General features: G+C 42.8%; 1 protein-coding gene across 1 annotated transcript; it reads left to right on the top strand.

Moving 5' to 3' along the window:
- Window positions 1-27190: 27190 nt before the first annotated feature.
- On the top strand, window positions 27191-113194 carry LOC146782739 (extracellular calcium-sensing receptor-like). The gene is made up of 6 exons (XM_085637219.1): window positions 27191-27206; window positions 27811-28088; window positions 66919-67749; window positions 88152-88379; window positions 112056-112179; window positions 112266-113194. The coding sequence occupies exons 2-6, from the start codon at window positions 27831-27833 to the stop codon at window positions 113192-113194; spliced, it is 2370 nt and encodes a 789-aa protein (XP_085493345.1). The 5' UTR covers window positions 27191-27206; window positions 27811-27830.
- Window positions 113195-144179: the final 30985 nt, after the last annotated feature.

The raw sequence follows: 144179 nt of genomic DNA, 5'->3' as shown, positions 1-144179 counted from the left end.
ATTAGGTTTTGATTGAGGATAGTGAAGACCCTGCTCAAGCAAAGACACAATCCTTGTCACTGTGAACCTCCAAAGTAACCAACCTGTGCTTAACCTCCTTGGTAACTTGGCACAAAAGCAGTCAGTCTTGACTTCTAGGCAATGTGTTAAATAACTATGCAGCACACAAACAGCAATAAAGTAAAAACACAACCCAAGGCAAATCCCACACCAACTTAGAAAACTAGAGTAAAATGTTATACATTATTTGACACCAAAACAATAAAAATCCAATAAGTAGAACTGGAGATATTGTTAAAGTTTAAAGTGAAAAATAGCACTACGAAAATGAAAACAACAACTATGGATATCTAGTCACACAAGACCAGAGCAAAGTTTTAAGTTATGGTCCACTGTGATGAAGTGTGGTTGAGACACAAAAAGTGTATTATTGGGACCAGTCTCCGCTTACCTTCAGACTTAGGAGACATTTCTTTGATTAATGCTACAATTGGAGTTCACCTAGTTGGGAGTGGGTAATTCTTTTCATGTTAGTGCAGTTGCACTGTTACTACAACCACGTGGTCTGCACAGGAACATTTCCAAAATTTCAACATTTCTTCTTTTGCATTAGTTGGGCTTTTGATCCTTCAACTCTATTATGGAAGAGAAGGTTATTGGCTTTTGAAAATGGAACTGTTAAATAGCACACATATGTTATGTAATTTTAACCAAAGGCCTTGAAAAAGTCATCCTCCACGAAACAAGTGTCCGTTTCTTGCCTTTGATAATGACCTGCGTGTCATCGAACTTTGGATGTCCTGAAAGTAAACTGTTGGATCTGCTACATTGACAGACCATGATGTTAAAAACTTTACAGTGCTCTGGATTTGTTAATGACATCAATATATTGATGATTTGCTTGTTCCATATATATGTTTGCATTAGTTAGGTGGCTTGGTGTTTATCCATTGGAGCACACATGACTGGTGTACCATATTTACTTGCCCTATTTCTTGGGTGTGCGAGCTGTTCCGTGTTACCACTGCCACCTCATTATATTGTTCACTTTAAAATATCATGCTTGAGTAAGGATTCAAGTTCCTTTCAACAGCTTCTGGCAAGTGAAAGTCAATTCATCTGTGTCTTTGAGCAATAGGACGGGCGTCCTCATCAATGTGTGGCTGGACTTTCATAGTCTTGAGATTTCCCAACCCATGAAACAACAAAGGGAAGTGACTTACTATTTAGTGATGAGCATTCATGTTATAGTTCACAGATATCAGTCAATGTAACCGGCTGTGCTGAAGGTGAATAAACAGGCGCTTGATGCTGTACCTTTAAGGACATGAATGGATGCTTGTACTTTTGTTTTCTTATGCTTCATCATAGCCACAAATGGAAGAACTCTGTGATGAAGATTTAAATGTCAATCGACTTTGGTGTTGATTTGCCTCAGCTGATATGTTCGCTTGGCTTCATGGGCGTGCGTCGAACGTCACTTCTGGAACGGTCAGGCAGCCATTTTGTCTTCACTCCTTGATGCATCTGCTTTTCCTTTTGCTGTGCACACCATTACAACATGGTTCTTCTTTCCACAGCCTTTGCAGAACTGCACCTGAAACACAACTTCTTTTTCTGTGGAGATTTCACTCTGTGTCCCTCAGCTTTGTGCTTTGGCTTATTTCTCATATTCAAGACTGACTCACTCTGGGCACGTTCGGCCTCCATGTCAGCAGCTTGGCTATAAGCATGTTCTTCAGCTCTGGCAGTCATGACAACTCACTCCAGACTAAGAGATTCTTTCAGCATTCGTCGTCTGAACCAATCTGACAAGCCTCCATCAATCAGTCTGAGGTGTATAGCGCTCTCATCATTAAATTAATTGAAGATACAGTGTTTAATGAGCATATCCAGTCTCTCAACAAATGTGTCAATGATCTTACCAGCTTTCTGTTTTTCTTGGCTGAAGATTTATCTTTCATAATCTACATTTGGAAATTTGATTCAACTTGAGATTCAAGGCTGCTTTGATTTAACTGTATATCATTTTGTCAGCTCGCAGCCTTTTCTTTATGACTTCTTTCAAGCCTTCACCAGCAAGATTCTTAAGGTACTTGATAATTTTCTTATTATCTGTTTCTTCAGTTTCATCAATAAGGTCATCAAATGTCTCTATCCAGGCTGTCCACCTGTCACCAATATTCAACTATTTGGCAGTATTAAATGGTGGGGGTGGTTTCAAGAAGGCGGCGGTGTTGTAATAATTGATGGAACTTACTGATATGGAGAGTATAGTTCTCTCCACCACTGCTTGGTGATCTCGGTCATGCAAACCATCTCTGAGGCCTTGAGACATGCTGGCCTCTAAATCACTTTTGATAAGGCCATGAAACAAGACCACTTTCTTGGTCTCCATTGGAGAACCAAATGGTCACAGTTCCAATCTCTGCTCTCGGCTCTCTGCACTTCGGAATCCTTTGAAGTTGTTCTGAGGACCACTCTGCAACTTTGTTGAGGTGCCACTTTGAATATGAATGGTTCAACAAGCACAATCCAGGGTGATTTCTGTGGGGTCATTCCCTCCAGGGCTGATGACCCTCTTGACTTAGAACTGGTAAGCAGAAGATCGTTGCTTGTATCGCTTTGTCTTTTTGTGCTGTCTGACACCTGGTTGATATCTGCCTCGCAGTGTTTTTATCCTCAGTGTTATCTTACACTTTGCTGCTCTTTAAAAACCTGGTTGCATCCGCCCCCTAGCATTGTCACTCCATACGGATGTATGGATTTGAGTTGCTTAGTAGTGCTGTAACTCTTTGTGTGGCATTCTCAGCAGGTTCTCTGCCACTGAATGTGTAGACTTTTCAGTGATGCTTTTATTAGCATCAAATGCTTTTCACAAAACTGGGGCTCTGGTTTGACTCCACATACCTCAACTGCAAATTCCGCACTTTGACGAAGGCACACATGGATGCACAAGCAGTTTACTGGACGAAAGCAAACTCTCTGGAAGAGCACTGTCGCTCTTTGGGTTACTTATCTCCTATCTCGCCCAGTTGTAGAGTCTTTCCCAGCCTGGGTACTGGCCAATATACTATGCCACAAACGGAGTTTAGTATAGCACCTCTTTATTCTTCTGCTTGTAACCACAAACTCAACATTCTAAATGTTATAAATGGGGTCTCTAGTTGGCAGAAGTGTATACCCTAGTCAGGGTAAGTGTAGTACACACTATAGGTTTGCTTATGTTCACCCTCTGGGAGCTTGGCACAGAGCAGTCAGGCTAAATTAAAGACACAATGTGTAAAGTATTTGTGCACACACACACACCAGTTTAGAAAAATAGCCAATAGTTATCTGAGGAAAACAAGACCACAATGATGAAAATCCAGCATACACAAGTCAAGATGTGAATTTTTCAAGATGTAACTAAAATACAGTGCTTAGAAGTCTATAGCTCCAATTGGGGCTATCTGGTCTTGCTTGACCTGGACAAATCCAAACGTTCAGTCGGACTGTGATGGAACGCAGACCCCATAAAGAGTTCCAGTGCTAACCTATGGGAGATAAATATGCCAGTCTTGGAGAAACCAAACACCATTCCATTTTAGACTCAAAGCACATACATTTTGCACTAAAATATAGCACTACGTGACACTTTTGCTTTTCACATATTTATGCATAATTTGTGCAGTTTTGTGGAAATCGTTTGTTAATTATGTGAAAGCAAATTATGAGAATTTTATACACCAATAAAGAAGCTGTGGCTTGTCTTCATTTGTGTTAAAATCAGAGGGTAATTTCTACTTCTTGCAATTGTTTAAACTGGAGGTTCATTTAGATTCAGATTGCTCAGTACATTGAAGTAGACCCACCACTGCACCCTGAGATTTCACTCAGGCTTAGAATGATGGCTGTTAAATGCATGGGGCCTGACGTCAAAACTCACTCTCGAGCAAGACTAGCATTACATCCCACTGACACTTTTCCTATTGTAATCCCCAGAACAAGGTTTACCAAGGCCCAGGCCTTCAGTATAAATAGGCTTTGGTGTAGACGACATTTCCCAAATTTCTGAAAAATGTGCTTTAAGCTATTTTAAGTAATTTTTGCCAGAACATTAGTTCACTCAGAAAATGTCTTGCTGACAGATCTTTTCTGCTCAAAACAATATCCTAAGCACATCTCATGTGCCTTGTTTCTACAAAGTATGTCTCCAGATGAAAAAAGATACCTGCAAATCACATGCTGAGCTAAACGCTTAGTTTCATGAATTGTGTGCAGTTTTCAAGAACTGTAGGAAAATTAAGCCACTTTGTACACCCCTACTGTGTAATTCCATATTCTAAAATCAATAATCAATTTAGGTATAATTTATATCAAAATATATGTACTCCTATATTTCTTGTAAGACTGTTCCCTTGAAATGTATTTCTGTATGTATTCACGCTGCTCTTGTAAACTCAAAACCGGACATCCAGTGCTTAATTTGAGCCAGTGGTTGCAGGATGGACCCGGTGGCCCTCATTTTGGGGACTGGCACTTTTTTTCTCAAAAGAATTTGAGTCACAGGACGAGAAAGGTAAAAATATAAAAGAGAGAAAGACTGAAAAACAGTACCAAATGAAGAAAGCAGGGATGAAAAAGAAAATACGAGCTAAAAAAAAAGAGACAGGAAGTTTGGGGTGTTGGATTGGCCGCTTGGTTGTCGCATCCCCGACATTCAGCAGCGACGGCCACGGGCTTGTGAGCAGAAAGTTGGGCCCAGGCACTTATTCTTGTGCAAATGAAGCACTTTGGACATCTTTAACCTTTACAGTTGGGTCATATACTTGCTCCGTGTAAACAACTCCAGTGACGTGACCTCAAGTCAATCCTGGAAAAATGGTGAAATAAAACAGCCATTTGCAACTCTTAATAACTTGTTGCATGCAATCCTCTCAAGTATCCATTGAGGCATAGTTTAGAGACGTGAGGGAACCACCTCAAATAATCCAGCCGTCTGCTTATTTACTGTCACCATGTGACGTGGAATTAAGTATTTAGTTCTTAAAGCAATTTTCTTTTTTTCCAGGGACAGGTCTGTATTCATTTTCAAACAATTACAGTGCATGCCTAGCTGCTGCCTCCCACAGGGACACGGATTCACATAAAAGAGGCTGGTCTGGGTCACCCTGCGCCTTCCAGCACCTCTCGCGCCACCCACGGAGGCACCCACACGCAACAGACAGCGTGGCATTCCTAACACAGGCGCTGTAGCCTCGCGGACCCCTGAGGAAACCTGAAGGAGCAGGCGTTGAGGGCCCTGGACCGAAAGGTGGGAGAGTCTGCTAATATCAGTGACGCTCTGAAACGGATCATAGAGCCCTTCAGAGGGTCTCAAAGAGCAGGCTTGTTGAACCGACTGAGGCGCTCACGTGACGCAGGCATATAGTGCACTGGGTCAAGAAACACTCACAAAGAGCAGGTTTGACAGTATCCCAAAGTAACTGAGACATAAAGAAGAAGCCCCCCACCCCCCACACACATCCAAATTCACCCCTAAACAGCAGGCAGTACAGTATCCTAAACCCACCGATACCCTTAGAAGCAGGCATGGAACCCTGACACGAGTAAAGAGCAGACATCGCTGCCCTGACTGCAACGGGGTTATTCACTCTGTGACATCCTAGGAAGTGACACCGCCGCTGCCGCTCATCCTCGGTGTCCAGGACAAACATGCCGCCCCAGGAGTGAGTAACGTAATAGACAAAACAGGTGTGACCTTCTGCTTCCTCTGCGGCCACCGTAGACGGGGCAGCACAAAGGACGCAGATTCAAATCCCACCAGCGGTGACCCCAGCGATCACCCGCTCAGGTACGGGAATGTTCATTGCACTGGAGGGTGCCATTGAGCGCAGGTAGGGAAATGGGTAAGGGACTGAGGAATATACCTAAGTGGTGCGCGCCGCAAGCTGAATTGTATCTTGCTGCTTTAGTAAAAGGTGTCAATGATGTTCGACCTCGAGAGGATGAAAGTTGGCAGAGGTCCAGTGGAGATTGACGCTTGTGAATAATCATAGGTACCCACAATTTTTCATGATAACTTTTCAGTTCCTTCGTGGTCAATGCAAATGAATTGCATCTTTGTGTGGAATTTGTGCAAGAGACAAAAAGGGGTAAGGATACTATGCCAACAATCTCTTACTGTGGGGGCATCAAGTGTATAGGTTTCCAGAGAATACCTCATTCATTAACTGTGTACAGCCAGGGAAATGCTGTTAGAATTACCTTTAGTAAGAGCTAGGTGAATATACTTGGATGAAGTAATGCAGCAAATTCTTGATATGTAGATGATGTGATGTTGGACAGAGTAAAAAAACTACAAAAAATTAGATGTAGCTATTGATGATGAATTAAATTGAAGGGCCCGAGCTGAAACAAAGCAAAGTTATCTTAGCTGTGTCCCATATGCCCTTTGAAGGTTCAGTCTTTGATTAAGTAGGCCATTTACTTCATCCTCCAATAAAGGTATATCATGCAAAGATTAGTCTAGTTTTCACTAGAGAAACCCCATATTTGATTATTCTCTAAGGAGAATGCCCCTATCAATGGTCCAGTGGTGCTTGGTTTACACAAGATGCCAGGGATAAGATGTAGCAAAGTCCTCAAATTGATTTAATTGATTTAATTGAGACTTGGCCACAAATATAGCCAGACTGGCGTGCTAAATTCCAGTCCATTCAGCTTCATAAAAAAATAAACAGAGCTTCTACAAATATTTCATTGTAGTTAACAGAGGAAATGCTGTCAAGCGTTGGGTAATGCCAATTTGAGAGGATGTGGCCGAACGGACTACGGCAGTCGATCCCAAATCTGGGGAACCGGGTTCGAGTTTCGACAATGGCGCTCAACATCCTGTGATTCTGGGTAAATCACTTAATCTCCCTGTGCCTAACAAAAATGAATGTGTCCTTGTGTAACGTAAATGTTGCTAATGTAAAGCGCTCCGATACCTTCGGGTCAAGTTTGCGCTATTTAAAACTCTGGAAAAAAAGTTACAGAGAATTTTGCCAACTGTGGCTTTGCTAATTATGAGTCTAATACATGTTCCTGGCCTCTTCATTCTAGTATATTTCACTTAAGGCCTATCTCTCTTCTTCCCTTTCTGGGCAAGATCCTGGAAAGCCACGTCACCTCTTGCCTCTCCTCTTACATCGAGGAGAACCATCTTTTGGCTTCCCATCAAGCAGGCTTTCGCTCGGGCCACTCTACGGAGTCGGTGGTCCTCGCAGTCCTTGACGAGCTGAAATCGAAAGCCGACTCCTCTCTTCCTCAAGCTCTGGTCCTCCTCGATTTGTCCGCTGCGTTTGACACGGTTGACCATTCCATTCTTCTCGACCGTGTCAGCACAGCGGGCATTCGAGGCTCCGCATTTTCTTGGCTTGCGTCCTTTCTTTCGGGTCGCTCCCAAGCAGTTCATCTCTCCGGATTCTCTACCCCCGCTCGTCCAGTCTCCTGTGGAGTTCCCCAAGGCTCCTCTCTTTCCCCTCTTCTTTTTAATCTTTACATCTATCCTCTTATCACTTCTCTTCTCGATCTGGGGGTCTCAGTGTATAACTGCGCAGATGACCTCCAGCTCGTTTTTGATCTTTCTTCTTCTCCTATGTCTCTTTCTAAGTTCCGTTCCACTTTGGTTTTCATTTCTGAGTGGATGAGCGCAAATCATCTTAAGCTTAACCCGGACAAGACCGAGTTGGTCTTGACGGGTGGCTCATCCAGTCCGTGGTCCTCTGCTTTTTGGCCCCCTGCCTTAGGTCCCTCTCCCACACCTGTCTCTTCTGTTAGGACCTTAGGCATTAAGGTTAGTCAGGATCTTTCAATGCACGCCCAAGTTAGTTCTGTCGTTTCTTCCTGTTTTCTTTCTCTTCGGCTTATCCGAAAAATATCTCGTTTTTTTTCTTTTGAAGCTCTTAAAATCATTATCTCGGCTCTGATTACCTCCCGTCTTGATTACGGGAACAGCCTGTATGTGGGCATACCAGCTTATGAAACACGTCGCCTACAAGCAATTCAGAATCAGGTTGCCCGTCTTATTCTTCATTTCCCTCGCACTCATCACATCTCCCCTGTACTTAAGTCCCTCCACTGGCTCCCTGTTCATCAGCGATCCCTTTTTAAGCTGGGCTGCTTGGTTTTCCAGGCTCTTGCTCGTTCCTCTCCGGTCTTTATCAGCTCTCTCATTTCTTCTTATATTCCTGCCCGCCCTCTTCGCTCTTCCTCCTTGGCCCTCCTCAATGTTCCCCGGTTTCGCAAGTCCAGAACGGGAGGCACCCGATTCTCTGTTCTGGCCCCCCGCTTTTGGAACAGTCTTCCTTTGTCTTTGCGTGCTATCCCTATCTACTCTCATTTCCGCAAAGCCCTGAAAACCCTCTTGTTTTCTCAGGCTTACTCCTGCTAATCTCCCTGGGTTACTTCTGTGATTGCTGGCCGGAGTTCTCAGCGCCAGGAAGCCGCGTGGCCACAGTGCGCTTTATTAAATACTTTTTTCATTCATTCATTCAAGACATATCTTATGTATTGCTCTTTGTTTCTAGGTATGCATTTATGAACATTTAGTAGTTCCACAAATGCTCATAAATGTGGGGTGGATAAGACATATTCCCTTTTGGAGATGACAGGAGTAAGGCATTATGTGGGCCCATATATCAACTTGTAAAGATTGTTTACATTTCCTATTTTAACATCATGGCTCTAGGGGTACCAAAGTCACATTAAGGGCGATCATGAATTTGAATTATAGATTGAGACTGGATGCATTCATTGACTAATGTGATGTCCAGTATTGTTCATTGTTTTAAGTTTTTTTAATTTAGGATCTCTGAGGTATTTACATTTTTTTTTGATAAATGAGACAGAATTTCTGTATTTTATTTACTGTCTGTGTGATTTGTTTTTAGTAATAATACAATGTATATGGTTTTTTAAAACTGTAAATAAGCATAAGTAAATAAAAATACTAGCCATAAACTTAGGTCATTTTTTCCAGAGACAGAACAAGTAAGAGTGTGCCAAAAAGTTGTGATTTCTGTAGCCAGCTCCATATTTAGATGCTGCTGTACAGTTTTATGTATGTATTAAGTTACATCAAATGTGTTGCATTTCCTTTTTTTTGTAGCCCTAATTTTTCGCTAACATCTCTTCCAGGACACCACTGGGTTTTTCAGGAGTAATTTAGGCATCACGAAGAGTAAGTGAGGCACCTTTAGTAATTGCAGTTGCTTGCGAATCATCACCAAACTTAAGGGTCGATTACGATGGCAGAACGACCACCATGGCCAGCCATGCGGTGGCGGTCCTTCTATACGCAGGCCGTGAGTTTCCCCCGCCAAATGAGGATGGCGGGGGTAATCTCACCGCGACCGTGGCGGTCGCAAAGACCGTCCGTCACGGGACAGCCACAAGCAATCCTTAGGATTGCCTGGCGAAGCGGTCTTAACCGGTAAAATGGAAGCGGTGCCTAGCAGTCACCGTCCACCAAATTATGATGATAGCTAGAGACAGCCTTTCCATGGCGGTTCCACCGCCATGGAAAGGCTGGTGGAGGTTGTTTTCGGGGCCTGTTGTGGGCCCCCCTTGTGTTGGGGAGGTGTGGGTGCACTGGGGGGTACCCATGGTACCCCTACACTTCACTGCACCAAGTGGCAGGCACCGTGTGGTGCCTGCCACATAGTGCTGTGGAATGCATAACCCGGCATTTACACATCACAACAGGTGCTGCTTTCAGCAGCACCCGCCGCAATGTTAAACTGCAGAATGCGTCCGCCATGGTGGCAGACGCATCCTGATTTGTGGTGTGGGACCGCCGCATATATGGCGGACGGTCCCGGTTTACACCAGGAGTCCGTCTGCTATACTAATGAGCCTCCTAGTCTGAGTGAGCGTTCTCAGCATTTCCATTACATTCTACTGAGAACTCATGTGTTTTTTTTTCTTGAGGTAAAAAGTACGACCTAACGACGAGAGAGTAGATCATAATTTGCTAGTGCGCATGTGTTTGTTTCTATTTCACTGCATGCATCATGTCTAAATGACAAGAGTGTCACATATGAGTGTATGTTTGGAATATGTGAAACATATGCTTAAAAACTCCTTTGTGAATTGGACCCAAATGGAGTGTAGGTAGCCCTATGGGGGTTCCATGCTGTTAACATGAGAGGAAAAATGTGGATTTCTTTGAGATTTAGACACACATTTACCTAACATTCTGTATATTGTAACCTTGTGTTTCTTTCTAGTGCTGATGTCCTGATCTATATAACAACAGTGAAATTAACAGCCCGCCCCCGACAGAAATGGCTTACAAAGGTCAAAGTTCACATTGACTATTGCAGTAGCAAATCATGGGACTGCTGGCTGGTGGAAGAATGTCTTTCAGCAGATGCCTCCAGCCTTGCCTCAGCCTCTTCTGGATCCTGGTTTCTTGGGCTGAAGCGCAGGATACTTTGCCCCAGTGCCAACTACAAAGATTCAGAGTGGGCGGCTTTTCCAGGGATGGAGATATCCTGATTGGTGGAATATTCCCCATCCATGATGGCAGCTTGCACAAGGCTTTCACCTTCACAGAGGAACCTGCGCAACAGACGCCATGTGAGGAGTAAGTCCACTAGCTATTTCACAGAAATATATCCAAGGGTGTGGTGGTGCTTCTCACATGCAGGCTACTTTAGGGTTGCTGTTGGTCATGCACGTGGCCAAACATTCTGTGGCACAGACATTATTTATCTATCCCCAAGACTGCAATTTTCTTGAAATCTTTTGTCTGTCTATTTCTGCTTCTGTGAGATGTCATTGTTATTTATTGGTTTTGCAATATTGTAGAACTTGTATATTGCCTTCCTGTTTTTTCAGACTATATGATATACCTCGTTGTGATGCCATTGTCATCAGGTGTCATGCAGCTTTACTTGCTGTGATGGCTTCAATGATACCACAGGATTTGCCATGTCCCTTCTGCTAATGCTAAGTTTTCACCAACACAGAATGACGTGTTAGATAAACTTGTCACATGCTCCAATCTGTGATCACAAGGGGCTCGGCTAGGTGGCTGGGGAATGTATGCACTTCTGTAAAGCTGTAGTCAACCTCAGTCCCTCAACTGGTCCCTCACAAGCCACTGATGACCCTCAGATAGGTGGTGAGTGGAAAACTAAAAGGGGAGGAATTGCTGGAAATCCTGAGTCATCAGCAAATGAAAATGCTTGTAAAGCACTGAAACCTCAAGGTCTCTTCTCAGCCCTCCACCACTGCCTGTCACGAAACATGCCTACTGACTGTCCCACTCTGCCATAAGTAAAATCCAAACTGACGGCCCTTGCCAAAACCAGAGAACGTCCTTTCTCTGGGCTTTTCTTCATCCACCATGGCGCAGCCTCTTCCATCCAGAATTTGAAAGGGCCATACTGCTGGTCAACAGAGACACATGCCTGCCCTCTTACTGCTGTTAATGCTGGGAGCTGTCCCTACCTTCATCTATTGGGTGGTGCTGTGGAAAGCCACAGCCAGCTCACTCTTCCCATCAGGAGACTATCACTCTCCCCGGAATGGGCCTGCCCACTACTGCATTCATTTTGCCAGGTGGTGGACACATCAAATAATCTCACATAACAGGTAGCTCATAAGGGGAATTTCCTCAATGTTTGACTCAAAGAAATATTCTTTGTTTTTACACTAATGTATTAAGGACATCATATATGCTGAAGCTGACATAAAGTATGAATTTCAGACCCATCAAATGTATAACAGATATTAACTCTGATCCTTGTGCCATCCAAAGATACAGTTTAATACCATGTTAAACCTCAAGTGCCCACAGTTAAGACCACAACATATTGGAGACTTTACCTCAAAGGATTTCTGCAGTTCCCCTGAGAACCATTTGAATTGTAAGAATTTAGACTGTGCCCTCCTGCTGCACAGTTACCAGTGCTCTGATGCCAGGTTGAGTCAGACAAATGTCTTCCTCATTCATCCTACACCTGTGCGCGTGCAAGTTAACACTTGCCATGTGCAGCCTGCTCAGTGACCTTTACTCCAGCTATCAACAGCAGTTGACCTTGTAGTAAAAGGTGGACACTGCAGGTTGCAATTTAAAACCAGTTAATAAGAATGTTGTACAGTGAGTGCGATTCCATCAGGGAGTCTTACATCTTGCCACTGGTGAATCTTCATCCATAAGGGTTACCATGGCTACAACCACCATCCCTTACCATTGTCAAGAGAAGAGAGCCTAACCAAGTAACCAGGTATTCATTTTGGGCCAAATTTAAGAAATCCCTAGCCATTTGAGATTTGGAATAGGTGTGTATTTAGGCCTCTTCTGAACTTTAAGAAATATTTTTCAAATCAGGCAGACACCCCGGTGAAGACAAAGGGTATCCTTTGTGGGAATTAGAAGAATAGAATGATGCCTCGAAGCAAGTGTTGCTAGTAAAAGGCATATTTTGTCCCTGAGTTCACATCCAGATATAAGGTGAGTTTATTGTCAAAGATGAGCAAGTTGGTCAGAGGGGAGTCGTGATAGGGATTGAAAAGGTAGACTGTCACGCCAGTCAAATATGGAACCCTGCCTTGTAGTTGGCAAACCACAGCCACAAGCACAATTCAAACCACTGCTTAATTTGAGCCAGTAGTTGCCGCTGGGGGCTACCGACATTCATCTTTAGGGACCGGAATCTATTTTTCTGCATAAGACATTGACCAAGAGTAAGAGAGGGAACATCACAAAAAGCAGAAAGATGGAGGAAGGGAAAGATGGAAAGACTGTCACAAAGGAAGAATCAGGAACCTGCAAGAGTGAGATAAAGGGGCAGGGATTGTCTGGTAGTGGATTAACGAGGCATGGGGCGGTTTAAGACTAGGCCGCCTTTGTGCTGACATTTACTTGCTCTGACTGCGGGCTTCAGACTAGAGCCCTGGGCACCGGCGGTCCTTCTTTTACAAATTAAACACTGTTTAAAATCCTTCCAAATACTGCATGAAGAGTGCCACTGTTAGACCATCACAGTTGGACCATCACAGTTGCAGGGAGAAACAGAACAGGCCGGGGGAGGTCACTAGACTTTTGATCTGAAAAACAGCACAGAACACTTAACATATGACAACAAACCCTATTCTGAGAAGAGGTACGCACCTCATGGAAAATGGGCAACATCTCTCTTTTTCTCAGGATGGCATGAGTAAAATACGAAAATAAAGGGATAACTATTTGTACTCACATTCCACAGAGCGACAATACGAATATAGCAAGGAAAATTTTGGACACGTAACAGGAGACAAAACAGTGAATTATTTGGATACACTCCTCCAAAAGTAAATGGTACTTCTCCTCAGAATAAAGGTGAGGTATTTCAATATCAAAGTGATCGCTCTGAGGCCTAAACAGAAGAAATGGGTAGCACTCAACTGTCCACATGAACAAAACTAACTGTACTCGAGAAGTAATAGGAGAAGTTGATTGACTTGCAACTAGTTGACAAGTGTTCTGCAATTTGTAGGAGGGTTCATGTCAATGTGACTGTGTGGCTGGATTCCTCTTAGCACAAAGTCATTTGGACCACTCATCTCTCTTAAATGAAAGAAGGCTTACGGTTCCAGGTAAGCAGTTCTCAAGAGACTAAGGGGCTGATTATGATTGTGGAGGCCTTCCGACCGCCGCACTCATGGTGGTGCAGGAGTGGCGGTCCACGGTCTGCCGAATTACGACTTTCAAAGTTGGACCGGTGGCTGACCGCTGCCTACACCAAGGAACCGCCACTCTCTGGTGGTGGCACAGCAAAGGCCCAGTTGTACCAGCACTGCGCTGGCAGAGAGCTGGTGCTGGTACAACTGCGCCAAAGTCGTAATCAGCCCCTAAGTCTGCAAGAAGACATGGGCACAACCCAAGTCGCCTTGACACTTTTGGTAGCAGCGAGTGAGCAGTCAAATCTTAACTTAAGGGAGGAGGGCATGAGTGACAACAGCCTAGTTACAACACAACTCAATATCATAGTTGCAATTCTAATAATAATATTTCACATATATTAAACATATTTGCGGAATAAACAGCAATCAGAAAAACTGGAAACCCCACCAATGTACCAAAGTAGTTTCACTATGAGCCAGTAATTAAAGAGTGAGACTAGCAATCTTATGTAAAACCTGGTAAGAGTTAAAGAAGGTCATGATATACTGCATTGCAATGATGAAAGGACCCATGGAAGAAGAAGTGGGGACGTGGTTGTTGTGTGTGGGCAGCACTCATCCGACATCTTGCACACTTCGCAATATATGAGAGTACATCACTTACAGATAGCCCTAATAAATGGTGTACTCATTGTTGGACCAGCCCTTTGTTGTAGCTTGCTTGTTTAAATGTTTGTGAAGTGTTACATCGACCACAACTGTATTTAATGCTTGCAAACATTAGATTTAGTAAAACAAATAAACACGAAAGGGATTCATACTGTCCCAAGTCACAGGTCACTCCACTGGATGCAACTGGGCACCCAAAATCTATGGTCAAGTGCCACCAGCCAGGGACTGCACAGAGGGGATCAGGGAAGACTTCCCTTTGGGACTAAGTGATGGGGCGACCAGTGTAGTCTAGTTCCTCTCAGGGCTCCCTGGGGGTGACACTGAAGAACACTAAGCAGCAGGGTGAGGCGTCCCTATGCGCTAGAGACCCCCAAAAATGCTGCAAAGTCGAACTCTCAGGGCACCTTCAGTGTACAAAGAAACAATGGTGAGAAGGCACAGCTGAGAAGGGTGTTGGGAGCTTTCAACCTTCCAATGACACCAGATCCCAAAATAGCCATTACAACTTCTCCAGTCTTGAAAATCCTGGAATGCTGATTCAAAGAGTGAGTACTTGTATGATGTATTTGGTCTTCTATGTGGCAGAAGATCTTTAGATCTTCAAGGAACCCCTGCCAGGATGCTTTTCTATATTCTACGTGACTTACAGAAATATTCTGAGTCGCAATGCTGAATGGAACCTTAGCTCTACGGGCATCATGTAATGCTGCCAATAATCATGTCCTTTTTAATCCAGTAAACTTGATTGCATAATACAATGTTGAACTGGATCCAGTCTCGACTCTCAAAGCACAACCAGGGCATCCACAAGCCATCTTTTACAAGTGTCTCTGTCCCTCACATCTCTTTGTTATCACATGGTTCATTTCTTTTGCACATTTTCTGGAGGGCTGAAGTTCATTTGCTAACTGATATCTGCAGAAACATTGAACCTTTCAATTTACACTTAGGCCAAACTGTGGCTCACTCAATGCCACTTAGTGCCAGTCATCTCAGAGCCTGTTTAGTTAGTTTTAACTAAACCATTCACCGTTGGACACTTAATCCTTGGGCAGTGGAGATGACTGCTTGTCAAATGCCAATTTGCCAGGTTGTTTTTGTTACAGGTGCCAACGTTTCTTTGGACAGACTGATGCCTCGACTAAGGATTGTGTTTTCACCCAACGTCCTGCAAGAGGCAATGCTTTTTTACCATCACCTGAACAAACCTGAACAAATAGCCTTGATGGTGGCTCTCCAAAAATGTTTATCTGAAAATGTCATTTTCCATTTAAAACTTCAGCGGCAAAACAGGTGTCAGTGATGTGTTCAATGATCAATTCTCACCTCTGTATTGTCTGTTGGCCGTGAGGCATATTAAGCTTTATTTAATTTTGTGATTTTATATAGTGTGGACATGGCCCGTAGGCATCAGAGCACTTTACAATAAAGCAGAATGTATTAATAAAATAATAGAAGATATACTTGCAACATTAAAGGTGGAGAGAACCTCTGGGTAACATCCCCGTGAGGCACATCGCTTCAAATGTTTTCACTGTAAAACATAGGCGTGACAAGCAGGTGGTACAAAATGGGTGCTTTACACAAGCAGAATGTTTCAATAACAAATAGAAAATATAGATATAACATTAAAAGTGGAGAGAACACCAGTTTGGCCTCCTCATGAGGTAGAGCCCTTTCATGTATTCATTGTAAAACAAAGTGGTGAAAATCAGGTGGTACAGAACCTCGAGCTGGACAACCATCGTTCAAGCAGGTAGAGATCGGTCAACACTTGACGGCAGCGTGAGGAGGTGGGAGCAAGGTAGGCCAAGTGTCATTGAAAGAGAAGGGCTTTGAGGTCTTTTTTGAGAATGTATGACGTTACAACACATACATTTACAACGCATGCCTTTACAATGCAGTTTTTACATCGCAACATCCTTTACAACGCATACATTTACATTGCATGCCATTACAACAAATTGTTTAAAACTACATTTACAACTCATTCCATTACATCAAATTATACCTTTACAACGCATACCATTACAACGCATACCATTACATCGCATGTAAGGTAAGTGTTGGATAGTGTAGGGGTAAAAATTACTATTCTAACTCCAGGGGGTGCAACAGTAGGGTAAGTGTGGGTTGGGTAGGGGTACTAAGCGTTGTAATGGTATGCATTGTAATGACATGCGATGTAATGCCTGCGTTGTAGTTACATGCATTGCAGTGTCATGCATTGTAGTGACATGAAATGTAATGGCTGCGTTGTAGTGACATGCGTTGTAAAGGATGTTGAGATGTAATGACTGCATTGTTAATGTAGTGCGATGTAATGACTGTGTTGTAAAGGTTGTTTGCCCTTGTTTGAAGGTGACACGACATATGGTCAGGCCGAGACCACTTAAGCAAATGTGCTTGTGCATCATAGATTGCATAATTATGGCCTGTGGTTCTTGGGGACAAATTTACTGACTTTTGGCACAAGTCAGTACAGCAACCAAAGTTGCTTCACTGCATTGCTTCAAAGGGAGAGAGGAATATAGGGCCATATCACCTAAGATATGGTGCTGCCTTTCACTTTCCCGGCTCTGGTGCACATTAGGATGCTATGCGCCAATGCACACACATTCTCACCATATTGCAAGGATGTCTTCATTCTTTCAAGTATACATTTTTTACTGGAAGGGGAGCCTTCCAGTGCCAAAATTACGCTTTAATCTGTATCCCTCCTTGTGCGTGCACTGTACACATGCAAAGTTGGAAACATGTGAAGCTTTTTAAAGGTTGCTCCACTGTTAATCCTGCTTTGAGTAGGCTTAATATTCTTACACAAGTTTTTACCAATGTTACTATATAGGGATTCATGTTAAAAACCATGGGTGGTTCCATGGAAATACTCATATACCACCTCTGGCACATTTGGAACATCTCTTTGACCCAAAGTAGTGCATACCATTACTTTGCTTTACTTAGGCAACTTCCCAACACAAATTATCATTCACTTTGGAAAGTAAATCCCAACACATAAACTTGCATCAGGTTTGCAATAGTTTTGACGATGCAAACTCAGTGCAATGTTGTAGTAAATGTACCCATGATCTGTAAAATGTAAGTGCATGCTCTATGATATCCTAATTGGCTGTGACCACTAATATACTAAGGTGCATGACTTTGGCTGGGTAACCTCAGTGTTATTAACATCTATGTGCAAACCTTTCCCCATAGTGGTGTGTCTGAATCATAATCATTATGCATTCAGGAAACCTCTCAAGGCTTTCTCTTTTATTTTGCCTTCTGTTTTTGTCTTTTAATGTTCAGGTGGTTCATATTACTGTGTTGTGCAGTTCTAAACCTGTGGCATGTGAGGGACAAAGTATAACATTGTAGTTTGAGATGTTTAGAGATTCTTCACCTTACCGGTGAATCTAATTGGAACGATCTTCTCTGGAAAATCCCCAGGAGATGTTGAGGGGCATCTGTGACTAGTAAGGCTGTCAAAAAGGGATAGGAAAGTAAACTATTACAAAAAAACAGGCAGCACTTCTTTAACCAGATTATTTATTAAGCAGTTGTGTCGCACTTGTGCCATGCAATGCGGTGCCAGGACTACACACTTACTAAGTAAGAATTATCAACACATGCAAGGCAACCTTGTGTGGCCCTGCATGGCTTGTTAATCTAGAGTAGAGGTCTTCAAACTTTTTTAGGTTGAGCCCCCCAAGATGAATTTTTTTAAATGTCGGGCCCCCCCACCCCCTGACAGAAATTTCTGGAATCTGGTACACCTCATAATCGTCCCCCATTTGGATATCCCAGGCCATATCCGGCAAGTAATGTTAGTCACAGTAAGAGTGTTTAGTAGACTGCAGGTTTGTGAGTGGGTGTGGTTAAATGACAGAGGCTTATTAGACAGTTCAAATAAAAAATTTCCAAGAATAAATGCGCGCATATTGTTTTTACTAGGGTTTACTTATGATGTTGAGGCTTAATGGGACAATGTTCTCTAGACCTGCCCAGTCACCTACTAAGCAAGTACCCTCAAGTCAGGCAAATACCTACCAACCTCTTCATAAATATTTTGACTGGAAGGGAGCCATTCAGTCCCAGACTTGTTGATGCCCCTCCTCAAATTGTTGAGCGTTACCAATGCAATTGAGGAGGCAACATCCCTTCCTGTGATGTCATGTGACACCAATGCGCATTGCTTATTCTTAATAGTCACCCCACTTGGTTTTTTAGGATCTGTGCCCTGAGTGGGGGTTTAGGACATATGTCAGTCTTATGTTTAAACAAATAGAACTAATAAGAACTGAAAGATGCTGCCTATTTTACTTCAGAGCAATGTTATCTGACAGACTTTGTGGTGATCAAATGGATCTGGGTGCAGCTGCACAGTGAACTGGTAGCATTGCAGTGCATGTAAATGCAGCGGCGGCTGGCACAGGTTACCGCGGTGGGAGGGCAGGGAAGTTGACAGCCGACAGAATAGGTCAAATTAAATGAATAAATTAAACCTATTCTGTTCCCCGTACCACTCCACCGCCCCATCGTGCGTATCTGCACCAGCCACAACGGATGTGTGAGCCTCCAGGGAGTGGGTCTAGGAAGAGAGTAGAAAAGATTTTTAGAGGCTGAAAGGGTTTACGGTGGACGCCAAAGGCAGTGCTTAATTAATTTTAAAAAAGTGCAGGGGCCAAAGCTTTTATTATGTCACTTCTGCCAGCGCTGGCTCTTGCCAGGGCTGCTGTTTACCAGGACTGCCAGGTCTTGAACGAACCAACATGCACCTCCTTCTTCCTCCGCCCTCTTTTTCCTGCCTCTGTCTCCTTCTTGCAGGTGGTTTTTCATCTCTACTTTATCCCTTTGTCTCTGTTTTCACAGCTTTCTTGCCCTTTTTCTTTTCCCCTATTCTGCTTTGCTCTCTCTTGCTACTGGCCAAAGTTGGATGCTGAAAAATAATTCTTGGTCCCTAAAAATGAGTACCAGGGCCACCACCTGCCCCCTCCGATAAAAAAGAAGCACTGCCCACATGTGGAGTCAGGTCAGGAATGGACTTTTTGGAAGCACTATTCGTAAGATCGCCCTTTGCCTAAGAACCCTCAGCCTAGTCGCCACATCAACCTATGCGCTGCAATGTTAATCATGTTATCATTTATGTCCATTGCCTTTATGCTTCTGATTGTATTGCTATATAACTATATGCCATATAAAGTGCAGACATTATTCAGTCAGGCGACAAGTGGCACTTTACAGAGGTCGTAAAGTGAAAAATATATATAAGGCGGGAGTTGCATACATTGCTAGAAAGCCTTCCGTTCAACACAGGCAAGAAAAGGCTGCCATAATTTCCCATCATAAAACGCTTTCTTCTGCCTTTTTGCAAGAATGAAGACACCAAACCTTCCAAGCACTTTGTTAAAGGATCACAATTAATCATCTATTTGTGAGCAAAATGCGACAGCAGTAAATTGTGCGAAATAGCCACGCTTGCAATTCACATAACTACCCATTTGCTGCTGGCACAAAATGAGCATGGCGCAATCTGTACATGTCAATGCTAAAACAAAGACATCAAATATTTAGGTGCAGGGTCACATGCTCAAAGGATGTCAACCTTGTCACTGACGAGAACACCCTTTTTCATAGCTCTCGCTTTCTTTTATTTGCCTTCTGAGACTCCCAGAAGCATTTCCACTTGAATTCCATTCACTTAGTAAGAATAAAACAGTAATTGCTTAATTGATTACACTCTGTCATATGAGGGAACCTCAGATGTGAAATAGCACAGTAGCATGAGCCAGGAAGAGGATGTAGCCTTACGGCTAGAAAGATCGACCTCGAAGCTAGGGAACCAGATTCGAGTCTCAGCAACGATGCTCAACATCCTGTGATTCTGGGCAAATCACTTAATCTCCCCGTGCCTAACAACAAAGAATGTGTCCTTGAGTAACGAAACTGGTGGTCATGTAAAGCGCTCTGATACCTGATATCTTCTAATCTAGTTTGCGCTATATAAAACTCTAAAAAATAAATAAAATTGTCCCCTAAGCCATTTGTTTTCAGCCTATGATACAGAAATATCTGTCTTAAAGTTGTTCTCTACCATTTGCTGCGAAATGTGGAGGAGTGAGTGGACCCAGTGCCCAGATCACAATTACTAACAGGGCACTTGGAGAGCTGCCCGGTGCCCGGGTCCAGTGGGCCTACAGTATTTTACGAACCAAAGAGAAGCGGAACTACCAGCTGCCACTGCAACCAGGTGTAAATTGCAAACAGTGAGGTGCCTCCTCCTCGTCACTTGCAATATGCTGTAGACCACGGAGGAGAGATCCATTATACTTGTTTTTCCAGTGATGGTGAACCGTATCAGATATAATTACAGTTTGGGAACGTGCCACGGAGAATTACATTTTTGCTTACATCTCCAAAAGAGCTTAGTGAAAATTCACTAATTTGATGGACTTTTAATTTAGTGGTATCGGAGTTATGCTTGGCAAGTCTTTTCTATGTAAACCCCATGTTAATTTGAGGAAGTGAAACGTTTTGCACCCCCACCCCATTCTAATTTCTGAGCCATTTGAGCACCTGCCCACTGAATCCTGTTTACCCAAAGCTTAGAGCAAACTGCTCAGAGGAAACAGTTATTAACGGTACAAAATAGGAATACCGATGAAGTGAGTTGACAAACCAACCTGCAGAGAACATGATGCATTAAACAAGCATGAAAAATGGCAACGATAAATATCCACCTTTGTAATTTTGCAATAAAACCGTGAGTGTATGGCACGCTCCTACTTACGCAATTTAAAGATCCACTTTGCCTCCTTTGTGTGAAGAACTAACCGTCCGGGATGGTTAATTCCGAGAGCTGAAATGTTTCAGCTGCAGTGGGAAGCACAGAGTCTCCTGTGCTGTGAAATCGAAAGCGAATTGCTCGCGGTTTTCTTTCAAATTACAGAAGAATGGGCATGTCGTGCCCCATCGATTGGGACAGTGTGAACAAACTAAGGTGAGATTTTAGGCTGTAGTGCGCGCCCCCCCGAGATGGTGTTGCGCCCCCCGTTGAAGAACTCTGATCTAGAGTAATGCAATGCAGTGCAAATCCCTGGGTTGCGGTACTCTTTCCAAGTGAGGTGTTCCATGAGTGGAATGTGGGTGTTCTCATACATCCACCCATGGATTTGGGAGCATTCCCAGATTTCCCAACTCCAGTAAACCGGGGAATGCATCAAAATGCTATGCCATCCCAGGGGAGGTGTAACTATGAGAAATTACTTTAATTCTCTTCATTTCTTCCTCTTTCCCCATGTGCTGCATTCTGAAGCACACATAGAAAGAGGAAAATGTCTTTGAGGATTGTTTTGGTGCCTACAACGCATGCACCCTTGCACCACAATACAAGGATGCCTGCATTGACACTAGGCAGTGGCAGCCAAAAGGGTGCCAGCACAACGAAAGGACAGGAATGTTAAATTCAGTGCATTCCTGCCCTTTCACGCAAGGCATCAAAGTGGCTTGCTGAATTAACGTTTAATAAATATGCCCCTCAATGTATGAGACTATATACAAAAGATAACTGCTCCAGGATCAAACTCAGCTTTCAAATTGGAGTCTTGTATACACATGGAAACCATATGTGTGCATGCACAGAGGCTGCTATATAGAGTGTTAGAGGCATATATTTGAGATGCCTCATAATGTAGAACAGCACATACTTTATAGTAAAAGGCACTAGATTGTTACAAAAATTCTAGTTGTTTTACTCTTAAATGGATTGACCATTCCCTTTCCTCTTCTTCATGAATGCATATTTAAGAATCACATATTTAAGGGAATTAAAAGCAAACACAAGGTTTTCCTGCACAATGAAAAATGTCCTAGCTATCGTAAAGGAAAGTTTCAATTCTATTAAAGACCCAAAGGCGAGGATTAGGCTTTACTTTCCATGCTTTATTTTCACCAACAGCCATTTTAAGAGATGCAATAAACACTACATTTTCCATCAAACGATGGGAATAAGAAACAAAGTAAGTCTACCAATCAGAACAGCTTCAGTTTTTCAATAATGTCCATAGATGCTCTACCCTCATCTTTGTTGCTGCGAACACAGCCAACTTATTCCAGAATTAATCCTGTTTATTCGCCTCTGTCCCTGAGAAGAGAGATATTAAACATCAGATACCGGAAAAACCTGAGTGATTTAAGAAATCAATATCACCAACAATTCACACACAATTAGCAAATAACAATGCAATGTTATCCAGATAAATAATGGTGCATCATGAAGAGAAAGATACTTCCTGTAAGAAGAGACATTTTTGTAGAATACCCCCAAATATAATCAAAACATTTCCATAAAAAGATGAGAGTCCGAACCAGAGAAAATACAGACACTCTAGGGTGGGAAGATTGAGAACAATTCAATAGGGTGGGCTAATCCTCGCCTCCAAGTCCTTAATAGAATTGAAAATGTCCTCTATGATAGCTAAGAAACTTGGCATTCTGTATCAGGTCTGGAGGTGAGGATTAGGCTAGTTCAAAGTTTCTTCACCACTAGAGACACCAAATGCGTGATTGGCTTGAAGTTAAACCTGTTAAAAGTAGAATCTGAGGACCAATCTGCAGCATTAGGGATGTCCTCCAAGCGAGCTCCTAAAGAGAAAGCTTTGGAATCCATAGCTTCACATGAAGAATAAGCCCAAATTTGGATATATATCGATTCCTGCCTCCTTTAAACCCATCTGAACCATCTGGCAATGGTAGGGGAGGAAAGAGATTTGTGAGGCTTTGCAAGAGCAATAAACAATTGTCTTTCACCAGGAGGGCAAATGTCATCAGTCATAGCCTCATAAATATTCAACGTCTTAACAACACATAACTTAGGGACATCAGGGAAAGCTGGATAAAACACAATCCTAGAATTACATTTTGTGCATCTAGAAAAGTGAAGGACCTCCCCTTCAGGGATAAATACTCTACCTGCCAAATCCAGCTTCCTCACGTCTGACACTCTACGACAGGAGATCAGGCAAAGCAGGGTAGCCAATTTCGCTGACATCTGTTTTCTTGAAAGATTTTTATTGAATGGCAGCGACTTGAACAAATGAAGAACTTTGTTGACAATGACATCCCTCAACTGGGAATAGCGAGGTCATGGTAGGATAGACAATCTAATGCCTCTAAGAAGTTTACAGACAAGTGGATGTTCCCCAACCTGGTGTCCATCAACGAAAACATGACCTGCCAAAATGGCAGATCTAAAGGTAGTGATCGACCGGTCGACCAAACCTTCCATCCCCAGATCCCCCGTAAGTTCAGGATATACACAACCTCTGCCCCCACGGGATCAAGTTGCCCATTATGACACCAACCAGTCTATCTGGATGAGGCGGATTAATATTGTGTATGTGTACCGTCTGCCCAGGCTCTGGCAAATAAGCCCGCAGCCTGAAATTAAATTCCTGGGACTTTTCATCATTCCCTATAATTACCCACACCACAAAGGGTCTGAGAAAGAACCAGATGGTGAGGGTTCCCCTCGGGATCCAACAGGCGATCCTGAAAGAGGGGTGGAGGGATTGGAAAATCCCTAGAAAGTGCCATCAGAAATGGAAACCCGACATGAGATCTCCATACCGGGGTGATCACTACTAAGTCCACACTCAGCCGACGTACCTGAGTCGACAATTGCATCATCATTGTGAATGGGGGAAAGGTATAACCTTTCTCCTTGTTCCAATCCTGGAGAAACGCATCGTACGCTACCGCGTAGGGGTCCGGCCTCCAGCTGCAATACCTCCCAAAACATGATCCAACCACAAGGGGAACAGATCGATGGTTAAAGGACCCCACCTCTGTTGGAGTGCGAGAAACACCTTTGGGTGGACTTTCAAGAGGCTAGTATCCTACCAGTGATGAGAGCACCAGTCCACTACCTAGTTAGATTGACGCGCCAGAATTTCTGCATAAAGAGAGATGTAACTGGTTAAACAGTAGTCCCATAGGGCTCGTGCCAAATCTGAGAGCGCCCTCAATCTTGTACCTCTGAGGTGGTTGACATACCAGACCGCTGCCACATTGTCTATCTTTAATAGGATGCAGTAATGAGCCCTGGCCTTGGTCATCCAACAACTCACTGCGAAGGAACCTGCCATCAACACCAGGCAGTTTATGTGGAGGGTTGTTTGATGGAAGACCATTTTTTGCAGGTAGAAAAATCCCCATAGTGAGCACCCCAGCCTGAACCGCTGCTGTCTGACAATATAACCAAGTCGAGTTGGGATCCGAATATAGCCCAGCCATTCTAAGCAGCCATATAAGAGATTCAACACCTCAGTTCTTCTTTCTCCTCCTCCAAAAGAGGAATGAACTGGGAGTAACCAAGACCATGGCGTAGGTGAAAGATCTTCAGGCACTGTGGCTACCTGTAGTGTAAGGGTCCTGGAAAACTCACTTGTATGGAAGATGACACTTTAGGCTAGATTGAGAAGGATAATTGAAGATCTGGACAGCGTTAGTTGGAGTACATGTTTGATCTTGGTCAATTTTCAGGAGGGAAGACTGAGGGTGGCTGCCACTGAGTCCACAACGAACCCCAGGAATTGTCTGGATTGAGAGGGGGTCAAAGACAACTTCTCCTCGTTGATCATGTAACCCAAATATTCTAGCTGATTGATCAACATCTGCAGATGCAGGGAAAGGCAGGAGGGGCACTGATTCCTGATTAAAATATTTTCAAGATAGGCGATTAACCTGGCTCCCGGGGCCCATAGGTGTTCAACCACTTACTTCATGACCTTGGTGAAACACAATGAAGTGGATGACAGACCGATAGGAAGGGTGGTGAACTTGAATACCGGCAACTTCCACCAGAACTGAAGAAATCGTCTGAGTGGAGGAAAAATTGGAATCGTGAAATGAGCATACTTGAGGTCTAGATAGACCATCCAGTCCTGAGGTTGCAGGAGATCCTGGAGGAGGGAGATATCCTCCATTTAAAATGACGGTAGAGCAACCACCCATTGAATTCCTGCAGACTGATAACCCTTTTCTCCACCAGGAAGAGGTTGCTGAGGAAACCACGAGGGTGGAGAGAGGTACTGTTTTGAAGAAAAATTCAAGGGTATCGGTTGAGCTGGTTGTACTGGGGAGCCAGAAAACTCCACCTGGAACCCCCAGACAGTCTGAAGCCCCCTCGCATCTGAAGTGAGGGTCTACCAATTGTGGAGATAATCCCCCAATCTGCCCCCCAACTGCCTCCCCTGGAAATACTGAAATTTCACCTTGCTGGGTATTGTCTGAACTGCATCTTCCTCTCGCCCCCCGGCAATCGAGGGTAGGTCTTGGTGAAGTAGAAGGTGCCAATTTGTGCAGGATCCTGCCATTGTCCACAGCGATTTTGCCGCTTCTGGAGGAGGGCTGGAAGTAGGTGCAGCCGGAAAAGTGCCCTCTGCCATGACTGACTCCATTAGAAACGTGGCGTGAAGATGCACCTAATAGAAGTCTGGGCTTTCTCTAGGGATGTGAAAGTATACACACATTTTGACAATTCTTTGATAAAAGAGACTCCAAACAGATAGCCTTCCTCAATCGGGCCTGCCTCCAAGGTCAAATGCTCCCCCAGCTTAGGGTCAGTTTTTTTCAATAGGGACCTGCGGCGTTCCTTAGAGAGCACACGGTTTGCGTTCCCTAGCAGGATGATGGCCCTCTGGGTCCAACTAGACAGCGCCTCTGGAGCAATAGGCGAAGCAGATGCCTTTTTTATTTATTCTCTGTCATATCTAGAATCTTGGATAGTGGGCCCACCACGCCCAGTAGTTTATCTTTGTGAGACCGCCAAGAAAGATCTATACCTTTTTTCTCTCTTACAGATTTTGCCAGGACGGTTACAATTTTCGGGCCAATCTCTGGGGTAGAGGCTGTCTGCCCTCTCAAGTGGTTCTGGGACATTCCGTCCAAAGAGTTACAGATCTCCTTATCTAATAGTTTACTTAACTGTCCTGCCATGTAGGATGCTACTTTAGGAGCAGGGGACCGCTCAGCGGAGCAGGGGTTTAAGAGGTTTTCTGTGTCAAGCATGTCGAAGGACCCAGCCAATTATTCCCAAAAGCACCATCTCCAATGGGAGGTGGACCTCCGGACGGTCTCCAATGCCTCCCAAAATCACCATCACCATCTCAAGTATTGGGCGAGTCCCCTGCCTTCCCCGTGGGAGCAGTGAAGGAGGGGCCCCTAGCAGATCTGGCTGGGTGGAGGTGGAGAGCAGGGACTCCATGAACGCCTTCTTGATCCGATCAAAAGCATCTAGGTCAATGCCGCTATCCACTCCGCGCTTGCATTTGCTGTCAGGGTTTAGTGTGGGCTGCCATGGAGGTATCGGGGAAGGAGGCCCTGCAGGTCGTTCCCTTTGGTTAAGGGGTCTGGGGCACTGAGCCTGTAATTCTTGAATTATCTTCTCCAGGGGTGCCCCTACCTGGGAGACGGCCCTAAAGATGGACACATCCATTATCTGAAAGAAGTCCTCATCAGTAGGTAAATATTGGACTTTCTCCTCTTCAAAGTAATCCCCATATTGCTCCATTATGCTATGCCAAATGAAGATAGTGGGGTTAATAGGGTTTAACTGTACTATGGCGACTCAGAAATTAAGGATAAGGGCCAAAGACCTGTGGACCAACACTCTCTTGTAACCTAAAAGGATTTACACTGTGAAAACTACCTGTGCGAGTCCCCACTTGTCATCAATTTATCTTACCCAGAGTGTGGGTATAACGCACCAGGTGGTGGCTCTCTGACAAAGCCCAGACTTAATTAGGCAATATATCTTCATCCTGTCAGACTTCACACACACACCGCTGAACTCTCTTCACTCTCACTGACCTGTGTCGGGTTAAACTGGCGAGCCGGCGGCCTGGGGGAGTCAGATACGCAGAGCACATAATCGAGAGAATGCGCAGTCCCCTAGCCATTAGATGACAGCACGGTGAGTAGAGCCTGTGAGAAGGTTACCGTGATTGGGAAGGATCGTTAGCATCATTCCCTCATTCACGTTGATAAGCTTTGCCGGGCCGGCACGATACAGCTGCAATTAGCAAGTTCGATATGTGGGTAGCTCTATAAGTATCAACACAATCAATTCACACTGCAATTAAAACCAAATCATAACACAGCGAGATGAAAAACTTATCTGTGGCTGCTGGAGCAGCAAAGAAAGAGGGGGGTCAGAGCCTCTACAGACACTATTGAAGGAATTAAGCTTTTCTGATTGGTGGACATACTTTGTTTCTTATTCCCATGGTTTGATTGATGGGAAATGTAGTGCTTTCTGAATCTTTTAAAATGGCTGCTGGTGAAAATAAAGCATAGAAAGTAAAGCCTAATCCTCGCCTCCGGACCTAACATATAATTTGAGTTAAATGTACAAGGTGTTGTCCCAAGCTCGGGATGTGAAGAGTCTAAAACATAAATTGTATTTTCTCAATACATTTTCCAGATTAATCTATGATTATTACCAGTGGTTTCAAGCCATGGTCTTCGCCATCGAAGAGATTAACAATCACTCCAAGCTCTTACCCAACATTACTCTGGGCTTCAGAATCTTTGACTCCTGCATGATGATACAACATGCGCTCAAGGGCACCCTATGGATGCTGACGGGACTAGAGGAACCAATCCCAAACTACCAGTGCTGGAGGACACGCCCACCTGCCGCCATTATAGGAGAGACAACATCTTCAATTTCAGTTGTGATGGCTCGTATTCTCGGTCTGTACCAACACCCACAGGTAAGATACATTGAGAGCAAAGTCATAAGAATTAGAGCTCAGACAGAAAGTGTGTTACTGAAGCAAACCCTGGGTCATTCACTCTATTGTTACCTACAGCTAATAGAAACAAAGGGTCAGATGAAGAGGGCTGTAACTGAGCATATGTAAACAAAACAAAACATTTGCTGTCTGCTCCATGGGGTGATATCGGCCACACCATGTACATTTTTCAGGAAAACCTCTTTCTATGTACGTTAGCTCAATTGTGTTTATGTTAAAGGAAATCTATCTTATGTGGATATGGCCAATAAGTGGTAAAGATCTGGTTCTACTGGACACACTTTGGTCAGCATTGACCTAGAAGCTGTCAAAGACAGATCTATGTCTGGCCTCTAGGAACCCCTTCAGAATGAAGGACAAAACTTGTGCTGCAGATCGGCGCATATAAAATCTCCCTACTTCCACGGACAGAGTAAATCCACAGTTGCACGCACATACACTCATCATACGCTAGGGCCCATCACACTGACATTCATTCTATTACTCTATCCACACTGAGTATATGAGAGAAACCTAAAACCAATCTGCATCTAAAGCGAGGTCAATGCGACCATAAAGAAATTGTCCTGAGTCATGATTTAAAACATAGGAAAAACATTTGAAACTCAATAAATGACAAAGAAATAACCACCCGACACTGATATTCAAACAAAGATCATCTTTTATCTAAAATTAGTTCAAATGAAGTCAATCATTAGCAAGATTATTATTCTCATAGTTACCTATTCTAGCTAAATGGGTCAGGACAGGTCTCTTAGTAAAGTCTCCCGAGTCGCCGTCCTCTCGATCAGCATCGATCCTCACGAGCATAGGTTCAGGAAGAAGTGGCCTAAGACCCTCTCTAGTCTAACATTATTTATAACAAAAATTACAAAATAAAAGTAACAAACAAACTTCTAAACGTCCGTTGAGCCACTGAGCAGAGCGAGCAGGAAAGGATGTTATCTGGCAACATTTAGAAAAAACCTCCGCTCAGAAAAATCACAAAAATAAAACACGGAAGAAGGAAACTCAAGCTAGGGAAATGATACATTCATGAATGCTTTTCCTCGGAACCATAGCGAAGCCACCGCAAGTTATCACAGTTCATTGTGGCTTTATTCTTTTCCAAGGGCAATTGGAAGCAAGCCCGGAGCTGCTGTCCTCATGGAAACTTTTAATTCAGCCAGAAGCTGTGGTCAGGTGACTTTCAACCATGTTCAGCAAGGCCTCTCGTCACATTTCAATCACTCGAGTGCAGGCTGTAAATAGCAGCCATCTTGGATTAGGCCAAAACGGACCATCTTAATTAAAAGAAACACAAAACAACGTTACCACATCATAATGATTATACAGTGTTAATCCCCACTAATACCCTTATGTGTATGTAATTACCTAGCCGTCTGCAACACAAAGAAGCATCAGAGCACGTTATTTTAAAGCGCAAACACGAAACAAATAACACTTCTGCGACACTTATTTTATTAATTTGCTCACCAATTTAGTTAACGTATTAATAAAGCAACGTATATGCATTCCTGTGTGTAATTTTCTCTCATTAGTAATGTTGATTAGTCAAGTCTTTTAACAAAGTTAGTGATTAATGATTATAAATCAGTAATTTTAATCATGACATATAACATAAACTGGAGTTTAAATCTCAATAAATTTTCAATAGAAATCTCTGCTCCAGCAATCCCCCCTTTGGTGATATATTATCACCACAAAAACCAACCCAAAAAAAAAATGTTGTCCCAATTTTTAGGAGAAATTGAAAATGTCTTTTCACAACACTACACACCAGACTCTCTCTCATCATCCCTTTTTGACTCTAAGTAAACACTCTCCCTCAATTCTTCTAATTCTATTTCTTGTGGGTCTCTCCTTGACCTCTTTTGTTTCTTTTCAGTATTTCCTCTAATTATTCTCTTTTTCCCTCCCCTGTTTTTACAACACAAACACACCAATCTTAGTATCAATAAAGCAACAATTACACATGTCAATGGAAATAATATTTTACCAATAATGGTACTACCTATTTTAGCAATAAAACTCTTAACAGCAACTATCTTATTAGCTATTTTAGTCCAGATACTTTCAGCTTCCAGTGGTACTAATTCTTCATGCAAATCAGTAATATTTTTGATATAGACCTTTAGATCTCTGCTTTCGTCAGGAATGTAAGTGCAACAATGTTGAACTTTCAGCATTCCACAAACTCCACCCTCCTTGGCCAATAAAATATCAAGGGCAAGTCGATTTTGCATAGACATGGCACGTACGGCAATCATCTCCGTATTTACCAAAAGAAACCCCCCAGCGGTACTTGTCGATAAGCGATCCACCACTGTTGACAGTTTCCTAATTCCATATGCATTTAAAGAAATTCCCACTGCTGGAATTAAAGCTCCAAAAATATCACCCACAATTTCTGACCAAGTTTCTCTCTTAAAACGTGTTAGTAGATTAATGTGTTCTACATCTTCTATCCTATCTATATGAAAAATCTTTGGAAAGACCAGACCCACATAACACGTGCCATACCAATGGTCAGGCAACCTGTAATAAGCCTTGTTCCCACAAACATAATACACTCCCGGGAAAACTGGATCTTCTCCACCTTTAAAACCCCATCCCGTTGCAATAAAGTATGTATCATAACACTCACTAGTCCCAACAAAATACCTATCATATTGGGATTTCTTTCTGGTAATGCATAGTTTACCCTTCTGTGGTGCATCTAAAGCCAAAGTTGGTCTGGCCCCATTTCTCAATTCCTTTCCCATCTCAATATCCCATATTGTCTCACTCACTTTATATTTCCCTGCCTTTTCATGCATGCTCATTCTCCTTTCCTCTACCATGTATAGGAAAGCCTTTTCTTCTTCTTTCAAACTGCAAGTTAAATTGTTTCTAAAAATGTAATCTAATGTTAATTCTTCTGCCTCAATAAAAATCTCACCAAAAATGTTAGCTTCTTTAGCTGGATTCAGCTTTTTATTCATAGGCAATTGCCCAAAAATGTTATCTTTGTTAGACATCTCATAATCTATTTTCCCTAACAAATAAAAAAACACTACTTAACACACTACATGAAATCCCATACGTAGCCGGAAGATGGTGATAAGTAACACCCTCTGAAACGGATGCAGGTAATTGCATACAAACGTAGCAATCCCTAACTTCCATTGTCTTTATGTATTCGTACAACTTTGAAAAAACATTGCTAGAAAAATCATTAATTGACCTATCTTTATGTATGTAAATGTTACTACTTCTAGTTGGAACTACCTTTTGTGAATTCTTCTCTATGCTAGTCACATTCTCAGTATGTATTCCAAAAGTGTCTATCGTGACTCTAAAAGTAACTAATAAAGCTAGTACACCCCATAATAGCATTAATAATCCAGTACAGCAGCAGCACATTCTACACCATCTTTTCAAAAAGGCACATCTACTTTGATTATTCTCTGTGTTAGCCATTTTACTACTTCGGCAGTGTCTTTTGACTTAGCCTCTTCTACTCCACTACTGAAATTTAGAACTCTAGATTATTTCAAACAGTTAAATTCAGACTCTCTTCTTTTCACTTTTCTCCAAGTGACTCCTTTAGTTCACTCAATTTGGATTTTCATCACTTTTCACTTCTTCTTCTGCAACATCAAATTGTATCAAATCTCCAACAACATCCTGAGCATCCGACTCTTCTCCAATGTCAGTCAAGATAACTTTCAGGATTCCAACAGTTTTCCCCTCAACCACTTCTCGTACGGTCCCCTCTGGATTTCCTTGACTTTCTGCCTCTTCACCTTCAGACAGTGCCACGTACGTCCATTCCGGTGACCTATACTTCTGGTTAGGTTTTCTGATTCTCTTGATCTCCTCTGGTTCTTTTGAGACCTTTTGTTTTTCACCTTTTGCTTGATTCTGACTCGACACCTCGTTCACCTGCTCAGCTTTCGATGAATTTGCTCGTGTCAGTCTGTACCTCAGTCTCTTTATCCTGTTAGGCCAAAGATCTCCTCTCACACTCCTCTTCGGTCTCACTTCCTTATTATTTCTTTCTCCGATCCAAGTTCTCTTTCTCAGAACTCGACCCTCTGATTTCTCATTCTCACTCTCATCTGATTCTGTCTCATTTGCCTCTTGTTCTTCAACAATTTTCTTTCGCTCCACAGTCTTTTCCACCACTGATTGAGATTTCCCTAATTCTGTCCCTCCTCGGGTCTCCGACACGCAATCTTCTTGCTGTCTACTTGTCCCTTCACCTAGCTTATCAGGAATGTTCCCTACACCTCCTCGGGGGTCTTCCGCAATCTGTCCCTCTCTTCTACTGACCCTGCTTGTTCAGGAGTAATCTCAGGTGGATTTTCAACCTCCTCATCTGATTCAGGTGTAATCTCTGTGGAATTGCTCTTTTCTCCTCTTTCTTCTCCACTGCTTGTTGGAACTTCAGGAACTCTTACAGAATCTGATCTCTCCTCTGAGACTCTCAATGTTTCTCTTGAAGCCTCTCTTGGAAAGAAAAAAGAATCACCTGACTCTCTTTCTCCTTCCCCCCTTTCAGGATTCTTTTTTCTTCTCACTGGTTCAGTTTCTGCATCATCACTGGAATCTGACTCTTCAAAATACTCTTTACCAGTCCCATCTTTTGGATTTGGAACTCTCAGAGTATGACTTGCATGAACCCAGTTCTTCACACCAGCACACTTCACTGCAGTTGTCGTAGTTAGAATGACTTGTCTTGGCCTTCCCCACCTTGGAACCAAGCAATTTCTTCTTCTGTGCACCTTAATCCTCACCCAGTCCCCTGGACTCAGATCATGAGCTTGCTTCTTCTCAAGTGTGGAAGCGTCTTCTCCAACCTGGTGAAACACAGAATGAACTGCGTCAGCCAGGCCTTTACAGTAATCCAAAATCATGTCATCAGTTATTGTCATCAACTTGTTGACAGGCACGAATGCATGTCTCATCGCACGTCCCATTAATATTTCATGTGGACTCAACCCTGTGGTTCTATCTGGAGTAGACCTAATAGTCATAAGCACTAGAGGCAAGACATCAGGCCATTTCATTCCAGTGGCTAAACACATCTTACCAATTCGGTTTTTGAATGTGCCATTCATCTGCTCAACAACACCAGAAGCCTCTGGTCTGTATGCACAATGTAGCTTCTGCTGTATGCTCAATGCTTCACAAATTAAACCCATGAGCTCATTGTAGAAGTGTCCACCTCTGTCTGACTCAATTGTCACTGGGAACCCGTACCTAGGAATCAACTCTCTTAACAGTAACTTTGCAACTGTTATTCCATCATTCCTCCTAGTTGGATAGGCCTCTACCCATCTTGAGAACAAACAGACTACCACTAGAACATACCTCAATCTGTTCACTTGGGGCATTTCAATGAAATCTATTTGCATTCTGGTAAAAGGACCTCCTTCTCTGCCTATTGTTCCTAGGCTCACCACTGTCTTTTTTCCAGTATTGAACTGTTGACAAATCAAACATCTCTGACAGATGCTCTCTGCAATTAGCCTGAACTTTGCATTGTACCAGGTTTGTTTGAAGGACCTAATCATCGCATCCCTCCCCAGATGTCCCTGGCCATGATACATTCTTGCCATTGTCGATAGCATGCTATTTGGCATGACTGGTCTTCCATCTCTACAGATCCAAACATGATCTGTCTCTCTTGGAGCCCAACCTGCCTTAATCCAATCTCTCATTTCTTCATCTCCTGCCTCATCCTGCAACTGTTTCACTTCATCCCACGTTTCCAGGACATTAGTAAACATCACAGAACAAAAAGACATCTCCTTTTCTCGTCCCCTGTTAATCGAATTATTGTTCTTTGCACAATACTGTGCTATGTCATTGGCAAAACGATTACCAAGAGTAACAAAATCATCTCCTTGTCCATGAGCAGCACATTTTACAACCGCTAATTCTTTAGGCAGCTGTATCGCCTCAAGCAACTTTCCAATCACTTCAGCATTCTTTATTGGAGTCCCACTCGACGTCAAAAAACCTCTCTGTAGCCAAAGCTGGCCAACATCATGAACCACTCCAAATCCATACTGACTATCAGTCATCACAGTCACCCTCAGATTTTTCCCAATCTTGCAAGCCTTCGTCAATGCCACCAATTCATCCACTTGAGCAGATCTTACTCCTTTCAAAGACGAGGCTTCCATAACTTCTGAAACCTTGCACACTGCATATGCTGCACTCAACACACCATCATCAGTTCTCAAACATGATCCATCCACAAACAACACATGATCACTCTCAGGTAATGGCAAATCTCTTATGTCTGGTCTAGGTTTTGTACAGTAGTCAAGTACATCCAAACAATCATGATCAACATCATCTCCCACTTTCACATTGTCAGCATCTGGCAACAAAGTTGCTGGATTCACATTCACACATCTCTCAAGAGTCACATTTGATGCTCCCAGAATGATTTTCCCATATTTAGTCAGCCTACTATGTGACATGTACTGAGTTCTGCTTCTTGTCAAAAGAATTGCCACATCATGAGGTACGAACACCCTTACAGGATATCCCATTATTATACCCTCACTCTGTTCCAAGCTTCTGCATGTAGCAGCTACTGCTTTCAGGCAACCTGGCGAACCCACAGCTACGGGATCAAGTGTCGATGAGAAGTACGCAATTGGCCTTCTCAGTTGTCCATGTTTCTGAATTAACACTGAAAATGCACATCCATTTCTCTCACTGCAATACAACTCAAACTCTTTCTCATAGTCTGGCATTCCCAAAGCAGGGGCTTCACACATTCTGCTCTTCAACTCTTCAAATGCTGCCATTTGTTCTGCATTCAATTCCAATGGGTCTCTCACCTCACTTTTAGCCAATTTAATCAGTGGCTTCGCTATCAGGGAGAAATTACTTATCCACTGACGACAATAACCCACCATCCCCAGAAACATCCTCACTTCTCTCTGGGTCATTGGGGCTCTCATTCCTCTGATAATTTTGATTCTGTCATCGGTCACCTTTCTCAGACCTTTCTCAATATTGTGTTCAAGATAATGCAACTCTTTCTTGCAAAATTGCAATTTGGCTGGAGATACCTTTAACCCTCCATCTGCCAGATGATTTAGTAAAGCTATGGTATCTACTTCACAAGCTTCACGTGTCTTCGATGCCACAAGTAGGTCATCGATGTACTGCACTAGTACTGAGCTTTCAGGCATGATCAAACTCTCCAATGATTTCTTCAACAACTGATTGAATATCGAAGGACTCTCTGTATACCCCTGTGGGATACGACACCATGCTAAAATACGCTGTCCAAACCGAAATGCAAAAATCGGCTGGCTGTCATGATGCAATGGAATTGAAAAGAAAGCATGACACAAATCAATCACTGTGTACCACTCAGCATCATGAGGAACCTGATACAAAATCACTGAAGGATTTGGCACAATGGGACAACATGCCACCACAATTTTGTTAACTTTTCTCAAATCTTGTACAATCCTGAACTTTCCATTAGGTTTCTTCAGCCCCATTATCGGTGAATTACACGGGCTACTCAGTACCTCTCTCAAAACACCCTGTTGAATCATCTTGTCAATTATAGGAGTTATTCCCTCAATTATTTCTGGTGTCAATCTGTACTGAGGAATATTAGGATAAACAATCCCCCCTTTCACTGAAATCTTCACCGGATCTACATTATTCATCAATCCCACATCTTCTCCAGTAAAATCCCAAACCGCTGTTTTTACTGTGTGTCTCAACTCCTGAGGCAAATCATCTGGATTAAACACGGCATATGTACCAACAATCTCACTCTCTCTATTATCTAGAGTCATCCTGTACAAAACATCCTCATCTGGTGTCTCAAAAGCTATTCCATCCGGAGTACAGAAAATTGTGCAGTTCATCTTACACAATAGGTCCCTACCTAACAAGTTCACTGGACTAGTGTCACAGACTACAAACCTGTGCATGTCTGAAAATTTCCCTATTCTTACCCTTACTGGTTCAGTAAGACGAGTCTTAATCTGTGTATTGGCTACACCAACCACTTGGATTGCTTCGTCCGAGAGAGGAAGATTTCTAATATCTGCTGACCTGACAGTTGATCTCGTCGCTCCTGTGTCTACCAAAAAAGTAACATTCTCCCCATTTATTTTCCCATCTACAAATGGTCCTGCCTGGTCTATTTCTAGAGTTGCACCAAGTACGCACTCTTCCTCCTCTTCTTTATTGGAGTCTCACTCGACGTCAAAAAACCTCTCTGTAGCCAAAGCTGGCCAAAATCATGAACCACTCCAAACCCATACTGACTATCAGTCATCACAGTCACCCTCAGATTTTTCCCAATCTTGCAAGCCTTCGTCAATGCCACCAATTCAGCCACTTGAGCAGATCTTACTCCTTTCAAAGACGAGGCTTCCGTAACTTCTGAAACCTTGCACACTGCATATGCTGCACTCAACACACCATCATCAGTTCTCAAACATGATCCATCCACAAACAACACATGATCACTCTCAGGTAATGGCAAATCTCTTATGTCTGGTCTAGGTTTTGTACAGTAGTCAAGTACATCCAAACAATCATGATCAACATCATCTCCCACTTTCACATTGTCAGCATCTGGCAACAAAGTTGCTGGATTCACATTCACACATCTCTCAAGAGTCACATTTGATGCTCCCAGAATGATTTTCTCATATTTAGTCAGCCTACTATGTGACATGTACTGAGTTCTGCTTCTTGTCAAAAGAATTGCCACATCATGAGGTAAGAACACCCTTACAGGATATCCCATTATTATACCCTCACTCTGTTCCAAGCTTCTGCATGTAGCAGCTACTGCTTTCAGGCAACCTGGCAAACCCACAGCTACGGGATCAAGTGTCGATGAGAAGTACGCAATTGGCCTTCTCAGTTGTCCATGTTTCTGAATTAACACTGAAAGTGCACATCCATTTCTCTCACTGCAATACAACTCAAACTCTTTCTCATAGTCTGGCATTCCCAAAGCAGGGGCTTCACACATTCTGCTCTTCAACTCTTCAAATGCTGCCATTTGTTCTGCATTCAATTCCAATGGGTCTCTCACCTCACTTTTAGTCAATTTAATCAGTGGCTTCGCTATCAGGGAGAAATTACTTATCCACTGACGACAATAACCCACCATCCCCAGAAACATCCTCACTTCTCTCTGGGTCATTGGGGCTCTCATTCCTCTGATAATTTTGATTCTGTCATCGGTCACCTTTCTCAGACCTTTCTCAATATTGTGTCCAAGATAATGCACCTCTTTCTTGCAAAATTGCAATTTGGCTGGAGATACCTTTAACCCTCCATCTGCCAGATGATTTAGTAAAGCTATGGTATCTACTTCACAAGCTTCACGTGTCTTCGATGCCACAAGTAGGTCATCGTTGTACTGCACTAGTACTGAGCTTTCAGGCATGATCAAACTCTCCAATGATTTCTTCAACAACTGATTGAATATCGAAGGACTCTCTGTATACCCTTGTGGGATACGACACCATGCTAAAATACGCTGTCCAAACCGAAATGCAAAAATCGGCTGGCTGTCATGATGCAATGGAATTGAAAAGAAAGCATGACACAAATCAATCACTGTGTACCACTCAGCATCATGAGGAATCTGATACAAAATCACTGAAGGATTTGGCACAATGGGACAACATGCCACCACAATTTTGTTAACTTTTCTCAAATCTTGTACAATCCTGAACTTTCCATTAGGTTTCTTCAGCCCCATTATCGGTGAATTACACGGGCTACTCAGTAACTCTCTCAAAACACCCGGTTGAATCATCTTGTCAATTATAGGAGTTATTCCTTTAATTATTTCTGGTGTCAATCTGTACTGAGGAATATTAGGATAAACAATCCCCCCTTTCACTGAAATCTTCACCGGATCTACATTATTCATCAATCCCACATCTTCTCCAGTAAAATCCCAAACCGCTGTTTTTACTGTGTGTCTCAACTCCTGAGGCAAATCATCTGGATTAAACACGGCATATGTACCAACAATCTCACTCTCTCTATTATCTAGAGTCATCCTGTACAAAACATCCTCATCTGGTGTCTCAAAAGCTATTCCATCCGGAGTACAGAAAATTGTGCAGTTCATCTTACACAATAGGTCCCTACCTAACAAGTTCACTGGACTAGTGTCACAGACTACAAACCTGTGCATGTCTGAAAATTTCCCTATTCTTACCCTTACTGGTTCAGTAAGACGAGTCTTAATCTGTGTATTGGCTACACCAACCACTTGGATTGCTTCGTCCGAGAGATGAAGATTTCTAATATCTGCTGACCTGACAGTTGATCTCGTCGCTCCTGTGTCTACCAAAAAAGTAACATTCTCCCCATTTATTTTCCCATCTACAAATGGTCCTGCCTGGTCTATTTCTAGAGTTGCACCAAGTACGCACTCTTCCTCCTCTTCTTTATTGGAGTCCCACTCGACGTCAAAAAACCTCTCTGTAGCCAAAGCTGGCCAACATCATGAACCACTCCAAATCCATACTGACTATCAGTCATCACAGTCACCCTCAGATTTTTCCCAATCTTGCAAGCCTTCGTCAATGCCACCAATTCATCCACTTGAGCAGATCTTACTCCTTTCAAAGACGAGGCTTCCATAACTTCTGAAACCTTGCACACTGCATATGCTGCACTCAACACACCATCATCAGTTCTCAAACATGATCCATCCACAAACAACACATGATCACTCTCAGGTAATGGCAAATCTCTTATGTCTGGTCTAGGTTTTGTACAGTAGTCAAGTACATCCAAACAATCATGATCAACATCATCTCCCACTTTCACATTGTCAGCATCTGGCAACAAAGTTGCTGGATTCACATTCACACATCTCTCAAGAGTCACATTTGATGCTCCCAGAATGATTTTCCCATATTTAGTCAGCCTACTATGTGACATGTACTGAGTTCTGCTTCTTGTCAAAAGAATTGCCACATCATGAGGTACGAACACCCTTACAGGATATCCCATTATTATACCCTCACTCTGTTCCAAGCTTCTGCATGTAGCAGCTACTTCTTTCAGGCAACCTGGCGAACCCACAGCTACGGGATCAAGTGTCGATGAGAAGTACGCAATTGGCCTTCTCAGTTGTCCATGTTTCTGAATTAACACTGAAAATGCACATCCATTTCTCTCACTGCAATACAACTCAAACTCTTTCTCATAGTCTGGCATTCCCAAAGCAGGGGCTTCACACATTCTGCTGTTCAACTCTTCAAATGCTGCCATTTGTTCTGCATTCAATTCCAATGGGTCTCTCACCTCACTTTTAGCCAATTTAATCAGTGGCTTCGCTATGAGGGAGAAATTACTTATCCACTGACGACAATAACCCACCATCCCCAGAAACATCCTCACTTCTCTCTGGGTCATTGGGGCTCTCATTCCTCTGATAATTTTGATTCTGTCATCGGTCACCTTTCTCAGACCTTTCTCAATATTGTGTTCAAGATAATGCAACTCTTTCTTGCAAAATTGCAATTTGGCTGGAGATACCTTTAACCCTCCATCTGCCAGATGATTTAGTAAAGCTATGGTATCTACTTCACAAGCTTCACGTGTCTTCGATGCCACAAGTAGGTCATCGATGTACTGCACTAGTACTGAGCTTTCAGGCATGATCAAACTCTCCAATGATTTCTTCAACAACTGATTGAATATCGAAGGACTCTCTGTATACCCCTGTGGGATACGACACCATGCTAAAATACGCTGTCCAAACCGAAATGCAAAAATCGGCTGGCTGTCATGATGCAATGGAATTGAAAAGAAAGCATGACACAAATCAATCACTGTGTACCACTCAGCATCATGAGGAATCTGATACAAAATCACTGAAGGATTTGGCACAATGGGACAACATGCCACCACAATTTTGTTAACTTTTCTCAAATCTTGTACAATCCTGAACTTTCCATTAGGTTTCTTCAGCCCCATTATCGGTGAATTACACGGGCTACTCAGTAACTCTCTCAAAACACCCTGTTGAATCATCTTGTCAATTATAGGAGTTATTCCCTCAATTATTTCTGGTGTCAATCTGTACTGAGGAATATTAGGATAAACAATCCCCCCTTTCACTGAAATCTTCACCGGATCTACATTATTCATCAATCCCACATCTTCTCCAGTAAAATCCCAAACCGCTGTTTTTACTGTGTGTCTCAACTCCTGAGGCAAATCATCTGGATTAAACACGGCATATGTACCAACAATCTCACTCTCTCTATTATCTAGAGTCATCCTGTACAAAACATCCTCATCTGGTGTCTCAAAAGCTATTCCATCCGGAGTACAGAAAATTGTGCAGTTCATCTTACACAATAGGTCCCTACCTAACAAGTTCACTGGACTAGTGTCACAGACTACAAACCTGTGCATGTCTGAAAATTTCCCTATTCTTACCCTTACTGGTTCAGTAAGACGAGTCTTAATCTGTGTATTGGCTACACCAACCACTTGGATTGCTTCGTCCGAGAGAGGAAGATTTCTAATATCTGCTGACCTGACAGTTGATCTCGTCGCTCCTGTGTCTACCAAAAAAGTAACATTCTCCCCATTTATTTTCCCATCTACAAATGGTCCTGCCTGGTCTATTTCTAGAGTTGCACCAAGTACGCACTCTTCCTCCTCTTCTTTATTGGAGTCTCACTCGACGTCAAAAAACCTCTCTGTAGCCAAAGCTGGCCAAAATCATGAACCACTCCAAATCCATACTGACTATCAGTCATCACAGTCACCCTCAGATTTTTCCCAATCTTGCAAGCCTTCGTCAATGCCACCAATTCAGCCACTTGAGCATATCTTACTCCTTTCAAAGACGAGGCTTCCATAACTTCTGAAACCTTGCACACTGCATATGCTGCACTCAACACACCATCATCAGTTCTCAAACATGATCCATCCACAAACAACACATGATCACTCTCAGGTAATGGCAAATCTCTTATGTCTGGTCTAGGTTTTGTACAGTAGTCAAGTACATCCAAACAATCATGATCAACATCATCTCCCACTTTCACATTGTCAGCATCTGGCAACAAAGTTGCTGGATTCACATTCACACATCTCTCAAGAGTCACATTTGATGCTCCCAGAATGATTTTCTCATATTTAGTCAGCCTACTATGTGACATGTACTGAGTTCTGCTTCTTGTCAAAAGAATTGCCACATCATGAGGTAAGAACACCCTTACAGGATATCCCATTATTATACCCTCACTCTGTTCCAAGCTTCTGCATGTAGCAGCTACTGCTTTCAGGCAACCTGGCAAACCCACAGCTACGGGATCAAGTGTCGATGAGAAGTACGCAATTGGCCTTCTCAGTTGTCCATGTTTCTGAATTAACACTGAAAGTGCACATCCATTTCTCTCACTGCAATACAACTCAAACTCTTTCTCATAGTCTGGCATTCCCAAAGCAGGGGCTTCACACATTCTGCTCTTCAACTCTTCAAATGCTGCCATTTGTTCTGCATTCAATTCCAATGGGTCTCTCACCTCACTTTTAGTCAATTTAATCAGTGGCTTCGCTATCAGGGAGAAATTACTTATCCACTGACGACAATAACCCACCATCCCCAGAAACATCCTCACTTCTCTCTGGGTCATTGGGGCTCTCATTCCTCTGATAATTTTGATTCTGTCATCGGTCACCTTTCTCAGACCTTTCTCAATATTGTGTCCAAGATAATGCACCTCTTTCTTGCAAAATTGCAATTTGGCTGGAGATACCTTTAACCCTCCATCTGCCAGATGATTTAGTAAAGCTATGGTATCTACTTCACAAGCTTCACGTGTCTTCGATGCCACAAGTAGGTCATCGTTGTACTGCACTAGTACTGAGCTTTCAGGCATGATCAAACTCTCCAATGATTTCTTCAACAACTGATTGAATATCGAAGGACTCTCTGTATACCCTTGTGGGATACGACACCATGCTAAAATACGCTGTCCAAACCGAAATGCAAAAATCGGCTGGCTGTCATGATGCAATGGAATTGAAAAGAAAGCATGACACAAATCAATCACTGTGTACCACTCAGCATCATGAGGAATCTGAAACAAAATCGCTGAAGGATTTGGCACAATGGGACAACATGCCACCACAATTTTGTTAACTTTTCTCAAATCTTGTACAATCCTGAACTTTCCATTAGGTTTCTTCAGCCCCATTATCGGTGAATTACACGGGCTACTCAGTAACTCTCTCAAAACACCCGGTTGAATCATCTTGTCAATTATAGGAGTTATTCCTTTAATTATTTCTGGTGTCAATCTGTACTGAGGAATATTAGGATAAACAATCCCCCCTTTCACTGAAATCTTCACCGGATCTACATTATTCATCAATCCCACATCTTCTCCAGTAAAATCCCAAACCGCTGTTTTTACTGTGTGTCTCAACTCCTGAGGCAAATCATCTGGATTAAACACGGCATATGTACCAACAATCTCACTCTCTCTATTATCTAGAGTCATCCTGTACAAAACATCCTCATCTGGTGTCTCAAAAGCTATTCCATCCGGAGTACAGAAAATTGTGCAGTTCATCTTACACAATAGGTCCCTACCTAACAAGTTCACTGGACTAGTGTCACAGACTACAAACCTGTGCATGTCTGAAAATTTCCCTATTCTTACCCTTACTGGTTCAGTAAGACGACTCTTAATCTGTGTATTGGCTACACCAACCACTTGGATTGCTTCGTCCGAGAGATGAAGATTTCTAATATCTGCTGACCTGACAGTTGATCTCGTCGCTCCTGTGTCTACCAAAAAAGTAACATTCTCCCAATTTATTTTCCCATCTACAAATGGTCCTGCCTGGTCTATTTCTAGAGTTGCACCAAGTACGCACTCTTCCTCCTCTTCTTTATTGGAGTCCCACTCGACGTCAAAAAACCTCTCTGTAGCCAAAGCTGGCCAAAATCATGAACCACTCCAAATCCATACTGACTATCAGTCATCACAGTCACCCTCAGATTTTTCCCAATCTTGCAAGCCTTCGTCAATGCCACCAATTCAGCCACTTGAGCAGATCTTACTCCTTTCAAAGACGAGGCTTCCATAACTTCTGAAACCTTGCACACTGCATATGCTGCACTCAACACACCATCATCAGTTCTCAAACATGATCCATCCACAAACAACACATGATCACTCTCAGGTAATGGCAAATCTCTTATGTCTGGTCTAGGTTTTGTACAGTAGTCAAGTACATCCAAACAATCATGATCAACATCATCTCCCACTTTCACATTGTCAGCATCTGGCAACAAAGTTGCTGGATTCACATTCACACATCTCTCAAGAGTCACATTTGATGCTCCCAGAATGATTTTCTCATATTTAGTCAGCCTACTATGTGACATGTACTGAGTTCTGCTTCTTGTCAAAAGAATTGCCACATCATGAGGTACGAACACCCTTACAGGATATCCCATTATTATACCCTCACTCTGTTCCAAGCTTCTGCATGTAGCAGCTACTGCTTTCAGGCAACCTGGCAAACCCACAGCTACGGGATCAAGTGTCGATGAGAAGTACGCAATTGGCCTTCTCAGTTCTCCATGTTTCTGAATTAACACTGAAAGTGCACATCCATTTCTCTCACTGCAATACAACTCAAACTCTTTCTCATAGTCTGGCATTCCCAAAGCAGGGGCTTCACACATTCTGCTCTTCAACTCTTCAAATGCTGCCATTTGTTCTGCATTCAATTCCAATGGGTCTCTCACCTCACTTTTAGTCAATTTAATCAGTGGCTTCGCTATCAGGGAGAAATTACTTATCCACTGACGACAATAACCCACCATCCCCAGAAACATCCTCACTTCTCTCTGGGTCATTGGGGCTCTCATTCCTCTGATAATTTTGATTCTGTCATCGGTCACCTTTCTCAGACCTTTCTCAATATTGTGTCCAAGATAATGCACCTCTTTCTTGCAAAATTGCAATTTGGCTGGAGATACCTTTAACCCTCCATCTGCCAGATGATTTAGTAAAGCTGTGGTATCTACTTCACAAGCTTCACGTGTCTTCGATGCCACAAGTAGGTCATCGATGTACTGCACTAGTACTGAGCTTTCAGGCATGATCAAACTCTCCAATGATTTCTTCAACAACTGATTGAATATCGAAGGACTCTCTGTATACCCCTGTGGGATACAACACCATGCTAAAATACGCTGTCCAAACCGAAATGCAAAAATCGGCTGGCTGTCATGATGCAATGGAATTGAAAAGAAAGCATGACACAAATCAATCACTGTGTACCACTCAGCATCATGAGGAATCTGATACAAAATCACTGAAGGATTTGGCACAATGGGACAACATGCCACCACAATTTTGTTAACTTTTCTCAAATCTTGTACAATCCTGAACTTTCCCTTAGGTTTCTTCAGCCCCATTATCGGTGAATTACACGGGCTACTCAGTAACTCTCTCAAAACACCCTGTTGAATCATCTTGTCAATTATAGGAGTTATTCCCTTAATTATTTCTGGTGTCAATCTGTACTGAGGAATATTAGGATAAACAATCCCCCCTTTCACTGAAATCTTCACCGGATCTACATTATTCATCAATCCCACATCTTCTCCAGTAAAATCCCAAACCGCTGTTTTTACTGTGTGTCTCAACTCCTGAGGCAAATCATCTGGATTAAACACGGCATATGTACCAACAATCTCACTCTCTCTATTATCTAGAGTCATCCTGTGCAAAACATCCTCATCTGGTGTCTCAAAAGCTATTCCATCCGGAGTACAGAAAATTGTGCAGTTCATCTTACACAATAGGTCCCTACCTAACAAGTTCACTGGACTAGTGTCACAGACTACAAACCTGTGCATGTCTGAAAATTTCCCTATTCTTACCCTTACTGGTTCAGTAAGACGAGTCTTAATCTGTGTATTGGCTACACCAACCACTTGGATTGCTTCGTCCGAGAGAGGAAGATTTCTAATATCTGCTGACCTGACAGTTGATCTCGTCGCTCCTGTGTCTACCAAAAAAGTAACATTCTCCCCATTTATTTTCCCATCTACAAATGGTCCTGCCTGGTCTATTTCTAGAGTTGCACCAAGTATGCACTCTTCCTCCTCTTCTTTATTGGAGTCCCACTCGACGTCAAAAAACCTCTCTGTAGCCAAAGCTGGCCAAAATCATGAACCACTCCAAATCCATACTGACTATCAGTCATCACAGTCACCCTCAGATTTTTCCCAATCTTGCAAGCCTTCGTCAATGCCACCAATTCAGCCACTTGAGCCGATCTTACTCCTTTCAAAGACGAGGCTTCCATAACTTCTGAAACCTTGCACACTGCATATGCTGCACTCAACACACCATCATCAGTTCTCAAACATGATCCATCCACAAACAACACATGATCACTCTCAGGTAATGGCAAATCTCTTATGTCTGGTCTAGGTTTTGTACAGTAGTCAAGTACATCCAAACAATCATGATCAACATCATCTCCCACTTTCACATTGTCAGCATCTGGCAACAAAGTTGCTGGATTTACATTCACACATCTCTCAAGAGTCACATTTGATGCTCCCAGAATGATTTTCTCATATTTAGTCAGCCTACTATGTGACATGTACTGAGTTCTGCTTCTTGTCAAAAGAATTGCCACATCATGAGGTACGAACACCCTTACAGGATATCCCATTATTATACCCTCACTCTGTTCCAAGCTTCTGCATGTAGCAGCTACTGCTTTCAGGCAACCTGGCAAACCCACAGATACGGGATCAAGTGTCGATGAGAAGTACGCAATTGGCCTTCTCAGTTGTCCATGTTTCTGAATTAACACTGAAAGTGCACATCCATTTCTCTCACTGCAATACAACTCAAACTCTTTCTCATAGTCTGGCATTCCCAAAGCAGGGGCTTCACACATACTGCTCTTCAACTCTTCAAATGCTGCCATTTGTTCTGCATTCAATTCCAATGGGTCTCTCACCTCACTTTTAGTCAATTTAATCAGTGGCTTCGCTATCAGGGAGAAATTACTTATCCACTGACGACAATAACCCACCATCCCCAGAAACATCCTCACTTCTCTCTGGGTCATTGGGGCTCTCATTCCTCTGATAATTTTGATTCTGTCATTGGTCACCTTTCTCAGACCTTTCTCAATATTGTGTCCAAGATAATGCACCTCTTTCTTGCAAAATTGCAATTTGGCTGGAGATACCTTTAACCCTCCATCTGCCAGATGATTTAGTAAAGCTATGGTATCTACTTCACAAGCTTCACGTGTCTTCGATGCCACAAGTAGGTCATCGTTGTACTGCACTAGTACTGAGCTTTTAGGCATGATCAAACTCTCCAATGATTTCTTCAACAACTGATTGAATATCGAAGGACTCTCTGTATACCCTTGTGGGATACGACACCATGCTAAAATACGCTGTCCAAACCGAAATGCAAAAATCGGCTGGCTGTCATGATGCAATGGAATTGAAAAGAAAGCATGACACAAATCAATCACTGTGTACCACTCAGCATCATGAGGAATCTGATACAAAATCACTGAAGGATTTGGCACAATGGGACAACATGCCACCACAATTTTGTTAACTTTTCTCAAATCTTGTACAATCCTGAACTTTCCCTTAGGTTTCTTCAGCCCCATTATCGGTGAATTACACGGGCTACTCAGTAACTCTCTCAAAACACCCTGTTGAATCATCTTGTCAATTATAGGAGTTATTCCCTTAATTATTTCTGGTGTCAATCTGTACTGAGGAATATTAGGATAAACAATCCCCCCTTTCACTGAAATCTTCACCGGATCTACATTATTCATCAATCCCACATCTTCTCCAGTAAAATCCCAAACCGCTGTTTTTACTGTGTGTCTCAACTCCTGAGGCAAATCATCTGGATTAAACACGGCATATGTACCAACAATCTCACTCTCTCTATTATCTAGAGTCATCCTGTGCAAAACATCCTCATCTGGTGTCTCAAAAGCTATTCCATCCGGAGTACAGAAAATTGTGCAGTTCATCTTACACAATAGGTCCCTACCTAACAAGTTCACTGGACTAGTGTCACAGACTACAAACCTGTGCATGTCTGAAAATTTCCCTATTCTTACCCTTACTGGTTCAGTAAGACGAGTCTTAATCTGTGTATTGGCTACACCAACCACTTGGATTGCTTCGTCCGAGAGAGGAAGATTTCTAATATCTGCTGACCTGACAGTTGATCTCGTCGCTCCTGTGTCTACCAAAAAAGTAACATTCTCCCCATTTATTTTCCCATCTACAAATGGTCCTGCCTGGTCTATTTCTAGAGTTGCACCAAGTATGCACTCTTCCTCCTCTTCTTTATTGGAGTCCCACTCGACGTCAAAAAACCTCTCTGTAGCCAAAGCTGGCCAAAATCATGAACCACTCCAAATCCATACTGACTATCAGTCATCACAGTCACCCTCAGATTTTTCCCAATCTTGCAAGCCTTCGTCAATGCCACCAATTCAGCCACTTGAGCCGATCTTACTCCTTTCAAAGACGAGGCTTCCATAACTTCTGAAACCTTGCACACTGCATATGCTGCACTCAACACACCATCATCAGTTCTCAAACATGATCCATCCACAAACAACACATGATCACTCTCAGGTAATGGCAAATCTCTTATGTCTGGTCTAGGTTTTGTACAGTAGTCAAGTACATCCAAACAATCATGATCAACATCATCTCCCACTTTCACATTGTCAGCATCTGGCAACAAAGTTGCTGGATTTACATTCACACATCTCTCAAGAGTCACATTTGATGCTCCCAGAATGATTTTCTCATATTTAGTCAGCCTACTATGTGACATGTACTGAGTTCTGCTTCTTGTCAAAAGAATTGCCACATCATGAGGTACGAACACCCTTACAGGATATCCCATTATTATACCCTCACTCTGTTCCAAGCTTCTGCATGTAGCAGCTACTGCTTTCAGGCAACCTGGCAAACCCACAGATACGGGATCAAGTGTCGATGAGAAGTACGCAATTGGCCTTCTCAGTTGTCCATGTTTCTGAATTAACACTGAAAGTGCACATCCATTTCTCTCACTGCAATACAACTCAAACTCTTTCTCTAGTCTGGCATTCCCAAAGCAGGGGCTTCACACATACTGCTCTTCAACTCTTCAAATGCTGCGATTTGTTCTGCATTCAATTCCAATGGGTCTCTCACCTCACTTTTAGTCAATTTAATCAGTGGCTTCGCTATCAGGGAGAAATTACTTATCCACTGACGACAATAACCCACCATCCCCAGAAACATCCTCACTTCTCTCTGGGTCATTGGGGCTCTCATTCCTCTGATAATTTTGATTCTGTCATTGGTCACCTTTCTCAGACCTTTCTCAATATTGTGTCCAAGATAATGCACCTCTTTCTTGCAAAATTGCAATTTGGCTGGAGATACCTTTAACCCTCCATCTGCCAGATGATTTAGTAAAGCTATGGTATCTACTTCACAAGCTTCACGTGTCTTCGATGCCACAAGTAGGTCATCGTTGTACTGCACTAGTACTGAGCTTTTAGGCATGATCAAACTCTCCAATGATTTCTTCAACAACTGATTGAATATCGAAGGACTCTCTGTATACCCTTGTGGGATACGACACCATGCTAAAATACGCTGTCCAAACCGAAATGCAAAAATCGGCTGGCTGTCATGATGCAATGGAATTGAAAAGAAAGCATGACACAAATCAATCACTGTGTACCACTCAGCATCATGAGGAATCTGATACAAAATCACTGAAGGATTTGGCACAATGGGACAACATGCCACCACAATTTTGTTAACTTTTCTCAAATCTTGTACAATCCTGAACTTTCCATTAGGTTTCTTCAGCCCCATTATCGGTGAATTACACGGGCTACTCAGTAACTCTCTCAAAACACCCGGTTAAATCATCTTGTCAATTATAGGAGTTATTCCCTTAATTATTTCTGGTGTCAATCTGTACTGAGGAATATTAGGATAAACAATCCCCCCCTTTCACTGAAATCTTCACCGGATCTACATTATTCATCAATCCCACATCTTCTCCAGTAAAATCCCAAACCGCTGTTTTTACTGTGTGTCTCAACTCCTGAGGCAAATCATCTGGATTAAACACGGCATATGTACCAACAATCTCACTCTCTCTATTATCTAGAGTCATCCTGTACAAAACATCCTCATCTGGTGTCTCAAAAGCTATTCCATCCGGAGTACAGAAAATTGTGCAGTTCATCTTACACAATAGGTCCCTACCTAACAAGTTCACTGGACTAGTGTCACAGACTACAAACCTGTGCATGTCTGAAAATTTCCCTATTCTTACCCTTACTGGTTCAGTAAGACGAGTCTTAATCTGTGTATTGGCTACACCAACCACTTGGATTGCTTCGTCCGAGAGAGGAAGATTTCTAATATCTGCTGACCTGACAGTTGATCTCGTCGCTCCTGTGTCTACCAAAAAAGTAACATTCTCCCCATTTATTTTCCCATCTACAAATGGTCCTGCCTGGTCTATTTCTAGAGTTGCACCAAGTACGCACTCTTCCTCCTCTTCTTTATTGGAGTCCCACTCGACGTCAAAAAACCTCTCTGTAGCCAAAGCTGGCCAAAATCATGAACCACTCCAAATCCATACTGACTATCAGTCATCACAGTCACCCTCAGATTTTTCCCAATCTTGCAAGCCTTCGTCAATGCCACCAATTCAGCCACTTGAGCATATCTTACTCCTTTCAAAGACGAGGCTTCCATAACTTCTGAAACCTTGCACACTGCATATGCTGCACTCAACACACCATCATCAGTTCTCAAACATGATCCATCCACAAACAACACATGATCACTCTCAGGTAATGGCAAATCTCTTATGTCTGGTCTAGGTTTTGTACAGTAGTCAAGTACATCCAAACAATCATGATCAACATCATCTCCCACTTTCACATTGTCAGCATCTGGCAACAAAGTTGCTGGATTCACATTCACACATCTCTCAAGAGTCACATTTGATGCTCCCAGAATGATTTTCTCATATTTAGTCAGCCTACTATGTGACATGTACTGAGTTCTGCTTCTTGTCAAAAGAATTGCCACATCATGAGGTAAGAACACCCTTACAGGATATCCCATTATTATACCCTCACTCTGTTCCAAGCTTCTGCATGTAGCAGCTACTGCTTTCAGGCAACCTGGCAAACCCACAGCTACGGGATCAAGTGTCGATGAGAAGTACGCAATTGGCCTTCTCAGTTGTCCATGTTTCTGAATTAACACTGAAAGTGCACATCCATTTCTCTCACTGCAATACAACTCAAACTCTTTCTCATAGTCTGGCATTCCCAAAGCAGGGGCTTCACACATTCTGCTCTTCAACTCTTCAAATGCTGCCATTTGTTCTGCATTCAATTCCAATGGGTCTCTCACCTCACTTTTAGTCAATTTAATCAGTGGCTTCGCTATCAGGGAGAAATTACTTATCCACTGACGACAATAACCCACCATCCCCAGAAACATCCTCACTTCTCTCTGGGTCATTGGGGCTCTCATTCCTCTGATAATTTTGATTCTGTCATCGGTCACCTTTCTCAGACCTTTCTCAATATTGTGTCCAAGATAATGCACCTCTTTCTTGCAAAATTGCAATTTGGCTGGAGATACCTTTAACCCTCCATCTGCCAGATGATTTAGTAAAGCTATGGTATCTACTTCACAAGCTTCACGTGTCTTCGATGCCACAAGTAGGTCATCGTTGTACTGCACTAGTACTGAGCTTTCAGGCATGATCAAACTCTCCAATGATTTCTTCAACAACTGATTGAATATCGAAGGACTCTCTGTATACCCTTGTGGGATACGACACCATGCTAAAATACGCTGTCCAAACCGAAATGCAAAAATCGGCTGGCTGTCATGATGCAATGGAATTGAAAAGAAAGCATGACACAAATCAATCACTGTGTACCACTCAGCATCATGAGGAATCTGATACAAAATCGCTGAAGGATTTGGCACAATGGGACAACATGCCACCACAATTTTGTTAACTTTTCTCAAATCTTGTACAATCCTGAACTTTCCATTAGGTTTCTTCAGCCCCATTATCGGTGAATTACACGGGCTACTCAGTAACTCTCTCAAAACACCCGGTTGAATCATCTTGTCAATTATAGGAGTTATTCCTTTAATTATTTCTGGTGTCAATCTGTACTGAGGAATATTAGGATAAACAATCCCCCCTTTCACTGAAATCTTCACCGGATCTACATTATTCATCAATCCCACATCTTCTCCAGTAAAATCCCAAACCGCTGTTTTTACTGTGTGTCTCAACTCCTGAGGCAAATCATCTGGATTAAACACGGCATATGTACCAACAATCTCACTCTCTCTATTATCTAGAGTCATCCTGTACAAAACATCCTCATCTGGTGTCTCAAAAGCTATTCCATCCGGAGTACAGAAAATTGTGCAGTTCATCTTACACAATAGGTCCCTACCTAACAAGTTCACTGGACTAGTGTCACAGACTACAAACCTGTGCATGTCTGAAAATTTCCCTATTCTTACCCTTACTGGTTCAGTAAGACGACTCTTAATCTGTGTATTGGCTACACCAACCACTTGGATTGCTTCGTCCGAGAGATGAAGATTTCTAATATCTGCTGACCTGACAGTTGATCTCGTCGCTCCTGTGTCTACCAAAAAAGTAACATTCTCCCAATTTATTTTCCCATCTACAAATGGTCCTGCCTGGTCTATTTCTAGAGTTGCACCAAGTAAGCACTCTTCCTCCTCTTCTTTATTGGAGTCCCACTCGACGTCAAAAAACCTCTCTGTAGCCAAAGCTGGCCAAAATCATGAACCACTCCAAATCCATACTGACTATCAGTCATCACAGTCACCCTCAGATTTTTCCCAATCTTGCAAGCCTTCGTCAATGCCACCAATTCAGCCACTTGAGCAGATCTTACTCCTTTCAAAGACGAGGCTTCCATAACTTCTGAAACCTTGCACACTGCATATGCTGCACTCAACACACCATCATCAGTTCTCAAACATGATCCATCCACAAACAACACATGATCACTCTCAGGTAATGGCAAATCTCTTATGTCTGGTCTAGGTTTTGTACAGTAGTCAAGTACATCCAAACAATCATGATCAACATCATCTCCCACTTTCACATTGTCAGCATCTGGCAACAAAGTTGCTGGATTCACATTCACACATCTCTCAAGAGTCACATTTGATGCTCCCAGAATGATTTTCTCATATTTAGTCAGCCTACTATGTGACATGTACTGAGTTCTGCTTCTTGTCAAAAGAATTGCCACATCATGAGGTACGAACACCCTTACAGGATATCCCATTATTATACCCTCACTCTGTTCCAAGCTTCTGCATGTAGCAGCTACTGCTTTCAGGCAACCTGGCAAACCCACAGCTACGGGATCAAGTGTCGATGAGAAGTACGCAATTGGCCTTCTCAGTTCTCCATGTTTCTGAATTAACACTGAAAGTGCACATCCATTTCTCTCACTGCAATACAACTCAAACTCTTTCTCATAGTCTGGCATTCCCAAAGCAGGGGCTTCACACATTCTGCTCTTCAACTCTTCAAATGCTGCCATTTGTTCTGCATTCAATTCCAATGGGTCTCTCACCTCACTTTTAGTCAATTTAATCAGTGGCTTCGCTATCAGGGAGAAATTACTTATCCACTGACGACAATAACCCACCATCCCCAGAAACATCCTCACTTCTCTCTGGGTCATTGGGGCTCTCATTCCTCTGATAATTTTGATTCTGTCATCGGTCACCTTTCTCAGACCTTTCTCAATATTGTGTCCAAGATAATGCACCTCTTTCTTGCAAAATTGCAATTTGGCTGGAGATACCTTTAACCCTCCATCTGCCAGATGATTTAGTAAAGCTGTGGTATCTACTTCACAAGCTTCACGTGTCTTCGATGCCACAAGTAGGTCATCGATGTACTGCACTAGTACTGAGCTTTCAGGCATGATCAAACTCTCCAATGATTTCTTCAACAACTGATTGAATATCGAAGGACTCTCTGTATACCCCTGTGGGATACAACACCATGCTAAAATACGCTGTCCAAACCGAAATGCAAAAATCGGCTGGCTGTCATGATGCAATGGAATTGAAAAGAAAGCATGACACAAATCAATCACTGTGTACCACTCAGCATCATGAGGAATCTGATACAAAATCACTGAAGGATTTGGCACAATGGGACAACATGCCACCACAATTTTGTTAACTTTTCTCAAATCTTGTACAATCCTGAACTTTCCCTTAGGTTTCTTCAGCCCCATTATCGGTGAATTACACGGGCTACTCAGTAACTCTCTCAAAACACCCTGTTGAATCATCTTGTCAATTATAGGAGTTATTCCCTTAATTATTTCTGGTGTCAATCTGTACTGAGGAATATTAGGATAAACAATCCCCCCTTTCACTGAAATCTTCACCGGATCTACATTATTCATCAATCCCACATCTTCTCCAGTAAAATCCCAAACCGCTGTTTTTACTGTGTGTCTCAACTCCTGAGGCAAATCATCTGGATTAAACACGGCATATGTACCAACAATCTCACTCTCTCTATTATCTAGAGTCATTCTGTGCAAAACATCCTCATCTGGTGTCTCAAAAGCTATTCCATCCGGAGTACAGAAAATTGTGCAGTTCATCTTACACAATAGGTCCCTACCTAACAAGTTCACTGGACTAGTGTCACAGACTACAAACCTGTGCATGTCTGAAAATTTCCCTATTCTTACCCTTACTGGTTCAGTAAGACGAGTCTTAATCTGTGTATTGGCTACACCAACCACTTGGATTGCTTCGTCCGAGAGAGGAAGATTTCTAATATCTGCTGACCTGACAGTTGATCTCGTCGCTCCTGTGTCTACCAAAAAAGTAACATTCTCCCCATTTATTTTCCCATCTACAAATGGTCCTGCCTGGTCTATTTCTAGAGTTGCACCAAGTATGCACTCTTCCTCCTCTTCTTTATTGGAGTCCCACTCGACGTCAAAAAACCTCTCTGTAGCCAAAGCTGGCCAAAATCATGAACCACTCCAAATCCATACTGACTATCAGTCATCACAGTCACCCTCAGATTTTTCCCAATCTTGCAAGCCTTCGTCAATGCCACCAATTCAGCCACTTGAGCCGATCTTACTCCTTTCAAAGACGAGGCTTCCATAACTTCTGAAACCTTGCACACTGCATATGCTGCACTCAACACACCATCATCAGTTCTCAAACATGATCCATCCACAAACAACACATGATCACTCTCAGGTAATGGCAAATCTCTTATGTCTGGTCTAGGTTTTGTACAGTAGTCAAGTACATCCAAACAATCATGATCAACATCATCTCCCACTTTCACATTGTCAGCATCTGGCAACAAAGTTGCTGGATTTACATTCACACATCTCTCAAGAGTCACATTTGATGCTCCCAGAATGATTTTCTCATATTTAGTCAGCCTACTATGTGACATGTACTGAGTTCTGCTTCTTGTCAAAAGAATTGCCACATCATGAGGTACGAACACCCTTACAGGATATCCCATTATTATACCCTCACTCTGTTCCAAGCTTCTGCATGTAGCAGCTACTGCTTTCAGGCAACCTGGCAAACCCACAGATACGGGATCAAGTGTCGATGAGAAGTACGCAATTGGCCTTCTCAGTTGTCCATGTTTCTGAATTAACACTGAAAGTGCACATCCATTTCTCTCACTGCAATACAACTCAAACTCTTTCTCATAGTCTGGCATTCCCAAAGCAGGGGCTTCACACATACTGCTCTTCAACTCTTCAAATGCTGCCATTTGTTCTGCATTCAATTCCAATGGGTCTCTCACCTCACTTTTAGTCAATTTAATCAGTGGCTTCGCTATCAGGGAGAAATTACTTATCCACTGACGACAATAACCCACCATCCCCAGAAACATCCTCACTTCTCTCTGGGTCATTGGGGCTCTCATTCCTCTGATAATTTTGATTCTGTCATTGGTCACCTTTCTCAGACCTTTCTCAATATTGTGTCCAAGATAATGCACCTCTTTCTTGCAAAATTGCAATTTGGCTGGAGATACCTTTAACCCTCCATCTGCCAGATGATTTAGTAAAGCTATGGTATCTACTTCACAAGCTTCACGTGTCTTCGATGCCACAAGTAGGTCATCGTTGTACTGCACTAGTACTGAGCTTTTAGGCATGATCAAACTCTCCAATGATTTCTTCAACAACTGATTGAATATCGAAGGACTCTCTGTATACCCTTGTGGGATACGACACCATGCTAAAATACGCTGTCCAAACCGAAATGCAAAAATCGGCTGGCTGTCATGATGCAATGGAATTGAAAAGAAAGCATGACACAAATCAATCACTGTGTACCACTCAGCATCATGAGGAATCTGATACAAAATCACTGAAGGATTTGGCACAATGGGACAACATGCCACCACAATTTTGTTAACTTTTCTCAAATCTTGTACAATCCTGAACTTTCCATTAGGTTTCTTCAGCCCCATTATCGGTGAATTACACGGGCTACTCAGTAACTCTCTCAAAACACCCGGTTGAATCATCTTGTCAATTATAGGAGTTATTCCCTTAATTATTTCTGGTGTCAATCTGTACTGAGGAATATTAGGATAAACAATCCCCCCCTTTCACTGAAATCTTCACCGGATCTACATTATTCATCAATCCCACATCTTCTCCAGTAAAATCCCAAACCGCTGTTTTTACTGTGTGTCTCAACTCCTGAGGCAAATCATCTGGATTAAACACGGCATATGTACCAACAATCTCACTCTCTCTATTATCTAGAGTCATCCTGTACAAAACATCCTCATCTGGTGTCTCAAAAGCTATTCCATCCGGAGTACAGAAAATTGTGCAGTTCATCTTACACAATAGGTCCCTACCTAACAAGTTCACTGGACTAGTGTCACAGACTACAAACCTGTGCATGTCTGAAAATTTCCCTATTCTTACCCTTACTGGTTCAGTAAGACGAGTCTTAATCTGTGTATTGGCTACACCAACCACTTGGATTGCTTCGTCCGAGAGAGGAAGATTTCTAATATCTGCTGACCTGACAGTTGATCTCGTCGCTCCTGTGTCTACCAAAAAAGTAACATTCTCCCCATTTATTTTCCCATCTACAAATGGTCCTGCCTGGTCTATTTCTAGAGTTGCACCAAGTACGCACTCTTCCTCCTCTTCTTTATTGGAGTCCCACTCGACGTCAAAAAATCTCTCTGTAGCCAAAGCTGGCCAACATCATGAACCACTCCAAATCCATACTGACTATCAGTCATCACAGCCACCCTCAGATTTTTCCCAATCTTGCAAGCCTTCGTCAATGCCACCAATTCAGCCACTTGAGCAGATCTTACTCCTTTCAAAGACGAGGCTTCCATAACTTCTGAAACCTTGCACACTGCATATGCTGCACTCAACACACCATCATCAGTTCTCAAACATGATCCATCCACAAACAACACATGATCACTCTCAGGTAATGGCAAATCTCTTATGTCTGGTCTAGGTTTTGTACAGTAGTCAAGTACATCCAAACAATCATGATCAACATCATCTCCCACTTTCACATTGTCAGCATCTGGCAACAAAGTTGCTGGATTCACATTCACACATCTCTCAAGAGTCACATGTGATGCTCCCAGAACGATTTTCTCATATTTAGTCAGCCTACTATGTGACATGTACTGAGTTCTGCTTCTTGTCAAAAGAATTGCCACATCATGAGGTACGAACACCCTCACAGGATATCCCATTATTATACCCTCACTCTGTTCCAAGCTTCTGCATGTAGCAGCTACTGCTTTCAGGCAACCTGGCAAACCCACAGCTACGGGATCAAGTGTCGATGAGAAGTACGCAATTGGCCTTCTCAGTTGTCCATGTTTCTGAATTAACACTGAAAGTGCACATCCATTTCTCTCACTGCAATACAACTCAAACTCTTTCTCATAGTCTGGCATTCCCAAAGCAGGGGCTTCACACATTCTGCTCTTCAACTCTTCAAATGCTGCCATTTGTTCTGCATTCAATTCCAATGGGTCTCTCACCTCACTTTTAGTCAATTTAATCAGTGGCTTCGCTATCAGGGAGAAATTACTTATCCACTGACGACAATAACCCACCATCCCCAGAAACATCCTCACTTCTCTCTGGGTCATTGGGGCTCTCATTCCTCTGATAATTTTGATTCTGTCATCGGTCACCTTTCTCAGACCTTTCTCAATATTGTGTCCAAGATAATGCACCTCTTTCTTGCAAAATTGCAATTTGGCTGGAGATACCTTCAACCCTCCATCTGCCAGATGATTTAGTAAAGCTATGGTATCTACTTCACAAGCTTCACGTGTCTTCGATGCCACAAGTAGGTCATCGATGTACTGCACTAGTACTGAGCTTTCAGGCATGATCAAACTCTCCAATGATTTCTTCAACAACTGATTGAATATCGAAGGACTCTCCGTATACCCCTGTGGGATACGACACCATGCTAAAATACGCTGTCCAAACCGAAATGCAAAAATCGGCTGGCTGTCATGATGCAATGGAATTGAAAAGAAAGCATGACACAAATCAATCACTGTGTACCACTCAGCATCATGAGGAATCTGATACAAAATCACTGAAGGATTTGGCACAATGGGACAACATGCCACCACAATTTTGTTAACTTTTCTCAAATCTTGTACAATCCTGAACTTTCCATTAGGTTTCTTCAGCCCCATTATCGGTGAATTACATGGGCTACTCAGTAACTCTCTCAAAACACCCGGTTGAATCATCTTGTCAATTATAGGAGTTATTCCCTTAATTATTTCTGGTGTCAATCTGTACTGAGGAATATTAGGATAAACAATCCCCCCTTTCACTGAAATCTTCACCGGATCTACATTATTCATCAATCCCACATCTTCTCCAGTAAAATCCCAAACCGCTGTTTTTACTGTGTGTCTCAACTCCTGAGGCAAATCATCTGGATTAAACACGGCATATGTACCAACAATCTCACTCTCTCTATTATCTAGAGTCATCCTGTACAAAACATCCTCATCTGGTGTCTCAAAAGCTATTCCATCCGGAGTACAGAAAATTGTGCAGTTCATCTTACACAATAGGTCCCTACCTAACAAGTTCACTGGACTAGTGTCACAGACTACAAACCTGTGCATGTCTGAAAATTTCCCTATTCTTACCCTTACTGGTTCAGTAAAACGAGTCTTAATCTGTGTATTGGCTACACCAACCACTTGGATTGCTTCGTCCGAGAGAGGAAGATTTCTAATATCTGCTGACCTGACAGTTGATCTCGTCGCTCCTGTGTCTACCAAAAAAGTAACACTCTCCCCATTTATTTTCCCATCTACAAATGGTCCTGCCTGGTCTATTTCTAGAGTTGCACCAAGTATGCACTCTTCCTCCTCTCTTCGGCACCGTCAATAGTCCCCTTCAGACTCACTCCCCTCATTTTTTAACCAGTACTGCTGTACCGGGTTAGTACATCTCGGTTTGTTTACCTTCTCATCATTGTAGAATCCTGAGTCCTGGTTATACTTTTGGGACCCTCTATTCTGCGGCAAGGGCGGTTTGGGCTCTTGGCTCTGCTGTCTGACAACCTTCTGCTGTTGTTGCTGATGATTACACCCCTCGTTCTGCACCTGTTGATTCAAGGGTTTATTCTCATTACTCACTAATGGTGGATTGGTACACTCGGATCTCCAATGCCCCAATTGTCCACAGTTGTGACAAGGAAACTTTTTCTTTGCTTCTTCTAGATTCCCCTTCCCTTTTCCTGCATATCTGGGTCTATTTCCTGGATTATTTGCTTGTTCCACTATCTGTGCTTCTTGTCTTTCAGCAACCTTCACCTGTGCCCACATTGCTTTTTCTTTCAACTTTCTCTGTTTTGCCTCAATCTCATCACTGAAGTATTTTGCATGTCTCAAGATTTCATCAATCTTTTTACTCTGCCAATCAACTGTGTGCTCACGAATTCTCTCACTAATTTCAGGTTTCAAGCCATATACAAATCTGTATACAAAATGACTCAAATCCTTGCACCCAGGTGTTCATCTCCACTAAACTGTTTAAAAGCCAGTATCAGCCTTTCGTAAAAAGCATGAACTGATTCTTTTGCTTCTTGATGTGTTCGATCTATCTTAACCCAGTCTGTCTCTTTCGGGGGCACCTTATTTTTCAGGAACACAATAACCTGGTCATATTTCTTCATCACCTCTGGGTCTGGTGCTCCTGTTTTCGGATCTCTTGGATACTCCTTAGCAGGCCAATCTACAACTATTTTACACTCAGCCCACAAGTCTGCCAGAACAATTATATCAAACAGACTATTCAAGTCAATCCACAGTACTTTTGACAATTTCACAAACCTGTCTACCTGCCTATACCACTCGACGGGCTTTTCTCTCAGTCGAGGGAAATTTTTCGTAAATGACAAAATATCCTGTCTAGTCCATGGGACATGTACATATCCTCCTCCAGGAATCGATCTTATAGGATAAGCATCCACTGTTTTTTCTTTTTCTCTCATAGGAAAAGCTGAGTAAGTCCTGTCCACTGAATCTTCCCTTTTCTTATACCATCTATCCTTCCATTTTTCCACATCACCCCATGTTCGCAATAAGGCAATCATTTCCTTAATCTGTCCTGTTCTTCCAACACCATTTAGAGTCTCAATATCTTTATCGGAGAAATCCACCCTGTAAGGCTTCTGCAAAGCTTTTACCTTATCCATGTCAACTCCTTGTTCACTCGCTATTGCTCTTAACCTGTCATGTGTACTTTTAGCCCTCCAGGTGATTCTCTTGCACATAAATAACAACTCTCCATCATGATGATTTTTCAGTATATCTGTAGGAATTGTTCCTGCAATAAGCTCCTCCAATTCTATGCGCAACCTTGCTACATCAATTGCATGTGAATCTTTATCCTTCTTTTGAAGAACTTTCAACCAATCATTCAAATCTTCAGCTGTTATTTCAGTAGACTTTTTCACTGCACCCACTTGTTCTGCCATTCTCTGTGGTTCCAAAATCGTTCCACCCAAACAACCAGTATTCAATCCTGAATTAGGCTGTACATCTGATCCTCCACTACATGTGTCATGTCTCAGCTGTCTCAAATTATTTTCTCCCGTCCTCATTCTTGATTCCTCCAAAGTGCAAGAACCAACCAAACCATTTCCTACATAGGGAACTGTCAAACCATTTTCTCCCATTCTTTGTTTATCAAAAATAGGCACAACCGGACCTATCGTTACATGTACTGTAACAGCTTCCAGATTTTTCGTCAGCTCTCTAATTTTCTCAGTCAGGTCAGATGTGGTTCTGGCTAATTCTCTTGTTTTCTCGTCACTGACTCGATTCTCTCTCTCCCGCTCTCTCTCTCTCTCCCTTTCCGTGAAAGAGCTACCACTTTTCAGATCAGGTGTCACAACTTCAGTTTTCACAATTCGCAAAGTATCTCTTATTGGAGTAGCAACTGGCGTGCTCTCTTCTGGTTCTGGTCTATATGGAGGCGGTCTCTTGTAAATCATGTCATCTAAGACCTCATCCTCATAATCATTAGCCCCATACCTTCTCACTTCTGCATCAGGCACCTTTTCCGTACCCTTCCTCTCTTCCTTCTCATCAACTGTCCTCATAGGATATAATCCCTCTGACATACTAGCATCTCGCCATCTCCTCATTCGATCATGATGAGTTTCACGATCATATTTCCTCCCGAACATATACCTATAATTGCCTCCACTCCTCTGCTTTTCTCGCTCATGCACCTCATCTTCCCATTCCACCAACGCCTCGAACTGTGTCGGCCTTGGTCTAGGCTCTAGACACATCATTTTTTCCCGTAAATTTCTCAACACGGCCAAATTAAATGAACCATGTTCCGGGAATGCTAAAACACCATCCTCCTTAGAGTACTTAGCCCAGTTGTCCAACCATATACAGGTATGATACCCATATTTCGCAACCATGAAGGATGCAGGAGTTCTTGTCGGAGGTAGCAATTCGCCTTCTCTAGTTATAATGTTTTTATCCTTGTCGAACCACCTCTTAATTTTACCGAACAAGGATTTCTTTTTCTTTTCCTCCGGTTGATAATACATTTTCGCGTTTATCACTATTCTCTAGTCCTTTCCGCAACCGTACGATCTTTTGTCCAATAACAGCGTGACTCACACCAACGCACCAATCCTGGAGCGTCTACGTCACCCTGTACTCCTTCCAATCCCTGCGCGGCTCACACTAACGCACAAATCCCAGCGCGAGCACTGTTCTGATCCACTACCCAATCACAGCGCGGTCTGTCTGACGTCAGTGGTCGCCGCAGTCGTTTCTGCTCTGTCTCCTGTCACTCGTCTACCCCTCCTTTACAAAGCCTTCTCAGTAGACTTCGTTCCAGATTCTACAAAATTTATTAGTTACAACATATAAACATCTCCATTGTCTGCTTCGCTAACCATAGAATAGTAAAGAAAATCCTTTCTCACAAGTATCCCGCTCTTCTCTAGAACAGCGCTTACCTCTGCTCTACCACGGAATAATTACTTTCATTGACACAGTAGCACATCCCTCTACTCTGCCCTTCTAACATGCATCCATTAACTGTTTCCTCTAGGACTTCTCCAAAGAGTCTCACACTCAATTAAATGCTCATACATTCGCGCACTTTCATACCAGAAAAATGTAGCACAACCACACAGAATCCTGCTTTTCCCGAGAACAGCGAACAGTCTGTCCCACTACAGAATTATAGCACACGTTAACCAAGCAGCGCTTACCTCTGCCCAGTCCTTCAGACAAGCTCAGAAAATACCTATTACTTCTCCAGCAGTAAGCTTTAACGGCAAACCTTACGGATCCCTGGGACTTAAGACCAGAGTTTCACAGATAACCTTTGCTACCATACACACTCCTTTTACACCGAAAATATGTCTCTAGTAGTAACAAACGACGATGTCACTGATTCCGAACCCAGACAATGTGACGCGCAACTTCAATTGTCACACGTTTTTCCTGCATACGTACAGGTAATTCCAACAATCCCGTCTTTCCCGAGAGCAGCACTCACTTCCCTCTGCCCTACTACGGAACCGTCACCAGCTCCCCACGTTCCAGAAGCCGTACACACTACATAGAACTCAATAGGACGACTTCAACATATAGTATTAGAGCATATACCAACATCAATGAATAAATCAATGAATCAAAAGCCTATGTACAAGCAAACTATCAGATCAAGACAATAATCTCTAACCATCCTACTGCTACCAGGAAACTGCTGCAGATCGGCGCATATAAAATCTCCCTACTTCCACGGACAGAGTAAATCCACAGTTGCACGCACATACACTCATCATACGCTATGGCCCATCACACTGACATTCATTCTATTACTCTATCCACACTGAGTATATGAGAGAAACCTAAAACCAATCTGCATCTAAAGCGAGGTCAATGCGACCATAAAGAAATTGTCCTGAGTCATGATTTAAAACATAGGAAAAACATTTGAAACTCAATAAATGACAAAGAAATAACCACCCGACACTGATATTCAAACAAAGATCATCTTTTATCTAAAATTAGTTCAAATGAAGTCAATCATTAGCAAGATTATTATTCTCATAGTTACCTATTCTAGCTAAATGGGTCAGGACAGGTCTCTTAGTAAAGTCTCCCGAGTCGCCGTCCTCTCGATCAGCATCGATCCTCACGAGCATAGGTTCAGGAAGAAGTGGCCTAAGACCCACTCTAGTCTAACATTATTTATAACAAAAATTACAAAATAAAAGTAACAAACAAACTTCTAAACGTCCGTTGAGCCACTGAGCAGAGCGAGCAGGAAAGGATGTTATCTGGCAACATTTAGAAAAAACCTCCGCTCAGAAAAATCACAAAAATAAAACACGGAAGAAGGAAACTCAAGCTAGGGAAACGATACATTCATGAATGCTTTTCCTCTGAACCATAGCGAAGCCACCGCAAGTTATCACAGTTCATTGTGGCTTTATTCTTTTCCAAGGGCAATTGGAAGCAAGCCCGGAGCTGCTGTCCTCACGGAAACTTTTAATTCAGCCAGAAGCTGTGGTCAGGTGACTTTCAACCTCTCGTCACATTTCAATCACTCGAGTGCAGGCTGTAAATAGCAGCCATCTTGGATTAGGCCAAAACGGACCATCTTAATTAAAAGAAACACAAAACAACGTTACCACATCATAATGATTATACAGTGTTAATCCCCACTAATACCCTTATGTGTATGTAATTACCTAGCCGTCTGCAACACAAAGAAGCATTAGAGCACGTTATTTTAAAGCGCAAACACGAAACAAATAACACTTCTGTGACACTTATTTTATTAATTTGCTCACCAATTTAGTTCACGTATTAATAAAGCAACGTATATGCATTCCCGCGTGTAATTTTCTCTCATTAGTAATGTTGATTAGTCAAGTCTTTTAACAAAGTTAGTGATTAATGATTATAAATCAGTAATTTTAATCATGACATATAACATAAACTGGAGTTTAAATCTCAATACATTTTCAATAGAAAACTCTGCTCCAGCACCTGTCCATTGCCAAATATAACCTGCATTGTCAATGCTTGTTGATTTAGATTAATTCAGCCTGCTATCAGCTGGCGCTTGCTAGAGAACTATAGAAAACCCAGAAATGATTTATTCAAAAAAGACTTTAACCTATGGCAGAAAAAAGGGTCTATGACTATTTTCTCCATAAATCATGCTACAGAACTGACTAGATGCTGGAAAAGCTATGTTTTATTCAAATGTTTACTGAGTACAGGGAGTTATCCCTGTTGTAAAGTGTCAACTTTTTGCATTTCTCTTTATTCCTTGCTGCAGTGGCATTACAGCCAAGTTTCCCATTTCCATATTCCAGTAGTTGCTCCAGTTCAGGTTTTTTTCTTTGCATTCTGACAGGGTAGTGTTTTTTCACCCAGTTATTAATTCAGGATAACAAGTAACAGAAGCTAAGAAAAAAATCTGGACTGGACCAACTGTCCCACCTGGACTTGGGAAATCAAGCCAGCTCTGCATTGGAGTTCCTCCAACAGCTTCAAAGCTATTTGTATTGATGTACTGATTTGTAAAGTGCAGCTTACAGCACAAAGTGGCTTCTTGGTGCTATGTGACAACCATAAGGAACATCATCAGTAGTGCTGGGAGAAAGCTGGGAATGTTCTACCTAAACAAAAGAGTCTTGGAGGATTTTCAAAAGCCCTCAAGAAACCTGATGTATTACTAACTTCAAATCAGGCTAGTGGAAACTAATCTAAGCTCCCTCAAATGATCAAACCATATGCAGCAAACGTCACTGTATCTCTGTGTGCCTTATTCCTCTTCTCTGCAAAAACAACAAGGTAATGGATGACATACTTGAATTAATGCGAATAAACTAGAGGTTTGGAAAAATCCAAGCCTGCGTGATGCACAACTGGGGACCCGAAGGTCTCAAACAAGAGTTCACAAAAAGTTATAAAAAGTAAATCCACCAAAATAATGTTGTGAGAGAAAAAACGACTTGTAATCAACTTAACAGCCTGTCACTTAATTCAAACCTTGTACAATCCATAATAATATACTTGTTTGACATAAAGTGCAACAAACACAGTCAGCGATCCATATTTCGCATGAAGCGACATGTTCAATAAGTCGTGAAAGTTCAATAGCTGCTCACCTCTGAGGTATTATTATGGCGTCCTTAGAGTTGCCTACGACTATGTCCGCTGTAGCGTGTGTATGTTTAACGCGTATTTGAGCGAGTGTTAGGCTATAACTAGCAGCCGGCACCATCAACGTCAATGCGTACGCACGTGTGACGTGCATCCAATATCATGAATGTACCATTCTACAATTGACATTGACTTTTGATCTTCTGTTGTAGTTCCTTTTGGTGGATTTCTACAAAGTCAACTTTCCTTGATGTTAGCTATCCCCTGAAGAAGGGTTTTTTAACCCAAAATGCATTGGGATTCTGTTTAAGATTGGGACTTTGTTTTCATTGAATTTGATATTGCAAGACGGGATTTTGTTCACCCTGTCAACTCTGCACTTTATGTCAAACAAGTAAATTATTATGGATTGTGCAAGGTTTGAACTAAGTTACAGGCTGTTAAGTTGAATACAAGTCGTTTTTTCTCTCACAACATTATTGTGGTTGATTTACTTTTAATAACTTTTTGTGAACTCTTGTTTGAGAGTGACCTTCAGGTCCCCAGTTGTGCATCACGCAGGCTTGGATTTTTCCAAACCTCTAGTTTATTCGCATTACAGTCAAGGGGTCAGGGCTCATACTCCCTCAACGTGATAGCACACAAAAATCACACAACTATTGCATATAGCATTTATCATTGTTGACACGCTTAAATTAGGTGTGCAGGCCCATCCTTCTCTATATACTTGAATTAATATCAACAATTGGCAGTTGCTCGGGACTGCATTCCAATCCCTCATTTTTTACTGACCATGTCACCTCAATTTGGACCCAGCAATATGCTATCAGTCTTGACCAGGTCCTTCCTGAACCATAACACAAGCAACTCAGGGCCAACCTGCAAAATAACTATAGCTCGGGATGCGGCGAATTAACAGTGACTGAGAATAATTCAAGCATTCCATCAATCACTTTTATTGTATGCTTTAGTGTGTCACCCTAAGTGGGATGGGTAAGCCCAGACGTGGGTCCCACACACACTGTGTCACTGGAACTAAGCTGTACCCGGCTGATGAGCCCATAACTAGGGCGAAACCAATCCTGGGTTGCTTGTGTTCTGGTTCAGGGAGGACCTGGCTTGGCAGTTCGGGCTGGACTGCTCCAATTGGAGCAGGGTCAAGACTGATTTACATATGACTGAGTTCAGACTGACGTGACATGGTGTGCAAAAATAACATGGATTAGGATGTGGCCTGAGTAACTACCAGTGACTGAGATTATTTCAAGCATTCCATGCATCATTTCTTTTTGTATACTTTATTGTGTCGCCCTAAGTGGGATGGGTATGCCAAGACGTGGGTCCCGTGCACAGTGTCACTTGAAGCAAGCTGTACCCGGCTGATGAACCCATGACTAGGGTGAAACCGGGCCCGGATTGCTTGTTTTCAGGTTGAACGAGGGCCTGGCTTGGTAATTCGAGTGGACTGTTCCGATTGCAACAGGATCAATACTGATTTGCATATGACTGGGTCCAAATTGAGGTGACATGGTGTGCAAAATACCAATGGTTTAGAATGCAACCTGATTAATTATAAGTGGCTGAGATTAGTTCAAGCATTCCAGCCATCACATGTTTGTAACATTCCGCTCATCTGGAAAAAATAGAAATGCTCAGATATAGGTTAAGCACCCATATTAAGTATTGCAATCAAAATTAATAATTGTATGTACTTGTTATGAGTTGCCATTTCACATTAGAAAAATGGTGCATTTGTGTGGAATTTTGGGAGAGCAGTCATATTTTAGTTTTGAATCCAGATCCTGTGCTCCCAACCAATTAATAAAAAGCAGCACTTATCTAATAAAGTTGTATTACATATGTTATTTTTCTTCCAGATCAGTTATTCTGCATCAAGTTCACTACTAAGTGATCGCAATCAGTTCCCTTCCTTCTTCCGGACCATCCCCAGTGATGACTTCCAGGCCCAAGGGCTGGCCCAACTACTAATACATTTTGGGTGGACCTGGATCGGCCTTCTGGCTGAAGACAGTGATTATGGCCAACAAGGTGCCCACATTGTACAAGAAGAGCTTACCCAGGCAGGGGCTTGTATTGCCTTCTTTGAGACCATCCCTACAAACAGAGTTAAAAGTAACACCTATCACATTGCCTGGGTAATCAAAAACTCAACCGCCAATGTTATTGTCATCTTCTCCACGGACTATGTCATGATCCCACTGTTGGATGAGTTGGTGCGGCAGAGAGTAACTGGAAAGACTTGGGTTTCCACTGATGGCTGGACAACCTCTACTGTGCTTTCAGATGAAAAGTACTCAGAAATCCTTAGTGGTACCCTCGGATTTGATATCAACAGTGGACAAGTACATAATTTAGGGGAGTATTTCACCCACATTAATCCTTTAAACTCTCCAGATTACTTTTATATCAGACAGTTCTGGGAAGTTGTGTTTGGCTGCAAGTGGCTGGACCCAGAAGTGCCACTAAACATGCAAAATAACACAACAGTAGTATGCACCGGGAATGAGAAGTTGGACAGTGTTTATGGGAATCTTAATGAATTTACAACCTTCCGGATCATATACAACATCTACACAGCGGTTCATGCTACTGCAAATGCGCTGCAGGATATGATGTCATGCAGATCAGGAAGTACACCCTTCAACAATGGAATTTGTGTAGACAGTGCAGATTTTCAACCATGGCAGGTAATAATCGGGATTGCCTGTATATTCTGTCATTTCATTGCATGTAGTCACTTGTGGCTATTCATTGAGGCATTGTGCACTTTCAGGTGAACGCATTTTCTGATCTGCTGGTAGCTGGCCTATGGTAAAGATAGTTTATTAAGTGGAGTTTGCCGAAATCCAGAGATGATAAGTTGCATAACTGGCCCCCCACATTTTTGCTCCAGTAGGACTTCCCTGAGGTGACTCCATTAGCGCATATCATTGTTCATAGACTGCCTAGTCATGAATTACACACACTATAGCAGAACTCCTGGAGAAGGATATAACATGCACATCCCCACTTCTCAAAATGATCTGTTCTGGTATCCTTCCCTGCTTCAGGCCCCCTCCTCTCATTACTCTAACTTTGACCTGGAACAGCAGATAAACCACAGCACGTGCGCTATATTCCTGCCTCTGCCCAATACCAAGAATGTTTCTCTCTCTTGATGTGACAGTGAATGTATACTATGATTGCTGAATGAATTAATTGAGTGTTTACATTATAGCAATAATAGTGGCAGCATGTTCAAAAAGTTCAATTTCTTTCACAGAAAGAGGCGAAGTAGCACAGAGATATGATCATGGGCCGAAGAATGCATGATGTCATTTCCACTGAACCTGGTAATTTGAAACAAGGAAACAACATCCATTGCAAGATTGAATATTTTTCAAGTCAAGTCAAAAGAAACTTTATTTCGGTTGTAGAAGCCATAAAAGCAAATTGAATATACAATTCATAGGATAAAAATATATGCTAAAACACAAAAACGGTATTTCATGATTTGATATTGCAATCATCTATAGTTGGCAAGTTTAAGAAAAAGTGAGTTCAAATTATGATATTAACTATGAATACAGATCTTTACAAGCCCTCATAATTTAACCTACGTGTAGTTCCAGGTCACATACAAGTGGATTTCTAGACCTTTTTAAAAGCAAATGCAAATTGTTTTCATAAAAAGATAAATTAAAAGAAAAACATTAAAAAATTAGTTTACCAGGTTAAAATATTTGGGACAAATCTTTAAAAAAGCTATAAGAATCAGATGTGTTTATAAACCGGAAAGTAACATCTAGTTCCTAGCCAACACATTCCCCTTAAGGGTACTCCTGCGTATACACCACATTGCATGTAGAAATTTCGAGGTGACAACTGCAAATAACGGAAGCGTTTCATATTTAAGTAACCTGAACACCTCAACGTAATTTCTAAGCCCCATGTTCCTACAGAGTTGAAGAACCCACCTCGATCTAGGCCTAGTGCAAGTATGACAAAACAACATTACGTGGAGTTCTGTTTCTTCAGAAGCAGAACAGCCAGGACAATCAGCTTTGTTTACACCCTTCCATTTGTTCGTAAATGCACAGAGCGGTAACGTACCGTGCCTAGATTGGAAATACAAGTTTTTTTGCCATAAACGGTTGAATGCTATCCAAAACCAATTCTAGCTTGTACTGCTGCTTAACATCCAGGAACCTTGAGGTCAGGCAACAAGAGTTCAAACTCTGGGTCAACATAGCAAATTTGTGTTCTTTAAAGGCAACAACTAGGGACATTTTGGATGTGCTGGGACAAATCTCTTCTGGGGTAAACCATATATTCGTACACCCCAGTGAGAAGCATGCCTTCCTAACGTAGAACAGCCAAGGTAAATTGGCTGCACCTAATATAGACATAACATCCCTCAATTCCTCCCTATAAGAAGCTAACTCGGACGTGCTCCATTTGCGACGCCAAAATAGGAGGGGACGAGAGGTTATTAGATCAGCAATATTTTTAGCAAGCACTTGGACTAATCGGCTAGTGTACATGGTTGCAAAGAACTCCATATCCGTATTGGAATATTTTATTACTAGTCCTGGAATTACATGTAATAAATAGGTGTATTCTCGAGCTGCCGTACTTAGTATAATTCAATGTATCTTATTGGACAAACATAATTCATAATACAAATATAGCCCAGGACTGGAAAAGTGATATTGAGTCAAATGGTTGATGCAAGATCTTTTTCTATACACAGGTCTTCTGGAAAACATGATTACACCTGAATGATGGATGTTTGGGAAAGGGCCAGAAATTATGTATGGAGCTGTGTGCTTGCAGGGAATTTAAGATGAATGGGAAAAAACAAACATCTGTTGTATTATTTTTTTCAAGAGTATAGTAGTGTTTCAGGGAGGCCATCGGTGTATCGTGTTCATGCTTTTAGTGATGGGTGGAAGATCAAGAGGCTAGTGAGTTGTTGGGGTGGAAACGTCCCCTGCATCATAAACAGACATGTAACCCTGCCTGTGAAACTAGTATCCTTTCTTTGACTTTTTCTTTGACTATGCATTATGCTAATCTGGTGCGTACGCAAAGGCAGATGCCAGTCCATGATAATGCAAGGTCCTTAACCTCTTTTGTTATCTGGAGGATCGGACTGTACATGCTCTCATAGTGGATATTGAAATACTCGCCATGTCCTGGGTGTCTCACATAAAGTGGTGGTGTTGCGACTATTGTGCTATAACCAGGCCTTTTCCTTTATGTTCAGGAGCGGTGAGCATACTGGCTCCTCTGTAAACTTCCACTGTTGTGAGAAACCCAGAACCCCGTGCTGATATTCTACATGCATGTTGAGTGTATGTATGTGCATTGCGTGCACATCACACGTATGGTAATCCAACGTTGTGTGTTGTGAGGGTCTAAGTACCAGGACCAGTGGGATCCATTTTGGCTGCCCCTGATTTATCAAGGCAAAAGACAAAGGATTGCTTCCCCAGACAGGGAACATGTATTGCTACTTTCGGAAATTCAATGAGGACATTGTTAGCAACGGGCTAATTGGCTGGTTCCTGGTCACTGTCATTTGGTAGATGGTAGGGTTGAGGGATGCAATTGCAGTTTCCATTATTCAAGGTAAGGAAGTTTCTAGGCAGGGCCTGCCCTTTTCTCTGTTCCCGATTCATGCTTCAGGAAGGCTGGTGACAGCCAGGTGCAGAGATCTCACACTATATTATGCCCTTGGTTCGGATAGTCCTACATTCAAGGCCCTTTGCTACCTGATGTGAGAGCCTTGCACAATGTTGCAACAGAGGACTAGCCCAAAAAAGATATTTGAAAGAGATCCAGCCAAAACTGGTTATAATGCCTTAGACAGTAGATTCACATTGTCTGAAAAATATGTGAAAAAATGGGATTCGGACGACCTCACTTTGTTGTAGTTCTAAGTTCTTCATAACCAAGGAATGGAATGCTCCACACAGTTCTCGTGAGACTACTGTGTGACCCGGGCTGGTGTCTAGAAGATCACTAGTCTTCCATAGGTGGGAAGACATCGCCTGAAGTTTGAACTTTCTGCTAGAGGAGCTGAGAGCCTGACCAGTTCCTTTCAGCTTGTCTGCCTGCTTAGTGATGAAAGGAGAGTACCTGGCCATGCAGGATGACATATTGTCCAGGAGGGGATGCCTCAAGTGCTAGAGAAAAGTGATTGTCTAAGAGAGTTGTTATATTCTGATTATTTGTGTACTGTTATTTTAAATGTGTGCGTAGCCATGTTTGTGCATGCGCTATGTCATTATTTGTATATGGTTCCAAGTTCTGGAAGTGGGCTGGGAAGAGCATTCTAGCTGGTGGGCAGTGGTGTGTGGAGCTGCCTGCCATGAAGATGTTACCGTGCTGTTGTCATTAAATCTAACTTTATTTAATCTACAAGTGTCTGAACTTAACATTGGCGACGAGTTGAACCTCCTTCAGGACAGCACGGGAGAAGGAGTGTTTAGAGGACCCAAAGAAGACGTTTAAGAAGAAATACGAATATTTAAAAAAGAAGAAAAGAAGAGGAAAGAAGAAGAACGGTGAGCAAGGAAGTAGCGAGTGCTTACTGTACGTTGACCTGTGGTTCCGGGGGTGAAGATTGAAGAAGAGGAGCGTTTTGAGGAAATTAAAACAAGCGCGAGGAAGACCAAGCGGCAGGATTCTGATGTGCGCGCTGTGACAGAGCGAGGAAGACGACGAGGCAGGATTCTGATGCGCGCGCTGTGACGGCCTACGTAAGCGTGGTGAGTCATGCGGGCGTCATAGCAACGGGAATAATCAAGTCGAACTACGCATTAGCGTGGAGTCACATGTTCGACGGGAAGAGTGCAGAGTAACTATGGCAACGTGTAAACAAAATTGACGGCGAGTTAAGCAGGATGCTGCGCGTGATGTCAAATTAAAATAAAAAAAAAAGGAAAAATAACAGACACAGCGTTTTACAAGGGAAAATACAAGGAGTGAAAAGGATGTGCATTGTTCTGGGTCAATAGAGCAGCACAAAGAGAAGAGTGGGTGGAGGACAACAAAAAGAAAGTGTGAAAGCAGCAAAAGTTGTGTAAAATAAACGGGAGAAAAGTAAATAAACATATATTTAAAAAAAAAAAAATGCAATTTGATCCTCCAGCAAAATTTCTACAAAACAAAGGAGACCCACCTTTGCCGTGGATCAGATGGAAAGAGGAATTTTTGACTTACATGAAAGCCATTGACGGGGAAAGAATGGGTGCAGAAAGGAAGAAAAGTATACTTTTACATTGTTTAGGCTCGGAGGGACAAGACGTGTTCAGGGCTTTACCACAGATTACACCTCAGGAAGGGAACGAGAACATAAATGTATATACAGAAGCTTTACTAAGGATGGAAAAAAGATTTAAACCTACCACAAGTATTGCTCTCAACAGGTTTAAATTTTATACGAGAGCGCAAAAAGAAGAAGAGTCCTTTGATGATTTTCTAACAGGTTTAAGATCCCTATGCATGAAATGTAATTTTGGAACTATGGCAGATGAGATGATTAGAGACCAAATAATAGTACATGTGAAGAATAAGAAAATTCAAGAAAGTTTGTGGGTAATGGGAGACCCGAAACTTTCTGAGACTATAGCCACAGCCAAAGCTTTGGAACAGTCCGAGAAATGGATGAAAACAGTAAGACAATGCGAAGCAAAAAAAGAGAACATGGAAGAAGTGTGTGCGGTTAAAAACAAAGACGAACATAAGCAGGAGAATGTTCAACAGAAAGTAGTGGTGAACAGATTTTATGGAAATAATGTGAGCAGACAAGGAGATAATTTTGGAAGTCAACATGTATGTTATAAGTGTGGTAGCAGATCGCATATGGCTAATTTTTATGGATGTCCTGCCAGAAACAAAGAATGCAGAAAGTGTGGAAGAATGGGACATTTCAGCAACGTGTGTAGAGACTACAGGAAACCTGTTTCATTTCCACGTGGGTCAATATCTACTGTGTCAGAAAACAGAGACGTCCAGGGTGCAATGAGTCATGAGGAAAACTGTGAATATGAAAGAGGTTTTGTAGTATCAATCATTAACGGAGGCGAAATTTTAATTGATCCTCCAAAATGCAAAGTAATAATTCTAGGAGTAGAATTACATCTCATGGCTGACTCTGGTTCACCTTGGACAATCATAACAAAACAATATTGGTTAGAGAAGCTAAGTATAGTGTGTGAAGGGAAAGTGTTACACAGTAGTGACATTAGTGCAGAAAGTTTTGATGGAACAAGTATTGACATGGAAGGTTACTTTAATGTTACTGTAACTTTCAAAAACAGATGTGTTGACATCAAGTTATACATTGCTGTAAAAGGGGTGAATGTGTTGGGTTGGCGCGATCAATGGAAGTTAGGTGTAATACTAAACCCACGTGCAAAAGAATCTGTCTCTTTAGATGAAAATTGGTCAACTGGGAGAATAGCGGTGATAGAGAATGAAGATAAAATTACAAGGTTAAAGGAAAAATATAAAGGTGTGTTCAGTGATAAGTTAGGTAGACTTAGGAACTTTGAACACAAAATAATTTTGAAGGACAATGCCCGACCTGTAAAACAGAAACTCAGAGGTGTACCCATAAATGTAAGGGAGGAGTTAAGGAATGTGTTGAAAGATCTTACCAGTGAAGGGGTGATTGAGGAGATTGAGTCATCAGAATGGGTTTCACCCATTGTTTTGGTACGGAAGACTGATAAAAACTTGAGAGTATGTATTGATTTGAGAGCTTTGAATGAAAACATAGTCATAGATTGTCACCCTCTACCCAACATTAATGAAGTTGTATCTATGTTAGAAGGGGCAAATGTTTTCTCGACATTGGATTTAAGATCTGCTTATCATCAGATCTGTTTATCTGACGACTCTAAGAATTTAACAGCCTTTATTACACCTCAAGGTTTGTTTAGGTACACTAGAATGCCGTTTGGTTTGGCTTCGGCTGCCTCTGTGTTCCAAAGAGTCATGTTTCATATTTTTAGAGACGTTGATCAATTTGTAAAATGTTTTCAGGACGATATTCTTATATTTTCAAAGAATGAGAATGAACATGAACAGCATTTAATTGAAGTGTTTGAACGTTTAGGAAAACATGGTCTTACCTTGAAGGGACATAAATGCAAACTTTTTAAGAAATCAGTAGAATATTTAGGGCACACCTTATCAGGTGATGGGGTTGTACCTAAAAAAACAAATGTAGAAGCAATTTTGAATGCCCCTGCTCCAGTAAACAAAGAGCAATTACTCAGGTTTGCAGGCATGTGCGAGTATTACAGCAAGTTTGTAGAAAACTTTGCATGTAAAATGGAACCTCTTAGGCAATTGTTAAGAAAGAATGCAAATTATGATTGGTCAAACAGTCAGGAGAAGGCTTTTAAGACTATCAAGGAAGAGATTGTTAATGCACCAACTTTGAAACCTTTTTGTTTAAAGAAAGATTGTATAATTACTGTTGACGCCAGTTTGTATGGCATTGGGGGAGTTCTTTCACAAAAGAGTGGTAAGGAGGAATGGAATGTGGCATTTGCTTCGAGGACATTGAATGAGTCAGAAAGGAAATATGCAGTCATTGAAAGAGAGCTTCTTGCTTGTGTGTGGGCTATAGAGCATTTCAAGCTTTATGTGTGGGGCAGCAACTTTACATTGAGGACTGACCATAAACCTTTGGTCAACATTTTGTCTCCAGGTGGTGGATGGAATTCCACTGCTAGAATAGCTAGATTGTCATCAAGGCTTCAGGAATATAATTTTCAGACTGAGTATGTTCCAGGGAAGAAGAATGTTACTGCCGATTGTTTGTCACGGTTACCATGTGCAGACAATTTAGTGTGTGTTGTTAGGGAATCTGATTTTGTTCTTTGTGTCAGTGATATTATACCTTCACAGTTCGATGAAATTACTGAGTCCTTGTGGAATGAAGCGGTTAGCAATGATCAGGATTTGCTTAAAGTCAAAATATTTGTAGTGGAAGGTTGGCCGAGGAAACAGCAGATCAGTTCTGAATTATTGCCATATTTTAAAGTGTCTGAAGAATTGGAATTGGAAGGGGAGATCTTATTCAAGAGTAACAAATGTATACCTCCTAGAGGTGTACAGAATTTGATTCTGAAAATTGCCCATAAGACACATCCAGGGATATCTTCCATGAAACGGCTTGTGAGGAATTTTTTTTGGTGGCCTGGTATGGACAGGTTGATTGATCGTATTGTTAGGGAATGTGAATTTTGTGCATCCAGTGACAGAATGTTGAGTGTGCATATTCCCCCACTAAGGATGGTGGAATGGCCTAAAGAACCGTGGAAGAAATTGGCTTTTGACATTTCGGGCCCATATAATATCTTGCCGGAAGCGTTCAGATTTGCTTTGGTATTAGTTGATTACCATTCTAAATGGCCCGAAGTGAAGTTTGTTTCAAAGGTTACCACCAGTACTGTAATAAGTTTTCTAAGAGAAATTTTTGCACGTGAAGGATGTCCTTCTTGTATTGTCACTGATAATGGGGTACAATTAATTTTGTCAGAGATGAAGTCTTTTGTAAATGAGTGTGGCATCAAACATGTTTTCACATCTGTCTATGGGCCACATGAAAATAGGCAGGTTGAGCGTTTCAACCGAGTGTTGAAGAATTTTGTTTCCGAGGCTGTCAAAAGTGGGGGAAATTGGTTGCATTTGGTAAGAGAAAAGCTCTGGATGTATCGTATCACACCTCATTCTACTACTGAGGTCAGTCCTTTCAAGTTGTTGAAAGGAAGGGAGCCTGCTTCTAAAATTTGCCCTTGGTGGTTTAGGAGTAAATGCAAACAAGATGTTTTGGAAAAAAAATGTATTGATAGTACTGCTGGCAAAGTTGATAGTAAGCAAAACAGAATTCAATCATGGTTTAATAAGAAGTGGAAGACCAGGATTCATAACTTCAAGGTTGGTGATTGGGTCAGAATCTTGCTGCCAGGTTTTATTAGCAAAGGCTCAAGCAAGTTTGGTCCTGCCATGCAAATTGAAAGAGTTTTTAGAAATTCTGTAGTTACTCAGGATGGCAAACTGTGGAATGTTAGAAGAGTTGCGAAGTGTTGCCAGCCCATGCATTCTAAGCATCCTTCTGTTACAAATGGAGACTTAAGCTGGTCTAATACAAAAAATGTGTCAGCACCTAATGAAACAAGCAGGAGTGACTCATTATCGTCCAATTCTAGGAAGTCTTCCCGCCTTAGGCAATTTCCTAAAAAATTGGATGATTATGTGTAACACTGTTGTTTGTTTTTTTGTATTTGTTTTTTTCTGTTTGAGGGGGATGTGTTATATTCTGATTATTTGTGTACTGTTATTTTAAATGTGTGCGTAGCCATGTTTGTGCATGCGCTATGTCATTATTTGTATATGGTTCCAAGTTCTGGAAGTGGGCTGGGAAGAGCATTCTAGCTGGTGGGCAGTGGTGTGTGGAGCTGCCTGCCATGAAGATGTTACCGTGCTGTTGTCATTAAATCTAACTTTATTTAATCTACAAGTGTCTGAACTTAACAAGAGTGAAGCTAGGAGCAACCCATGCTGTGGAGGAATCCCCCAGTTTTTCTGTGTGGCTCCTGTGTGAACTGCATCAAGACTTTTCAAGCATCAGCTGACAGCCTGTTGTTGGTCTGAGAAAAGGTGTTGTTGCAGCTGATTTAAGAGAACTGGCTCTGGGTAATTGCTGAGGTGTGTACCCGACTGGCCTAGAAGGCTGCAGCTGGCAAAGACACATCACACCTGGTGAATCAGCCTGGAGGTCACAACCACTGTGTCTGGGTACCTGTCGGCATTCTGCCTGGAGAGCTATAATGGCAGACAATGCTGTGGTGCTGTGCTGTTTCTGCTGTGCTGACTCTGTCCTGTGTCAATGGGAGGTCACAACTGTGGTCCTTGTAGTGATACGCCAGTATTGCGAAGAGTAGGGATTTGAAATGGCCCTGTTGTCCCCCTAGGTCTGCCATAACCATCAAGCAAGTAAACTGGGGTTTAGTCGTCAGTGAACATAACAAGGAAATAAGCATGAACAAGGTAATCTGGTGCAAGAAATGAAGACTGTTTTGCATAGGTGAACATCTGGGGTGAGAACATTTATTATATGTTGCACATCTAAACATTTGTACCTGTCCCTAATTCATGCCTAATCCTGCATTATCCTGGGGAAGGTAGACATTAGAATTCTCCTAGAATTGGGAAGGGTACTGGTAAGGGTTGCAGTGCCGTACTACAGATTGTCACTGAGAATACAACCATGTATTTACAATTCCTGTTGAATTGTGCAGATGCCTCATGGCCACGCAGCCATACATGTGGGTGCAAAGGTAGTGTTGCTTGCTGTTCGCTCTGTGGGGCGTTGCTCAGCATGCCAGGACCTGTAAACTAAATGCTACTACTGAGCTGCACCACCATTGTGTCACCCACTAAAGTAGCACATAAAACATGACTTCAGGCCTGTCCCTGCAGTCTTAATGTGCAGCATTAAACTTCCACTTCAGCCTGGCAAATGTAACCTTTTCCAGTCTTAAACATTCAATTTCAATGCTTATTAGTCACACCTAAGACACGCCCTAAAAGCACATAGGGCAGGGTGCAAGATTAGTAGGCATGTATTGTTCATTATTATCAGGCCTGGGTGTAAAACTCCTCTCCGCTCATAGAGTTTGTGTAGTTCGGCAAATCTGCGTTACCAATAAACTCCGCACTCAACAGGTTCTTTTTTTGTTAGCACGCTTGAAATGTCCTTTCACACATGTGGGAGTGACTTGACCGCTATTGCGATCACCCCCAAGATTTACAGAGCTGTTGGTGAGCGCTACCGTCTGCATGCTCCGGTGAGATTTTTCGGTCACCAACACGTCATTCGGGTGTGCCAGCAACCTCTGGAGAATGTTTTCTGATGTACGCGATCCTGAACGCAGATGATCTACTGCGGCTGCAATCTGGGGAAGATTCCCTGCTTGAGAACATCAAAATCTTGCTAAAATTATCGTTTGGAGTCAAAATCCTCCTCAAATGGACCTTTGGCGTTGATTTTTTTGTGTGAGGAGTCCTTTTTCTTATTTTACTTGTTTACAACTGGAAGGAAGTGCCCCAGTGTCTCCAACGTCCTATTCCTCTCCAGCAGGCTCCTCCCAGTACTTTGTCATCTCCTGGTCACTTTTCATTTGGATTTGGACCTGAAAGGATCAATCTTTGTGTCTGCTGCATATACCGTTGGATTTTAGGACTTTGTATTTGAGATTTCACAAGTAAGTTTAAAAACAGGTGTTTTTGTTTGATTCGGGCCATGCACCTGAATTTGTACTTTTAATCGATTTATTAAATATTTTGTGGTGGGTGTCTTGTAGTTTCAGTAGGGGCCTGGTTATTTCTTTGCAAGTAATATTTCTTCTTTTATAAAGGAAAAATGTTGCACAGTTCACTACAATTTCTCCATTTTTTAATTCATTTGCAATATTGAGTTAATTTGCTGAGTTTGCCAATGGGCCTTCCAGCCAGTAGGCCCAGTGGTAGACCTGGGTGCATGAATTAACTGTTTCTGTGGTGTCTGTTGAATTGAAACATAATTTAGGACATGGATGGATTTGTATTAAAATGCAAAAATTGTTTTGGTGGTATTTTCCTATTTTTGTTTTCCTGCAAACAGTATATAGGGTGGGTAATGCCTTTGGAGGATGTGTGTTATTGTAACTTGTAAACATTATTTGCCCTGTTAATTTTCAGTTTTGGTATTGTTGAATTAACGCTGTATAAACTTTGCCATGCCTCCTTTGTCTGGCCAGTGTGTGAGTGTGTTGCCAAAGGCCACCATGTGTCTTTGTTCCCCATGTGTCCAGGGGCCATTTTGTATAGTCAGTGTCCATAAGCCTGCATGTGTTCTTTGTTTCCCAGGCCTCCTGCTTGTTGTGACCATGTGACTGGCTGGCTGGCATTTTGTGCAGCCAGCCAGTGTGCTTTTGCCAAAGGCCTACGTGTCTTCTCTTTGTTCCCCATGCCTCCTTGCTTTCTGTTTGACCATGAGGTCGGTGGCCATTTTGTGTAGGCAGCCAGTATGCTTTTGCCATTGGCCTGCATGTGTTCTTTGGTTTCCAGGCCTCCTGCTTGTTGTTGTGACCATGTGGCTTGTAGCCATTTTGTGTAGCCAGCCAGTGTGCTTTAGGCATAGGCATGCATGTCTTCTCTTCTTTCCCCATGCCTCCTTGCTTGCTGTTTGAACATGTGGCTGGTGGCCATGCTGCATAGGCATCCAATTTGTTTTTGACATAGGCCTGCATCTGTTGTTCTTCTATCATTCTGATGTGGCCATGCCTCCTTTCTTGCTGGTTCACCATGTGGTTGTCGTTGGCCATTTTGTTTATGCTGCCAATGTGCTTTTGCCTAAGGCCTGCATGTCTTCTCTTTGATCCTAATGCCTTCTTCCTCAGTGTTGTTGATGACCACGTGGCAATAGCAGGCAGCCATTTTCTGTGTTCAGCCAGTGTGGCATTTCGATATGCTTGCATGGATGGTTGAGCAGTGAGATAGCAGTCTAATAAATACAAATTATATGATTAAGGATCATTTCACCTATTTATAATTTGTCTATTTTAATTTTTTCAATTTTAGTTTTTAATGTAAATTACATTTGTATTTTTTTTAGATTTTTTAAAATTTCTTTGAATTTTTAATTTTAATTTAGTATTTATTTTGAGACTATTTTTAACCATTTTCATAACACTTGGCATGAATGAATCAACCCCATGTCTGCTATAGGTGCACAACATTCATTGTCTAAGGATTATTCCATTCTCTTTTGTCAACCGTACCTCCCTGCGTGCCACATACCACGTGATGCACATAAAGAAAACAGTTGTATTTTTTGTTGTTGTTACTGTTGCTCTTTCTTATCCTTCCTTAGTCTAAACCATGAAAGTTTATGTTGGTGTGGTTTTCTATTTTACAAATGGATACACTGTATTGTTATTTATTTATAATAATATCTTAAGTAACCAGTGACCACACTAACTAATATTGTTTGTTTGCACTATTAATTGAACTGCAACAATGCCACATTTCACTGATAATCATCTAGCATCTTTGCTTGTAGGTGCACAAGGGAAGAGATATCACCCACCGTACTGACAGACAGAAGGACTGTGCATGAGATGATGCGTGACCACATATCACAGACACCTCTTTAACCTGTGAAGCTAAGTGCCACTGCTAACTGACAGCTTCAAGATGGCCCATAAGAAAATGGCCAGTGAGATGAAGAAGTAGATTATCACCACTGGTATGTTGACCCAGAACCTTTTCAGGAAATAAAACTGTGCCTGCTGCACCGGTCTCCGGGGAGCAAGCTGGGAGCAGCACACCACATCAGCGGACACACCTCAACCTAGACCCAAGCCCATGTCTTTCACAGATGCAGCCATTCTAATCACGGCAAGGCCAATGAGCAGTGACGTTGAAGTTGACTCTCTATCGCAAAGTATTATCCAATCGTTGCAGCAAACTGAGAGAAGTGAACAACAACAACAGCTGCAACCACCAATAGAAGTTCCTCCCAAAGTAGGAGCTATTTAGGAGATTGAGCTTCATGCTGAGGATGTAGATTAAGCCTCTCTTTTAGAGGATCCATTGTCTTCCAGATCTCCAGCAAGAAAAAGGAAGGTTAGTGCACACTCCTCTTCTCCAAGCCCCACTTCTGATAATCCAGACACCACTTGGATTCCGCCTTAGTCTGAGAGTAAGACACACCACAAGAGGCTAGGGAAAATGAAAGTTCCTGAAAGCCTTAGACTTATGGGTGCAGATGTAGACAAGGAGGATGATGATGAGCTAGTCATCATGGATGTTAGCCAATCCCCAGTGGAGACCAACGTTACCCCATCCCAACTTGCTGTGAGGGATGTGTCATCATACATACCACCACCGCCGCCAGCTGCCATATTTGCAAAGTCCCAGCTGTGACCTACATCCACAAATACTTCGTTAGAAGTTGGTACTGCAGAGAGTCAAACGTCAAAACGCCCACCTACCACCAGTTCTTACGACAATGACAGTGGCATCGGCACCAGAAAGTTGACCTACTCCGTTTGGGGCTTCTTTATGGTTAGCAAAGAAGGAGGTGAACATTGCCATATGCTCCATTTGTGGAGCAAGGTTTAGTCGCAGCATGCTTGGTACAAACTATGGTACCGGAGGCAAAACATTTGAGAAAATACCACATGATCAAGTGGGAGTTGCACCTTAGCAGCCAAAAAGGGTTGTTAGTGAAGGGGGTGAAAAGCTGAACAGGGAATCCAATCTGATCACTGTGGAAGGTGAAGAAGAGGAAGGCATTTTCATTACGCAAAGCAGCCCTGTCCCCAGCAGTGCAGTGGTATCGCCCACATCAGCAACATCGCAATAACACAAGACTCGGGTCGAGACACCAAGGTTACAGAGTACAATGACTGCCCCGCTGAAATGCACATTGAGCCTACCAATGTCTGCTCTCAATTAGTCACCCTCATTAGTGGCACTAGAAAAGAAAAAAATCCAGGCTACTATTCCTGCCATGTTTAGGCAGGAGGGGCAGTATGACCACAACCTGCTAATGGCATGTTTGCACAATACAAAGTTGGTTAACATGTTAGTGCCTGACCTCTTCCCTTTTTCTTTCGTGGAAGGAGTGGGTTTTCTTGAATTTGTGGTAGCCATCTGCCTGAAATGGATGGTTCCCAGCCGGTCCTGTTTTGCCAGAGTTGCTGTAACAATCCTACATCACGATGTGCTGGGATTGCCTGGACAGGCTTTCCAGCAGAGTGCTCTTCACACTATCCACCTGATGACAGACATGTGGACCAGCTTCCAAGCCACTGATTACATGTGCATCACTGCACACTGTTTTTCTTTTGCGGGGGTTAGAGAAAATGTTTTTGCACAACTTCGAATCTCCACAGAAGCTGCAGAAGAACGGACCATCTTGAAGGAATATAGCAACGACCGAGACCCATCAAAAGTATTAAATAAAGGAAAGGGTGGCAAAGAGCCCAAACGAGAGACTCAAGTGGTAGAAGTCCAAGTAAATTCTAGTGATTTAACAACAGCAAATCTACATTCTAGGGCTGGTGATTTCTCTTGGGAACCAAGAAAGGCACATAACAAATGCAGAATTACACAGAGGGAGTTAATCGATTACCATTACTCCTATCCCAGGAACAACAGCGGGAGGACGTGCTCAATGTAAAAACACAAGCCTATGATCTGGGTGAGGGAGAGAGGGGCCAGACCATTAATGCAGGTTAGAGCGAAGCTGAATGAGAAGACTAAAATGAGTCCACAACACCTAAAGGGGATATTATATCCCTAGTACATCTCTCAAGGAAAATGGGACACCCTCAATAGAGGAAACATCTTAAAGTTTTGCTCCCATATACCAAGTCTAGAGAATATCACTACTGATGATATTGATGGTGTGGCCTTTATCCCCCCTGATACGGGCGATACAAATGAGACAACGGAAGTAACTTTCTCCAACCCAGAAATGTCAAGTGCCCTCAAATGGAACAAAAAACAACAGGGAAATTGGGGAATTCAAATTTAGAGAAGCAGCAACATCAAAGTTTCCTAAGAGAAAGGGTAGATGAGATCCACAGGAATTAACACCAAAGGGTGGGTACTTACAATATGACAAGTGCAACAGCCTGTTCCATTCTAAGAGGAATAAGAGAAGAACCAAGAATTATTCCACCAAAGGAAGGAAGTCTGCAAATAATGACGGTGAAAGGAGGGGGCAACCGTTGGCGCACTATCAAACAACAGGACTCTCTCGACTGGACATGGCCTCCATATGGCCTCAGTTCAAGTTCCTAGTAAACATCCACTGAACAATCCAAAAGAAGCCCCAACCCCAAACTTAAAGAATATACATGGAATAAATAACAATGAAGATAATATATCAAATGAAGGCATTTCAATCTCATTGCATTACAAGAAACCTGGGCCCTTCAATCATTACCTTTACCCGACTTCACAGCCTATGATGCAAAGGCAACAGCATCTAAAGTAGGGGCCATGCATTGGGAGGGGTGGCAATCCATGTAAAAAACAACTTGGCAGTGCAAGTGAAATCATTAAGTAAAGAGCAAGGGTACTATATCTTCAGAAAAAAGCCAATCACAAGTCCTGACAGAGCAACTCCTGAATTTGTAACAGTCATTTTAGGTTATATCTATCTTTACCTGGCCAGGGTAAAATGGGAAGGAATGCTGAGCACACTGCTTTAAACCATAACTAGACTTTCAGCAGAGTATCCGGGCACTATGTGGATAATAATGGGAGATTTCAACGCACAACTCATGGCCGAGGGAATATGCACTCCATCTATGGTAAGCTTGGATGGTCAAATTTGGGCTATACCGGAGGAAATAAGAAGTCAATATCAAAGGACTGACGGATATGGTGTGAGGGGGCTGCCCACTTGAATCAGCTAGGCATACATGCATTAAATGGGAGCTCACTGGCAGATTCCTCAGCAGCTTACATGCACACTTTGTGTTTCAGGATGGTCACACTGGATTACATCTGAGTGTCAATAGCAAAATTCATACTATCCACAAGTTTGTCGTCACACCCTCCCTGGCCAGTGACCATGCAATGCTCACATACGAAGTAGCAGCCTTACAGAATGTTTTCCCAAAATCTCGACCCATCAGGTATGAAGAACAATTAGAACCCATACAAAAAATAAGGTGGATGAATGTTAACCATGCAATACTTGAAGCAAGGCTGGAGCATTTTCTGGATAAGCGTCATCGAGCACGAACAGACCCCATGACTGTAAAGACGTTGGAGCAAGTGGTTGTCGATTTGACGAAGATCTAACCTCAGTGGGAAACCCGGGGTCAGAAATAAAGGTAACGAAGGATTGTGAACGAAGTGAAAGCAAGCAGCACATAGTGTCACTGAAATGTAACCTAAATAATTTGGGGGCATATTATCAAGCACGGCGTTAAAATTATTGACTGGAGGCACAAGAAATCTGGTCAAGTAGTTTGCCAGTTGCAGTGACGGCAAAGCTGCTAACTAAGCAAGTAAAAGTTGAACAAGACGCGCTTGTAGTGAAAAGCCTGGGACATGGCAGCTGGGCTATAAAACTATATGCTCCTGGGGCTCTGCTACAGTATCTTTTGACCCCCTTAAATCTAATGATAAAGTGACAGCTAAAAGGTCTGCACTAGTTCCGCTGATGGGGTATTGTTATGGAAGGAAAAACCAGTAGAAGAAGGAAAAGAAATGCCGACTCTGCCAAAAGGGGGAACAATCATTGATCCATGTACTTTGCATATACAAGGAACTGATCCTGCTGAGAACATTGTTGCCAATTTGGCGCATTTTAAATGTTCGAACCTGCCAAGGAGTGCAGGAGGAGTGTTTGAGAGGTCACTCTGTGCAATTGACAGCTCACACTATGAAATTTATGACAGCGGTAACAACGTTCGTTAATCTGAAAATTGTTGAGTCCTAATATCAAAAAGATTTTGGATGTTATATTTTAATTGTGGATTGAGATTTTAACTAAAAAATGTTTTTAATAATAACAAAGTAATGGCATCATGGCAATGTTTTTGATATAAAAATAATCTATATGAATTTCTCTTTAAATGATTGTAATGATTTTAAGTAATTGTGCAATAAAATAAATCTATCTATCTTTGTTGGTGGCAATTTTTGCAAAGCTTCAAGACAAACAATAATGTTTTGTAATGGAGTGGCAGAGTTATTAATGAATCTACGTTTTTGAAAAGTAATAAAAGGGTGGACAACTCGACATTTGGTTTTGGTTGGCAAATGCAATTGGGCTGTCCTCCTCATACATCCTTCCAGCCATGGTACACGGTTATCACCAACTGCTGCTAACACACACAACTTTTAGGATGGGGTGTCCAATGTGACCATGGCCACTCTCTCGTTTTACTGTTTGAGCATGAACAAGTAAAAGAAAGCCTTCTCATCTGAACAAGCATGCGTAGAATACCTTACTTGGACAGGCAATCTTCACAACAGAGTAGTAGCTCGTAACCAATGGGTTCTCTGAGTCTTACAGTACCAACACTCGGCAGTCCACAAAATATATAAGGGGAGAGGGAAAACTGACTGTCAAAGCAGAAGAAAGGAAGCTACAGACAGACTAGTAAAGAAACAGTTTGAAGTAAAGTACAGAAACTTGAAATATAGAAAATAAGTAAATAGGATAATACAGGGATAGCAAGAATGTAGAAACAAATAGATCTAACAGGATTTGGAAACAAATTTGGAAATGGTTAGAAATAATTCAAAATAAGGAGCGGTAAAAGTGAGAGAAATAAATATTAATGCAAACAACAAGTGGACTTACTTGGGCCAGCAGAGCCATCGGCCGAGGAACTTTGGAAGGCACCTTCAGCTACCTCACCCGCCTCAACCCTCTTCTTGCCACTGGATGCTGATATAAGACATAAGGACAAAAAAAGATTGGCGGTCAATAAATAATCTCTCCAAAAATATTTTTGGGCAGTAAAAGGCAATCGCAATAACATTGAACTTTTCTAAATCAGATCGACTAGTAGTATCGTGGATCGCCCTTCCCAAATTTCCTAAACATACCCAACTCCTTTCCAAATTTACCAAACTAGATTTTGGAATTACTAATAAATTGCAACAAATGATGTTTGCTTCTCATCTCATTCACAATCTCTAAACCCCCTTTGATGTGTCAATTCACTGAGTCAGCATTTTTCTTTCAATGCATGGATAGACGCATACATATACATCACTGGGTAATTGCTTGACACTGTAAAAGCTACAGTCTCTGCATTAATTCTTTAAGAATTAGCCCAAGCGAGCACCTACAAGTGCAATTAGGTAGCACTGAGCACCGGTCTGGAAGAATAATCACATATTATTTGTAAACTTTACTTACCGGCAAGTGAGCAGCATGCTTGCTATTTAGGAAAACAATATTAACATAGAACACAAGAATAATACGAATAATTACTCCCTGAGCCCCAAAACCTCAACCCCTAGCAGGTCCAGCAAGTCCTGGTCTTGGGCCAGAATGTCGGACCACTGGCGCATCAGCTGTTGCTGGGTGCGTCAAACCCTGGAGCAATGGTACACTGTCTGGCGTACCCTCACTCAATGCTGCTGTCAATTGGCTTACCTCTTGTTTGAGCTACATGGACACAACAAGGTTCAGAGGCCGCTCCCCCTCATGCTGCTGAAGGAGATCTGATTTCCAGAAAAGTTTCTAAGTTTGAATGTCGAGGATTTCATCTGGACCAAAGCGGGGCAGCAACCCATTGATGTCGAGGTCTTCCTCGGCACAGAAATCGGCCTTCCAGCTCAAAGCTTTCCCAACTTTGTCAACAACTACACCAGGATGCCGCTCTTCAGCAAACTGTCATCATCAAGCTCCATTTTGGAACCAGCTTTCAGTTTGTTCTACTGATGACTTGTCGACAAACATTTTTGATTCATAAAAGTTTCTATGACCGAAGGTAAGCTTTCCACCAGGATAAGCCTGGTCCTTGAATCTGACTGGCAATCCATTGTGGTTGGCCTTAGGTTTTGATTTTGACATGGACTAGCATGACCACATGGACATGGTTGGCACTTTGCGCTTTCTAAATAAAATTTTTAAAAACTAATTTCTCTGGTTCTAATTACTGGTAGTGGTTTTATTTATTAAAGTCCACTTTATGTTTCTATTTATCTAATTTAGTTTGGCATTTTTCTTGTGTTGTGATTTCACTTCATTACTATTTGAGTACTGCATAAATACTTTACATATTGCTTTTAAGTTAAGCCTGACTGCTTTGTGCCAAGCTAGGAAAGTGTATAGGACAGGTTTATTTTGGGGATATTATTTTGTCACCCTGACCAGGATTGTGATATTGTGATTATTATTTGAGTAGGTTTTCATCCCCCTCAACTAAATATTAACATTTCTTTCAAATATAATCTGTCTTTAGAAATGTTTTATTACCACACTAATGACATTGTAAGGGCAATGCAATTACAATCTTGAACATGCTTTGCTTTGTTAGCAGTGCTATGCAAGTTATACATAAACATAATGAATTTGGCATTGAGACTGAGGCAACCAGACTTTGAGGTCATACTGCAGGCTTTACGAATGTGGCCTTACCCATTTTAGAAGATGCTTGTTGGCACAAATTTATTGATATCAACCATAGTGCCTCCAGTTAACAACAAAGTTCTGTTCCAAGCAGAAATTGACTTTATTCTGGTCTGAACCTCGGTTTGCTTGTTGGAACTCATTTAAACCATTATGTAGGTGAACTTGAAGTCCATTCATATCATCTGAACAGAGTTAAGATCACTGAGGCATATTCACAAATAAATCCAGATAACTATAGGTGGAGATAATCTCACGCTTCTTCCTGCAGTTGGTTTGTGACTTTATACTATTTGCAAAACATTCCCAAGACTACTTCCGGAAAGCTGCTCATGATGATCCTCTTTCAGATATGCAAGAGGATTGGTCAGCAGACACAACCATCTGAAAAAATACAGATGAGTAATGTGAAATGCAATGATGTAAGGATGGTAATTTTCCAACCCCACTCAGTTTCCTTAAATTACTACCCTCAAAAGGGACAGCACTTGCCTTAGATATGGATGACAAAGCTCATCATATATTTAGGCACATACGTTTGTGCCTAAATAGTTAGCACATTGACAGCTTTCAAAAAATGTCTGTACTTTCTCACGAGTGTTCCCTCCCTGAAACACTTGCCATACACTCTGTAAAATGCATTGTTCACACAGAAAATTAAGTCCTTCTGCTGACATTTTCCATGTGAATAAACCCATTTTTGATTGCTAAGCAATATTTTGCCAGGCATTATGTGGCTCATACTAGCTGATTTAAATCACAGATGTTGATATTGGAAAATCTAACATACTAAGGTATGCAAAAACATTTGAAAGTCAAACCATAAAAAAGCGCAAAGGACATAAAAAGGTGCCTCAGAACATTTTAGACGCTCAAAAAATTGCAAGGACCTAACATCTCTCCTGCTTTTCTCATCCACAGGTGCTACACAGTATCAAAAATGTGCATCTGCAGAGAAAAGGGATCACAGAAGTGTTCTTTGATAAACATGGTAACCCCCCACCACGGTACGACATTGTGAACTGGCAGAAGTGGTCCCAGGGCACTGTGTGGCATAGAAAGGTGGGGGAATATGATGGCAGTGCCCATGCTGAGGAGACCCTGCTCTTTAATGTCAGTGCCCTCCTATGGACAAAAGGAAGCAGAGAGGTAGGGTAGAGGTTAGGTAGAATATTCTTGCATGCAATGAAACATTTGCTAAACTAGACAAACCCATAATGATCTGTTGAAAGGGAATTACACCCACCATATTGCAACATAGAAAATCCGAACTACAATCCATCATATAATAGACTGACCTGTGTACGACAGTGTAAGACATGGCAACTTATTTTGGGAATGCTCTTCACTTTGATTCTCTGGAGGCTCATTTATAATAAAATGCGCTGGAGTCCTTGGAGCCCTCAGATCCTTATCTCTAGATTGGCTGTGCTGGTGATTAAGGGTGGGATCAAATGAACAAGAAGTTAGGTACAATTTTATTTGGTAGCTTGATCGGTCATAACTCTTAGGTGAATGGCTGCAATTTCTCTCGGATGACACTATATAAGGGTGCAGCCTGCATGATGGTGGCAGGCACATCATCTCTGATAACTCCAGTGAATCCCACAAGTGACAGCCACAGTTAATGTGGCGAGGTCCTCATCCACACCTAAAGCCAGCTGCTGACTTGGGGGATGAGAGCACAAAGAAATGCCACTAGCATTGAAGAAGAGCCAGACAGTGGCATTAGTGTCACCATTGGCACCGTTGGTGCCAAGGGACGTCTGAAATTGATCTGAGCCCGGATCACGGAGCTTCTGAGGCTCCCCATACTATGAGTACCACAGTGGGAGGGGATAGCTATGGTCCCTGTGTTCTCACTCCCACTGCAAGACCACTGGGGTTTCACCAGGCAGAATGCATTAGAAGGGGTGGGGGCATAGGTAAAGAGCATCCCTTATGAGTAAAGCTCTGGGTACTGATCTGCTTCTCAATACTTTGACAGTAATCCTGCCTGTGAGTGCAAGGGATGCTATTTGTTAGGGAACTAAAGAGTAACAGTGAACTACTCCCTGAATGGGGAACCTGTTATCTCTGATCCTTCATGGACAACTGATGCAGTTTTACACAGCCACTATCTCATTAGATAAGGCATTTGACTCAATGGGTTTCAGTAATGATATTTTTTGTGTGGTGTACCTCTAGATTTTTCCTTTATCTGTTTTTTCTTGCCATAGAACACTGTGCACTTTACCCCTGTTAATCATTAGTAAAGTGCCAATGTTCCCCCTACTAACATCGGTAAATTGGCATAACTTTGATTGGCATATTGAACTCACCTACAAATCTCTAGTCACCTATAAGTCTCTGGTATATGGTACATGATATGGTTCCATAGAGGCAAATTGAGATTTAAAAGTAAATTTAACAATTAGCAAAAAGTTAAGAAATCCCTCCAAATTTAATTCTTGGACTTTTTGTAACATTTATTAAAAGCCCTAGGTAAGTTTTCATGTACATTCGAAGGAAAAAACACTTTTAGAAAGTAATATTTTCCCTGCCTAAAGCTCTGGAGGGTCATTTGCATGTGCTGTGTCAGGCTCTGCCTGCGCTGTTTGTGCTGCCTGGTTACATCTCCTGTCTTCTCAGATCCAGTCCATCCTCTTCCTCCTTTTATCATGAGCCTCAACCACCCCATGCTCCTGTTCCATTTGTAAAGCACTCCATGGCTCCACACTGACATGGCACTTTTAATTTTGGACTCCTTCCTACAGTCGCTGTCCTTTTATTTGTGGCCTCCTTCCTACAGTCCTGGAAACCCTGCTTACTCCCATGGCCTTGGGTAGTGGCTACCATCAAGGGCGTGGTCTTGTAGCAAAGCCTCGCCCCTACACATTCAAACTACTTTCAGGTTTCCAAAGAAGAGAGTTTATCTATCCTGCGAACCTGTTTATTTTTGTTGACCCTCATTACTACTTACCTGGTCCTGCAGGTACTCCATTGTGAAATCTACCCTCTGGCCTGATATCTATAGTCAACGTTTTTTGCCCAAGGAGATCAACTCCAAGGAAAACAAAAGAAACAGTCATTTATCACATGGTATGGCGAATTACCACATGCTTTTGCTTGCCAGGGAAAAAAGCACAGCTTTATGAAAAAAGGCTTGTCAGACAATGGAATGCTGAGTTATTTTTAGATACTAGGGTTAGATGCAGCTGATAAAGACATTCACAATGAAAGGCTACAGCAATTAAGCCTGAATAGAAAAACTAAAAAGACCCTGAAGGCAAGGTGTCCTTCTGAACTTTAAGAACTGGCAAGACACGTTGAAATGCCAACAATGGAGGTAACTGATTAAAAGGGAACACACGCTTGTATAGTACTGTTTAGCTAACCCTGAGCCTAATTCATGTCTTGTGTCTTTTATGGAATAACAAACCACAGACCCACATTTGAGAGGGAGATACATGATTATCAGCCTTGCTACTTAGTGACACACCACTACAAAATAGGTCATCAGGAGAGAGGTGGGAGGAACTCTCAGTTTCACTCTGTGGACTTCCACAGACTTAAACAGAAGATTTCACAGAGTTCTGCCCACAGGTGGAAAATATGCAGCTTGTGCTGCAATTTGGTACTGGTAGTGTGCATGAGCGCATGGCCTTGAAGTTAATTTTTTTGCCTCTTGAGTATAAAATCCACTCGAGCAGCATCAAATCAACTCAAGCAGCAGACTCCAACCATAACCGGGAACAACCGTCCTCTAAGAAAATCATGCTAAGGAATGCCAAATCTTGCTTGTGCTCGCCAGCTCACATTTTCTGGTGCCTCAGAGGAGCAAAACTGTGTCACACAGTGATTTGCAGAATTTGTTCGGAACTCCTTGTTAAAGAGGGACATGGAGTGACCAAAATTTTGCCAATTCCTCGAGCAGTATGAAACTTTCCACCCACCCCAAATTAGGATCCCCAACACTACATCCCTCATAGAGACAAGGTACACAACCAAGGGGTGGGAATTGGGTGGAACCTGGTGAGACAGGGTAATAGTCCTTAACAGGAGGGATCTTGAGTTCCACTAACCATGTGACCTTGGAGATCGGTGATTAAGGAAGTCAGACAACACCCATGAATGAGGTTTAAAACTGCTTCTGGAGCATAGACAAAGGACTGGATGTGGGCATGTGTTTCTGTTCCTCTGGCAGGATGACCATTTAGGCAGTGCCCAAGAACGTAATTAACTTCAAAAAGGGCCTCCCCTTTCAAGACAGACATCAGATGACACCTGCATAGCCCCTTATTTGTTCCTCCAGTCAATCAGACTCCAATCCCAGTGAGGAGGAAGCTGCCCCATACATACTTTTAAGTGACCACAAAAGAGGGGTTGTTCATTTCCCAGTCCACACCTCTCCACTAGGGGAGAAGGGTTTCACCATCTTGGAATCAGGCAGAGAGCAGCACTGTTGTATTGCTTGCAGACGAGCACACAGGACAAACTGCAAAGGTGGGTAGGGTAACTCTGGGGAAATTTTACCCCATTGGTTAAGGAATAGCATGAATTCCCCCACCCACAAACTGGTGTCAGAAATAAATGTGGCAGCCACCAGTTCCTCTTCAGAACACTTCTAAACCTGAGGAAGATCAGAAGAAGATTGAACCTGCTGTCAGAGACCTGAGATGAGCCTTAAAGGACTGAACCTGTTTTGTCCTTGGCAAAGAAGTGGACTCTAAAGATCAAAATACTGGCCACCAGGTCAAGCTACAAAAAGACAACAAGCTACAAGAGGTCTTTCGTGAGGATGTACAACTGACCAGTGCCAGCTTGACCTGGTCTGATGCCTGCTGTTCACCTCTGCTGGAGTGAGTCTTAAACCCAAGTTCTGATCCTGAGGTCCAGAAACTCGGGCTAGGTCTAGCTGGGTTTCTCCTACCACTACAGATAACCTGAGACTTAACAACTTTTTGTCTTTAAAGACCTCCAAAGTACTGTGGCAAACTTGCCCACCAATCTGAGCTATGTGCTTTGCTGCTGGGATGAAGGTTCAGGTTTCTCAGGTGTGAAGCTTCCACAGAAGCAAATCTGATTCAGCGGGATCTCGTGGAGAGTGGATCCAGCCTAGTGGAGCCCTCTTTGGACATACCTACCGCCTGATACTGCTGGAGGAATCTGAGCTCCAAAATCATGACTAAATACAAATGAATAAATATTAACAAGGCGAAGTATCCAAAAGTATTCAGTAGGGGAGGGACCTTTCCTGATGGTGAAATTCAACTTTCTCCTACTCAGTACTTTCCCACCAAAAACCCACATCTTAACCAACACTTCATCCCTTGGTTATCTTACCTTGTGGAGTACTCCTCAGTCACAGTCTGTTGCTTTGCCCCAGTGAAGATTTCAGACTTACATTTTGAGACTAATTTCCAAGATAAAACTTCCAAATGAGTCATACCTGGTTTCTGTATCTGAGCCATGCTTCATTCCAATCATCCTCAAATCATGCCTACGTCCTGGACTACTACGACCAGTTGACCAAGTTTCACGGTTAATGCTTTTTGGTGTTCTTTGTATTTAAAAATCCTGTTATTTTTCTTTTGGATTTTTCTTGTGTTGTGCTTTGACTTTGATACTCTTTAGGTACTGCATTATTAATTTACACATTGCCTCTAAATTAAGTCTGTCTGCTGTGTGCCATAGATACCAGGGTGCTGAGCCCAGGTGTAACTTTAGTGGTTTATCCTTACAAGGATTGTCTTTGTTGTTTAACGTGGGTAGTCACTCACCTTGACTAAAAACTATGAATGAATGAATAAAGAATGAATAAAGATTTATATCGCTCAACTAAGCCCGAAGGCATCAAGGCGCCTCATTCATTCATTCATTGTCTTTGTTGTTTAACGTGGGTGGTCACTCACCTTGACTAAAAACTATAATTTCCTACAACATAGGGATGTGAAGAACAACTTTTTAACTTTGTGACCAAGGGATAGAGAGACCACCTTTGACTCTGGGCTTTGTAATGTCATGATTGATAGGGGCTTGGCTGGTGGCACTATTTGCCTGGTGTCTTGCTGTAAGATTTATTCCCTTTGAGGTGAGCAAGAGCCTTGGGAAAACAGATTTCAGAAGCATCTTCTGTTCGCTGTTCCCTATTAATCAATCTCTGGACCTGTAAAACTCAGAATTTGCCAGATAGATCACCAGCCACATTGACTTCCATGCTGGTAATGGCATGGACATTTTAGGTACAACAGATCTGCTGTAGAATGGCTCTGATAGGAATCAGAGACTAGATCATACCCTATTGGCAGCTCAGAAGAGTTCCATCCTGAAAAGCAAGATTGACAGAGATTGACACTGAAGACTGGTCGTTTGGCTTCTCACTGCACATCAAAGCAAAATCACAAAAAATAGGGTTGCATTAGCAAAGGCATTGGACACAGTATTTAGTTAGCATATGTACAAATTTTGATTAAAACATTATCATTGCCTTTATCTTTTGACTTTTTTTAATTGTATTTGCTGATTCCTGCATTTCCTCTTACCTGCTATGGGATGTCCCCTTGTGCTTGATCCATGTGGTATAACATAAGGTAAGGTAAGATAAGACTTTATTATTCAGGTAATCAAAAACTTACAATACATCACAATATGATCACCAGTTAAAACCTCATCAATGAGTAACATCATAAAATCTGTCTTCAATCAGTTGGCATCCTCAAGATTTACATCATTAGCCCTCAAAGGAGAAATCGTTAACCTGAATCGTTTGTCATATAATGATGATCCGCAACTGTAAACCACCAACTATCGAATATAATCCAAATAACTTTGCCCGGTTAAGTGTTAGAGAAAAATGCTTCAATATTCAGGTATTTCAGAGCATGGACCAGTTTAGTATAATTGTATTTAAAGTATACCGCCAAGCAATGTTGTAATCATGAATGTCTAATTTGTGCAAAGTAGTCAAAACAAAGTGCTACATGCTTTTAGGAAATGTCCTACTTAATATTTAAATCATTCTTATGATAGCAGTACTACAAACAAAAACGTCCTAGTTTAGCATGATCAATCATATATAACTATAGTATTCACGGTTAAGGGCAAAACCAATAAAATTCATACTGATTAAGACCAATTTATATCATTTTTAAACACAATATAAATGGGAACGTAAACATCTCCTGCATGATACATGTGTCTCTGACAATAGCCATTCTAACTCAAGCTTTGTTGTTTGGACCCAAAAATAGACAAAACTGCCTATATCTTTGTATAATATTTCTAATAAATAACTGTCCTAACAGTCCTTTGTGTTCCACCATTAGCGCTGGGCAACTGCAGACAATATGACAAATGTCTTCCTTAAAATAGTTACTAAGACAGCATGATGTCTCTTCAGACAATATCCTCCAGATGGGTGAATTAAAACCAGTTTGCAAATCTCCAAGTCGGGGGCATTAGACTGTTCAACCCTCCTAAGTATGACAGGAATTTTAAAGGACCATAAATACCAATAGCCATCCATGCATGGGCTCTTTCAGACAGCACAGTTTTATCCAATAAGGATGAAATCTTTTTTCCTGATTCCTTTATAACTCTATTGAATGCGATTTGAGAAAGGAAAAAGGCCAAGTTCAAATATTCACATGCTGCTGTATTTCTTGGGTCTTTTATTGCTTCCCACCCAATTGTACTTAGAGTAGATCTTGGCTCATTTGATAGCTTGTAGCAGAATTTCAAATATGCTCCCAAACTACTTATAGACTGCTTCCTAAGGCCAAACTCTAAGTGGATTTGGGCCTGGGAGGTCTGCCGAGGTAGATTAAACAGGTGATGACAGATGCCTACAATAGCATTGTATATTATTATTGAATCCACGTTTCCTCTCAATACCTCAACTCCATAAGTCAGAGAGGGGACATGCAGGAGAAGCTGGAGGGATAGGTCTTTTAAAGGGTTCCGCAATGAAGAGAAAGTTGCAGAAGGTGTATTATTTCTCCTTTGAATTGCAGAACTCTGGTTCCTAAATAAGCCTCTAGAGTCAAATATCACCCCCCAGTATTTGTACACGGACACAGTTTCCAAAGCCATCCCATCTATATAAAATGTTGATGGCGAAAATCTTCCACTTGATATAAGCATGGTTTTAGTTTTATTTAGATGAAGTCTCAACCCATGATCCGCAGCGTACAGAGCAGTTGTGTTATTTAAAAACTGAAGTCCAACCTTTGTATAGCTAATCAGCACAACATCATCAGTATACTACATATGTGAAGCATTAAAACCAGCCACCGTAGGCGAATGGGAGTTGACACGATTTATGGCGGGAGACATTCCGATAAGATACAAATTAAATTAAAGCAGAGCCAGTACACAGCCTTGTTTTAGGCCATGTCTTGTTGGAATTGTTTTGAGATTGTTGTACCATTACCCAATCTAACTCTTGTCCAGGTATCTGTGTACAGCAATTGAATAGCTCTTAGGAGAAGTGGAGGAATACGTTGGAGAGGGGGCATGTTTAGCGGCCATTTATTGCAGGAGTGGCTGAATGGATAGACCTTTTAAAGGGTTCCACAATGAAGGGAAAGTTGCAGATAGTGTATTATTTCTCCCTTGAATTGCAGAACTCTGGTTCTTAAATGAGCATCTGAAGTCAAATATCACCCCCAAGTATTGTCACTCAAACACAGTTTCCAATGCAATCTCTTCTATATAAAATGGTGGTGGTGAAAATCTTCTCCTTGATATAAGCATGGTTTTAATTTTATTTAGATTAACTATTAAACCATGATCTGCATCATACAGAGCAGCTGTATTAATTAAATGCTGAAGCCCAACCTTTATATCGCTAATCAGCATAACATCATCAGTATACAACATGTTATGAGCATTAAAACCAGCCACCACAGGCAAATGGGAGTTGACACTATTTACGGCAGGATACATTCCAGCAAGATACAAATTAAAGTAAAGCGGAGGCAGTACAGAGCCTTGTTTTAGGCCATTTCTTGTTGCAATTGTTTTGAGATCATTATACCATTATCCAATCTGACTCTTGTCCAGGCATCTGTGTACAGTAATTGGATAGCTCTTAGGAGAAGAGGAGGAATTCCCCAGTTCAACAGCTTGGACCACAAGATGATTCTCTGCACCACATCAAAAGCTGAATGAAAATCTATGTGGCATAGGTGTAGTTTTGAAAAGCAGTACCTTGCCTGTTCGAATAATAAAGCCAGCATCTGAATGTTGGTAGTTGTACTAATTCCCTTAATGAACCACATATGCTTCTTTTGCAAGAATGAACTGGTATCGGCCCAGTCCGTTAGTTCAACTAGCTGACATTTTGCTAAAATTTTTGCCTCCCCATCCATTAAAGAAATCAACTTGTAGTTGAAATGTAAGGTGGTTTTACCGGTTTTATAAATTGAGGCCAGAAGAGACTCACACCAGCTAACTGGAAATTCTTGATTCTGAAGGATATACTTCAATAAGGTGACCAGTTTACCTGCCCAAAATTGCAGAGTATAGTTGAAAATTGCCTGTGGAAATCCAATGGGGCCGGGGGCAACATCTTGGCGACTCCTGAATTGTTTTTTCCACACTTCTCCTAACGAGATGGCTTTGAGTAAGACTTCCCCCTCCCAGTTTATTAATCCACTTTGAGCACCCTTTGTTGATACTGCACCCTATACATTTCCTCTAAGTAAGCTGGCAAGGAGGCTTCTGAGATAAACGAGGTAGAGGCAGGCATCCTTGAGCCTACTGGTTGATTCACCAATCACCAAAATTCTCTGCATCGTTTTGTTTGGAGGCAGAAAAGATTTTACACCGATATAGGTCTACCTCATATTTAACTGAGTCCCAAATATATTTTTTACATAATGATCTTAATTTAGTAAGGATCTTACTATGTGTGCTCAGGTTTGGATTATTTCTCAGTACCCGTAAGTCATGGTTCAGCCTTTTTCTTGCTGTTATAAGTTGAGCAGATATTCTTCTGGGCCGGGATCATACCACGGCTGAGGCTATTCCCGCCTTATGGGTACCAGCTTGACTCACCAGTAGTAACTCAGGAAATTGAACCCACTGTACCTTAGGTTTTGAGGTCATTTACATATTTTTTCCCATTGAAGTCTGGAATGATGTTTTACGTTGTCAATGGTATCTATGGACCACTGCAGCTTTTTGCAGTTGGTCGTAGAAAGATAACCAATATCTGGTTGAACTTGTTTATGCAGGGGGCAAGCAAATTTAGTTGGATCATTTGCTTTCCAGCCTGCTTCCCAGTGCATATTAAGCCACCCTAAGTAATACAGGGAGTGGCACTACGGAGTAGTCAATAACTGAATAAGAAGTTGCTGAGTGATGATTTGCTTGTGCCGGAATATCAGTATCAAACTGGCCATTCAAGATTTTCAGACCCAGAGGCTCCACATTACTTATAAATTGTCTCTCACTAGCATCCTTCATCTGGTTAAGGGGTTGAAACTTTGGAACATGTCAAATCTTATGAAGTGTTTCCACTATTTGATCCCTGGGCACCACCTGGAGAAAGTTCATGTTAAATTTGCCAGTCATAGAAATAATGGATACGGATTTGTTGTAGATTAGGCAGTCATAAAATCCAATACAATTTCAATGGTTTCTTTCTTTTTTGCCAGCGAGAGATGAATATAAACATTTATAATCAGCAGAGGAGGTTCACTAGATGAAGTATAGTCCCAACCCTGGTGGTCAATATTATTCTCCTGTATTCTGGCATTTAGATCAACCACTACATGTAAGGCAAGGCCTCCTGCAAGGCGGGCCTTTATATTTGTTTTGAAAACCGTTTTGACGAAAGGCAAGTATTCTGGAAGATTTATGACATCTTGGGCCCAAGTTTCTTGCAGGATCACCACATGAAATATTTTGATGTAAGTTAAATTATCCTCATCCACAATATTTTCCAAGACTTCCTCTATATTCCCGACACAAAATGGAAGAGACTCCTTTAGGGGCTGGCAACTAGGTGATTTGTCTGTCAGTTGCTTGTGTTCTTATGTGAGGCAGGCAGAAGGGCACCCGGAAGCCAAGACCAGTCCGTTGCTGTAAGTTGTGATTGGTGTGCAGACTGGGCCACTGTGATATTGACCTCAAGGACACTTGACTGTATAACAGAGTGGCTCCGGGTACCTCTTAGACCGGAGGCTGGCTGGGACTGAGTATTTCCAATAAGATTTTTATTCTGACCTTGGAAACCCCCTCTACCCTGCTGATCCTGTGCCTGGGCGAGATTTTTTAAGTGTTTTGGGACAAGAAATATTGAGGGTGGGCTTCTTTGGCCTTTCGAATGATTTAAATTCCTCAGTTTAATAATACCTGCTTCTCTGCCCACTCTTGTTAGCCCAAAACCGGTCCCAGGATGCTTGTTTCTGGTCCAGGGGAGACATGGCTTGGCAGTTTGGGCTGGACTGTTCCCATGAGGCACTGGGTCTAGACTGATTTGCATATAGCTTTGTCTGAACTGGGGTGGCGAAGTGACCTAAAGAACGATGATGGATTCAACCCAGATCTGTGACTGGGGGTGAGTGTCTGAAAAGTTTCAGCGCTCCGTCCATCATCCCCTTGTGTTTGCTTTGTTCGCCCTAACTTGGCAGGGTATGCCCAGACCTGGGTCCCTTGCTTACTTTGCCACTGGATTCAAGCTAGCCTGGCTGATGAGGGCTGTTAGCCCGAAAACAGTCCAAGGATGCTTGTTTCCGGTCCAGGGAAGACATGGTTTGGCAGTTAGGGCTGAACTGTTCCCATGAGGCACAGGGTTAAGACTGATTTGCATATAGCTGTGTCTGAACAGGGGTGGCGAAGTGAGTTAAAGGACGATGATGGATTCAACCCAGATCTGTGACGGGGGTGAGTATCTGAAAAGTTTCAGCGCTCCGTCTATCATCTCCTTCTGTTTGCTTTGTTTGCCCTAAGTTGGCAGGGAATGCCGAGACGTGGGTCCCTTGCTTACTTTGACACTGAAGTTAAGCTAGCCTGGCTGATGAGGGCTGTTAGGCCGCAACCGGTCCCAGGATGCCTGTTTCTGGTCCAGGGAAGACATGGCTTGGCAGTTCGGGCTGGACTATTCCCAGAGACACACGGTCAAGACTGATTTGCATTTAGCTGTCTCTGAACTGGGGTGGCGAAGTGAGCTAAAGAACGATGATGGATTCATCCCAGATCTGTGACTGGGAGCGAGTGTCTGAAAAGTTTCTGCGCTCCGTCCATCATCTCCTTGATTTTGATTTTTTCGCCCTAAGTTGGCAGAGTATGCCCAGACGTGGCTCCCTTGCTCACTTTGCCACTGGATTCAAGCTTGCCTGGCTGTTGAGGGCTGTTAGCCCGAAACCGGACCCAGGATGCTTGTTTCCGGTCCAGGAAAGACATGGCTTGGCAGCTCGGGCTGGACTGTTCCCATGAGGCACAGGGTCTAGACTGATTTGCATATAGCTGTGTCTGAACTGGGGTGGCGAAGTGAGCTAAAGAACGATGATGGATTCAACCCAGATCTGTGACTAGGGGTGACTGTCTGAAAAGTTTCAGCGCTCCGTCCATCATCTTCTTGTGTTTGCTTTGTTCACACCTGTTCTATGAGCAAATCTGTTGCTCAAACGATGATGATCCACTCTTCCCCACCAGGAACTAAAGCACTTATGAAAGTAACCAAATGAATATCAGATGATTTAATGTGACTTAGAGAAGGAATTTCTTGTACCATTCGGAGCATTGACCCTTATCAAAATACCTTTATATTTTGGTGTAGAAATCACATTGCAAAGTTTGTTGGGGGCGGACAATGTTTGATGCTGGTCTCCTAGATAGAGATAATTTAAGTTCCGAAGATAGCTGTTGAATAATGGAAACTTGTGGGGTAGGCCATATGTCATTATTAATGATTGCAGAGGCTGCTTGTACAGGCTTTTGAATCCAAAACTGAATACATAATTTCCTAGCTATCGTGAAGGAAAGTTTCAATTCTATTAAGGACGCGGAGGCAAGAATTATGCTTATCTCTTTTTCCCATTTTATTGCTCAGCAGCCTTAACCAAAAGCAACAAAAGACTACAAATCTTTTCACAGATCAAAATAACCATAGAGGCAGTCCCACATAAACAACATCAAGGAACAGCACTTCCTCTTTCTTTGGGCGAAACACATGATCCGGCATGCTGTTAATACGCTTGTTTCTGATTGGATCCTGAAAATTAAAGGAACAATATCAGCAATTTGAAAGCTAATCATTATCCCTGAATTAGAACGTCAATGAAGCAGGACAATCAGCAATCAACACAATAAGAGTTCACACAACAAAATCAACACAGGAATTTCCCCATAACCCTCTGAAAGTACAATACTTGGTCAACCTGAAGCATGCCAACATCGAGGGAGGGTGGAATAATAATTATGCTGAGTGGGATAATCCTCCCCTCTGCGTCCTTAATAGAATTGAAACTTTCCTTCTCAATAGCGAGGACATTTTGTATTCTATTTCAGGACCGGAGGCTCGGACTATGCTAGTTCAAAGCTGATCGACAACCATAGAAGCCATGCCCAAGATAGGTTTAAAATAAAAGGTCTTAAAGGTGGAGTCTGATGACCGATCCGCTGCTCTAAGGATGTCCTCTAAGGCTTTCGAAGCCATGGCTCCCCTTGCTGAATGGGCTCCAAAGGTTGAAGTATCAATGCCCGCTTTCTTCGGCACCCATCTTACCCAGCGGGCAATCGTGGTGGCTGTCACAGCTTTGAAAGGCTTTTTGAACAAAGGAAAAAGTTGTGATACCCCTGGAGGTCTATATTCCTCCGTCATCATGTCATATGTCCTATGACATCGCACAACACACAACATCGGGGGACCTGGAAAGGCCAGACAGTGAACCACTCTGGTGTTAGACTTTGTACGTTGCGCCACCATGAACGACACCCCTTCTGGTGTGAACACCTGCGCTGTCACCTCCAACAGTCAGACATCCTTGCACGAGATCAGGCTAAGGAGCTTCGCCAATTTACCTGTGAGCTCCTTACGGGAAAGGTATTGATTATCTTACCAAGATTGTAGCTGACGGAGCACTGTACTAACATCCCACAAGGAGGAGTACCTCAGATGGGGAGGAAACGACAGTTGTATGCCCCTCAACAATCTACAGACCAGGGGATGTTCCCCTACTGGAACCTTGTGAATGGGCAAGTACCCTGCTGAAATCACGGATCTACTCATGTTAATCGAGCGGTAGGCTAGGCCCTGATCCACTAACTCCGACAAGTAGTTGACCACATGAATCACATTGGCCCCCACGGGATCCAAACCCCATCGCGCACACCAGTGTGACCACTTTCTCCAAGATGATCTGTAGCGCCCAAATCTAGAATCTGCCCATACCTTCCTGATAAGGGACGAATCTCTTACCTAAAGGTTTGGGACCTCCCAACATCTCCTGTAAACTTCCAACCCATGAGATGGAGGCTGCCGTCCTGAACCTGAGGGTGTAAGTTACCCTGAGCATCCGACAGAAGATTAGGAGTCTGGGGAAGTTGGATTGGAAAATCCATCGAAGGTTCCAAAAGAACTGGATACCAGACTTGAGATTTCCAACGCTGCGTCACCAGAATTACCTCTGCCTTCTGCCTCCGCACTTACGCCGTGAGCCTGGAAATCAGGGCAAATGGGGGAAACACATAACCGCGGAACAGGGTCCAATCCTGCAAGAAGGCATTTGTCACCTCCGCTAGGGGATTTGGGTGCCAGCTGAAGGAAAAGGGATTCTGAAAGTTGAGACATCATGCAAAGAGGTCCACTTGACATGGACAGTCGGTGGAAGAGGGACAGATCCAGCTGCCCAGCACAGTAACCCTTTAGGTGTCTAGATAAACCAAACCCGCCGTCTGGTTGAGGGATCCCGGAAGATATTCCGCTATCACCGACAGTTTGTGAGTCAGACAGTTTTTCCAGAATTCTTTGGCCAAATCTGCCAAAAGTTTGGACCGAGTGCCCCCTAGCTGATTGATATATCTCACTGTCGAGATATTGTCCTTCTTTAGTAAGATGGCGCAGGAGACCTTGTCGGCCGCTAGGCTGCGAATCACGAAGGACTTTGCCCCATCCTCTGAGGATTAAATAGAATCCTCCAAACTTCTTTGGATCCTGCCACCGCATGGAGAGTTTGGTCTGGCACTTGTGGCGGTTGTTCTTGTAAGGATGGCTGGAGGAGGCCCCCTACCTCTTCCAGCCCCTCTAAAAATCTGCTGGCGGAACATCTTCTTTATAAACTGTTGGGCCTTGTCACGTGAGGAAAAGGTATTGACAAAATGGTATAGTTCCTTAGTAAAAGGCTCTCCGAAGAGACCTTTATTGCCCACCGCTCTGGCCTCAGTATAGGCCAGCTCGCCCAGTCTGGGCTCGATTTTGATGAGTAAAGAGCACCCACGCTCTGTAGATTATGCACAGTGGGCGTTGCCAAGGAAACATCGGGCTCTCCGTGCCCAGCCCTAGAGGATCTCGGGATCCATTATGTAGCCTGTCTCTTTGGCCATGTCTAGAATCTTGGTAAGTGGCCCCAGTATGTCCAAGACCTTATCCTGGCAGGACCGCAATGATCGGTCAAGACCCTTTTTAGGGTCTTTGATGAACTTGCCAATAAAGGTGGCCATTTTGGCATCAATTTCTGGAGTACACGTCACTTTATTGGCAGGGATGGCTGGGGACATTCCTCTTTCAGACGACAACAGACCTCCTGATCCATAGGCTTACAAATTCGGCTAGCCTCATATGACGCCATCAAGGGCACCAGTATTCAGTCTGCAGAGCAGGGGAGGTATATGTCTTCCGGGTTAAGCATACCCGAGATATCTAACGAGTCCTGGGTTTGAGGTACCTCTATCCGGGGTTTCTTCATGCCCCCTTCCAGGTGCCATGGTCTGCTTGGACCCGGTTCCTTATCTGACTCCCCATTAGGGGCATCTGTGTCACTCAGCATCTCCATCTGCCCCAGCGTGGGGACAGGAATCGTCATCAGGGGTCCCCTCTGGTTTGGAATCCTCTTGCCTTTCTAAGCCATCCAAGCGTCTCTTAAGGAAGGCCTGGCACAGTCTCTAAAAGGTATCGGATGAGGCGGTACCCCTGGTAGCCTTGGCCAGGGCTTTGGCCTTGCCCTTACCTTTAGAGGGCTCCTGTGCGCTGGAGGGCAAGATCTCAGACCTGTCACCCTCAGTAGAGTAGACCACTCTGCGCTGGACCATAAGCTCAATGATGCAGCAGCTCAGGGGTTCAAGGGCTGAAGAAACTGCCCTCTCTAATGATGCGTTTATTGCGTCCACCAACCTCAAATGAATGGGGAGAAGTGATTGATCCTCCTCCTCAGGTTCTCAAGAATTAAATTCAACCGCCATTATACGAAAAATATAGGCGGAGCACCGAGTGAGTTGGCCAATGGAGAGATGACCCAGAAAACAAATAGGAACGTTAGATTGTCCCAACACAGTTCACTAGGAGTAATTGGTTGTGCCAAGGCTTGTTGCCCAATTTCTACCAGTAGCTGTTCCTCCGTGGAAGAACCGCGCTGCTGGAGCCCATAACTGGGATATAATTACTGCCTGAAGCCAACACTAAAGTGCTCCCAAAGGCGAGAGGAAACTGACAGCCCGTTCGATGGGAAACTGTCATCAGTGCCGCAGGAGCCGAGGAATTCCAATGATGCAGTGGAGTGCCTCCTCCCTCCCTCAGCCTGCGCACACATGCACTGCACCCTCTATAGGGGTGAGCGGTGCACCATGGTATAAGGAGAAGGGAGCAGGACCGCTGCACGTCTGGGCTCTATTCTCAGCGCGTCCATGAACACAATCTCTCACACCAGATGAGGCCGAGGATATCAGGGCTCATAGACACACGCCGAGTCGCGACCTCATGGGAATCCCCCCCGCAGGCTGCATTGGTTTTACAGTGGCTAACAGGGACGCTCGGTGGGAAAAAAGATTAGCACCGGTACTATTAATATGCATAATCGCGATCTAAATAACACATATACCTTAAACCATAAACCAGATCCTCAATACGATGCTCCCACACAGAAACAACAAGATCAAGGAAAAGCACTTATCTGGCTGCTGAGCAGCAAAGAAAGAGGAAGTGCTGTTCCTTGATGTTGTATATATGGGACTGCCTCTATGGTTATTTTAATCTGTGAAAAGACTCATGGGATTTGTAGACTTTTGTTGTTATTGGTTAAAGCTGCTGAGCAATAAAATGAGATAGAGATAAGCATAATCTACTAATATTATGAAGGTTTATCCTCTCCCCAATGGGAAGGTGTTCTCCCTCATGGAGGAATATTGATCCCAGGAATTGGCTTCGGTATTTTCAAAACTAGTTACTGTTGTGGCCTTGTTCTTTTTTGAACCAATTCCCCCTCCTGTATTCCATTCAAATTCTGCTAGAGCCTGCTCTTGTTGCATTACCGGTCTGTCAGACCAATCTCACCCTGACAGGAAGGAATACCAGTCTGAGAGTTTGAGACAAATTGCGGCCAACTTATGTTTAAGCACCCACCAGGAAGAACACCGGGGGCACAGAGGCCACCAGTGATGGCCTGGGCCCTCACTGGATCCAAGCACAAGGCCGACTGTCGGAAAGGCCCCTAGAGACTGCTACGTGAGACCAATTCAAGGTATGCCTGAGCTGGCAACAGTTGAGGGGAGGTGGGTGTCTGCAGCAACAAAACCCAAGACACCACTACAGCACATTAGGTGAATGCAATACCCATCTTAAATAGCTACAGATGAACTGGGCCCCGGGACATCATAGTGGGGACTGCCAACATTAATGAACCACTCCCTGCTCTTGAGTGAAATATGCCACTGGGCACAGACTGCCTGCTTTGCTGCAACATCAAAGGACACCTTGTCCCAGGATCCTTCATTCCAGCGGGAGGGGCCAGGACCAGCTGGTCACGCTTAAAAGCGTGCCTGCACTCCCACGACGCGGGTCGCAGGTCGCGCGCGGGCCGCTCTTTGGCACCCTTTAGCTGGTAAAACTTCTTTGGGACCTCTATTTCACTTGTTTGCACCCTGTATCTTCAGACCATTTTGCAGAATTGCTAATACATACCCCCTATCTACCTCTGGGAGCTGGTGGTGGAACCAGGGATCCTGCAACCCAGTGACCAACATGAACAATTTGTGGAACTCGCCTAAGCTTCATATTATGTTGGTCATCAACTGACACGTTTTTTTCTCGTGCTTATTGATTCCTTGATATCCTCCTTCTCACCATTTTTCTGTGTCTTTAGTTTAACCGGCCTACTAGATTGTATCTTTTGTATCCCCTTCTCTAACTGTAATCATAGTCTTGAGCCCAAGTCTACTCTACTCCTCTTAGGCTTACATTGGGGGCGAGGTGGTATTATACCCTTTCTTGATCCGAACATGGGTAAGCGTACTTGTACAATAAAAAAACACCTCCAGGTGCCTATTCCATCTCCTTTGCCCCAAACCTCAATTGACAGGATGCTCCAGGGGGCCATAGGAATGTTATCGACCGAAATAGAGTTGACGGAGAGGCGCCTATCTTTAACTCCAGATATATTCTGTCAGGGGCCTGAGCCATTCATCTTCCAACCAATAATCCCTGGATCTGCATCTGGGATAACAGAATCTATATCTGGAACATCTGAGTCACTTCCAACATCACTACAACAACTCCCAGTGGAGCCAGTAACACTTAAAGGTGACACCACCACTAGCTCATCTAAGACTGTTAGATGTAAAACTGGAAATGGGGCAGGAGCTAAGAGAAGGAAAAACCCAGAATTAATACCCAGCGAAGATGAACTAGCTAGCACTGGGAGAGTGACTTTATTCCCCACTAACCCTCAATTTGTTTTTGACGGTCCTTCTTGGGTGAGGAATTTGATAGTGGAGCTAGAGACCCAGATTAGAGCTATTGTGAAGGAAGAGCTTGCGCTCCTCCTTAACCACCTAGGTGCAGGTCAACCAACAGGTCAGAGCAGCCCGGCCAATCCCTCTGATAGCACTAACCCTGCTATAGGGAAGAGGAAAGATTGTAGCTCCCAGACGGACAGTGTAGGCCAATCCTCCCCAGGTAATTGTGGTTGTGGCCCTCCGAGGGCTGTATCTTCCTCTGTACAAATGAGTGCTGGCAGGGCAGGGCTCATAGCACAGTGCCAGCTGAAAATACTCTGTCTCACTCAGAAAAGCCTGGCATCCACTCGGACCAAGATCTGAGGACAACAACTGGCCCCAGGAGCCTTTCCAATGTGAAAGGGAGCAGCAACTCTGCTCCCAATAAGGAGGACTTACAAAGAAGAAGGCTCACCCATGTAGAGCATAGGGTAGGCAGGGAAAGGCCTGACCCTGTAGAGGCAGAGGAGGCAGGATCAGTACTATTGACTACCCCGACCATAAGCTTACCCCCAGCCTCACTCCCTTATGTTATCGTACTGACAGCTGTTCCCAAGATTAAAAATGGCCAGAAAGAAACACATCTGACCTAAGGAACAAGTGCCTTTTTGGCTAACCAGGCACAAGCAGTTCTCCTATGACAGGGCAGGAGAAATTGTAATGGTTCGAAGAGTTGGGTGGGTGGGTAAGAATCCAAAATCAATGCAAGAAGACTGCATAGTTATTTATTTTAGTAATCCCCTGACTGTACAAACCTTAGCAGGCCAAATCGCCCGTCCCTATGCACCGTGCATTAGGGGGCCGAGCTCATACTCTGGATTTCTTCTATTCTCACAATTATACCTTACCTTGGACCCCAACCTCTAGGGCCCCAACAAATAGGCTTCAATTCCATCCAATAGCAGGCCAACCCCCTAGACTTCTCTGTAATATTAGAGTAGCAAACAGATTTGGGGCCCTTGAGGAGGTGGACTCACTCGAGCTGCAAGGTGGTCACACTGTCAGCTCCGAGACTTGGGGGGCCGACAGGGAATTAGGGGTGAGCAATAGTGGGCTGCAGACCCAGAATATCCTTGGTAGTAATGGAGATAACCAGGGGACCAACAACTTGAATTCCATCGGGGAGCCTCAGATTATGACGGGATTGGTGTAGATTTACTTAACAACCCAGCTCTCACTTCTCCCGACTTTTTAACTTCTAGCTCAGTTAGGAGCAGCCTCCTATTGGAAGTTGTTGAAGTAGCCTCCATGACCCAGCTAGAGATCATTCAAAGCCCAAACCCTAACAGTCATAATGCATATGTTGGTAACCTTAACCCCGGCCATAACCTGAGGGTTTTATCAAGGAAAATCACCGGAATAAAAAGTAAACTGCACTGCCCAGACTGGGGACAATTTGTAGGCAACCATAATGTGTGTATGTTTTATGAGACTTGGGCAAGGGAGGACATTGTGAGGGGGGTTATGCAACTTTCAATGTGTTGGCTACGATGGGGGGATGAGGTAGACCCTCAGGGAGCTTATGCACCTGGGTTGCTACTCACTTGGATTGTACTGTTGATCAGTTGAACACCTTATCCGACGACATCCAGTGTATTGTACTCACCTTTTCCTACACAATCAAAATAGCCTTCATTAACATTTATTCCCATCCTGTAAGCATTGCACAGGAATCCCTGACCATAGATCTATTAAATACATTTATTGAATCAGCACCCCGAATGCAAGGCTGATTATAGGGGGAGATTTTAATTGCCAATTCGAGCCCCTTGCTGCCCCCACTGATGCTCCCCCTAGCGATGAGGATTGTCTTTGGCTAATTCCTGATCCTCAAATTCCACCGGTAAAGGCCTGGACCCCCCTGGTACTTCGGATCAATGCAGTAACACTAACCCATTCCCTGAGGGCGTGTAACGGCAGTACCAAGTCATTCCAGCCAGGGAAGCTAACCATTAATAGAACAGTACCATCCTCTCTGTTGGATTATATCCTAGTGGAAACAAGCATATGGCAGTAGGTTGTTGACTTTGCTGTCATGCCAAGACATGACAGTGACCAAAACGCCCTGATTCTGGAGCTAGAGCCTCCAGACTTCTATAATCCCACGGCCACTAGTACTCCTGTAGGTAGCAATTTAACACTTGCTAACAACAGAAGGAGAACACTCAAGCAGTCACCAGACAAGGCATCCGAATTATATTCTCTAACTATTTCTCCATTAATGGAAATGGAGGAGGCTGCCATGTCACTTGACTCTCCTCAAACCAACAGTAGATTTGAGGCTCTGCACGTAGAATTGACAACTAGTCTGACTAATATTTTTAATTCTCTGATGCATTCTAAGGCGAATAAGGGTGCCAAATAAACTTGGTTCAACAATTCTTGTCGCAAGGCAAAGGGTGCCCTTATAGATGCCATCAAAAGTAAGGATAGATCCTTAATCAAATCAAACAGGACCCTTTATTGAGACAGTACTAAGGGGCATATTAACAAGGAACAGGGAAAATTAACGCTAAGGGAGCTTAGCGTCAATTTTTTTAACGCCTGCTATCGCTGGAGAATATCGCCTGGTTATCGCGTTATTAACAACGCTAACGGCCTAGGCGATAAAAAATCCAGCGATAGCAACGTTTTGGGAGGTTATCGCTGGTAATGCAGCGATAAAACTACAAGGATAGGGATATCCTTGTTGATAGCCCATGGTGGGCTTAGCCATGTAATCCACCTCCCATTGGATTACATGGCTAAGTCTGAAAATTATATGTAAATCAATTGGGGGGAGAAAGAAGGGCTTGTGACCCACTCAGCTTCTTTTTCTCAAATGGCAAAATATCAGGTAGAGAGTGGATCACTGGTCCTGAAAGAACCAGGGTAAACAGTACCGCGTACTGTTAAGAAACCCTCAATCACGTTTTTTGCAGGTGGGATTCAGCGGTATATTTGGTTATCCGCTTCGTGCTTGACAACGTGGCAGCATCATCATTGGGTTAATGAATGCTTCCTCCACCCGGAGGTTTTTCCTCTGTTTTTTTCAGTAGTGATCGTATAACAGTGTGTATGTGTAGTGAAGTGATTTATAGTGAGTGAAGATTAAGAAACTCGTAAAACCAGTGTGTTATTTTAATAAGACTGGATTCGAGTTGCTTTAAAAACGCTTTTCGTGCATGAGGCAGACAAATTAAGGTCTGGTGCACTATAAAAATGTGTCCATAAAAGAGGTCGACATGTTTCAGCCCTATCTATTGCCCCTAGGGGTCAGGTGGGCTTTCATCAGGACCATGTCTATGTGTGGGGGACACTAATATTAATAGGTCTCCTAGTGAAAAAAATGGAATAGATGGTTCCACCAAAAATATGTTCAATTTGAACCTTGTATCCTCAAGTCGAGGGTAACATCGGGTAGAAAGGGTCTTTCCCGTGCTTTTTGTCGGGAGTACGCGACTTGTTCTGTCGCTTCCTCTTCATGCCTCATGCACGAAAAGCAGGATTATTTGCCATAGATATTACTGCTGTTTGATATCAGTAAAAAAGTAATTCTAGAATGCCCGTAAGGCATTTCAGTTTGTCAAGTACTGGGCTGCACAGGACGAGACAAGATGAGCTTCAGCTTGGGACATCTGTATCAATGAATTTACTCATGAATTTGGGAGTCTATTGCAGTGACTTAGATAGCCAATGTCTTAGAAATATCCACCTGTACATCTAATTTACTTTACTGATAAGTTAAAGCTATGACTACTTCTTGGAATGAATGAAGCAAGACATCCCATACTTTATCATCTCCACCTTCCAGCAGGGGTGATTTACTGAACAAGGTATCTGCATGGAGTGAGATATTTTGACTCACTGATAAATGGGTGCCTTCCGTGGGCCTCCTTTCCTCCTGTGGTGCCACAGTCTCAGCCCGAGGCCAGGGAAGGCCTCATCTACCTGCTTCTCAGACAATGTTCTATTTCTTGGCCGGGCTGGGGATGCTACACTTTTGCCTATTTGCAGTGCTGTTTCCCAAGCAGGCTCAACAGGGACTGTCTCCTTACCGGGCAATTCTGTGGAAGGAGCTTTATTGTTGTTATTATAGAGAAAATTATGTACCTCAACTGCTACCCGAATTTCCCTGTTTTTGCCATTGCTCCATTAGGCTCCAAGATACGGTTAACAGGCTATGGGCAGTTAGGAATATGCACAACTGCCTCTACAACATTAGGTGAAAGACTCAGGTCTACTGCTTCCCATTGAAGGACCTGTTGCCTGGGATACCTCTTTTCCCATACTTCTATACTCTTTTTTGCCCAGTCCTCCCACTGGAAAGCAGTATATTTCTTCAATTCCACAGGGGTGTACCCCGGTGCTGCCCACAGTTACTTTAGTCCCTATTTCAAGGACACCAGGTGATAGCGGTTGCAGGGGGGTTTGTAGACCATTTCCATCTTTATTATAAGACAACAGGGTTTCCATTGCATCCTTTAATAAAAAGCCACATTTAGATTGAAATTTCACCATTGATTATTTACTGACGACCGCCGGCTCTGGCAGAGGAAGGTGGACCCACCTTGTTCTGCAGTGACTGTCATAGGCACTACTGCAGCCATTGCAACATTGTTGTGATGGACAATTATTGGAGTCCCCCCTTCTCTTTCCAGAGCATCTGGTGATTGCTTGATATTCGTAGGCATTGGTAAATTACTTGCAGCTTGTTTTGGCATCCAGAACTAAAGAGCTGGAACACTAGCACTTGAGACTATGCCAAAGTTCCTGGGCCCTGCCCCAGCCCCAACCCATGTCACCAAGACTAATGCTAGGAAGACCCTCAAGCTCCCAGCACCAGCAGCTACCTGGAGCAAGTGGTCAAGACACACTATGGCCTGGGGGAGGTGTCAAGGGATCGAAAAGAGAAAAGGAACCACTAAGGCCCCTGCTCCAACTTGATATAACAAATATAGGTTTGCAGTATATAGCAGATCGTTGGGCAGGGGCAGCACTGAGCAACAAGCAGCAGGGGGCAAGAAGCAGCTGGGGAGCTGTGGCAAAATGGACCGGACCTCCGAAAGTGCAAGCCGCACCGGACTAAAGCCGGCCGCTTCCGCGCCAACGAAGAGAGCCGTGGCACTAGCCTTACCTACCACCAAAGCCGCCAACTCCACTTCTAGTCTCCAGTCTGCTGCCTGCACTCAGGACCTGTCTGGCCCCCACTCCAGCTAGCCAAGATCTGGTATCCTGCAGGGGGGCTGGCGCTGGAAGCTGCAGAGCCGCAGAGACCATGGGGAGTCTTCACCGATGCACATTCCCCCAACGCTCCAATGCCCATCTCCAACTCACAGCCGCTTGCATGATGTCGCCAAGGAAATAGGAAAAACCATAAAGAAAAAATCAAAGGTAATTACAGGAACTTCTGAATACCTCTTTCAGAATAATTGGCTGAAGAGTGTTGTGAAGGCTCAGATATCTTGATTTGGGCTTCTAGTTTCTTCCTCCTCTAAGCTACTAGTGACGTCTTCACAGAGGTCAACCATTTATCAGCTTGAAATACTGTCAAGCTCTTGTTTCATTCTTGAAATTTACTAGCTGAGATCTTCGAATGTTTAATGCATTGTTTTTCTGTTGTTAAGACAAGAAATGTACTTTGTGTTCCTTAAAATAAAGTAAACCCTGACCATCACATGCACTATTATAAACACATTTCTTTTTAAAGTAATTCTATTTGATCATATTTTCATATGCAATTTATGGGTATTTTGTTATGGATGAGCAATTCATGTGTATTTCTACATGAACATTATTTGGTGTTATCAGAACCTGCTAGAAATGTTTGACATGAATAGTATTTGGATATCCATAGTCCATCACAGTTCATTTCATACTTTTTATAAGAGCAAAGCACATTTTGCTCATCCACTCTCATGCTGTCTCCAGGTTCCACTGTCCATCTGCAGCCCTAGCTGCCCAGGGGGATTCAGAAAAGCTGCCATACAAGGGAAGCCTATCTGCTGCTTTCAATGTGTTCCGTGTCCTCAGGGAGAAATATCAAACCAAACTGGTAAGTATTGCACATCATCAGGGGATGACATTGCTACGAGGGTGAATATGGAGCTCTTCATGAGGCACACTAACTTTCTATTCCAGATTCTGTTGAGTGCTTCAAATGCCCATGGGACCTGTGGCCCAATGAAAAACAAGACAATTGCAGAATGAAGACCATAGAGTTCCTACTCTATGAAGAGCCTTTGGGTACTACTTTAGCTACGTGCAGCATTTTCTTTTCTGCGCTCCCTTTATTCATCCTGGCAATTTTCATTTACTGCAAGAATACTCCCATTGTGAGAGCAAACAACCGCTCCGTCAGCTACCTCTTGCTATTGTCTCTTACTCTCTGCTTCCTATCCTCTTTGATTTTCATTGGCCATCCCTCAAACGAGAAATGTCTCATCCGACAGGCTGCTTTTGGCATAATATTTGCTTTTTGTGTGTCTTGCATCCTAGCAAAAACCATCATGGTGGTAATGGCCTTCAATGCAACTAAGCCCAACAGCCACTTAAGAATATGGGTTAGACCTCTTTTATCATATATGGTCATCAGTGTCTGTACACTAATTCAGGTTCTTCTGTGTGCCTCTTGGCTGATTCTGTCTCCTCCTTTTCCCGAGTATAACATACACACTAAGCCTGGAACAGTCATTGCTGAATGTAATGATGGATCACAAATTGCCTTTTGGTTCATGCTTGGATATCTTGGACTACTGGCCACCATCAGTTTCATAGTTGCCTTCCTAGCTAGAAAACTGCCTGACAGCTTCAACGAGGCAAAGTACATCACTTTTAGTATGCTGGCCTTCCTCAGTGTGTGGCTGTCTTTTATTCCAGCCTATCTCAGCACCCGGGGCAAGTACATGGTGGCCATGGAGGTTTTTGCCATTTTGGCTTCCAGCTTTGGACTGGTTTCCTGTGTATTTTTCCCCAAGTGTTATATCATACTGCTGAGATCTGAAATGAACACAAAGGGTTATCTAATGGGTCGGGGAGCAAGTCTAACCAAAAAGGTAAAACACATCTAGTTGGTGAATCTTCCATATTTCCAATATGTTCAGAAGAATACTCTGAATAAGAGGTGTACAGATCTAGTTGAGGTGATGCAGATTGACGTTGTTCAGTGGTGATGTTACATTGATGACATGGAAGAATGAGCGGAAAGGGGAACTATTGCAAAATATGGAGAATTTCGAGATTACGTTTTATGCAGTAACATATAGACATTTCTGCTCTTTAACTATATTGCGTGACTAGTAAACATGTCAATACATTTATTCTCACATATTTGTATGTCATTCTCATTTAGATGTAATCATAAAGCAGGTTACATGGTTTCTAAACCTTTTATTCCATATTTTATCATCTGGAGTTTGTTTTCCATGCCTGATGCATCCACACATTTTTTAGGGCTATTGCAAGCCGGGCGACAGTAACACATGGGATTGTGAGTGGGTGCATCATTGTTGCTTAGCTTCAGTGGTGCATATGTGATTTAGTTACAGTAAATTGTAAATATTCTGCATGAATTTTAGTGCTAGTGAAAGGCAATATAGAGAGTTGGGGATTCAGTCAGAATCCTCTTGTTGCGAGGATTCTGCACATACACAGACGTATGCACAGGAAAACAGGACCTCGGTGTATAGTGGTTGTCCCTTCCTACCACCTTAGTACCCCAAATCCCAAAACCAAATAGCTATAGTATCTCATTCGTTCTCCTACATAATCACAAAGCTACAAATGATTAGATAACCCAGAAAACAACACACCGACTCTCTCAGGAATCGCAGTAGCAAGACAGACTGTTTCGCACACTCACTCATACTTATCCACAATAAGAATTGTCAGAGTCACGATTATAGTTCAAAATGTTTATTTTGCTCTCATGCTCTAGAATGCAGTATATGAGTGACTACCAGCAGCAAAATGCAGAAACTTAAAACAGTTAGCATTGTTACAATTCCGTAGAATATAAAGGGGGTTGTCATCATATCCAGACAGTCGAAAAAGTACTATAAGGCCTAATCACCCTTCACTTGGAAAGTTGAATGTTATTATTTAAAGGAAGATCTCTGAGCTTTGTCAGCAGACCCCATACCTTAGTGCCTAGATGGACATTTTACATCATAGGAACAGCATAGATCTTCTCCGTGGAAAGGTCCCTCTCCAAGTGTGTGTTTGAATAACATGCATCCCCGTAATATCAAAGCACGTGTTTCCAGTAGTGCAGCTGTTTTAGGTGCTAGTGACTGACCTGATGAGAATAACGAGGGGCATTGTTTATCAACCTTGCACATCGTGTTCAGACTGCACTCCAGGAACAGGCAGAGAATGCAGAAATCAGACAGTTCTTATGTGAAAGGCACAAACAAAGTCTTGCAAAATAAAGTCATAAGTAACGTGTGCAAAAGCAGCATCATGGCAGCAGAGCTCATGCTAACTTAGCAATGTCGACAATGACCCTAACAGCCATATAACACCCTGTCCTTGGTAAGGTCGTAGTATATAGACAAAAGACCAAAACAGAGTTCAAAGTCAAGCAGAGTTCAGAAGTGCTTGAAAAAACCTGATTGGAAAAATGAAAAAATATATATAATAATTTATATGTCATTTAAAATGTTGTTGTTGCAAGGAAAAAGGGATTAAGAAAGAGGTGGAAAATCCATCAAAGTACGTGAACTTAAGAATGCACTTCATTCCAAAAGCCCATCCCTATCATTAGTAGAAAAAGGGATGCCATCCAATCAAGTAGGCCGAAGGAAGTGATGTGCTCCTTGTAATTTGTTGCTTCCAAGAGCATTCCCGGGCAACTTGCATGATATTCGATGAAACTCCGTTGCAAGAGGTTCTGCGCAGCCGCATAGATATTCCAATGAGCCAAGACTCCAAGTGCAGCCACACACGCCATACGGCCATTCCCAGAACAGACCTGCTCATGGGACACTAAGAGACACATTAACTGGTCATAATCCGGGTCTGAACATGACGTATTGGAGAGGCATAAATCCAAAGCCCAATAGAAGGGGCATCGCTGACAGTAGAACACAGGTTACAATAGGCAAAGCGAAAAGTTAGTCCATAACTCACACTAAGCGTTTCTAATGGCAAGCATTCAAAAAGTTGTTGCAGACGGTCACGATACAGTTGCAATTGGCCTGGCCTGTGCATTACCACAAAATGAGCAGCCATTGCCTAGCAGGAGCAGAAGGATCAGGATTCCACCAGCAAGCACCAGTAACAAAGGGAACCCTCCGAAGACGCTAGAAAAAATAGAACGAATAAAAGCCTGTATTACTCCAAATATTCTGTGAAAAGAAGTCACAAGGCCGGATCCCGCAAGTTAAAAAAAATGAGCAAGGCCTTTAGTATCAGACGCATTACATATTTGATATATAAGTTCTCCAAAGTGAAGTGGGAGGTTCGTATTCAGAAGTGACTGAATCTTGCTCGATGTTCTAGCCACCTGAATTTTGAAGGTCTCTCGAGCCGAAGTGAGAGGCACTTCTTGTTGAAACAATAGCACTTTGAGTCTTCTTAATTTGTTGAAATCTGTTTATAAAGTCAGAATGGAAGGCCAAATGGAACTATCTACGTTCCCATGCGGGGGCGGAAAAGCACATTGCTACAACAAGTAACCCCTTATGAAACTGTTACTATATACGAGATTCCTGTCCGTAAAGCACAGCAGTCGTGGTTATTTCTAAATAAGATAACTGCCGTTAGTAAGCAATGTAAAAGCAGGAATTATTGTTAGGATGGGAGTTCCTTTAAAAAAACAAGCAAGATTAGGCGCGGATACATTACAAGCGCCGTGCAACTTAACGTGTTTACAAATTAGGGAATATCCTACCTTGGAATCGCAGTCCTCCCTGTTAGGAAAACCTCCTTATCCTCCCGTTGACATCTGTTAGAGAAAGGTAGGGGCCGTAATTCATGGAGAAACGCACTACCCAGGGGTTCAAAGCAGCCAATTGGGAAATGTTTCAGGCAAGATTTAAATTGAAACAGTGAAAATGGGATAGAGATAACCCCATCAATTAACCATACAGCTGAGTCCGTCTCCACCACGGAGAACGGCAAGTGTTCTTATTGTTCAATGTGTAATACCATTTATGTAGCATCTTTCATGGACATAAATCTCTATTTATCAGTTAGATTAAATGGCAAAAACAATGCAGAAGCGTTCAAATTATCCCAAGGGACTTTTCCCATTTTAATAGTCTGTAACATCCATGCAAACTGCATCACTGCTCGTAATTGATTTTGACCATGATATAGCACAGATACATTAGTCTGAACAATATCAATAACAGATGAAACAATATTATCCAAGGTATAGATGCGTGAAGACAGTGTGTTGATACTATTGTCGACCACTGCAAGGACTTTTTCTAAGTTTGCTTTGTCAATTTGGCACAGACTGCTTCAATCTGCGAAAGTTTCCATACTTCATTGTCAGCTGCATAGATAAATCGTTTTGTTCTAGAAATCCTAGGACCCAAGATAAAATCAGCCAAATTGATGTTGTTCGACAAGAGTGCCAAGTGTTGTTTCACTGACGATAAAGTGCAGTGTTCCAACAAATGTTGTTGTTGCAAGGAAAAAGGGATTAAGAAAGAGGTGGAAAATCCATCAAAGTACGTGAACTTAAGAATGCACTTCATTCCAAAAGCCCATCCCTATCATTAGTAGAAAAAGGGATGCCATCCAATCAAGTAGGCCGAAGGAAGAGATGTGCTCCTTGTAATTTGTTGCTTCCAAGAGCATTCCCGGGCAACTTGCATGATATTCGATGAAACTCCGTTGCAAGAGGTTCTGCGCAGCCGCATAGATATTCCAATGAGCCAAGACTCCAAGTGCAGCCACACACGCCATACGGCCATTCCCAGAACAGACCTGCTCATGGGACACTAAGAGACACATTAACTGGTCATAATCCGGGTCTGAACATGACGTATTGGAGAGGCATAAATCCAAAGCCCAATAGAAGGGGCATCGCTGACAGTAGAACACAGGTTACAATAGGCAAAGCGAAAAGTTAGTCCATAACTCACACTAAGCGTTTCTAATGGCAAGTATTCAAAAAGTTGTTGCAGACGGTCACAATACAGTTGCAATTGGCCTGGCCTGTGCATTACCACAAGATGAGCAGCCATTGCCTAGCAGGAGCAGAAGGATCAGGATTCCACCAGCAAGCACCAGTAACAAAGGGAACCCTCCGAAGACGCTAGAAAAAATAGAACGAATAAAAGCCTGTATTACTCCAAATATTCTGTGAAAAGAAGTCACAAGGCCGGATCCCGCAAGTTAAAAAAAATGAGCAAGGCCTTTAGTATCAGACGCATTACATATTTGATGTATAAGTTCTCCAAAGTGAAGTGGGAGGTTCGTATTCAGAAGTGACTGCATCTTGCTCGATGTTCTAGCAACCTGAATTTTGAAGGTCTCTCGAGCCGAAGTGAGAGGTACTTCTTGTTGAAACAATAGCACTTTGAGTCTTCTTAATTTGTTGAAATCTGTTTATAAAGTCAGAATGGAAGGCCAAATGGAACTATCTACGTTCCCATGCGGGGGCGGAAAAGCACATTGCTACAACAAGTAACCCCTTATGAAACTGTTACTATATACGAGATTCCTGTCCGTAAAGCACAGCAGTCGTGGTTATTTCTAAATAAGATAACTGCCGTTAGTAAGCAATGTAAAAGCAGGAATTATTGTTAGGATGGGAGTTCCTTTAAAAAAACAAGCAAGATTAGGCGCGGATACATTACAAGCGCCGTGCAACTTAACGTGTTTACAAATTAGGGAATATCCTACCTTGGAATCGCAGTCCTCCCTGTTAGGAAAACCTCCTTATCCTCCCGTTGACATCTGTTAGAGAAAGGTAGGGGCCGTAATTGATGGAGAAACGCACTACCCAGGGGTTCAAAGCAGCCAATTGGGAAATGTTTCAGGCAAGATTTAAATTGAAACAGTGAAAATGGGATAGCGATAACCCCATCAATTAACCATACAGCTGAGTCCGTCTCCGCCACGGAGAACGGCAAGTGTTCTTATTGTTCAATGTGTAATACCATTTATGTAGCATCTTTCATGGACATAAATCTCTATTTATCAGTTAGATTAAATGGCAAAAACAATGCAGAAGCGTTCAAATTATCCCAAGGGACTTTTCCCATTTTAATAGTCTGTAACATCCATGCAAACTGCATCACTGCTCGTAATTGATTTTGACCATGATATAGCACAGATACATTATTCTGAACAATATCAATAACAGATGAAACAATATTATCCAAGGTATAGATGCGTGAAGACAGTGTGTTGATACTATTGTCGACCACTGCAAGGACTTTTTCTAAGTTTGCTTTGTCAATTTGGCACAGACTGCTTCAATCTGTGAAAGTTTCCATACTTCATTGTCAGCTGCATAGATAAATCGTTTTGTTCTAGGAATCCTAGGACCCAAGATAAAATCAGCCAAATTGATGTTGTTCGACAAGAGTGCCAAGTGTTGTTTCACTGACGATAAAGTGCAGTGTTCCAACAAATGTTGTTGTTGCAAGGAAAAAGGGATTAAGAAAGAGGTGGAAAATCCATCAAAGTACGTGAACTTAAGAATGCACTTCATTCCAAAAGCCCATCCCTATCATTAGTAGAAAAAGGGATGCCATCCAATCAAGTAGGCCGAAGGAAGAGATGTGCTCCTTGTAATTTGTTGCTTCCAAGAGCATTCCCGGGCAACTTGCATGATATTCGATGAAACTCCGTTGCAAGAGGTTCTGCGCAGCCGCATAGATATTCCAATGAGCCAAGACTCCAAGTGCAGCCACACACGCCATACGGCCATTCCCAGAACAGACCTGCTCATGGGACACTAAGAGACACATTAACTGGTCATAATCCGGGTCTGAACATGACGTATTGGAGAGGCATAAATCCAAAGCCCAATAGAAGGGGCATCGCTGACAGTAGAACAAAGGTTACAATAGGCAAAGCGAAAAGTTAGTCCATAACTCACACTAAGCGTTTCTAATGGCAAGTATTCAAAAAGTTGTTGCAGACGGTCACGATACAGTTGCAATTGGCCTGGCCTGTGCATTACCACAAGATGAGCAGCCATTGCCTAGCAGGAGCAGAAGGATCAGGATTCCACCAGCAAGCACCAGTAACAAAGGGAACCCTCCGAAGACGCTAGAAAAAATAGAACGAATAAAAGCCTGTATTACTCCAAATATTCTGTGAAAAGAAGTCACAAGGCCGGATCCCGCAAGTTAAAAAAAATGAGCAAGGCCTTTAGTATCAGATGCATTACATATTTGATGTATAAGTTCTCCAAAGTGAAGTGGGAGGTTCGTATTCAGAAGTGACTGAATCTTGCTCGATGTTCTAGCAACCTGAATTTTGAAGGTCTCTCGAGCCGAAGTGAGAGGTACTTCTTGTTGAAACAATAGCACTTTGAGTCTTCTTAATTTGTTGAAATCTGTTTATAAAGTCAGAATGGAAGGCCAAATGGAACTATCTACGTTCCCATGCGGGGGCGGAAAAGCACATTGCTACAACAAGTAACCCCTTATGAAACTGTTACTATATACGAGATTCCTGTCCGTAAAGCACAGCAGTCGTGGTTATTTCTAAATAAGATAACTGCCGTTAGTAAGCAATGTAAAAGCAGGAATTATTATTAGGATGGGAGTTCCTTTAAAAAAACAAGCAAGATTAGGCGCGGATACATTACAAGCGCCGTGCAACTTAACGTGTTTACAAATTAGGGAATATCCTACCTTGGAATCGCAGTCCTCCCTGTTAGGAAAACCTCCTTATCCTCCCGTTGACATCTGTTAGAGAAAGGTAGGGGCCGTAATTGATGGAGAAACGCACTACCCAGGGGTTCAAAGCAGCCAATTGGGAAATGTTTCAGGCAAGATTTAAATTGAAACAGTGAAAATGGGATAGCGATAACCCCATCAATTAACCATACAGCTGAGTCCGTCTCTGCCACGGAGAACGGCAAGTGTTCTTATTGTTCAATGTGTAATACCATTTATGTAGCATCTTTCATGGACATAAATCTCTATTTATCAGTTAGATTAAATGGCAAAAACAATGCAGAAGCGTTCAAATTATCCCAAGGGACTTTTCCCATTTTAATAGTCTGTAACATCCATGCAAACTGCATCACTGCTCGTAATTGATTTTGACCATGATATAGCACAGATACATTATTCTGAACAATATCAATAACAGATGAAACAATATTATCCAAGGTATAGATGCGTGAAGACAGTGTGTTGATACTATTGTCGACCACTGCAAGGACTTTTTCTAAGTTTGCTTTGTCAATTTGGCACAGACTGCTTCAATCTGTGAAAGTTTCCATACTTCATTGTCAGCTGCATAGATAAATCGTTTTGTTCTAGGAATCCTAGGACCCAAGATAAAATCAGCCAAATTGATGTTGTTCGACAAGAGTGCCAAGTGTTGTTTCACTGACGATAAAGTGCAGTGTTCCAACCAATGTTGGCGCAATTTACCCACCGAGTATTTGGTGACCGAATGTGTATGAGGAAACGAGGATCCGGTCTAGTCTGTGTAAAACCAGGTGTTACATTATTAAAACGCAGTTGACATGCATTTGAATTGGTTTGCCACACTAACCATCCGGACGGGTCAATATGTGAGACATTGAAAGTGTAATTTCAAAATAAAGCTTTGAATACATCTATCATATAATTCAACTGGGTATGCCAATCGTCATATTCCGCTAAAGACGGGATGAAAGGGTATTCAAGTTTTTGGCAGTTGCTAAAACAAAGCAAGTAGTTTGGTGCACTGTATCATTTAAAAATAATATCTGAAACACGTATGGTATCTTGAGGACTTCCGTCGGGCCGTGAATTTCGAACGCTACTTCAGCCCATACGATGCCATCTGCAACTGGGTAAGCTGAAATGATCACAAGAGTTTGATCACATTTCATGATATGGGATGATGTATGAGGGGCCAGAATTCCATCGACCAAGTTCACAGCAGAGTGCTCTGGCAAATAATAACCATTGATGAGCAAGAAAAATACTGTCACAAATCCAATTGACATGAAGAGGAAAATCAAAATAAGTACCAACCAGATGTAGGTCCAGGGTGGGACCAGGTAAGTCTTTGTGAACCAAGAGATAAAAATGCTTATTTTTGTGTCGGTGGAAGTGCCAAAGTGGAAGTAGAGGAGGAAGAGTCATAACAGAAGCTTGCACGGTCCCCAAAATAGCAGCTTGCATCCATGTTCATCAAAGGTGGGTGGGCAGTATCAGCTTGATGTTGTTGAGGACTGGTCGGCACCTCACTTTGGGACTCATCTGCAGGGTGAATATACTCAACTTCATCATTGGATGAGAATAGTGTCAGGACAGGCAAAAAGTCAATAGTTCAATAGTTGTGTCCATTTCATCCTCAGCGATATGTGGATTAGTTGAAGAGGATGAATACACCAGATTCAAATAGATAGCGTTGCATGAAACTGCAGGAGTTACACTATTCAGAATCAGCCAGACGGTGTAACTTGACATTGCCCACTGAAATGTATCTGTTTTCTTTGTGAACAGCAATTACTGTACAAGTACACTTCAATCCAAGTACTGGGACCGGTGTACGATAAGAGGGACCAAATTCTTTTTTGTTTTCCAGCTTTTCTTGTACCGGATCTCCAATCTTAGGGAGTCAGCCGGCGACCGAAATCAGCGTTGCCGTATCGTTGGTAGAGAGAAAATGCTCAGTTGTGTAGCTGTCACGGGTCATTTGTAGGTCCTGTAATATAGTAGAATGATTACCTACATCAAAGATTGCGACAGCCGCCACAACGTCTAGACCATCAAGGTCTGGCACAAACATTTTAATGCCAAAGAGCATTTCGTTTGGGGTCCTCCCACCCAGAGATCTTTGTGGGAGATTATTAAGTACACGTTGAACACCAAACAAATGGGCCAGCCTGTTCCTGTCAGTATCTAAGACCCTAGCTGTCAAAGATTGCTTTAAGTCACAGTTCATTCACTCCACTATAGAATTGCCCTAAGGCCTATATGGAGACGAAAACTGCACCAGCACCCCCATCGACTTCATTTTGTCCTTGTACGCCTCAGAGGCGAACGCTGGACCTTGGTCGGAATGGAAGGTACCACAGGCAAAAGTCCCTACAAAGACACGTCAATCTCTAATGACATTTCGAGCATCAGCACTGCGTTGTTGCCAAACTCAGAGGAATCTAGTGCACGAATCAACTGCAACAAAAATATATTTATATGCAGTATCTGAAGTCAATGGACCACAGTGATCAAGATATATACAGCCAAATGGGTGATTTGATATATATAGCTGTGTCTGTGGTGGACGTGAAAATGTAGATGGTTTGATTTGTTGACAAATGTCACAAGAAAGCACATAACTACGAGTTTGTTTGTACAAACGACACCATCAATAACGTTGCTGTAGAATAGACACTGTCGCAGACACTCCAGCATGTGCGGAAACCATGCCTTCATGAGCTGCTATGATCATAGGAAGTCTGCGGTTCCTGTTGGGAATCTGCTGATCCCCAACTGACGGAATTGAAGCATAAGGAACTTGTTTGAGATATAAATGATAAGAATATTTAGAAGGGAAGCCCTGTGGATAAGCAGTTCCATCCTTCGATCTCAGTCATGGACCTTTTAACTGTTGAACAGAACACGTGGCTATGCAGATTTGGCTGCCTCATCAGCCAAAGAAATACCAACAGCATGTGCTACAACAAGCTGATGGCCACGAGTGTGAATAACCTCTGTGAGTGGCAGAAGTTTTTTAAGCTCTGCCACTCGAACCCATAGAATTTTAAGCTTTATTGCGCAGCCCCTTAGAGTCCCAATAATCATTTTGAGACCAAAATAATAAGTTGTCATTAAAAGACTGGGCACAGTAGTAAGAATCACACACAATAAAAGTATTCACATTAGGATCTGCAAACTCGAGTGCTAGAATAAGGGCACTCTGCTCCACCAATTGTGCCGTACAGTCCCCAAGTGCCTGTGTATACACTATAGAAGACTTAAATTCACCATTTACAATTGAAGCAGCAACAATAGCGCAAGCCGCTGAATAAGCATGTTTGGACCCAATGTCCTGTTGAGCTGAGCTGTCGGTGTAAATGATGGATTTGTACTCATCCAAAGGAAGCAAAGACAACGGAGGAGGATGAACATGTTCATATTGTAAAAACTCCTGTGTCTCAAGAGCAGGATCATAGATAATCATGACATCAGCCGATTGAATCCAACGGGGATGTAAAGCCCTAGAGTTTGGTACACTTGCCTTAGTCACTGCTTCTAAAGCAGGGATAGGCAAAACCATCAGTATTCATTTTCCCTGCACCTGCGAGCGTTCTTTTAGAATCGCCATTTGGACTGCAGTTAAAATCTTTTCCACATTAGAAAAGCGCATTTCCACTGCTGTGTACAGATGTGATTTGTATGCAATAGGTACTGTGTCCCCTTCGTTGAACGTTAGGTACATGAAACCTACCGTCCCTGGTACAATACATATGACCAGGTTCATAGAATTTTATCACGTGTAAACAAGAAGTTAGTCTCTAGCAGATCTGACTACAAAGAATGTAGAAAAGTGGTATGATCCGGTAACCAGCATGCTGAAGTAATTGTAGGTTGTATCAATGCATAGAGCGGTTTGATATGCTGGGCGTAATCGGAAATGTATGTCTTCTCGAAATTCAAAAATCACAGCAAAGACTGAAGCTTTTTCAGTGTAGAAGGAGGTTGCAATTGTGCACATTTCTCAGTAAGTGGGGGGCTAACCCCCTACCTACATTGTTGAGCTCGTAGACCAAAAAAAGCACTACAGAGCAAGCAATGTGAGATTTAGCAAAATTAAATTTGTATCCATAGTCGGTGAATGATAATATAATTCTTTCGACTCGGACAGGTTATTGCACCAGCTCGTCGTCTGTCAGATAAATATCATCAATGTACAAGAACGCATCTGGGTCTATGCTGTGTAATAAAGACACTACACGCACGCGCAGCAAAAGCCCTGGGGCTATTCTTATACCCCATAGGCAAGCGTGTACATTTCTTTTGATTCCCGACGACGGTAAAGGCTGTCAAGTCACAGCTCTCAGGAGCCAAGTTCTGACTATAAAAACCATTAAATATATATCCAGTGTCGTCCTAAATTTGTTACGAACTATGTTGCTCACTAGCGCAGAGCTGTGGGTGTTCTGTACCACAAATGTGCGAAAAGGACTATTCAAATTTCGATAATCTAATACAATGCGATATGAACTGTCTGGTTTCGATACCAGAAAAAAGAGGATTATTCATAGGAGTAAAAACAACAAATGATGGACAGAATGCAGAACAATGTCATACATTCACCCCAGTACAGAGATCTGGGCCTAAATCCATCGTTTTTTTGCTCACCATGCCATTCCAGTTTGAACCCAGCCATATGCAAATCAGTCTTGACCCTGTGCCCCATGGGAACAGTCCAGCCCGAACTGCCAAGCCAGGTCCTCCCTGGACTGGAAACAAGCATCCTAGGACCGGTTTCGGGCTTTCAGCCCTCGTCAGCCAGGATAGCTTGATTCCAGTGGCATGGAGAGCAAGGGACTCACGTCTGAGCATACCCTTCCCACTCGGGGTGACAAATGCAAAAACAACAAATGATGGACAGAATGCAGAACAATGTCATACATTCACCCCAGTACAGAGATCTGGGCCTAAATCCATCGTTTTTTTGCTCACCATGCCATTCCAGTTTGAACCCAGCCATATGCAAATCAGTCTTGACCCTGTGCCCCATGGGAACAGTCCAGCCCGAACTGCCAAGCCAGGTCCTCCCTGGACTGGAAACAAGCATCCTAGGACCGGTTTCGGGCTTTCAGCCCTCGTCAGCCAGGATAGCTTGATTCCAGTGGCATGGAGAGCAAGGGACTCACGTCTGAGCATACCCTTCCCACTCGGGGTGACAAATGCAAAAACAACAAATGATGGACAGAATGCAGAACAATGTCATACATTCACCCCAGTACAGAGATCTGGGCCTAAATCCATCGTTTTTTTGCTCACCATGCCATTCCAGTTTGAACCCAGCCATATGCAAATCAGTCTTGACCCTGTGCCCCATGGGAACAGTCCAGCCCGAACTGCCAAGCCAGGTCCTCCCTGGACTGGAAACAAGCATCCTAGGACCGGTTTCGGGCTTTCAGCCCTCGTCAGCCAGGATAGCTTGTCCTAGGAAGCTTGTTTCCGGTCCAGGGAAGACATGGCTTGGCAGTTCGGGCTGGACTGTTCCCATGAGGCACAGGGTCAGACTGATTTGCATATGGCCATGTCTGAACTGGGGTGGCAGAGTGGGCTAAAGAACGGTGATGGATTAAACCCAGATCAGTTGACTGGGGGTGAGTGCTTGCAATGTTCAACACTCCGTCCATCATTTCCTTTGGTTTTTGCTTTATTCATAGGAGTATACAGGATTCAATTACACCTTGATATTCCAGTTGAGTCAGAATGTCACAAACAGGAGCTTTTGCCTCCCGCCTGATTGGATATTGCGGTTGTGGTTAAGGCATAGAATGTAATGGAATCTCGTGTGCCGGTGAATCTCTATCCCAGCCCACTTGATTATGGTACCCCGCCGGGACAAGGGCCAAAGTCAACTCAGCTGAAAAAGCCTTTGCATGCTCCTCAGGGACATGTGGTAAAAAACACAGAAGTATCACGTCCTCTCCTCTGGAAGCGGCTGCCTCCGCCAACAAAATGTCATAAGAGGAAGTCAGATTTTCAGAAAAAAACTGTGTTATTGTACGCTGTATATCACCCTCAATTTGGAATCCTACTTCATATAGTCTATCTGGGGGAGCAACTTGGGTATCCGCAGGTTCTACTGTAATTAATGTATCAGTTGTTTTCACCTCCAGATAGGGACGCAGTGCCTCCTGCACTATGGTAACCTCCCCCGTGCTGTTGAGCAGTCACCGCCCATGTCCAATCTAGACGTCCTGTTCTCACTGTCTGAGGCATACTTCACTGTTAAAGCGGCAACTTTTTTCTTCTGATACGAGGGTCTAAAACAAAGCAGATCCTCTTGTTTGGCTTTAACGTCAATATGTCGAGATTGATCCCGTCCCTGATGTGAAGTCAGACCTTTGCCACTATCCTGGCGTTCCCCACCACCGACTTGAGAGTCCAATGTGTCCTGTAAAGAACTAGGAGAGTGCTGATCAGGGACCTGGAATCTATCAGAAGTCTTAATTTTCATAAGTACGCTCAGAAGACTCAGGTGTCAGAGAATCAGCATGCAAACCCTGCTTCTGTTGTTCTTGCCCTTGTTTTTTTATTTCTCCAGTTCTTTTTAGGAAAGAATGGGCACCCACCTTTATCAGTCTAGGCCTTTGGTTGAGTTTGTGCTTGAGTTTGCTGTTGCGTAAAAGGCTTAATTCCCAGACTATTGCCCCCTAAGGTTTTATAAGCTTTGGCAATAATCTTCAGCAATTCGCTCTGTTTGTCTGCGTCAGCCACAGCCTCCAAGCGTTGTGCCACTTGCAAGCTCACTGCACCAACCTTAACATTAGCAAGGATCATATCACAAACAATATCGAACACCCCCACCAGTCTCATTCCCAACTCCAGCGCCGCCTTGGCCCTATGTTGACCCTGAACACGTTTTATCACGGATGGGAGAACGGTCATTGAGGGGGTGCCGAAACTTATCAAATGTACCTCTGCAAGCACTCTACCCAAAGTGTTACAATCAGCTAATTTGGAAGGATGTATGTCGTTACAACGCACACTTTTACAATGCATGCACTTACAACGCATTTTTTACAACGCAACATCCACTACAACGCATTCCATTACATCGCATGACACTACAACGCATTTTTTAAAACTACCTTTACAACGCATTCCATTACATCGCATACTACCTCTACAACGCATACCATTACAATGCATAATATTACATTGCATTTAAGGTAAGTGTTGGATAGTATGGGGGTAAAAATTACTATTCTAACTCCAGGGGGTGCAACAGTAGGGTAAGTGTTGGATAGTGTAGGGGTTTTAATGTAATATTATGCGTTGTAATGGTATGCGTTGTAAAGGTAGTATGCGATGTAATGGAATGCGTTGTAAAGGTAGTTTTTAAAAATGCGTTGTAGTGTCATGCGATGTAATGGAATGCGTTGTAGTGGATGTTGCATTGTAAAAATTGTGTTGTAAGTGTAGTGCGTTGTAATAGTTGCGTTGTAAAGGTTGTTCCCCAATTTGGAAACAAGACCTTTAGGTAATCTCATGGTCAAGATCCTGTGTTTCTCTACAGGCGTGGTATTTGGAAAAAACAGCTTTGAGTCGTCCAAACTTTTCAGCAAGCCAATAAGGAAGTTCATCGTTATTTTGCGGATGCTTGCCCATCACAGAATTAATCATTAATGGACTGATGATTACACCACCAGGTGCTGGTGGTTGCGCAGCAACACAAGGTGGTCCCACCTGGAAGTTGCGCAACATGAACTAAATAACAGCTCTATGTATACATATTAACGAAGTGTGCAATAAGCACAGCTCTGCGACTGTAGCAGTGAAACAATTTGGGTGCGGAGTATACCCTGCCAAAACGGGCCACGTTGCCCTATCCATTGATAAGAGGCCTAAACGGACCGGTGTGGAAGGGTGTGGAAGGGTGCCATTAAACCATATTGTATGTTGCCAAGCCGTTAGCGGAACTTCAAGAGACCTATAAGGTCGATAATTCTGAGGTAGGGCCGTGGCAGTATATCCATTAAACAAATTATCTGTTCCATCGACCGCCGGAAAGGTGACCCAAGAATGAAACACCTTGAAGCCGTGAGCTGCATCAGCCTCAAGAACAAAAATGAGCACAACACCAGCATTAGGGACCCCGTACTGAGTCAAATAAGCTGTGACTGGAGCACGGTTAGGTGGGGCAATGACAACCGCCATAATTAAAAGTCAATACTAACAACCAATACGTAGCAGCGCAATAACAGGTTCATAAGAAAAAGAAAGACCTTTTGAAATTCATGCTTTAAAAACCTATAAAATATCACAATATAGAAGGTTACACCGTCACCACCATCTCCAGAAGCAGAAGGGTTTGTGAACATGCACAAGCACTACTCAGAAATCTTGCTGATAAGATCCAGACCAAACATTGGCGGCGCCATGTTGCGGGGATTTTGCACATACACAGAACTATGCACAGGAAAACAGGACCTTGATGTATAGGGGTGTTACCTTCCTACCACCTTAGTACCCAAAATCCCAAAACTGACTAGCTATAGTGTCTCATTTGTTCTCCTACATAATCACAAAGCTACAAATTATTAGACAACCCAGAACACAACACTCCCGACTCTCAGGAATTGCGGTAGCAAGACGTACCCTTTCCTCACTCACTCATACTTGTCCAAAATAAAAATTGTCAGAGTCACGATTATAGTTAAAAAAAAATATTTTAACTATCGTGCTCTATAATGCAGTATATGAGCCACTACCAGCAGCAAAATGCATAAACTTAAAACATTTAGCAGTGTTACAATTCCATAGAATATAAAGGGACATATACAGACGGTGGAAAAAGAAATATAAGGCCTAATCACCCTGCCCTTAGTAAGTTGAAGTTTATTATATAAAGGAAGACCTCTGGGCTTTGTCAGCAGACCCCATACCTTAGTGCCTAGATGGAGGTTTTACATCATAGGAATATCATAGCTTTTTCCCCATGGAAAGGTCCCTCTCCAAGTGTATGTTTGAACAACATGCATCCCCGTAATATCAAAGCACGAGTTTCCAGAAGTGCAGCTGTGTTAGCATGTTTTGTCTAGGTGCTAGCGACTGACCAGAACAGAAAAACAAGGGCCATTGTTTATCAACCTTGCACATCGTGTTCAGACTAACCTCCAGGAACAGGCAGAGAACGCAGAAAGCAGACAGTTCTCATGTGAAAGACACAGAGTCTTGCAAAATAAAGTCATTGAGTAACATGCGCAAAGCAGCAGTCATTGCACCAGAGCTCATGCTAACTTAGCAATGTCGAGAATGGCCCTAACGCCCATATAACACTCTTCATAAAGACACCATGATTTTATTAGCAGAATTAAAAGTTTTTTCAGCTGACCAACATGAAAAGACCGCTATTCACCAGGATCCAATCAAAACTATGAACAGGGGATACAACTAGCAAACGCAAATACTTTTGAACAGTCAGCTCCTGATAGGTTTCAGATACACTGGGCAAGTGGATGTGGTGGATGTGAGGATAAAAGTTATTCAAGGAAGGCAAAATCCTCAACCTGAAAAACCTACCACCAAAGAAGGCTTTGAAATTATGGGTGTTAATAGCAATCTACAAGCCACTATGGCACAATCTTTCCTGAGCAAATTGAATGAACTGCCTTATGATAGAAACCATGGCAAAGTTATCAGGTCAGACTATTTTAGGCAGTTGTGTGCATTGTTGAAATGCATTTTTGTTGTTCGATTATTTGTTTGGACGCACAAAGGTAAAGAACCACTATGTACATAGATAATACCCAGAAACTCCAACACGCAAACATACATACATAGACTCACATGCAAGGATAATGTCTGCCTCGTGTTGCTCGGAATAGAAAAAGCAGAAATGCTACATCTTTACAAAGATATGGAGCATTTCTGCTCTCTCCTTGTGCTGGTGCACCGTGTGCTGCCTAGCATCAATGCAGGCATTATAGTGCAAGGGTGCCTGCAATACGAGTAGGATTGTTTTTGATCAAGAAGGGACACATTCCTGCATATAAACATCCCTTAGAGGCATTTTCATCTTTCTATGTGTGCTGTAGAGTTGGTAAGGGGTAGCATTTTGATGCAATCACAGGTTTACTAGCTTTAGTAAATCTGAGAATGTGCCAAAATCCATGGGTGGAGGCATGGGAACCCTCAAAGTCCACCCATAGAAAACCTCCTTGCTTGAAATATAATGTAATGCTGCACAAGCTGCTGTGGTGTCTTACATTTCTTTACAAAGCCACACAATATAACACAAATAGCTCCTTGTGTGGCTTTGTAAATATTACTGAAGCCTTTGTATTGTCCTTCGGTTGCCTAGTGCAAAGCAAGGATAATACAGAGGCTTGATATATTCGGGCGATATTGTCTTCAAGCATGAGTAGTTGGCTGAGGTTGTGTACAGTATTGGCTTATTGGTGGATGTGATGGATGTGATTGCATGGCTGGAGGACTCAATTGTGAGTGGATGAATAAATGAAAGCTGGTTATGTGTAAGTGACTGGGTATGGTATTATGGTTATATTGTCGGATGACAGTAGAAGGTGGATGCAAGGGTATGAGTTAATGGATTATTTAATCTGGGTATATGTGTGGAGGGGTGGGTGAGTGCATGTGGATGGAAGTATAAATAGATGATTGCATTGGTATAAAACTGGGAGGAGATGGGGAGATCACTATAAATGGATGGATCCATAAGTATGGTTAGACGTCTGCAAGGATGTGGTAGCATGAAATATGTGAATCATTTGACATTACAATGATCTTCTAATGATCAATCAGAAATTTATGAGAAAATTTCCAAATCTGCTCTGACACTAGGTGTAACAAACATACGCTTAGTGCTTGACTACCACAGCCTTGCCTGGACAGTATTCCAAGCCTTATTGAATATAGGCTGACTGCTTGGACTGTCAGGCATATCCTGTGCATCTGCTCCAATATTGTCCACACAAAAGTATGCAAAGAAGTGTTGGATAGAATGCTTGAAGTAATCTCAATCACTGGTAGTTACTTGGGGCTGCATCCCAATTCATCGTTATTTTGCACACTATGGGCCATATGTATGACTGTTACGTTTTGCGATTCTCAAATAGCGAATTTTTGAGAATCGCTATTTGAGAATCGCAAAACACTATGTATGTAGGATTTGCAATAAATTTTGCGAATCCTATATATTCCTTAATTTTGAATTGCAAATTGCAATTCGCAATTAAGGAATACCTCCCCATTCATTCCTATGGGCCTAGAAGCCCATAGGAATGAATAGGAAGAAATTCTCAATTTGCGATTCTCAATTGGAGAATCGCAAATTGAGAATGTAATTTCAAGTGTGACAGGCTGTCCAAAGGACACCCTGTTGCACCCCTGAAATTAGCATGGGTGCACATGTGGCGCACATACATGCCCTAAGGGTATGTGTGTGCGCCACATGCCACTTTGAAAAATGCAAAAATTTGCATTTTAGAAAGAAATCGCAAATTACCACCAACCTGTAGTTGGTGGTAACTTGAGATTCCTTATGCCATATTCGCACAACTTGGGTGCCTCATACATTCCATTTAAGGAATTGCAAATTGTGATTCCTTAAATGCATTTGCAAAATAAGGAATCGCAAATTTAGCGATTCCTTATTTTGCGAGGCAATTTTTCTTTTATACATACCATTAAGCCTAATTGAGATCGCAAACGCTGAAATTCTGCGAATTTCGGCATTTGCGATCGCACTTTTGAATGATACATATGGCCCTCTGCCACTTAAGTTTGGCCCCAAGTATATGCAAATCAGTCTTGAACCTGCTCCAATGGGAACAGTCAGGTCTGAACTTCCAATCCAGGTCCTCCCTGCATGGGAACACAAGCAAGCCAAGACCAGTTTCACCTTAGTTATTGGCTCATCAGCCAGGTAAAGCTTGACTCCAGTGACACAGTCTGCATGGGAACAAAGTCTGGGCTTACCGGTCTCTCTTAGCATGACACACTACAGTATATGCAACTCAGTCTAAAGCCCAGTCGGATATCCATGGAAATTTATTAAAGATGAGGATAAGCAACAAAGGTCACTGGGAGAAAATGGCCTCAGATTAGAAATAAAGTGTTCAAATGCAGCCATAAAAGGATGACGGTTCATATTTTCTTAGACTATTTATGAGCCCAATACGCTACCAATCTTTTTCAAACTTGATGTGTGACTAAGTGATTATGTGGCTCCCTGCATGATTCAGTGAATAGCCATGTGACTAGCTATATGGGTGGGTGAGTGGCTGTGTGAGTGGCTGTTTGAGTGAATAAGTGGCTTTATTGGTGAGTGAGTGGGTATGCGAGTGGCTGTATGGGTGGATGAGTGGCTGTGAGAGTATCTGTATGGGTGAGTGAGTGGATGTGACTAGCTGTGTGGGTGAGTGAGTGGCTGTGTGAGTGGCTGCATTGGTGAGTGACTGCATGTGCGAGCAGCTATATGGGAAAGTGAGGGGGTACGTGAGTGGCTATATGGGTGAGTGAGTTGTTGTGTAAGTGGCTATATAGGTGAGTAAGTGCTAGTGTGAGTGGCTGTATGGGTGTGTGAGTGGCTTTATGGTTAAGTGAGTGTATGCATGAGTGGCTGTATGGGTAGGTGAGTGGCTGTGAGAGTGTGTGTGTGGGTGGGTGATTGACTGTGTGAGTGGCTGTATGGGTGAATAAGTGACTGTGAGTGGCTGCATGGATGAGTAGATATCTGAGTGGGTGTATGGGTGAGTACAAGGTTGTGTGAGTATCTGTATGGGTAAATGAGTGTATGTGTGAGAAGCTGTATGGGTGAGAGAGTGCATGTGTGAGTGGCTGTATGGGTGAGTGAGCGCATGTGAGCAGCCATATGAGTGAGTGAGTGGGTATATTAATGGCTGCATGGGCAAGTTAGTTGGTGAGTCAGTGACTATACTGGTGAGTAAGTGTGTGTGTTAATAGCTGTATGGGTGAGTAAGTGGCTGTGAGAGTAGCTGTATTTGTAAGTGAGTATGTGTGTGTCTGAGTGTTTGGGTGCTTGAGTGGTATGTCAGTGACAGTATGGGTAAGTGAGTGAGAGTATGAGTGGCTATATAGGTAAGTGAGTACATGTATGAGCAGTTGTATGGCTGAGTGACATGTTGTGTCAATTACTGCTTGGGTGAGTGAGTGGCTGTATGGGTGAGTAAGTGGGCATGTGAGTGGCTGTATGGGTGACTGAGTGGGTATGTGAGTAAATGCATGAGTGAGAGCATGTGTTAGTTACTATATAGGTGAATGAGTAGATGTGTCAGTGAATGTATAGCTGAGTAAATGGGTGTGTTAGTGACTGGGATCATGAGTGCATGTGTGAGTGGCTGTATGGGTGAATGACTGTAGGTCAGTAGCTGTGTGAGTGGGTGTCTGAGTGGTTGTATGGGTAAGGTAGTAGGTGTGTGACTAGTTGTATAGGTGAGTGACTGGATATGTCAGTGACTGTATGTGTGAGTGAGAGAGTGTGTGAGTGATTATATGGGTGAGTGAGTGTAAGTGTGAGTGGCTCTATGGGTGAGGGACTGCATGTGGGAATAGCTGTATGGGTGAGTGAGTCAGTGTCTGAGTCTCTGTAGGGGTGAGTGTGGGTATTAGTAGCTATATGTATGAGTGAGTGAGTGGGTGTGTCAGTGACTTTATAGGTGAGTTTGTCCATGTGTGAGTGGATATATGGGTAGGTGAGTGCACATGTCAGTAACTGTATGGTGAGTGAGTGTGTGTGAATCAGTGTGGGTGAGTGAGTATGTGTGTGTTAGTAGCTATATGGGTGTGTGTGTGTGTGGATGTGTCATTAACTGTATTGGTGACTGAGTGGGTTTGTGAGCGGCTGCGCATGTCCACGCCTGGACCGCGCCCAGCGCCAGCACCCCTGGTCACTGCGAACGCCACACCGACCGCCACCACTACACAGCCAGCACCCTCCATGCACTCAACACCAGACGACCGCACACCAGCTTCTTGGCCACTCCGAAGCACACCAAAGGACCCTTCTCCTGCCGGAGCTGCAGCTTCACCAGCCTCCAAGCCGCCAAACCGCCCACCGCAACAGAACGCAACCACCTCAGATACATACTCCTGAATTCCTGCTCTGCATGCAAACCTGCTTGACACATCCTCCCCGAATGTCGCCTTCCTGACGGAAACCTGGATGAATGCCTCCTCGGCACCTGACATCGCCATAGCCATCCCGGATGGCTCCAAGATCACCCGCAGGGACCGCACCAACGGAGTAGGAGGTGGAATCGCCATTGTCCACAAGAACACCCTCAGGGTCTCAACCAGCACAGATGACACCCTCAACACCACCAAACACATGCACTTCCAGATCCACACCGACCCCAACACCACCCTCAGAGGAACTCTCGTCTAAAGACCCCCAGACCCTAGCCTCAGTTCAGCGCCGACTTCGTCAGCATGCACGCCCTTGTCTCCACAGACTACATCCTCCTCAGAGACCTGAACTTCCACCTCGAGAACAACGACACCATTTCCACCACCCTGATTAACAACCTCGCCAACATCGGACTCAGACAGCTCATCACAACGCCCACCCACTCCGCCGGCCACACGCTTGACCCCATATTCTCCACAAGTCACTTTCAACCACACCACCAAACTCCACTGGGCCGACCATCGCTGCATCCACTTCACCTTCCGGAAACCCACCACGTACCACCGCACTAAACAGATCCCCCACCGCAGCTGGAGCAAAATCACTGAAGACCAGCTAAACACCACCCTTGCCCGAAGCCCACCTGCGGATCCCACGGACTCCGACACCGCCGCCCACAACCACAGGCAATGGATCGACGACTGCACCAACACTCTCGCCCTGATCAAGTAGCCCTCCAACAGACGCACTAACAAGAAAGCCAGCTGGTTCACCGCAGACCTCCAGGCCTCCAAGCAAACCTGTCAAAAACTAGAGAAGAAATGGCACCGCGAACAGACACCGGACAACTACGCAGCCCACAGGAATGCCATCCGCAGACACCATCACCTCATCAGATCTGCCAAAAGGGCTTCCTTCAAGGACCGCCTCTACAACAACGTGCACAACAGCAAAGAGCTCTTCAACATGGTGAAGGAACTCTCCAACCCCAGCTCCAACACCAACGACATCCCACCATGGCAAGACCTGTGCGACTCCCTTGCCACCTTCTTCCATCGCAAGATCGCAGACATTCACGACAGCTTCAACAACCGGGCTGCCCCAACAGCCACCGACACCTCAGACCCCATGGCCACCACCCGCATCGATCCCCTGCTCACCTGTACCAACATAAACGATGGTAACACCATCAAAATCTTGAACACCATCCACTCTGGCTCTCCGTCAGACCCATGCCCACACCACATCTTCAACAAAGCTAGCGCCACCATCGCACCCCATCTCTGCAAGGCCATCAACATCTCCTTCGAGACTGCGACCTTCCCGGAGAGCTGGAAGCACGCCGAGATCAACGCCTTACTTAAGAAACCCAAGGCGGTTCCGAATGACCTCAAGAACTTCCGGACCTTCTCCCTGCTCCCGTTCCCGGCGAAGGTCATCAAGAAGACAGTCAACGGACAGCTAACCCACTACCTCGAGGAGAACAACATCCTGGACTCCTCCCAGTCTGGGTTCCGGAGCAACCACAGTCCGAAACTGCCCTCATCGCTGCTACCGATGACATCAGGGCCCTGCTGGACAACGGCAAAACCGTGGCCCTCATCCTTCTCGACCTATCAGCCACACACCTCCACAATGCAAGGATCCGAGAAAAGGCTCTGGAATAGACCACCTCCTTCCTCTCTGGCAGATTCCAGAGCGTCCGCCTCCCCCCTTTCCGGTCCGTAGCCTCCGAGATCATCTGCGGCGTACCCCAAAGATCATCCCTCAGCCCGACATTGTTCAACGTCTATATGGCACCACTTGCCCATGTCGCCCGACTGCACGACCTCAACGTCATATCTTATGCCGACGACACCCACCTGATCATCTCCCTTACCAAGGACCCCCTCACCGCCAAAACCAACCTCTTTGAAGGAAGGAAGGCCAGCGCCCAGTGGATGAAGAACAGCTGTCTGAAGCTGAACTCAGACAAGATGGAGGTCCTTGTTCTCAGCTCCACCCCCTCAGCCTAGGACGACTCCTCGTGGCTGACCGCACTGGGAGAAGCACCGACACCCACCGACCACACACGCAACCTGGGGTTCATCCTCGACTCAACACTCTCCATGACCAAGCAAGTCAATGTCGTCTCATCCTCCTGCTTCAACACCCTCCGCATGCTCCGCAAGATCTACAGGTGGATTCCCACTGGAACAAGAAGAACGGTCACCCAGGCCCTCGTCAGCAGCAGGCTGGACTACAGAAACACCCTCTACACAGGAGCCTCTGACAAACTCCTGAAATGACTTCAACGCATACAGAAAGCCTCTGTATGCCTGGTCCTCGACATCCCTTGCCACAGCCACATCACACACCACCTGAGAGACCTGCACTGGCTTCCCATCAACAAAAGAATCACCTTCAAGCTCTTCACCCATGCTCACAAGGCACACCACAACACCAGACCGGCATACCTCAACAGACAACTCACCTTCTACACCCCAAACAGCCAGCTCCGCTCCTCCGACCTCACCCACTCCACCGTCCCCCGAATCCGAAGAGTGACCACCGGCGTCAGATCGTTCTCCCACCTCGCTGCCAAGGCCTGGAACACCCTCCCCATCCTCCTACGGCAGATCCAGGACCTACTAGCCTTCAGGAGACTACTCAAGACCTGGCTATTCGAGCAGTAGCAGCAACCCCTCCAGCGCCTTGAGACCCTCACGGGTGAGGAGTGCGCTTTACAAATGTTCTGATTGATTGATTGATTGATTGATTATGGGTGAGTGGGTCTCTCAGTGGTTTTATGAGTGAGTGACTGGGTGTGTCAGTGATTCTATGGGTGAGTGACTGCATGTGTGTCTGTATCAGTGAGTGAATGTGTGTGAGTAGCTTTATAGTAAGTGAGTGGGTAGGTCAGTGACTTTGTGGGTAAGTGAGTATATGTGTGAGTAGCTATATGGGTGAGTGAGTGTGTGCTTTAGTAGCTGCATGGCTGAGTGAACTTATATCTTAGCAGCAATGTCATGAGCCCCAATGTTCCCAAATATAGGCCTAGGTAGCTGCAAGACCTTTTACCTACATTTGTCCTTCCCTACTCTACATAACGGCTTTGGCGCTGACCTTTTGCCTAGTTCTGTGCCGAATAAATGTTGTGTGGTTTCCTCCGAAACTAGCCTAATTTATTATGCATGAGGATTCCTAGTATCATAGCTTAAACCCCTGCCTCGGACATACTCACAATACTGTACAAAATTCACCACAATTATCATCCTTGTATAACAGGCCCACAGCACCTTTAAATATCTAGGTAGATCCCCTGAGGGTACCTTTCATGTATAAAAGACCCACATCTTCCACTGAGCAAGGAGAGGAGAAGATTCCATGCTGACACAAGACACTGAGATTCCTGCCCCAGGAAATCATAGCACGCAGTGGTCTGACATCCCTTGCGGAGTGTCCAACTTGAAACAAAGACAGGGTCCTTCATTTAATCCCATCAGGTAATGGGGTTGGCTCTTTGATAGGGGGTTTGTGACTTTACACCCACATGCATGCTAGATACATTTAGGTGCAGTTAGATAGGGTTAGCATTTTAGGAGTACGCTTGATTACTTTCATGTATCTATATGCCTGCATATATTCATTGTTTTAGCACCATGGTAGAATTCTTCCTTTAATTACTCTGTTGGTGCTTGTAATCATATACATCTGCTTCTGTCTAATGGTTGTTGCAGCACACGTATTTTATACTCGAATGGCGATGGTTCAATAAATGCTTAAAAATAAAAAGTCTCAATTGTTTATTCTGTGTATATCTCTGAGAACAAGTGAGCACGAGTGACTGAGCGATAAGTACTGTATTGTTTCCAGGATCCCTGAAGAGTCAAGGTTTGTCATGTTTTATAGTTGCCAGAAACTATTCACTCTTTGGTAAGTTTAGGGGGTTTAGGGAGGGGCTCTGAGCTGGCTGGTCTAAAGGCTAAAATATCCTTTGGGGGTGTCTGGATCAGTCTGGACACCAATCCCTCAGTTTATGTTGTTAAACTCCCAGATCCTATTTAGATTTAGAGGAACTACATGACATAGCAGCACCGACGTGGGTTTGGTTCTTATTTAAGGGTCAAATCTGAGTAGTTCAGTCGTGCTTTCTCAGAGACCCCTACTCACATTTACCCAGAGACGTCTTTAGTGGGAAGGGAAAAATACACAGAAGCTGAGTAGGTATTTCCTATGTATTGACTGTAGGTTTGTTCAATCTTGAAGGATTATAGTTTCCCACATTGTGCAAAATCTTATCTCTTTCTCTAAAAAACGTCATCCCATAATGTTGCAGCCTTCAGATGCTGGTACAAGTGGTGTTAGTGAGGAGGATGCCGAGTAGGAAGGTGCTCTAAACATTTCAGAAAATTGCAGAAATGCGCGTACTATAAAATTAGCAGACTATGGTCCCTCATCATTAGCTGGGACCATTACCTTCGTGATTGTGGCACACGAGGTATACAGGACAGAGGTGTTCTATTCTTGGTTTAAATTCCTGCCTGCAGATGCATGCCCCCACGTATTTCATAGTTAGATAGTTAGATTCCAGATAAAATACCAGATGAATACTCTCCATACGAGGACATAGAAGTTCTGTTAACTTACCAAGAGCACAATTGGTTTAAAGGCGCCCTCCCCACACCACAGAAAAAGTGAGAATTTGTCTGCTCAATAGAGCCGGACATATTTGGCTGGGCCTAGCTGCATACACACCACATCCAGAGATCAATACATTGCCAGCAGCAGACTATGTCCACTTTACAGAGAAATAATAAGGCTATATAGAAATATTACACAGTTCAGAATTCGAACACTTACAATTCAAACCATGAGGGTCACTCAAGCTGGTCAACTAGAAGGGACCACAACAAACATCACCCCACAAATGCTGAACACGATTTTGGGAAGAATGCCCACTAAACGTGAACAAATGCTGTTATGGTTAGCACAGAAAACAGCACAGCTTGAGACAATGTTTCCACGCACAGGTATGCAAGAAAAAATCTGAATATTGACAATTTGCTTGCTACTGGGGATAGCTCCCCCAATAGAAGACTGTACAACTTGGGGTACAGTGGTTGCTGCCGTTTATACCAGAACACATGGTACCTCCTCAATAGCAGTCATACCAGAAGTATTGAAACAAATACAGAATGAGGACGGGGCAGAGCCTGCCCTGGAATTAGGGATGAAATTGATAGGCAATTTTGCCCAAGTGTCAACAATTATGTTAGCCAACATAAAAGGGGAGGCCGCAGCAATGGCTACATGCCAGCGCCTGAGAGAATGCGCTCCTGCACAACAGTAACGAGAAATAACTAAAATTATCGAAGAGACCTATGCTTCACTTGGTAGAGATAATTTGGAAGCTAGACTTGTGAAGCCACAATTAATGGGTAATCCTAAAAAAGGACAACTCTAAACAAGCACCCAATTCTTCTAAAAAGAAATGGGACCACAAACACGCAAAAAATAATAAGCAGAATGCATCAGGTTCACAGGGTGGGTTCAGGAGCCCTCTGACTGAAAATATAACTTAAAAACACATGCCATTATTAAAAAAACTGACAGGTACCAAGCTACTGATACACATTACTCTAGTTCCTTTCAGGGTTCATCAAAAAACTCAGAGATGGAAGGACGGTCAGAACGCAGATCACAAGAGCGAGCCAAGCCATGAGACACACATTGCAATTCAGACTACATTATCAAACAAGAGGCTAAATCAAAATCTAAACCTCAATTTAAAAAGAAGAAGGCAGCTGGCCTTAAAATAAGAAAATGCTCATGCTACTGTGGACTCAGCTATTGAACGGGGAATGGGTTCCAATGAAGCTAGATCGTGCAGCAGAAGTAAAAATAACTCACTAGAATATTATAGAATTTCTGGTGACATCAGCGTTGAATGAACATATGACGGTGGAAACATCTGACACAAGGGTAAGTGCCCTAACATGAGTTATGCGTAATAACACTCCAAATGGAGGGGGACATACCCAGACAAGTGAAAGGTCTGTTTCGGGAGAACCTGACTTATGGATATGACATCCTAATGACTGAAAAAGATTTGCCATCTGAGTTTGTTATGGACTGCCCAAAAGGGAAAGACGTATCATTACTAGCCTTCTCTGACCTTGTTCCAGAGTCACATAAACATTCATGCGAGCAGTAGTGGGCAGTTCAAGAAATTGTGTCTGGATTTATGGAAGGAGCCTGACCCATCTGCCCCCTTTCACAAAACAAAACGGGGACTTTGCCCAGGAGAAATTGTAACAGGAGGCCGGCAAGGGATGCCTGTGGAATAACTTATTCTGCTGGTTGGTGTTCAAGGAGTTAAAGCACACACTCGGAGTCTGAAAATGCACGAAGCAAGTTCATTGCACTGTTTTATTTTGCACATTTTCCTTCAGCATTAATAACATTAAGAACTGCAGTTTTTCAAACATCTAATGATTTAACAGGTATGCTGTTTATTGAAATCTCTCTTTAAAAGTTTGAAAAATTTGCTCATCAAACATGGACACAATAATTGGTAGACTACAACCAATCAGGTGGTTTTAGCTATGCTAGAAAAGCATGTGACATTATGCGTTAGTTTGATGATAGCCTTCCTGTGATCAAGGCTTAAGGAAAAGCTGAAACACTTAAGGAGTTATGGCAAGTGACTAAAGATGGATATATATATATATAGGTAGTTATAGTTAGGACCTATTTTCCATAGGAAATCCACAACATTCTATTCGGAATGATGTTGGCGCCGATTGACGAATCTTCGCGAAATTTTCAACATTTTTGGCCAGCTACGGTCCGCTCCTATCCTGAAAATATCACGGTGATTTGTCAAGCGGGGGACGAGAAAAAAGGGGGGTCCCAAAACAGGTTTTCCCATGCATTTTCCCATAGGACCTGTTGACGCAGCTACAGCCCGAACTGCTGAACGGAATTACACCAAATTTGGCAAAGCTGTAGTCCTCAGTTCAGACTCGCGCCTTTTTTCTTAAATGGTATAAATCTGTTCACTAGTTCCTGAGAAAATTAGAGTTAAAAAGATAGATATATCTGGGCGGAGCCTAACCACACATCTCATCGTGAGATCTGATTGGCTGTCAGTACTTCATCCAAGAAGTGTTGGCAGCCATATTGGGACCAATATACATGATAGCACCTCAATAAAAAGTATTGCAGTTAATTGAAGGTTTTAAGACTTTAGTTACATTATAAATCATTTGTTGATGGTACTCATTTTAGGAATTGTGGTGTGTTCTAAGGTGATTTTACCATGTGAAAAAGCCTTCTGCTTTGATATCATGAATCATGTTTGAGAGAAAAGTATTTTCTCATGCTCTTCCCACAGAGGTTTGGAAGGTGATCTAGAAGCTAAACTGAGAGCATATTTTCTGTAAATTCACATTATCATTCTCAGTCATGTGAGAATGAAGTCTGATATTCTCAGTAAAACATGTACATCCAACAAGGGCAGAGACTGTCAGTTGATTCCTTTGTGTTCTACTGCAGCTTCCCAGAGTGTTCTAAAGAACAACTAGAGCGCTAACAGTCTTACTTATGACAAACATATTGCACATCTGAAGCCATCTTGATTGGAATAAAGTGGTAACTCTTAAAACATTTAATTTAAAAAGGAACAAAATGAGGGGGTTCATTTTATCATAGAAAGTATGATTAGTGCTGCAGAATGAAAAATTAGGGCACATTTTGAGTGACTTCTCAAATTCTCTTCTATTTCATTAAAACATTCTGACATGCAGACTGAAACATGCACTTTCAATACCAGCAGCAGACTTCCCTGGTGAGCAGTAGCTTTACTACAGTGATCTAATAAGCAACTAGAGTGCTAACATTCTGAATTTATGGCAAATGTTTGACACATCTGAATGCCTTCTAGATGGAATCAAAGTAAAACACTGAAAGTATTTCCTACTGAGGAGACTGTAGTAAATGAGGAAATTAGGAATCTTCATAACAAATTAGTCTCCCAAAATGGCCACCAGAGATAAAAGAGCCCAAATGTAGCCCAAATATCACCCAGATGTAGCCCAAGTATAGCCCAATGCCAGAATGTCCCAGAGTGTTCTAACGAACAACTAGAGCGCTAACAGTCTTACTTATGACAAAAGTATGGCACACCTGAAGCCATCTTGATTGGAATAAAGTGGTAACACTTATACAGTCCAGCGCTTGTGACTGCCTTTGCACTCCTCTAGTGACTCATTCAGTACCAAGTACTAATCCATTCCCTGTGCGAAAATCCTAACACTTATAAATTCGCCTAGGCACTCTCCTTGCTGTACTCTAATCATTCAGTCAGTACCCAAGTAGTCATGCAGTGAGCCAGGCCTTAGCACATGGACTGCTTTAAATGCCTATGCAGTATTGATGCAGGCCTCTAATCACCTACACAGTTGTCTTTCACCCCTTCAATTCTCTAGTTAGTATTCATACTCTTCTAGCAAACACCCTGTCACTCACCCAGTGTGTCTCCTTATAGGACTGTAATCATTTAGTCAGTTAGCATGTAGTCTTTTAGTGAGGTAGGCTTTAGGGCATGAACTGCTTCAAAGTAGTATGCACTATGCATGTAGTGTTTTAACGATCGTCACACTTGTGGTTCAGGGCTATAGTTTCTTAGTCAGTTTTTATATAAAATGTGTTTGTACAGTAATGGAATAGTATAAATTTGAAAGTTATTAATATACATTTATTTGTGATTCTCTTTTACAGATACAGAACAGGAGAGTTTCTCATCTGTTTGCACTCTTCTCGTGCAAGATTGTTTGGATGAAGGGTCCTTAGGTGTTTCATCATACTTGCTGTGTCGCACGAGTATTTTTTGTTAGGATCCCCTCGTAACAGAACTCTTTGGCAAATCTTGTGAATGAAGAAGGTGGCATTGGTCTTTGTTTGCCCCTTGGAAAAAATGTAAAAAAATTTCACCATTGATGAAAAATGTTGTGGGCGTGGTGCCTTCTGCAAAAGAATATCCTCAGGTTTGGTAAATATTTTAAAGCGGCAACATTTACAGTTTTTGTAAGTTAAACTTATAAAATTTTGTTAGCTGTATACATTTTATATATCTGTGATTTGTTTCTTGTGGTATTTTGTTAAGAATACCATGTTCTTTTTTTTTTAACAATCTTTTTGATTTTTCAGGTCTGTCGTAGACATCCGTGGTTCCCACAGGAGTGTTCTGCTTTGTTGTTTTGTATTATTGTTGTTAAATTTTGTTTCTTAATTTATTATTTATATTTATGTTAATAAAAATATAAAGTTTGAAAATAGTTTATCGTTTATATATTTATTATTATAAAAAATAAAGTTTGGAAAAAAAAATAATAATGTTTTTGGTTGTTCTCTTAACTGCTGTGTGACTCTTTCTTGTTCTTATTACTGTTATTTGATGGAGTCCACCATGGTGTTAAATTTTGGGGCACTTATCGCTGGAATACTAGTGATATCTGTAGTTTGCACCAACTTCTGAATAGTGTGTTAGATTTATCTCAACTTTACTTCCGTTAAAGTGCTGATAATGAAATGGAGAGTAGCCATTCCCGTGCAAAAAGACATGAGGTGCACCTTTGCGATTTATTCTAAATACTAAAATCCTGTATTGTATTGCACTGAGGTATTGGCTGTACTTACAGTGTACATACGAAATCTATTAAGAAATCTCATTGTATTTATATTAATTGGGAATAGTGCGTCAGGTGCTGGATCTTGACGAGGTTTTTTAAATGCCAATTCCTAACTATAACGACCCTGAAACCTTTGTTTTTTTCAGTATATATATATATATATGTATATATATATATATATATATATATATATATATATTATCTACTGGCGGTCGCCAGTAGATAGTTATAGTTAGGACCGTGTTTCCATAGGAAATCTCAAAATTCTATTTTGAATAACTTTGGCGCCGGTTGACGAATCTTCGCGAAATTTTCAAAACTAATGGGGCGCTCCGCTCAGCTCCTACCCTGAAAGTCTCGGGGGGATTCGTCAAGCTGGGGC

This window comes from Triturus cristatus, chromosome 12 (genome assembly GCF_964204655.1).
Source record: "Triturus cristatus chromosome 12, aTriCri1.1, whole genome shotgun sequence".
NCBI lineage: Eukaryota > Metazoa > Chordata > Amphibia > Caudata > Salamandridae > Triturus > Triturus cristatus.
Note: the sequence above shows the minus strand (reverse complement) of the source record. Positions and strands in the feature narration are given on the sequence as shown.

Excerpts from the sequence above, each read along its gene's own strand:
- LOC146782739 (XM_085637219.1), top strand. The coding sequence starts at position 27,831 with ATGGTCTTCGCCATCGAAGAGATTAACAATCACTCCAAGCTCTTACCC. Across the intron at positions 88,380-112,055 it reads GGACAAAAGGAAGCAGAGAG|GTTCCACTGTCCATCTGCAG; the intron begins GTAGGGTAGAGG and ends TGCTGTCTCCAG. Across the intron at positions 112,180-112,265 it reads AGAAATATCAAACCAAACTG|ATTCTGTTGAGTGCTTCAAA; the intron begins GTAAGTATTGCA and ends TTTCTATTCCAG.